This window comes from Amblyomma maculatum, chromosome 11 (assembly GCF_055883805.1).
Source record: "Amblyomma maculatum isolate TAMU_Amacu chromosome 11, ASM5588380v1, whole genome shotgun sequence".
In the NCBI taxonomy this organism is placed as follows: domain Eukaryota; kingdom Metazoa; phylum Arthropoda; class Arachnida; order Ixodida; family Ixodidae; genus Amblyomma; species Amblyomma maculatum.
The window spans coordinates 76,015,541-76,158,688 of record NC_139354.1 but is presented as its reverse complement, the minus strand read 5'-3'; the positions used below and the strand labels follow the sequence as shown (position 1 = coordinate 76,158,688).

The 143,148-nt window shown below is 45.2% G+C and overlaps 2 protein-coding genes across 3 annotated transcripts; both read left to right on the top strand.

The window, feature by feature from the left end:
• Nucleotides 1-15,371: 15,371 nt before the first annotated feature.
• LOC146174197 (A disintegrin and metalloproteinase with thrombospondin motifs like) lies at nucleotides 15,372-27,320 on the top strand. The gene is made up of 5 exons (XM_084585348.1): nucleotides 15,372-15,384; nucleotides 15,816-16,014; nucleotides 16,412-16,550; nucleotides 16,637-16,744; nucleotides 27,137-27,320. The coding sequence occupies exons 1-5, from the start codon at nucleotides 15,372-15,374 to the stop codon at nucleotides 27,179-27,181; spliced, it is 504 nt and encodes a 167-aa protein (XP_084441474.1). The 3' UTR covers nucleotides 27,182-27,320.
• Nucleotides 27,321-53,381: 26,061 nt separating this feature from the next.
• LOC146174196 (uncharacterized) lies at nucleotides 53,382-131,498 on the top strand. 2 transcript variants are annotated; one of them, XM_084584523.1, is made up of 9 exons: nucleotides 53,382-53,454; nucleotides 53,824-53,900; nucleotides 62,168-62,302; nucleotides 66,716-66,768; nucleotides 90,013-90,159; nucleotides 99,932-99,963; nucleotides 104,687-104,748; nucleotides 111,655-111,750; nucleotides 131,298-131,498. In XM_084584523.1, the coding sequence occupies exons 2-9, from the start codon at nucleotides 53,834-53,836 to the stop codon at nucleotides 131,471-131,473; spliced, it is 768 nt and encodes a 255-aa protein (XP_084440649.1). In that variant the 5' UTR covers nucleotides 53,382-53,454; nucleotides 53,824-53,833; the 3' UTR covers nucleotides 131,474-131,498. The 2 variants fall into 2 exon arrangements, with proteins under 2 accessions (XP_084440649.1, XP_084440648.1); XM_084584522.1 differs by having other exon boundaries at nucleotides 53,414-53,575.
• Nucleotides 131,499-143,148: the final 11,650 nt, after the last annotated feature.

Below are 143,148 nucleotides of genomic sequence, written 5' to 3'. Positions count from 1 at the left end.
TGAAAGCGATGGCTGCTTTCGTAGGGTATTGCTTTACCATCAATGCGTATGGTGTAAGGTGACATGTTATTGCGTGTAAATGCAATTAGAGAACACTTTTCAGTTGATATCAGCAGACCTTGCAGGTGGAGGTAGGACGCAATTATACTTGCCGCCTTTTGAAGCCTCGCTCTAACCTGTGGGCGCGTAACTCATGATGCCCAGATACAAATGTCGTCCGCATATATTGAAAGTTGCGCCGACTGTGGTATTAAGTCAACAATCCCGACAAGAGTAAGATTGAAGAGTGTTGGGCTTAGTTCGCCACCCTGTGGGACTCCACGGGAAGTGAAATGGGAAGATGTTGGGCCATCTTTAGTCTGCATAAAGTGATATCTTTTGGATAAATAACTGCGTACCCAGAAAAAAACACGGCCGCCGAGCTCGGCAGCTTCCAGAGCGTCCGAAATGGCCTGGTGAGGGACGTTGTCATATGCGCTCTTTATATCCAGGAGCGACGCCGCGGGTAAGTGCTTCAAAATTTTTTGCCGTTGTACAGATGATACGAGGTCAATCAAGTTGTCAATTGAAGAGCGTTCACGTCGAAACCCTGACATTATATCCGGATATATGCGGTAGTTCTCCAGGTACCACTCAATACGTGTAAGCAGCATTCTTTCCAGTACTTTACCAACGCAACTAGCCAGTGCAATTGGACGGTATGATGTCAAGTCCAGAAGCGATTTGCCAGGTTTCAGGAGCGGAACTAAACGACTGCACTTCCACGTCTCGAACTGTACCCTCACTCCATGATTTGTTGTAATATTCCAAAAGAGCGTGCCTAGCTTCTTGTCCAAGATTTCCAAGCGCAGTGTATGTTACACCGTCGGGACCCGGTAATGATGACCGTCTGCAAGAAGCCAGCGCAGCGTCAAGTTCTTCCACGGAGAAGGGAAAGTCCATTCGTGAATCCCGTGAAGCTAGAACATCGTTCAAATGTAGCGTTGCCATTGGAGTCGATTGGCCTGCTACCCTAGCGCAGAAATCTTCTGTTACCTCGACCTCACTACGTCTTTGATAGAGTGCTACAGATGTGAGTGGATTAAGGGATGTTCTGAGACCGCGAACGACATTCTAGATCCGTGATAAAGGCTTGCGGGGTTCAAGCGTTTCACAGAATGACCGCCAACCTTTTTCCTGCAGCGCTTGAATTCGGCGCTGAATTTTCTTTTGCAGGCGCCTTGCATCTCTGAGGTTGAGGCGTGACTTCGTGCGTCGGTATCTACGCTCTGCCCTCCGTCGCAATGCTCGCAGGCGCTGTAATTCCGTATCAAACACTGTGTAAATAGGCATCGGGGTGAAGAAAGACGTCGCGTTTATCATGGCCTCCTTAATTTTCTCTTCAATACTTGGAGAGAGGCTTTCTGTGCAAGCATCTTCCATAAGTGCTTGAAATGCCGACCAATCGATGTGGCGTATTCGTGGGACAGACGTGGACGTGGAAAGGCCATTAATGATCACATATGTAGGAATGTGGTCACTTCCGTGTATTTCTATATCTGCAAACCATTGGACGATCTTGGTAAGGCATCGAGACACGAAAGCTAAATCAAGACAGCTGCTGTAAGTTGCCCCTCGGATAAAGGTAGGTGTATTGTCATTTAGACATTTCAGGTTATTATCAGAGGCGAAGGACAGAAGGTTTCTTCCCTTGAGGTTCATTCCAACACTTCCCCACATCATGTGGTGAGCATTAAAGTCTCCTATAATGATCCAAGGGCCAGGTGTGATCGCCATCAAGTCGCTCAATCGTGTGGCGTCAAAACGACTTGATGGCAGCATATACGCACCCACAAGCGTAAATGTGAGATTGCGCTTCTTCACTGTCAGGCAAACGTACTGGTTGTCGTTGCTGGGAGCAGAGGCCCATATAAGGTAACGGCGTTCGGGGTCCGTATTCCGTATGCAATTGAGTAGATCTGATAGGCTAGGAAGGGAGTAAAGCCTTGTCTGATGTTCCGACAGGCTCCTCCTGAGTCGGTCATTGTGCATTTTATATCTGAGCGTGAGACCGCGAGAGCAATCGACAAATCTTCTGCGTTTGGATTCTGAAGGTGAGACCGTTAACCGTTTTACTGTTGTGAACTACAGCGGTCGTGTACCATCCCCCGTAGCGAGGGCCGGTGGCATCCACGTAGTATACACCTGTTTTGCTACCATAATGTCGGGCTAGGACTCGTGCCAGGTGCCGACCATTATGATCTTCGTCAGAAATATTGGCTGGAAAAGGTCGCACACAGGGGGCGCGTCTCCACAGTTCTGGGATGCGAAACCTGTCTCCTATGAGAGTGATGTGTTCGATACGGAGTCGAGTAAGAAGGCGGGGACCGCTACAGAAGTGTTCTGGTTTGTAAGGTGCGCCTCCCGGAGCTCCCGGAAAGTATTCACCACCACAAAGGATGTTTGAAGTAGTGATGGGGAGGTCCAAGACATGCTTGTTAATTTTGCGAAGGATGACCTCTAGGGCATCCTTCTCTTGTTTCCGTAGGTGGAAATAAGATGTCGTATAGAAAATCCGACTGGTCACGAAGGCGTTTGCCAACCGCAAGGCATAATTACTACGTAACCCCCCCCCCCCCCCCATTTGTTGGAAACCCGCAAGACCATCCGGCCCACCTGGTCCCCCACCTTACGGAGTTTGGCCAATGTAGTATCTGGACGGCTTTGTTTGTGGATGCAGAGTGCGAGTACCCGCATCTCGTCAACGTCGTGTATGGGACCGCTGTTTAAAGAAAGAGTAATTTGAGTTGTGCACTTTGGCGAGGTGCGGAGGTGCACAAATTCCGATTTTCGTGGGAAACACTGAAGGCCACAACGGCGGGTGTAGCGGTTTACTATCGTAGCCGCTGTTTGCAGGCTGGTTTCAATGTCTACTATGCTGCCATGCTTGGCCCACAGCTTGATGTCATCGGCATATAAGGCGTGCTGCACACCAGTGACACCATCGAGCTGGGCAGGCAGGTGAATCATGGCCAAATGGAAGAGAAGCCGAGAAAGTATCGCGCTAGGGGGTTCTCCGCGTGCCGAGTAGGTAAGGACCATGCTCATTATCTTGGATGCGAATGTAGGATTGACGATCCGTGAGAAGTTGTTTTATTTATTGGAATCTGTTCAGGCCACAGTCGCTCTTGCTTAGGTTAGTGAGCATGATCTCGTCTGTTGCGTTATCAAACGCCCCTTTGAGTTCTAAGGCGAGTACTACGCGGTCATTATGGGGGCATTCGAGTGAGTCAAGGACTTCCCGATTGAATGGCGGGATAACATCTTGAGCGTATCTGTGTGGGCGGAATTCGAACGTAGGGCCCGCGAATACAAGTTTTTCTTCAAGATATTCAGATAGCCGGTCCCGCACCATCGTCTCCATTAGTTTGCCCACACAGGAGGTGAGAGAGATGGGGCGGAGGTTATCATTGTCAATTGGTTTGCCTGATTTAGGAATAAAAGTTACCGGAGCCGTTTTCCAGTCGCTTGGCAGGGGGGTGTCCCCACACCAAATTGCATTGATGTAGCCGAGGAGGGACTAGTATGCCGATTCGGGCATTTTCGTCAAAAGCTTGACGGTGACCTTATCCCTTCCCGGGGCAGTGCCCAGTTTCATTTTGGTAAGAGCAGCCGGCAGATCATGGCGCTGGAAAAGTGGATCCAGCTCTGCCTTCTCTCCTCCAGCGTGAGAGTATGCTGATCCACGGGGGTCTTAGGCTGTACGCAGATACTGGTCCCGGAGGTTCGATGCCAGTTGAGTCGTGTTGCCAGAGAAAGTATGCATGGCTCTCTGCAAATGTTTCTGTATTTCGGTTCGAGTTTGGGTTGGGTCGATGAGGGCTCGAAAGAGGCGCAGTGTGTTGCGGCTGGACATCATTTGTCGCGTGGGCGTGTTGCATATATACATTTTAACATATAAAAAGAAGAAGGTACCGGTTATGAGATAATAGAGTTTCTACAGGAAATATACCGGGATAACACAGAAAAAATTACATGGGAAGGGATAAGAAGTTCGGAAGATGTCAAAGTATGCAAAGGATTAGGACAAGGTTGTCCTCTATCACCGCTGCTGTTCATGCGTTATATGATAAACCTCTAACGGAGGATACAAGACCTAGGTTACTGTCTTGTATCCCAGCGCCTCCCCAGTTTGATGCATGCAGACGATATTGTGCTGCTAGCTGAGAGTCTGGAAGAATTGCAAACTGTAGTTAAGTATTGCGAAGACGAAGGGGACGCTCTAGGCTTCAGTTTTAGCGCAGTTAAGTTGGGTCTGATGATGTTCAAAGGCTCAACTGTTCAGGGTCTTAAAATACAAGGCCATGAAAAAACCGGAGTATCAGAATACAAATATCTGGGGGTATGGGTAAACGAACGATTGGCAGACTATGGAAAGCATGAGCAATCACTTAAGGCCAAAGGACGAAGGAATGGGGGAAAATGAAGCATAGGGCATTGTGGGGATACAACAGGTATGAGGTTTTGAGGGGTATTAGGAAAGGAATTATTTTGCCCGGACGTACTTTCGGAAATGCGGTTTTGTGCCTAAAATCAGAGATACAATCGACATTAGAAATAAATCAGGGAGCCGTTGGACGATTAGCCCTAGGTGCCCACGGCAAAACCACAAATGAGGCGGTACACGGAGATATGGGCTGGACATCATTCGAAGTACGGGAAGCTCAGAGTAAAATATTATATGAGGAACGCCTGAGGAAATTGGACAGTAACAGATGGGCAGCTAAGGTATTTAAATACCTGTATCTAAAAAGCGTTGACTCACAATGGAGGAAAATAACTAGGAAACTAACTAGTAAGTATGCTAGTCACAAGGACGGAGAAATAAAGAGCATTAAGCAACAGGGAAAAAACACAGAAGGTAAAAATTGAATAAATTCGATGGAAAAGAAACAGTATGTGGAATTATACCGAAAGTGGAAAATGCAGATCAGGAAGGAAGCTTTCTTTGATAACTTAAGAGGCAGTGTCCTACTTTTTGAAGCTAGATCAGGGCGCCTTAGAACACGCAGCTACAAAAAGAAATTTAACAACGAAGATGACGCATGTGCTGTATGTGGTATCTCCAGTGAAACAATTGACCATATCATACTCGAATGTAATAGTATTCAACTGGAAGTTGATGCAGGCGCAGTAACTGTTCCTGAAGCTCTGGGGTTTAGAGATACCAGTGGCCGAGTGAATAAACCGGCGGTGGAAACTAGCAAAAAACGACTGGAAGATTGGTGGCTTAAAAGCAGAGAAGTGACATAATGTTAGTAATGTAGAAACAAAAAATTTAAGAAATAGAATGATGGTTCAGTTAACCAATCTAAATCAATAATTAAGATATAGGGAGAAAAATGAGCATGCTAGCTACTGCTACCACTCCGTTTCAAAGGGGACGCTCCTATATTCCATCCATCCATCCATACACTAGAAAGCTAGTTCATATATACACCAACCGGGTCGAGTAATGATGACCTCGCTTACTCAACGTTGACTCGGCCCGATGCTGTCGGGCCCATGTATACAGGGCTATGCATAGAGTTTCTTACTCTTACCTAGAGGGAAAGCTGTGCTGCTGTCTATGGGAGTTTACTTGGAGTTTCCAGACGGCCAGTTCAGCCACCATGGGCGCTCAAAGCATCATGGACCTGAGAGCTACCGAGTGCAGAACTACAACTTTTGGTTAAAACTAAAGCAGAGATAAACGTTGTTCTACCATAAATAATGTCCTAAGATTGAATATTGTGACTGTAAATTGCAAAAAGAGAGAGAAACAGCATGTCGGTGTGATATTTATCCAATATAAGCGATGGCTCTTTTTCCCATTGGCTTAGTTTTGAGCTGCACAAATACCGATATTTTGCACTTAATAGGAAAAATTTGAAATAAAAAAACGTTACAAAATATTTATGGTTGTGCAATCACTGAAGGAACTTTTTAGAGACATTTCGGGAAACAAAAACCATTTATTGGTGACGTCTGCTTTTGCTCCTTCGCTACTATGGCTTTCGCGGTCCATGTACGCACCTTCAGATGATGATGATGACGAAAATGAAACATCGCAGTAACGCCACTCCACGTACCCGAGAAAAACCGACTGTCCCGCAACTAGTAGCACACCGGCCCATGATTCTTAGCGCGCCCATGGTGACTGAAGTGCAGCGCCCTTAGCTTTCCCTCTAGTTAGCGTATGGAACTCTATGGGGCTATTGTACTTGTAATTTCAGGTAAACTCTCAGTTCCTCTCAGTAAATGCATTGAACATTAAAGTTGAGACATATTGGTGCTTTTTGCTTATTGTTCTGTTTTGTTTTGCAAACAAAACTATTTCTGTGCTTCCTGTTATCGTTCTGTTTAATGTCATATCCAAAGCTTCAGTATTACGTTCATCTTGAACTGGCGAATGAAAATTCTTATATTTAATTTGCTAGATGCCACATTTGATCCTGAACGTAGCATCTTTGATTCGATGGACGCAAAACCTTATTCGACGGGGTTCTCTCTGCCTGAATGTACGTTAAAAATTCAAACGTGGTTGAAGTTCCTTTCAGCCATGTAGCTCTGCGCGACGCCCACAAGGAGTTGGTTTGCGGCTTTGAAACTCATATATTATACCAGAGAGCTGTAGCATCACCAGCCGGAGCATATGACTGGATTAATACAGAAACAAATCGATAAAAGAGCAAAATAAAAGACATCGCTGAATTCTTAGTGTTTTTTGCTTCATGTTTTTTTTTTTTTTTTTTTGCAGCTGACAAAGGTAGCCATGCTACGAAAAACGTATCAACGTGTGTGAAATGGTCATGCGTTTTAGCAACAGTGGTACGTCTCCGCAAATAACGCTGTAATTGGTGCTCAGCAGAGCAAACTTCTCAAGCAATTCAGTGGGCTCTCACTGCAGCGAGTCACAAAATGCGGCTGCGGCGTATATTGTGCGGGTACTAGAGTAGAAAGCGCATTGCCGTCATATTGCAGTGGCTACGGCGCTGAACTACTATGTCCAAAGAGGCGCGGATTCAATCCCTATCGCAGAGGACCTTTCTTTGTGGAGGCGAAAACCACGGAAACCAAACACATAAACCAAGCTATTATATTAGAAAGTACGGCAGGGTAATTCTTAAGGGATGAAACTAAATTCGCTTCTTGCCTTGCGCTCAAGTTTTTTAGTGACAAGTTTTATTTCTCTTTTCTTCAGTTGGCATTAGTAGGGCGATATGACGACATTAACTGTAGGAAAATATGTTGAGTTGCCACTTCTATTGAACATTGAAAAAAGAGGCAGATAGAATGCTTCTATTGAAGATTTATTTTCGCGCATCATCAGCAGCTGTTGCTTTTCCTTCTATAATGCGCTAGCCAGAGAAAATAGGCGTTGTTCTACAGCACCTGGTGAACCGTTCGCAGCCGCTAATGCCGTTTCAAATGAAAGATATGGAAGGTCCTTGCAATATTCCTGGTATAAAACCACGCTTCCACCGGGCAGTTTCGTTCATAGATGTCATTGCAGTCGGCTGGTACAAAGCCATCAATTGTATTTTCAGGCATCAGCAGCTGGCAGGCTGAAAGATCAGTGAAAACGAAACAGCAAAAAAATTGACATGGGTGTATATGCTACAAAAACGCCAGATTAAATTTTACTATAACATTTAGCTGTTCACAAAATATCTTTTCGCCAGCGAATTTTTTTATTTCTTGTATAATTACAAAACTTTCAGAAACTGACGCATTCTGCTATGAATAGCTTTTGTGTCTTGTGCTTCGAACTTTTGAAGCAGTTATGTAGAAATTCCTAGCCCACTTCAAGATGAAACCTTTTATTTGTACCTTCTACAAAGATAGAATCAATAAAATATTCTTTAATTTCTTCTCTGTGTAGGACAGTAGTGGTGACATTTGCACTATGTTTGGCGTAACTTATTGGTGTGGCAACGTTAAAGCCACAGGGAAGGGTTTTACTTTGCGATTAAAAGGGCTTGCCGAATGCGAGCAATAGGTAATCAGAAATGAACGTGTCGCGTTGTCTATTTGGATGGTGGTTACCACCCAAGTTCAACTGAACCTCGCAGTGACAACACAAAACCACGTTTCTCAACATTAGCACAACAGTGAATTGCAGCAAACCGTTCACGTAATGAACAATGTCTGAGTGAGAGTATTCATGTTTAGCATAGAACCGCAACGTAACAAATGTTTCAGAGCTCACTTGTAATTTTCAGCTGCATAGTTTATACCGATGTATGCCTTTGAGGTATACAAAAAGACTCCTACAACAAAAACAAAAGCGATCAGTATTGATGGAGAGGCCTAAAACAACATGGACAGAGGCACGCCATATACACGCATGGCGTTGGTGGTGGCTGTAGTGGCCCGTACATAAAATGAGGATTACATAAAAGCCGAACAATATGATGTCTTTAAACATAGTTTTTAACAAATTGCCTTAAAACGACACAAAGAGATTGAAATACACTACACTGCACTCACTAAAGGATACAAATGGTGAATAAAAAGCACATGATACCTACCAGGTCAAAAGTAAAAAAGTGTACTAAGATAAACTCAGACAGCCAAGTTGCGCTGAACTTTGAAATTGAAGTAAAACAGTTTCAGTAGCTGTGTCACTCAACAAGTAACAGCAGGCTTCCATATATAATAATTAAGATGAGGTTTAATATTTTGCAGATATGATCAGTCGGAGACAAGATATTGTTACGGGGTAATTCAGCTTGTAGCAAAGGGCGGACAGCGAAGACAAGGCTTTCAAACAGATGTTCTCTGTAGGAAACAGCCGAAACTGTTGAACGTCGTCTGCCCCGCCGGGGTGGTGCAGTGGTAAGACGCCCGACTACTGTGCCGGAGTTCCCGGGATCGAATCCCGGCCTCGGCGGCTGCGTTTCGATGGAGGCGAAACGAAGTGGCGTCCGTGTGCTGTGCGATGTCAGCGCGCGTTAAAGATCCCCAGGTGGTCGAAATTACTCCGTAGCCCTCCACTACGACCCCCCTTTCTCTCTATCCACTTTCACTCCCACCTTCCTCCCTTCCCTTACGGCGCGGTTCAGGTGTCCACAGAGCAAGTGTGACAGATACTGCGCCTTTCCCTTCCTATGAACCAACCAACCAACCACCGTCGTCTTCTCTCAAACTCACGAGAGTCTTCTTCTTCTTTCCTTATGCGTATGCACCGCCTAATGTGACACTACCCCGCCGGCTGAAAAGCACCGTCCCGGTGCGTACTAGCGTCCAAACCAGGGTCCATGTAGTACGGTTTTAGGCATGCAACATGGACCGTCTCGGTGCGTGGTGTAGAGGCATGACGGACGGGATGCAAGGGCGCAATTTCGTATGTCACTGGTGTCACTTGTAAAATACGGTAGGGTCCTGTATACCGGGGCAAAAGTTTTTCCGAGAGGCCAACGCGGCGAGCTGGAGTCCAGAGCAGCACGAGAGCGCCGCAAGAATACTCGGTGTTGCGATGACAGGAATCATAGCGACGTTTCTGGGAGTGCTGAGAGGCTGCGAGTCGATTGCGAGCAACGACGCGGGCAGCATCAGCTCGGTCTATGGCGTCACGAGCATATGAGCTGGCAGTGGTGACAGACGGGAGCAGGCTGTCAAAAGGAAGCAGAGGTTCACGGCCATATAGAAGATAGAAGGGGGAGTAGCAGGTAGTGTCGTGACGCGACGAATTGTAAGCGAATGTCACAAATGGCAGCGTTATGTCCCAGTCGCGGTGGTCATCAGAAACATACATAGACAGCATGTCAGTCAGTGTCCGGTTAAGGCGTTCGGTAAGCCCGTTCGTCTGTGGATGGTAGGCAGTCGGGAAAGAATGACGAACGTTGCACAGCCGTAGGATCTCGTCGACTATACGAGCTAGAAAGCAACAGCCACGGTCGGTGAGCAGTTGGCGGGGAGCTCCATGGACGACTATAACGTCGTTGAGGAGGAAAGCAGCGACATCAGTTGCACAACTGGTTGGTATTGCTCGTGTGACCGCGTAGCGTGTGGTGTAATCAGTGGCCACCGCAATCCATTTGTTCCCCGATGCGGACAGTGGAAAAGGCCCTAGAAGATCCAGACCCACTCGAGAAAATAGGTCTATGGGGATGTCGATTGGCTGCAGAAGTCCAGCTGGTAAAAATGATGGCTTTTTCCGGCGTTGACAGCGGTCACAAGCAGCTACGTATCGGCGGACTGCGCGATATAGGCCTGGCCAAAAGAACCGACGACGCACACTGTCGTATGTGTGAGAGACGCCTAAAGGACCCGCTGTAGGAACGTCGTGAAGCTGTTGAAGGACGGCTGAGCGTAGGTGCTGAGTTACTACTAGTAGAAGGTCGGGGCCATCAGGTCGCATATTGTGCCGGTATAAGGTGCGGTCGTGGAGCACAAACAAACGAAGGGAAGGGTCATCGCGATCGGCGCTGAGGCGATTGATAATTTCTCGAAGCTGAGGGTCCTGGCGTTGCTCACGGCGAATGTTGGAGAAATCAGAAATAGAGAGCACGCAAGCGTCATTGTCACATTCAGGTTCACTTGGCAGGTCGACTGGATGACGGGACAGGCAATCGGCGTCTCGATGCAACTGGCCAGACTTATAAACTACTGAAAAATTGTACTCCTGAAGGCGCAAGGCCCAACGTCCAAGGCGGCCAGTAGGGTCTTTGAGTGTAGAAAGCCAACACAGTGCGTGGTGGTCAGTGACTACTGTGAATGGCCGCCCATACAAGTAAGGGCGGAACTTTGTAATGGCCCAAACTAGGGCTAGGCACTCACGTTCAGTGATGGAATAATTTTGTTCGGCCGCAGAGAGAAGTCGGCTGGCATAGGCGATGACGCGGGGTAACCCGAGCTGACGTTGTGAGAGAACGGCCCCAATTCCATGACCACTTGCGTCGGTGCGTACTTCTGTGGGCGCTGACGGATTGAAGTGAGCCAACACTGGCGGACCGGTGAGGTGGGCAATAAGAGCGACGAAGGCGGCCGATTGTTCGTGGCCCCAGGTAAAGGAGACCTCTTTTTTCAGAAGCTGCGTGAGCGGACGGGCTATTTCTGCGAAGTTTGGTACAAATCGCCGGAAATATGAGCAAAGTCCGAGGAAGCATTCGCACGTCGCTGCTAGATTTCGGTTTAGGGAAATCCCTTACAGCGCGAATTTTGTCGCGATCCGGCTGGATGCCATGAGTTTTGACTAAATGTCCTAGGACCTTGAGTTCCCGGCGACCAAAGGTACACTTCTTGGAGTTCAACTGAAGGCCAGCTCGTCGGAAGACGCCAAGAATAGCCGAAACACGATGGAGGTGGCCTTCAAAGGTGGATGAAAATACGATGACGTCAGCGAGGTAGCACAGACATGTGGTCCATTTGAGCCCGCGTAATAGGGAGTCCATCATACGCTCGAATGTCGCAGGGGCATTACATAAGCCGAAAGGCATCACCTTGAATTGGTAAAGGCCATCCGGGGTAAGCCGTATTTTCACGATCTCTTTCGTCAACAGAGATCTGCCAATATCCAAAACGGAGACCGATGGAGGAGAAGTAGTTAGCACCATGCAGGCAGTCGAAAGCGTCATCGATCCTTGGAAGAGGGTACACGTCTTTCTTTGTTATCTTGTTTAGGTGTCGATAATCAACGCAAAACCTCCAGCTGTTGTCTTTATTTTTTACGAGTACTGCCGGAGACGCCCAGGGGCTGCTCGACGGCTCAATAATGTTGCTTGCCAACATTTTCTCTACTTCTTCCTGAATGATCCTGCGTTCGGAAAGAGCAACTCTGTAAGGCCGTCGATGAATAGGTCGGGCATCTCCAGTATCAATACGATGTCTGACGACGGACGTTTGGCCCAGGGATCCGTGACCGAAATCAAAAATGTCGCTGAATGACCGCAAAAGGCCGGCAAGGGCGCTGGCATATTCGGGACGCAGGTCAGAGGCAACCATGGCTGAGATGCGGTCCTCCGGACTATGTAATGGGACAGGTTGTGCAGGTACGTCGGCGTGACGGTCGGACAGCACTGCAGAAACGGTAAGTCTGGACAAAGGCGACAGCTCGGCAAGGAAAATGCCCTCCGGAAGAACTTGTGAAGACATGCTGAAGTGGAGCACGGGAATGTTGGTGAGGTTATTGTCGACGTGTACAATGTTATGAGGTAGGACGATGTTGCGCTGTAGAGTGACGTCGGTGATGGGGATGACAACGTAGTCGCCGTCAGGAAGGGAGGGAAAAGGTGACATGGGCACGTATACTGCCGCCTCGGGAGGTAGGCGAGTAAATGTACTGGAGCGGAGGCGAGGCTGGGATTGGTCAGCACTGGGGTCGTGAACACAATAGGGCAGGGCTAGGCGCAGAAGTCCGGAGGAATAGTCAATGAGAGCGGAATGGGCTGTTAAAAGTCTAGGCCTAAAATTACGTCTTGAGGACAAGTATTAAGGACGGCGAAGAGCACAGGGACGTGGTGGCCGGCGATGCTAACGCGTGCAGTGCACATTCTAATGATGGCAGCAGTTTTTCCATCAGCAACACGAACTGTAGAGGTGTTAGCGGGAGTAAGAACTTTTTTGAGGCGCTGGCGGAACGACGAACTAAGAACTGAATAATGGGCTCCAGTGTCAATGAGAGCGGGCACAGGGACTCGATCTACGAGGACATTGATCAGGTTGCGGCGTGGTGCGATGGTCGGAACACAGTTGGCTGTCCGGGTTGGTAACGCAGCGTCACGTCCGGGCGCTGCGTTGCTTAGTTTCCCGAGTAGGTGCCTTAGTACGCTGGGGACAAGCTACGGCGACGAGTAGGTGATCGGGAATGATGGGCTTGAGGCGATGGAGAACGGCTAGGACGACAGTCTTGCTCTGTGTTCTCAGTACGAAGATGTGCTGGGGTGACAGAAACGCGTCGTGGTGCATAATAGTTATGGCGGACAGGGCTGTAATAGGTTTGAGAGGGGGAAGCCGGATGGCTGCGGAAATAGCGGGACGTATGGCCAGCTCGACAGCAGACGAAGCAAATAGGCCTATCGTCAGATGTGCGCCACTCCGCTGGATTGCGGGTAGGGTAGCGCGGTGTGTAGGGCGGGGTTGTGGCAGCAGCAGGACCCAGTGGGATTGGCCGTGGTGCAGGGGGTGGTGGGGCAGGATTTGAAACGAGGCCCACATTAGCGAATTCTTGGCGGATAACCGCCTGTATCATAGCTATTGTTGTCTGTGCAGGAGGTGACGTATGTGTAACAGGAGTCAAGGCCTCGATTTCTCTGCGGACGATGGTAGTGAGGTTATTCTGACTTGAAGGCTGCTGTAACGTGGGAAAGTCGTCACATGAGGATGTAGTCGTCATGTTGAGAAGGCGCTGAAGCCGATGGACGATGCGGCGCTGCTTCGCCTGATCGAAACGGCGCCAGACTTGCAGGACTGAGTCCACCGTAGAGCAGTCTTTGTAGAGAAGTATATTGGATGCGTCATCAGCGATACCCTTAAGTATATGGCCCACTTTATCAACTTCGGTCATGGAGGTATTCACCTTTCGACACAATGCGAGAACGTCCTGTATGTAGGCCAGGTATGACTCGGTTGACGATTGAGCCCGAGTAGCCAGGTGTTTTTTGGCTGCCAGAGCTCGCCCAATTGGTTTGCCGAATAAGTGCTGCAGTTTTTGTTTGCAGATGTCCCACGTAGGCATCTCCTGTTCGTGATTGGTAAACCAAGTCTTCGCCATTCCCGCCAGATAGAAGATGATGTTTGCAAGCATTATGCTAGCATCCCAGCGGTTATTCTTGCAGCACATTTCATATTCGTCGAGCCAATCTTCAACGTCCTTGTTGTCTTCGCTGTTAAAGATAGGCGGATGACGGATTTTGGTTAAAACCATGGAGGCAGCTGGAGTTTCCGTAGCGGGTGATGCGTCCTGGGATGCCATGCTTACTGTGGTAGTCGGTGGGGTGAGCTCAGGGAGATGACGTCCACTGCGCAAATCCAGGTTTCTGACGTGAAAGTACGAGGAGCTGTGGCAAGGGGAATAGAAAGTACCTCCACCAAGGTGTTACGGGTAGTTCAGCTTGTAGCAGAGGGCGAACACCGAAGACAAGGCTTTCAAACAGACATTCTCTGTAGGCACCAGCCGACGCTGTTGAACGTCGTCTCCTCTCAAAAACTCACGAGAGTCTTTTTCTTTCCTTATGCGTTCTTCTTCTTTCCTTATGCGTTGCACCGCCTAATGTGACAATATTTTGTACAGGAAATGTTAGGGGGCATCATTTAAGGGAGTGCTCTGTTTCATGCATTATGTCTAGTCCAAAAAATCTACAGAACAGTGTCAAAAAGTATGACAAAATATTTGCGTAGTTTTGTCGTAAACGTCACATTTTTCTGTAGTTTTATAGTGCTTTTAAGTAGTTCTGTAGTTTTTCTGTAGTATATATCCGTTGTCTGTAGTTCAGCAGCAGTTTTTTGTTGTAAGAACACAAATGTCTGATGTTACTACAGAACTTTCTCTTGCCACAAGTTTCCCGTCAAAAACCACATAGATAATCTCTAGTAATAACAGAAAATTTTCTGTACTGTTTTCCGACTGATATGTGAGCTAATGTTTTGGTCATGTATATTGCCGCAAACCATTCAAATCACTGTTGTTTCTTTAACAGCCACCCTCTTGTGTCCTTATCACTGTGATTATAACGCACAGATTGATCATTCATTTTTTTTTGTGCATGCTCGTTGGCTTTATCATTTCGTTTATTGCGGAAGCTGCTTCGAGACGTATCTCGAAGATTTCCAGCCAAGCGCGTGCATTTGTACTATGTTCTAGGTTATGCTGGTCACCATTTGCGACTTTATCTAGACGGTTTCTCGCCATCTTTACATTGTGCGGTGACGAGCGGAACGGGTAACCTTTGTTCGACGACCGACGATCACTCTTGCTATTGTTGCCAAGGCATTTCCTGAAATCTTTTGTGGGCGCAAGGCATCCTAATAAGGAACAATTTACTGCCATACCAGTCTTTTCATTTGCTGTATTCGGAACTGTCACAAATACGTGACAATATTTAGCCTGCGCTCTCATATAATATCTGAAATATTATGTCTTTTTTAAAAAAAGAATGCGTTTAGCAGGTGTACGTTGACATTATCGGGATGCTCTATCAGCTCTAGAGTTTAAAACTGTTATGGCTTGAAATAAAATGAGGATAATGCAGCGAAGCATGAGAAACATGCAAAATATATACAAGAAAGGGGAAAAGAATAGAGCACATTGTGTTAGGAAAACCATCGCAATCAATTTCAAACCTGATATTATGCCATTTGATCCTTTTTAAAGCAGATATTATAAACTTTGCATATTTTTCAATAACGAAATGCACTACACAGGTCAGTAACTATAATATTTCGCGGCATCATAAAAATGCCGCAGATGGTCATTAATACTTTATGGACAATAAGGTGAGAGTCATAATGAATCATTTTAACATACTATTAGTTTTAGATGTTTAATCTATATGCGGCCAAAAGCCGGTAAAGATTGCGATCGTCATTGGAATGATGTGTAACATTTCTCAGTTCAGAAGGTAATTATATAATAACATTGACATGTTCATTGAAATATAGGCAGTTATTGCGATATCATTTACAGGAGTGTATTTTTTTTTTTTTTGCTGCATTTGTTTAGTCTGGTTGTATTCCAAACTTCATAGCTGTTGAAAATATTATCTGATCTAGGACATGATTGTACCAAGACTGTCCTTTGCGTTCTGTTTTATAAGTGCCTAAATGATAAGGCTTTTAAATCTCTTTCAATATAGGCAATGCACATAACTCTTACCCGCTTTCTAGTCTAGGATGTGTGCATGATGGATCTGCAGCTGTTGACTACATCCCTGGCCACAAAGGATCGGAACAGTGCAGTTGGAATGATGGCTACATGATGAGCTACCAGAAGAAAAATGACAGACAGTACAGATTTTCTCATTGCTGCTTGGAAGACATGAGGAACCTGATCAGGTAGCGAGAAAAAGGTTACACAGTCACGTAAAAATTATTTTGAAGTAATTGCTTGTGTTGATTGCAAACTCGTGGAGTATTCTCTAAGTATTCGTTGCGAGAACTTCTTTATGTAAAATGTGGTTTTGTTACCAAGCGTACATTTTCGAGAAATTGTGACAGCAATACGTTTTGTTTTCGAATATACAGTGCACACTATCAAAGCAAGAACCACTAAAAAATATTTGCTGCACGCAAAGTTTTTACTTCTTTTTGAAGCCGATATACGCAGTCCTTCAACACGTCAGGAAAAAGTATCTAAGAAAAAACCGGAATACGCAGCTAAAAATTTATCACAGCAAACTACACCCAGTTAGACATCATCGGTATGTTTTTTCTGGTTGGTTTTTGTGCTCAGACAGCAAGGATGGAGCTGCCTCTCCGACAGAAAGAAGAAAACCACCATTAAGAGCACGGACGTACCAGGTCAACAAACATCAGGAGAAAACTTCTGCAAGAGAGTTTATTACTGGTTGTCGGGCATGCATTATGACACGGTAAAGACGAATTATTTTTCGCTCCTAAGGGTCGCTTTCAATTTTTCCGCTCAGTGTGAAAAATAATGACTATGTTTATTTTCAAGGAATATGGTGTTCAAGACTGTAAGATACGCTGTCTGTCTGAAAAACATTATTACGAATTAAGTGCCGTGGATGGTGTACCCTGTGATAAGGAAAAGAAAGGATTGAAGGTAATCTCTTCGTTTGCATGTTTCAGTGTGAAGTATAAAAATGATAAAGTCTGCTTTTAGTACTGAAATAAATTTAGCTTCACCTGGTGCTGTCTAAAATTTCTGAACATTTGCAATCTCTAATATGGTTATTTTAATATACACACTTTTTGTGCATTGTTCACGACAGGAGGAGCATGCAGCGGTAAATTTTTAGTGACAAAATTTTGTTACCTATCTTAAGCAGCCACCACGTTTTGTTACTTTATAGCAACGTTACTACAGCACAAACGGCTCGTGCAACGGCTTTCCGCAAGGACGCAGACACTACGAGAGGCTCGAATATGCAGTAGCTAATCTAGACTGCACATATAATGCCCCATTGCAGCAATGAACGAATGTAATATTTTTTCAAAGACCCTGTCCATATAGTTACTGGTTGAAATTTTTGGACGAAAGCGAAAATCGCCCTTCTTATTACAAGGTCAGCTGAAATCTGGGGAAATATGGGAAGCGGCACTGTAAGCAACAAACTAGTGTTTTTCGAGAGCGTGTCACATATATGGACAGCATGCTGCACATTGCAAAGCAGTTGCCATCAGGTGGGGGCTTGGCAGAGAACGATGGCATGTTAGGTGTTTATGATAAAGCATCGGGCGACAGAATCGAGGTTTCTAGAGTGAGCTGGAGTATGCTAATGACTCGCAGCTTTGTCCAGAGTGCTCCTTATGCCTCACTGTACACAAGTAGTGCTCACAAATTCGATGCCCCTAACGCATTGGTCGCTTTCCAGCCTGCGGTTTCTCGCGGTCAGCCAATGGTCTTTAAATGTATAAAACAACCACTACTTATTTACTTCAGTATCATTATTCCCCTTATTATGACATATGTATAAGTTTTCGCGGCTTTATTATTGCGTATTATGATTTGCAAAGCAACATTTATTCCACTTATCAAAATGCGGTAATATTGTTACGTGCTTTGTACGCACGGGGGGGTTTATTTACAGGAATCGGTCCAAACAGGACTGCGACGAAGCGTACAAACGTCCCTCTTCTTTATTCTTCCGTCGACGTTCTACGAAGGCGCGTGAAATTTCCCTCCTCGCAGACGAAGCCCGTCGGGTGAGTTACAGAGAACCTCAGGAATGAAATCGCTTGAGGCGAGCTACATGCACCACCTGATACTGCCGTGACCGTCGACCATTCGCCGTTATGCGTGCTATGACGTAATCCAGGTCACTGATGCGTTCTAACACAACAAATGGTTCGGTGCAGTGTGACAGCACTTTTTGACAAAGACCACGCTTTCGGAGATGTGTCCACAACCACACATAGTCACCAGGAGCATAAGAAACTTGTTGGTGTCGGGCGTCGTAGCGGTTCTTAGAACGTTCTTGTGAAGATAAAATTCGACCTCTGGCCAGCTGGCGGGCTTCTTCAGCTCTGCAGAGTGTGTTAGCAAGGCAAGGTTCGCAATGAATGCAAAATGGCAGTATGGTGTCGAGGGCACAGCGAGGCGTGCGAGCATAGAGAAAGTAGAAGGGACTGTAGCCTGTTGCCTGATGTTGCGCTGTATTATATGCATGAGTAATGAACGGTAGAATGCCATCCCAGTCCTTATGGTCTGCAGCGATGTACGTAGCCAACATGGTGGTAAGCGTCCTCTTAGTTCGTTCTACCACACCGTTCGTTTGGGGATGATATGGCGTGGAGTGGCGAAAACTGCTGGCGCTGAGGCGAAGAAGTTCTTCGATAATGTCCGCTGTGAATTGGCGTCCACGGTCACTAATGATGACTGCAGGAGGGTCGCGCCGAAGAATGACGAGTCGAAGTAAGAAATTTGATACTTCAGATGCAGTAGCGGCTGGTATCGCGGCTGTCTCACAGTAGAGGGTTAAATAATCAACGCGCACAAGAATCCATCGGTTTCCTTTAGAGGACCGTGGGAAAGGTCCAAGAAGGTCAATGCCAACTTGCTCAAACGGGGCTGTTGGAGGTGTGACTGGCTGCAGTTTTTCATGTGGGCCTGAAGTCGACAGCTTAAAGCGCTGGCATTGCACACAGCTGGCTACATATCGCTTGATCGTTGAACGCATCTTCGGCCAGTAAAATCGCTGCTGTGTGCGGTGGAGTGTTCGGGCCACTCCCAGGTGACCAGACGTGCCATCATCATGCATCATTTCTATAACTGTGATATGAAGGCTTTCCGGAACGACAAGAAGCATACGTGCTCCCCCAGAGGCGGAATGTTTCTTGTAAAGCACTCCTTCGCGAATGCTAAATGTGTTCTTCATAGGATCGTTGGCGGAGTCAAACAGAAGTTAACGTTTTGTCTTTGCGTTGCTCGGTTCGGGAAACTCGGAGATCGGGAAGGTTTGTGAAATTGGAGCCAAATATTCATCGAAATTGCGTCAGTCGTTATCAGTCGTTTGAAGCGGAAAACACGAAAGACAATCAGCATCTGAGTGTTTATGGCCGCTTTTATGCACCACAGTAAAATTAAACTCTTGTAGGCGTAAAGCCCATCGAGCGAGCCGCCCACAGGGGTCGCGAAGACTCGCGAGCCAGCAAAGGGAATGGTGGTCGGTCACGATGGTGAAAGCATTCCCGTACAGATAGAAAGGAAAGCGCTGTACAGCGAAAAGAACGGCGAGACATTCTTGCTCCGTAACCGCGTAACTTCTTTCACATTTACTCAACGAACGGCTGGCATACGCTATCACGTGCTGATCGCGTCCATGACGTTGTATAAGTACAGCGCCGATACCAATACCACTTGTGTCAGTGTGTACTTCAATTGGAGCTGATGGGCAGAAGTGGCGGAGGACTGGACCCGAGGTCAAAAGAAACTTCAGATGACGGAAAGCTGAGTCACATTCGCTGGTCCAATTGAATGGTACATTTTTATGCAGTATACTCGTAAGTGGGTAAGCGATGTCTGCAAACCTTGGTATAAAGCGTCGAAAGTACGAGCATAGCCCCAAAACACTCTGCAGCTCTTTTACTGATTTAGGCACGGTAAAACTTTTGACAGCTTCAATTTTCGTGCGATCTGGTCGAACACCTTCTTTGTCAACTAAGTGACCGAGGACAATTGTTTCAAGAGCGCCAAAATGACATTTCTTTGCATTCAGTACAAGACCAGCTCGTTCCATGCAGTTAAGTACGATATCCAGACGGCTGTTGTGCTCACTAAATGTTTTGCCAAAAATTACAACGTCGTCCAAATAACATAAACAAATGTGCCACTTTAGTTCACGGAGAATTGTATCCATGAACCGCTTGAATTTGGCAGGTGCATTACATAATCCAAAAGGCATAACGTTAAATTCATAAAGTCCGTCTGGTGTTACGAATGCCGTTTTTTTCTTTATCTGCAATGTGCATGGGGATTTGCCAGTAACCGGATCTCAAGTCAACTGAAGAAAAGTATGAAGCTGAGTGCAGACAGTCAATTTCGTCATCTATACGTGGAAGCGGGTAGACATCTTTCTTCGTGACTGTATTTAAACGTCGGTAGTCAACACAAAACCTCCATGTGCCATCTTTCGTTCTATCAGCTGCCCAAGGACTACAGGACTCTCGAATACTGCGGCGATTTAGCATGTCTTGAACTTGCTGATCTATTACCGTACGTTCAGTTGCTGAGACTCGATAGCGCTTCTGACGTATTGCAGGTGCGAACCCAGTGTTGATCGTGTGATGAATACGACTGGTAGACAGTGGCATTGAGCCATACTTGACAAAGTCGAACACTGTCACGTGTTTAAGCAGTAGTTCCACTAGAATACGATGCTCAGTTGTAGAAAGAGACTTACTAATCATAGCCGTAACTTGAGTCTCCATGCCTGGTCGCACCTGCTGCTCAGTGACAGAGCTGTTTAATGCCGCAACGGAACCGGATATGCCTTCCTCGAAACGGGCGAGTTTTAGGCCCCGATGCAACACAGTTGGCTCTTCGGAGTGGTTCACTGTCCACAGCTCAGTGCGGCCTCTAGTCACGGGAATGACGCAACGAGGCACAAGGATACTCTTCTTAGAGCAGGTGAATCTCGTAGGTACTATTATAGCCTCAAAGGATTCGCACTGGTTGCGAATAGAGAAAACCCGCACGAATGCTGCAGATAACGCTGGCAAAATTGTGTCTTCGTCCACAGCAAATACTCCGAATTCAGGTGTCGAGCCATCCACAAGAACCGAAAGTAGTGAAAGATTCAAAACAATCTCTCCCGTACCGCAGTCTAAAGTTGCACCAGACTCTTGCAGACAATCAATCCCAAGAATCACATCACATCATGCGTTGACCGAGGCAGCACTGCAGATTCTACTCTAAACTTGAGGCCGCCAATAACAGCATCCGAAGCACACACACCAAGAGGAACTAAAGGTTCACCACCGACACTACGGAATAACACTGCACGGTCACCACTGAGCATTACTTTTCTACCTAAACGGTTCTTAAAACTCAAACTCATAACAGATACTGTAGCACCAGTGTCCACAAGAACCATTGTTTTCACACCATCAAAAAACATTTCCAATTTGTTCTTTAACATAAACACGGGTAGAGGTATGGACGTCATTGACTCGCCGGCGGCCTCACCTCCATTGGCCGCGCCTCCTAGTTTTCCTGAGGCGTAGGGGAAGAATGACTTCGAGGGGAAGGTGACCTGCGCGGACGCTGGGGTGGCGGCGTCACACTACGATCAGATGCAGGAGATTAATTCCGAAAATATGTCGAATGGTATGAGTACCCAGTAGGCATAGTCGGGGATCGCTGTTGTTCGGTGCGCAGCCGTCCGTGAATGTTCGCGTGGGGTCGGTAATCTTGGACAGTTGGAAAACGGCGGCAGCAGTATCTAGCGATATGCCCCGCAATGCCACACCTGTAGCACACAGGTTGAGGGCGCCAGCAATCAGCATAAGAGTCTTCACTAACAAAGTCACGACGTTGATTGTAGCGAGGCTCTCGCTGCTGACGAACCACATTTTCAGAGTAGGCGGACCTCTTTTCCATCGGCTGGTGGTCATAACGTTAAGTACAGCTGCGCTGATCGTCCATATGCGCGCATCTGTAAAGTAAATTTTGCCTGAAGTTTCCGGTATACACTGTGGCCAAAAAGGTTCATATCTTCCCAGAGGGGACACCCGAGTCATATTGCTACTGACCTCGTACTTCCACGTATCCGCCAGCTGGTCTTGCACCTACAAATGTACGTTTGGTAACGACAATATCTGAGAAATAGAAGTGTTTGTTTTTTGGAAATGATAAAATAAAGGCTTCCGTGGCTGAAATGCAAGCGAGATTAAGTATAAAATATATAAATAGTCAGTTAGCTTGCGCAGCTGGCGCACGATTGGAAGGGTTCACCTTTGTCTATGTATGGTGATGATGGTGGATTTTAATGGCGCAAGGGCGACTCAGGCCAAAGAGCGCCAAACTCAAGGTTATCTATGTATAATTTATACATAAATCTACAAGAGGCGTCTGCGGCACGGCTTCGACGGTTGCGGATTTCCCAGAGTTCCATCAGATTTATACGGTGCAAGAACAGCTCACGCAAGCATCTGACCCGAAAATACATGGTGCATACGAAAAGAAACGAATCAAAAATAAAATTGTGCCCTCCGGATATTTAAAGTATGATTATGGCGCACATCACATAGTTTTTTGAGTTACGCTGACTCTGTTAGGTCTGCAGAGACCGGAAGTCGGCTGTTGTGGCCCCATGAAATTGCCCTGTCGTGCCGGTTATATTTCAGTTCAGTTCAGTCGTTCAGTCGTGTCCGACTCTTCGTGACCCTATGGACCATTTCACGCCACGCTTTCCGGTCTCTCACTATCTTCCTAACATCATATAACTTCATCTGCAGTGCCTCGAGGATGCCATCTAACCATCGCGTTCGCTGCCTACCCCTTCTCCGGCGACCGGCAACCTTTCCCAGCATCAAATCTTTCTCCAGCGACTCCTCTCTTCTCATCAGATGACCAAAGTAGCTGAGTTCTAACTTTAGAATTTGACCCTCCAATGAGCAGTCAGGGTTTATTGTCGACAATATCGACTGATTTGATCTTCTGGCAGTCCAAGGAACTCTCAAGAGTCTTCGCCAGCACCACAATTCAAACGCGTCAATTCTTCGGCGGTCAGCCTTTTTCACAGTCCAACTCTCGCATCCATACATCACAATTGGAAAGACCATAGCACGAGTTATACGGATCTTGGTTGGCAGACTAATGTCTCTGCTCTTTACTAGGCGGTCAAGGCTAACCATTGCTCTCTTTCCCAGAAGCAGGCGTATCCTAATTTTATGGCTGCAGTCTCCTTCCGAGGTAATCTTGGAGCCCAAGAAGAGAAAATCTGTCACAGCTTCCACTTCTTGTCCATTGATGCTCCAGGACTTGATAGGGCAAGACTCCATGATCTTTGTCTTTTTGATGTTCAGTTTAAGCCCAAACTTCTCACTCTCTTCTTGTACGCGCATCAGAAGTCTCTTGAGTTCCACTTCACTTTCTGCCATTAAAGTGGTATCATCCGCATATCTAAGGTTGTTGATACGTTTTCCAGCAATCTTCACTCCATATGAAGACTCGTCCAGACCGGCCTTCCTCATGATGCACTCTGCATATAGGTTAAATAGGCAGGGCGACAGTATGCAGCCTTGCCTCACTCCTTTCTCAATCGGAAACCAATCGGTGAGATCATGCCCAGTTCTGACTGTGGCCTCTTGTCCTTCATACAGGTTCCGGTTATATTAATTACTTATTACTATTGCTCTCAAAAGGGCTTCTCTTAGCTCAAATTTTTACCATCAATTATCAATCCAAGGATAGTGCCTGGCCATGCATGCGCCATATCGGAGTCTGCAATCTTAAATTGAAAAATAAAAATTAGAGCAGTTTTATTTAGTTATTGTTGATTTATACAGCCATAACTTTAGTATTGTAATGTGCGACACTCAGTGGTCCGATAAAGTTTCAGTTTTGGACGTGCAAATGAAAAGAACATATGCATGCACGTGCATACCAGCATTGATATCTTTAAGGAAGGTAGTCTTACAGCGCGGAGAGTTCTGCAAGTCTTCATTCGGTATGTTATAATAATACCTGACGATATTTTGACCATGAGTGCTCAGCTGTTCAGTTCTGCTTACGGTACTCGACACAAATATTTAGTGTTTCTTCTGCGGCAGCCCGTCATCAAATAACAGTGCAGAAATACTTCCAGGCATTGTGCACTCATGAAAGAGAGCGAGAAGCCACGTAATGCAAAATATATATTTAAATTGAGTTCTGTTCATTTAGGAAATAGCACACGAATAAAGAAATCACTCCCGATACTCCGCACTCTGGACTTTGATATGTTGGTGGTAACGAGCAATTGTGACCTGAGATCAGTTAGCGGATTTTAATCTGATTTGAAAATTATGTGTGCGTCCATTTCCAAGTGTGAAGTGAATGTCGTGTCACATGCCTGTTAAATTCATTAATGTGGCTGCCGAACAAGACCAGCCTAATTAGAACCATTTTTCGTCGCACTGACGATGTTCCGGGAGATGTTTCGAGTTACGAAGTGTTGCACAGCATACCTTTATTTTTTTAGATTTTTTGGCTTCATATCACTTCTACTTAAAGTGGCACTGGCTTCGCCAACAGGTTCTTGTGAATCCTTTGGAGCGTTTGAGAAAAGGTGCACCCATAATGGTTCGACATGAGACCTCTGTTCCTCCTGAAGGCTTCTTCCCAGGTTCTTCTGCAGGTTGTTGCGATAAAAACCAACAGGAGACGTTCAGCTCCCACCACGGGAAAAGGAACAAGATGAAGATTGTCGTCATTAGCCATATCGCAGCACATAGCAGTGTTGGTTTACTGGTCCTTAGAGGCAACACTAACTCGAAATTATATTTCATCAATATTTAAGCTACACGAATCATATTGTCAGCCAGTCATGCTTAGTGCTTCTTGTAGAAATGCAACTGATAGAATAACCTATTGTCTGAACAGCATCCTCTATTAGGTCAAAACAAAAATTAATGAGTTCTTTGGCTACATCAGCCGCACCTTTTCTAGCCTGACAAACATTTTAGCCCGATTATCTTGTCTATTAGTCAACCACAAGACAACCATAGGCATTTCTTCAATAATGAGTTTACAGTGCGGATCTATAGCTTACTTCAGACATTCCTTCTTTACCAAACCGCCGAGGTACCGCAGTAGTTACGGCGCTTGAATATTGTTCTCTAGGATGCCGGATGCTGGAATATTGTTCTGTAGGTGGTCGAAATTTTCTGAGTGCTCCATTACGGCTTCTCTCACAGCCTGAGTAGATTTGGGACTATAAACTCCACAAACCAAGCCATTCCTTCTCTACCTGTAATCATCCGTAGACGAGACTCGTATTTCCAGCCAGCCCCGTCAACGACCTACCGAAATTCTGAAGCTTACATCGCCACAGTTGCATTAGACGCTTAGTTGCGTGCAGTGAGTTGTATTTTAAGATGCCGTTTTTATTGCACATATTTTGGTAGTGTTTGCCCTCCTGAATTTGGTCTCCCGTTGTAAGGCTTCAAAGAAAGACAGTCTATGCCTAGCGTACTAAAACTTTTGCTTCCATTGTAAATTTATTTGTAATAAAGGGAAAGCGCGGCACTCATCAAGGTCATTTGAAGGTTAAATCCTGAAGATTCTTGACGGCTGCCCGAGGTAGCGTAATGAAGATTTCCTTTCAAAACGAAGCAAATAGAATCTCGCATTCCGATTGGACTTGCGACGCGCCTGACGCAGGAGGAATGGAGCGAAATAATAAATGCTTCAATCCTGGTTCTGACAAGCAGGGCCCGGCCACCCTGTCGACACAGTGCTATGCGTGGAAGCGCAATGAATAATACAGTGCTGCCGTTGATCGCCTCCTTACACGCGGTGCATACTTGCTGTCGTGACCTAAGAGCTGCTGTCTTAATCCGCGCCAGGTGGTCTTTAAAGTTTCGCCATTTCGATCACCACAATTTCTATGCTGCCGCCGCCAAACCGGAATAGCAGTAAGCAGCCGGCCATGTACACATTACTCCCAGCTTCTACCTGACAGCTGTGATCGTTCGCTCTCAACGCCGAAGCCGTGGATAACGACGGCATATTTCAACATTAAAACCTGAAAGCTGCCGCCCTACCTTATTAGGTAAGAGCACTGAAGACTATATACGAAACTCCTTTCATCCCATCTCAAAAAACATTTTTATAAAGCTTCCGGTTAATGCCCCGTGGTTGAGAAACCAAGCATCTGCGATGTCGGCTTTGTCTGTGAAATAACGCGTGCATAGTTGAGGCAATTGTTATCTTGTAGGCGACGCGTGGCGTACTCAACACACATGTGAAAAGATTGGAAGAGTGAAAGAAATACAATTTACTTGTACCAGTAAATAGTAGACAAGAATACGAGGTACAGCTCTTTCCCACCCATGTCCTCTTCCTCGGCCGTCGATCGGAATAATGTGGGCCTGAGCAGCGTCTATAGCAAGGGAAATGACTTCAAGTTTTCAAGTTGCCTTTTTACGTCCTGTTTGAGTCGAAGTGCCTTGCAGGACTCATATTCTCTATCAGATTTTTATATCTAGGGCATTTTCTTGTCATGCATATCATGTCCACTATGTCCTCGCAACCTTTGCACCTGGGACTGACAATTTCTGGGTGCCACTTGCTGCAAAGCTGGTGGTTCAGAAATACTCCGGATGGTGTCTTCTCACTTCAAATGTGCGGATGAGGGGAATGGAATAATCAGCTTCCTTTGCATTTCTAGTCGCATATGCTACTCCTAGGTCATGCAGGTGTGTACGTAAGGCTGAGTAAGGCTAGTCGCCACACCTAGGTCCGGTGGTATTTCACAAAAGTGATACGTCACCTACGACTGTTCGCTAAAGGAAATTAGCGAAATAATGGAAGAACAAATAAAAGGAATTAAGTGATCAGTGAATAGGCAAGCTGCAAAGTATGAGAGCACGTGAGAGAGCGAGACATGGTCAGGGAGGGATATCGGCTGGTGGGAGATATTGCCGCTAACATTTTGCCCTTGTCGACACTGCTTATATCAGTGCCTAGCTTTCCCTCAACTGTCGCTGGCCACGTTCATCTAATTATTTACTAATAACTCCAAGATTTATTTGTTCTACATTGATGAATGCCAGAAAACATCCTGAAGTTTTCCTTTGTGTCGCACACCATTCTGTCGCGTGTACATGCCCAATGAGTCCTCGTATCCTAGTATTTCTTTGCTCATGAGAACGAACCATAACACATTATGTTTTGGTGTCTCTATACGTTCCTGGTGTTCATTTTTGTTATTGTTAGGCGCCATCTTAATGCTCGCCTGCAAAGCATCATCAAATATATAATTTTTCTCAATATCATTTTTATTTCCAGCGCTGCATCCTAGGAGAGTGTAAAAAAGTCAAGGACAAAAATTGATCATCATGATGGATGTTGCTTGCGAACTATATCTTCATAGCTTGAAGAAATCTGTGCCAATGTACAGCATTTTCACAGTAAACACAATGTACAATAAAGATAAGTCACTCCCCTGGATATTTGCTTTTCAATAGCTATCATCTGCACTTTCTTGATAAACTTGGAATAAAAGTTTGTTTGCTTTATGTGGTTTAACGTGCCAAATCGACTCAGGCTATGAGACATGCCATAGTGGAGGGCTCAGAAAATTGCGACAAGCTGGAGGTCTTCACTGTGTACTGACATCGCCCAGCACACTCATGCCTAGCTTCTCCCATCCATAGAAAGGTTCTGCCGCGTATTGGGGCTGTTACCAGCATGTTGAGATTAATTCTTTGCTATAAGTGTGAAAAGGTAAGTGTAGTCTACAGGTGTAGAATTTATGTGTCCTATGACATCGCCATAACATTGATTTGTCTTACAACAATGAATGCGCGCCTAACCTGCTTGCGTTGCCAAACGCCACTTGAAATCAAACAGCAGAAGAATGTAAACTGTGACGAAGAAAGGCCGGATAGGACTTACTTAAATATTTATATGCGCTTTTCAATGTAATCGCTTAAAAATAAATATGTCGATGCCTTTCATTGCGGTTCCTCTGGCGAGACTGCAATAGCCGCAACTTGAACACAATCAGGACGCGATCGACATTCCGGAGAAATATTTCAGAAGCCGCTTTTTAGCTCAGGAAGTGCACTATGCAATTACTGTGTGGCGGAATAGATGAAACATTGTGTGGCGTTCGCGAAACATCTTTTTTGGAGGATCTGAACATGTGAACGTTGCACTTTAGAGTGTGTTTGTGTTTGTGCTTTCTTGTGTCTCCGTATCCCGTCCTATGCGCTGTTCCTTAATTGTGCAAAACCAACTAGACCGCCAACTCACTCTTATTACTGAAAGGTTAAGTCCGGATTTTAAAAGCCTAGAAAAATAGCGGAACTTTTGTATGTCCGCTATATTTAGGCCTATGGGCAGTCAGGCACACAAGAATTTGTTTGGCAATTTAAAATACAAGAATGTATAGTTGTGTATCTTGTTCAGTTAAGGGGATTTATTGTACCAAAGCGACTCATAAGAAAAGGTGTTGTGGAGGGCCCTCCTAATTTCGACTACGTGCGGTCTCTTAATGTGCAGTGATATCGCACTTTTCAAATATCACTTTGACTCCAGACCAGGGCGTTGCCTGTTTTGATTTTTAGTGAAAGGGCCAACATGAACCTTGTGTGTTTCGCATCAAAGAAGGTATGCAGCGCCTCGATTGCACCTTTTATTTCCGGGGATGAAAAAGGGTGCATTTTATTTTCCTTTACTTTTAAGGGTGAAGAAAACGAAACAGAAAGTATAAAGAAAGTGTACCTTTTGGTTCCTTAAAGCTTTGGTATCTTAAAGCGAAAGCTCTACTAGCCTTTTCTAAGGTCATCGGCGCGGTAGATTTTACCATGAAGTGGAGGCGTTTATGCTGCGCAATGCAACAAGTGACTCGCCACCACACCTACGGCGCGCCTATCAGGCGCTGCTCACTTGTGTTGTCACAGACTTTACCCCCGACTCAATCTCTGCCGTTATAAACTACGCCAGTGGCTACATTCCGCAACGCTGATCACCTTTTACGCTACCGGTAGCCCCGGTTCAACATAAGCCTTCCTGCCAGCAAAGAAGTTAATTCCCAAAACCGAGGTCTTGCACTCTAGTCTACAGGCCTCTGGCCCCCATAAAGGCCGCAGAACGCCTGCTCTCCTCCGTGTTATTTTCTCGTACTAACGGACATACAAAGGGAATATGCATTCCCAGTCCCATGCCTCACCATACCGAAGGCAGAGCACTGGTGACGGCTGCAGACTCCGACTGCTCCACGACTTACAATGCTACATGCCCGAGACCCAGATCGCTTATCCCCCTCGTGCAGAATTTGTGGTAAACAGGAGACATCCTACACATCATCCTTACATACTCAATATTCTCTCATCCCCTATCTTTTTATGACCAGCACTTCAACTCATGACCAGTGCAGGATCATCTTCGGTGCCATAAAGAGGCCAATTCTCCAAATAATTTCTTTTCCTTTCCAAAGGTGTCTCCTCAAAATGAGAAATCACCCATGTACCATGCTAGGGGTTTCGTCCCCACGATTTATATATTGTTACTTAGCGTTCCCGAGCTGCAAGACTCAGTTCATTGTCAGAAACACCTCCGAACTTCCACAGCACGCCGACATTAAGCTTCAGTGTGATCGTCGTTGTTCGACATAACACCCATCATCCTCGTCGTCTTCCAGAATCTCGGCTGCACACCGTAACACTGCCCCTTTCCCACCGGGCAAGCACGGTCCCGGTGCTTGCTAAACCGGCAAGCTTTTATATAAGGTTTAGGACGAGCGACGTAAACAGTTTGTGTAGGTGGGGCAGTGGAGTCTGGTGTGAGAGACAGGGGCGTGACTTTCGTCACGTCACTACGTTTCTACAAGACGCGGTAGGGACCCACCTAACACCGCATGAGTTTCTCGCCGACGGAAGGATAAACACAGTGCATAAACTTGGGTACCAGTGCCAATTAAAGTTGTTACAGGCACACGGTCCACATCAATACAGAGAAGGTTGCGTCGATCAGCCATGATCCGGAGAGAAGCTTCGGATGGGGTCTTAAATGCAGTGTCACCTTCGGTAGCTGCACTTGTTAGTTTTCCGGAGCAGAGCCAGAGAAAGGGCGATGATGAACAGCTAAGTTTGGGCGAGAGGGGGCGCCGGGTTTGGGAGACGGTGAGTGGCTGGACATGCGCGGAACAGGGGAGGTAAATTCACGAGTCCGTGTCTCAAGAAGAATTTTTATGTTTTCTCCGCATGCGGCGCTGCGATCAGGATAGTAGCTAGGTCGAGATCGCCAAATTCAAAGGCAGTAGCAATGACGAGAAATCTGGGCTACACACGAGCAGTTGAAGCATAATGGCAGGCCATCCGAGGTTATTTGTTTTGGATTGCGGTAGCGGTATCGCGTCGGGAAGGGCGCAGCTGGAGCTGCAGTAGCTACCACCTGAGCGTTGGGTTGGAAAGTAGGCTGTAGGGACTTCTGACCAGAGTTGTGGCTTACGTTCGCATTAAAGCCAACATTCGCGAAATCCTGTCGAACGGCATAGCAATATAGTAGCGTCCGCAGGCTGAGGGGTGAATGCAACGAAGGTCATATCCTCCAGCTCTCTGTGAACGTTACTGCTGTTGTCTGTCGGGTTGGATGGCTAATGCAATGTTGGCAGATGTTCGCAAGAGGACGTAGCAGCTGGTTTTGGTGAGCGGTCGAAGCGGAGAAAAATACGACGGTGTTCAGTCTGCTCAAACAGCCGACATACTTCGAGGGCCGAGTTGACTGTCATGCAAACTGTGCTAAGCATATTAAATGCGTCGTCGGCGAACCCCTCAACAAAATGACCCACGTTGTAGGCCACTGACATGACGCTGTTCATTTTACGACACAGTGCTAGGACATCCTGAACGTACAAAACCTAACACTTGGTAGTTGACTGCGCTCGACAAGTAAGATCTTTTTTTCTGTGCTGAGCTTCAGTCCTATTGGCTTTCCGAAAGAGTCTTTCAGCTTCTGCTTGGAAATGTCCCAGAATGTTCTGTATTCCTCGGGCGCTCGGCCCAGACGCGCGCCGCTCTTACCAGGTGGAATATCACATTTGCAAGCATCGCAGTACCAGCGGTTGTGCTTGCTTACCGGCTCATATATGAAGAGCCACTCGTCAACACCGAAAGCATCGGTGCCGAAAAAAAAAGCTGGTTCCCGAGGCTGTAAAATGACAACGGTCGGCGCTTGTGTTGCCGCTTTGTATGGGGATGGGTCGAGTGGCACACCTGGAGAATCATGCTGGCGGCCACTTCGGAGCTCCAAGTTGTCATCCCGGGATAGGTTTACACCGTACAGTCACCAAAACTTCTACGGCGCGTTTCCGAACAGTTTAATGTTAGGAGCTCATCCGCAACACCACAGAACACCAACACAGCAGCTTAAGCTTCAGTGGTGTCGTCCTTTGACAGAGCGCCCGAAACATGCTCGTCGTCTTCCAGCATCTTGTCTACACACCGTAACAATATGTGGCAATATGTTTCAACCACCACCACCACGGACAGCTCAACCACGCCGTAAGTGAAGGGCGACAGGTGGGGAGAAAAACAGAAAATGGTATCGTAGTAGTGGGCTCCGGCGTACATTCGCCCACATAGCTGGCATTGCACAGTACACGGATGCCCCTTCACTTTGCATCATATTTTGAACCTGGGTACTCCGATGCACTAGTCGAGATATAACCACTGAGCCACTGCTGCTACGAATGTGGCATACTCTGTCACATACTTTGTGTGAAGTCCACTTCTAAAATGCAGAGCTGAATGTTAAATGAGGAAAATGGTCTCTAGCGATAGGCGCGCCGCCAAGACCGCACTGCTCTTCGCCTTCACCTCCGCCCTGTGGCAACTGTCGATTCAAACACGTGCTCTCTCCACTGGTCACATGGGTTAATGAGTGACTCCTCAGGTACGTGGTGATTTCCAGAAAAAGGAGGATGACGACAGTGGCATCTCAGCAGGTGCGCGTGCCTGTGCAAAGAGGTGCATTTTCGTAATACGCTTGCACGGCGCCGCGGCGATGATAGAGTGCAGAAAGAGCGCCTGCGGGCATCGCATTCGCAGGGCACGCTGCCGCAGTGACTGCAAAACATGAGACACAACAAGATATTCTGTCCCCTCTCTTAAAAGTATTCCGTTGCCACCGCTCGCCATGAAAATGTTTTCTTTAAAGCGTGCCGATGAACCTTAATTTCATCAATGGAACTCTCCTTGTGTTCGATGCAAAGCTTGCTCGCCCACAGCCGAGTTTTTGCTCCACATTCGGTTCAGTAGCATTCCATCACTCTAATTTTTGTCTTATAGAAAAGGTGCTAACCCCCCCCTACCCCCTGGTGCTAAACCAAACAAAAAGGGGCGTCAGGCCAGTTAGATGTTGGCAGGGAGCTCTTGATTGCTGGCGGCGTCTTCAGCCAGTCGAACGAGGACATACTTGAGCTCAATGCCGAGCCTTGGCGGTAGGGTCTCCTAGATGTCTTTGCTACATTCGTTGAGCTCTGTACCATATGCTTAATGACAAATTAATTGCAATGAAAAGGCGGTGTTGAAAGCACTGTCATGTCTTTTCTCAAGGAGATGTTTGGAGGCTAACTACAACATTTTGTGCTTCTTATTTGAAATGCTTTTTAGAAACACGCGAAGTGAAAATAAGCAACAGCATTTAGTTCAAGCTAGCACTTTCGTAATCGTCAAAATATTTCCAAGGATAGTGCAGAAATGCGTGCGCCGTGGTGTTGCTGCGTTGGCCACATCATGAGCAGTGGGGTACCGTGAGTATAGTAACTACAGCTTTCCTTTCCTGTAAACCAATTATATAACGCCGGGTATACTTTGATCCGGTCAACAAAAGGCTGGTTGCGTTCGACAGGGGGTGCGTCATGTACCGTGTGCAGCAGCAACACTTCGGCTTTCGTATTTCTTCACTAAAAATTCTGCAGTGCTCTGGGAATATTTCATACTTCAGTTGGTCGATTACCTCTTTCACATACCATTTAACAATTTCCACCATATCTTCATGCAAATCAGGCCCTTTCTTGCTCGTTCACATTCAAATATTTCAAATTTTCTGCCACCAGAAGTTAGGCCTACGTCAACTAAAGTCGAGTACCACGTGATCCCATTTGACTTCACCATTACCGTTCCCGGCTATTTCGAGGTCTGATTGATTCGTTGGCTCTAATTTGTTGCCTAATTACCCCATGAACATATTTATTTCCTCTGTAACCTTTATATAATGCAACCAATTTTTCCTATCTCTCGTTTTGTTCGATCGTACTAGTGATGACAATTCTGGACATACGTAACTGTCGACATATCTAATTATTGCTCACACATTAAAAACCGCTCTTTATCAAAATGAATATCGAAAAAGTTGGGGTCCAATGCTGCTATACCGAATGTGGAGCGCAAGCTTTGTGTGGTGGCAACCAAGCGCTTCATCAAACACAATCAGGGTTCCCTATAAAGGATCAACTTGCTCCTGCGTTCTGTGCAAAATCCACTTTCTGCGCATGCATACCTTGCAGACACTTTCCAGCTTCACTGGGTCAGCTCTCCGCAACTGTGCGCGCATGCGGAGTGCGGGAACTGCCCTCCTTGTCCTCTTCACACCGGCGCGCAGATCGGCTGACATTTTGATTGATTCGTTGATGTTATTTAGAGAGTACAGGGCATGTGCGTGACAGCATTTGATTCCTAACTAAAATCTAGTCGGAATTCACACACGAAATTTTCTTGTGAATAAATTACATTCATAAAAAATTACTTAACGGTTTTACAGGCTCTCACAATAAAAATACAAAATTCAGGCATTGCTTCTATTGATTACATCAGTATAAAACTCAACCTTCGGACGCCAAATGAAAACATACACAAATTCACCATACTAAAGTCTATCTGTACGTCAGAATAAACATCAAAATAGAACGCTACACTCTTCCTCTCCATGGTGGGCACCAAGCACGCACCTGATAGGTTACTGGGTGAACCACGAGACACAACTGGCGAGTGTGGGCGGCCGAAACTGAGGTCGCCCTTGAGGTGGACTTAAGTGCGAAACGCATAGCTGTGGCGGCTGCGCACCCCACGCTAAGATTGGTTTCTAATCATGATTTCCTCTTCAACTCTGAATTGTAGCAGATGGAGCTTCACTTTTAAATACGACAGAGTACGCCCCACGCCCCGCCGCAACGGCTCAGTGGTTTGCAAGGTCGACGATTTATTCGGGTTCCCGGGTTCAAGCGGTGGCTTTGTTCCCGTTGAGACGAAATGCACAGGCGTCCGCATTCTGTCTGAAGTCAGTGGGTGTTAAAGATCCACATTTGCGCGAAATTACTCTGCAATCTTCCGATGCGGCACTCCTTTCTATTTTTCCGATTTCACTACAGTCTTCTTGCAAGAGAGAAAGAAGTGCAACATTGAAGGTCCCACAGCACACGGCTGCCTGTGCGTTTCGCCTTCACCGAAACACAGTCGGATTCAATCCCGCCTTCCTGACGCCGCCGGAGGGGAGCAGTGGTTAAGACGCCCGACTGCTGTGCTGCAGTATCCGGGTCGGAACCTGACCACCGGGGGCTGCATTTCGTTGTAGGAAAAGGTGGGTGGCATCCATGTGCTGTGCGATGTCAGTACACGTGTGAGAACCATAGGCGGTCGAAATTTCCGGGGTCCTCTACTATGGCGTCTCTCATAGCCTACTTTGCTTTGGGGCGTTAAACCCTAAAAACAAAAAACATCCGCCTTCCCCTCATCCCTTACGGCGCGGTAGAAGTGTCTACGTAGAAAGCGGACACATACTTCGCCTTTCATTTTCATGAACTATTCCTTTATGTGTCATTCCGAAGCTGCGACTTGATGGTCAAATGAGGTTTGGAGGTTACTTTGAATAGAACGTGTTCTAGGAAGCAAATGCCCAGTAACTCTCATACTTTCTCTGTGGACATCTCCCCTTTCCGTAGTTTTCATTTCCAAGTCTGATTTCACTTTCAGCTATTAAAGCCTTTATTTAAAAGGAGGAGTTTGCTGTTCTTAGTCTCTTCGGCCCCTCACGTACTGTACCCCCTATATTCAAACCTACTATCTCTCGCGGTTCATGAGGTCGGCAAGGCGCTCCTTGGCGGTCTTCTACCAGACAGGATCCTCATTGTAACAGGGTCTCCTTGTCGTCTCAAGTGATAAGACGCTCCACAGTTCACGGGGAAGAATCCTCCGGGCACTGAAATAGGATACGGGAGAGAGTGGTGGTGGGGTGGGCGCAAATGGTGCAAGAGTTGCTTATGAGCAGTGATATGCAATTGGGAGCTAATATAATTGAATAGGAGCATTCGCGTCTGGAGGCGACGCCATAGAATTCGATAGCGATGTCCTAAGGAAGAGTGAGGAGGGGTAGAATGGTCTCCTAGTCGGGTATACCTCAGCCAGCTTACTGAACTTGTACATGCACTTCGGGGAAAACTCTTACGCAGGGGCGCCTCATTGTGGCGCATCACACCTGCGGCCAAAAATATCGGCGGCCTCGTGGCAGGGTTCCCTGAGTGTGCGGGCACCCTGTTGAGCTCCACTTGGCAGGTCGGATTACCAGCGGTCGTGTTCTGTATGCTAAAGGAGAAATATCAACATCACCACTTGCGAAATTTAGAAATGAAGGTTCACAATCCATGAGTACGTGCAATCGCAAGGGCGATTGCGAAGGTAGCAGCGGGTAGAGTGACTTCTTGAAAGGAACTTCTGAGATGGCAGCGGGCAGAGGGAGAGTAGCAAGAGACGGAAGGTTATGGTCCACCATGGCTGCTCTCACTTCCTTGTTCAAGTATGCGGCGTCTACCCATACTGCGTATATCTCAGAACCACAATAATAACGAAAAACCACTAGGTTTACCGGTGTGCGCAGAAAGTGCGCGGCTGTGCGAGATGTCCGCCCCTACTAGCGATTTCGCGAATACAGATAAGATAAAAAAAATTATTTATGATATAGTGGAGCAAAAATGAACGTAGACGCCACGTTTGATATCTGTATAATGATTTAGTTAATCTGAGCCACACATTTTAAATTTGCGTCGAAAAAGCGCCAAACTTCCATGTAGTCAGGGGTCGTGAAAACACCTAGCACGTTAGAACAATACAGCAAACGTTCAAATTTGGTTACAGAAAGCCGGATTTAAGTCTAATTAGGTTAAGATCGTGTAGTTAGGCTTACAAATATTGAAAACCACGGAAGGATAAAAACTATGACAGTTCCATGATGACGCCAAATCAGGCAGAACGATATTGAATATGCATAAGGCCTCACAAAATGAGTGAAAAACGCCAAATTTGTGTTTAATTTGCAAAAAAAAAACGTTTAACAATCCCAATTATGATTTAAAATCGCCTTAGGACTTATAATTGTTATTATAGCGGTCAGGAACGAAAGACTTTGGACGTTGACGTACCATCCTACAAGAATATGTGGCAGATGAGTACAGTCACTTGAGTGGTTTCGCCTTCGCGTACTTACAATGTATCTATAGTAGGTTGAAGTGGATAGGGCGTGGGATGGAGAAGAGTGTGGGGTTGTAGCAGGTAAATGAACATGGAGATTGTTGAAACTATGATGTTCGCCGGTCTCTGTCAGTCGGAGGTTTTGGTCCCACCTCTAAACCTCCACAATCTTCCTATCATTACGGAAATCCAGCTGCAATAGTTTCTTTGTGAGAAGCTATTCCTACTAATGTTCAAGGGCCCTTTGAGGGCAGCTTAAGAAAAGGTGCGAAGCATCACATCCAATGTCGAGATCTCATCTCTGTCTTAAGTCTGAGATCTGTAAATAACTGGCTGAAAACAATTGCATGAACGAGACGAGATATGACCAGCTCCTTGATGGCTCTATAGTGAACCGAAACCCTGTGGATGAAGAGCGATATCGCACTAGTCACCTGCTTGACTTTCTTCATCATGATGCGGTCCCTACCATTCTTTTGGATATGATGTCCAAAACTAGATGATTGTCTACATCCGGAATACGATGATCGTCCAAAGCAAAGCATATGCGGTGGCGGAATGGTTACGGGTGTTGTACGGATGTCACCCGTTAATTATTAAGGGAGTATTATTAACGATGCGCCCTTAACGGTGCGCACACTCCCAGACACCCTTTGAGTGAGTGGCGGTAGCTGTTCCGGTCGCAAAGGAGATGCCCTCGACCTGCGTGGCAAGCTCAGCCGGAATTCAACTACCTTGTGGTGACAGAAGGGGGTGGTCGTTTGGTGCCCAGCGGTCGCCGGTTCCAACCAGAGAAAGGATCGGAGTCAGAAGTAACAAACAAAACAATTTATGCACAGCAAGAGACGATACAAAGGAATACACAAGATCACTTGGAATACATAGACGAGAGGTTCACAGAATACAAACGCTAAGCATGCAATTACACAGGTATCCGATAACGTAGAGGCTTTACAACAGATGAAACACGAGAGAGTACATAAACAAACACCAAATTGTTCACCGGGCACTGTTGCAGTCCGACGCCTCAAGAGTCACGATGTGGCCGCCATACGAGACGAACGCCGCTCCCTTGAAAGTCCGTGGGCTTGCCAGCAGCGGGTGATCCCCGGGAGTCCAGGCGAATACGTCGCAAAACACTGACGAACTGACTGACTGACTGACTCAACAAGCGGCGCGGTCGCTTTAAATAGGGCGCGTCGCGTCTGTTTGTTAACACGCGCCAAAGCTAGCGCGCACACACACATAACTTCGCTGGTTATATCTCCCTCTTCTCCTCCAGTCGAGCCGCGCGTCGTCATTGGCCAGGTCCCATAGAAGATGCTCGATTTTTCTGGCGCATTCCAGGCCGATGAACCACCGTCTTCCCCGGGCACGGGGAAAGAGGGTGACAACCACGCGTACAAAGCTACGCGCTCTCCCGCGCGGGGAAGGGGGCTTTTCTCTCCATGCTCTCCACGCGACGCCGCACGGGCCTCGCGCCGTACCGGTTTGATGAAAATGGGCGCCGATTTCGTGACAACGGAGGATGATGATGTGCCGCCGGCGGGGTATTGCGGTGAGACTATGGACGAGTGACATCGTTGTTGTGTTGAAAAGAAAACGGGAGAGTATGGAGGCCTGAGGAGTTACTCCTCTAAGGGCGAGGAGGTGATTAGTGCGGACGAAAGTTGAAATCAGCCATTTGGTTTGTAAGGAAAGCCCCGATATAGGTTTATGTACGTACGCCTATATCAAGATGAGAGAGGGCCGTCATAATCGCGCGATGATTAACTCGAGTCAAAGGCTCTGTGTATTATCCAGTGCCAGGGTTGCCTTAGTATGGCCTTGGATGGCCAGGCCAGCGATGGTGGTAGTGTGCTTTGACAAGGCTTCCTGCGCTGACCAAAGGGGACGGAAGCCGACCATTCTTTGGGGGTAGAGATAATTGTCCTTCAAGTGTTGAGTGAGTATCGCCAGGACAGCATGCTCGAAAATATTCCCGACACACGAAGTGACAGAGATGGTACGGGGGTTGCCTGTTGTGAGTGGCTTGTTCTGTTTAGGTAATATGGAAAGACGGGCTGAGCGGGGGCGAGCTCCGCCCAGCATTTACGTAGTCTATGGAAAAGCCGAATCATAGAGCATCATGCTGAACCACCACGAAGAAAGAAGTCTATTCTGAGATCAGTGCGCTCTGGGTCGGGGAGTGTGTGTAGCCCTGCAAGAGCTACATTGTTATCTATATAAATATCTCGAAGCTTGTGTGTCATTTTTGCATTTGCTATGGTGGGAAAATACCGGGTTTTACAAGGCTTGCTTTAGCAGCTCAATAATTAGAGTCATGAGCTGTTTTAGTTTCTGCTCCTGGGAAGTTTCCCCATGTAATAAAAAGAACAACACATTCGACATGGTCTATAGCTACAGTGGCGAGCAATTGTGTGCTAGGAACAAAGTCCGAATCCCTGCCCGTAAGTTTTTTTGTTCGTCTTTCTTCTTTACAGTTGTTTTAGTTTTTCATTTTTCAAATGTAGTCATTTTAATTAATGCTTATAAATGTTTTGTCAAGCTCGGTGCAATATTTTGCTTCAGAAGTGAGTGCCCCCGACCATACAGGAAATTACAGATTCAGAGGTGCGCCCAGTTTCACGCCAATTCATTCTGCGCATTGAACCTTATGCCGAATCCAATATAACCACAGCATTCAACTCATCAGCCCTGCCCCGTGCCATCATTTATTGGAATATTCTTCCTGATAACATTGTTCACACTTCAGATCATGTTATTTCCAAAGAAAAAATAAGCAACATTTTGTTCTGAAGTGTGCTGTTACTGAAGTGTGTTCTATAGTGCGCTTTTCAAATTTTGTTAAAGTTAAATTGGTTCACAGGAAGGGAAAGGCGCAGTAACTGTCACACTTGCTCTGTGGACACCCGAACCGCGCCGTAAGGGAAGGGAGGAAGGTGGGAATGAAAGTGGAAAGAGAGAAAGAGGAGCCGTAGTGGAGGGCTACGGAGTAATTTCGACCACCTGGGGATCTTTAACGTGCGCTGACAACACACAGCACACGACGCCTCTTCGTTTCGCCTCACAAATTTTGTTCTCTTTTCTTAAATTGGTTCACAGGAAGGGAAAGGCGCAGTAACTGTCACACTTGCTCTGTGGACACCCGAACCGCGCCGTAAGGGAAGGGAGGAAGGTGGGAATGAAAGAGGAAAGAGAGGAAGAGGAGCCGTAGTGGAGGGCTACGGAATAATTTCGACCACCTGGGGATCTTTAACGTGCGCTGACATCGCACAGCACACGGACGCCACTTCGTTTCGCCTCCATCGAAACGCAGCCGCCGCGGTCGGGTTCGAACCCGGGAACTCCGGCACAGTAGTCGGGCGTCTTACCACTGCACCACCCCGGCGGGGCTGTGTTTGCCATTGTATAATGTTAACGTTTTGAAAATAACGATGTTAAAATAACCATCTTCTACATGCTTCTGTTTCTCACCCCAGTTATGTAACCCCCCTCACATAATACTCCAATCGGAGCCCGTGAGGTATTTAAATAAATAAATAAATAAATGTGCTGCAGACAGGAGAGTAGGCCAGTTGTGAAACCCCGGTATTTGCGTTCATGTCAGGGCCAATGGAGGCAGAGACGGCGGTAATTGCCTTGTCAATCACAATAATATCAAGCAGAATAGTCATCACCGATTCTAAAACTGCAATCAAAGCCTATCACAGCGATAAGGTGTCCAAAGAGGCCGGCAAAATTCTGCAAGCAAGCAAAATGACCTAATTGAAATAATATGGGCACTCGCCCATACTGAACTCACAGGGAACGAGATCGCCGACGAGGTCGCCCGAAGACACACACCGGGTCCCAGCACGGGCAGACTACTTCCTTTTGAAAAAACGAGACTTAAGCGCATCGAGGGAAATTCTAAAACACTACAGAATTACCTGGAAAACCCTCCATCCCCGTAATAGATCTCTCACAAAGAAGGAAGAAGTAATCACATACCCTGGGCTTTCCCAGCGCTAAACAGGATACATGGAAATAAAGAGTCATGGGAATACTCCTTTCTTTATTTAATACTCCTTTAAAAAATTTACATCATCTCTTATGCCCTGATGCAATAAACAACGTTATAAAAAAATCCTCCCTTCACAGCCTGGAGGAACAAGCCCAAAAACGAGTCATTCGCCAAGCCCAGGTCGCCTCCAAAAGGCAACGAATTCCGGCCGACGTCTAAGGGGCAGATAGACTGTGGAAGGGGACGCTGTCTCTGACCCGATCATCCATACTCTCTCAAGGGTGCAAATAAAATGCTTTGTCTCTCTCTCTCTCTGTCGGGTTTTGCGTTCCGTTCATTCTGTGCTCTGTGAACATGAAGAAGCTGCATTTGTCAAACTCCGTGAAAGTGGGATTATCATAACTGTGTGTATATATCTGCTCTTTCCACCATCGAAACCGCCTTAGACGTTGTGAGGAACCGGCTGCCTAGCCGTAATGAACGGGAGTTGGTACTCATCACGGGTAATTTCTACAAAGACCCGAAGAGAGATCCGACATTTCTTCAAGCCGTCGAATAACGATTTCGACTGGAGTTGCGCTGACAACCGACTAACAACACGGAATAAGGAAGCAGTCTAGACTTAATGCATCAGCGAAACTCTGATGATTCAAACAAAATGGAAATAAAGTTTCAGTGCTTTACTAACCACTGGACAGCCTTGATTGGTTTAAACTATAAAAATCAAGCGGTTACGTAAACCTAGTGTCGTATTTTTCATAGTTCTGCGAAAAACGTCTCGTTAAGACAGAACTAGAGAGACAACGACAGGACAGAGCTACAACGTACAACTGAATGGAATCGTACGACGAGAAAACCTAAGCGAAACCTAAGCGTAGCCAGGGGTATCTTGCTCTCGCTACTCTACCAGGTCTAACGAAATTTAAAACACAGCCACTTTTTCTGGTGAATTCATCAGGATGATGAGATGAGACAGATTAGCACATGGATCCGATATACAGATCCCATGAAATATCTTGTAAGCAACTGTCGTCACGAGTTGCATTTCTACGATAATAAGACTTTCGCTTTAATATGTGAAATGCAACCAGCATGTCAACAGTAGTTTAGAACCTCAGTGAAGTCAGGTAGAAGAATATAACTTTGCTTGTGTGCTTTTGCTCGTCGTTTTTAGTGCTGCAGTTAAAACAGCCATGGGATCGGTGTCAATAGGGGTAGGATTGCCAGCCTCTGCTTGTGCTTTGCGCTTAGGAGGAGGGTTGCGAGCAGGTGATGCCGGGTGCGTGGAGGAGGTGGAAGAAGGCGGCAAGGTGGTCTTTTAGGTGTGATAGCTGTATGGGAAGCCAATCAGGCTAGCCTAGCCTCAATGCAAAAAAGATAACACAGCCTGGATAACCAACATATTCAACCGGTTGACACCACTCCAGCGGCGTCAAGGTGCACAAGAAGTGACCATGGCTGAAATGCAGACCCAGCTTAATGTGCTCTTAGCCCTCGAAATTAAAAGATTGGCACAAGCCGACGAATCCCCCCCCCCCAAACACAAAATGGCTGCATACATTAATGATAGACATGTGTGGCAGTGGAATTGTTGGAGTTTTCGTGTAATACGAGACAACTTACAACTCCGCCTACAAATACTTTCGAATGCTAATACTACAACCATTATCACCTTACATGAAAGACAAATTAGAACAAAACTTTGTAACGGCACCACGCATGAACCAGAGAGAACGACACTTTCACATGTCGCCACACTGTTCCATCGTAACCTAATGGCTACAAACCACCGCCTAGAATTAAGGGATTAGACAGCCACCTAGTCGAGCTCCTTCGTAGAACTCGCACAGGCAGCAGCCTATTTGTTCTGAATATAGCCCACCCAAAGACCCTGCAGCCCCTCCATTACCAGCATCCGAAAGGCCCTTCCTGTTAGCGTCAGGCACTCTTTAATGGTGTTCGGTGACTTCAATGCTAACCACACAATTCGGGGTTAAAAGAACTGCAGAAATGACACTGAATTTCGGGCATTCATCCAGAATGAGGGCTTGTCCCTAATTAATGATCTAGACCATCCAACCACGATAGGCAATAGTGTCCAAACTAATACCAGTCCAGTCCTCACTTTGGCTAAAAACATATTACATACTCGCTGGACCAACACATACAACAACTTCGGGAGCGAGCACTACATCGCAAATACAAAAATTCAGCTCAATTCACTGGCTCGATATACTCGGCGCCCAGTATAAATTGTGGACTGGGATAAATACCGCTGGATTCGAAATTCAGCTCCTGAAACCATTGCTGATCTCGAAAAAAGGACTCACTGCCTCTCCTAGGATGTGGCATTAGCTACCTCCACAATCCCACTGACTCCTGATACCGAAATTGCAGTATGCCATCTCCTTCACATGTGGGAGGCCACGCCAGCATGTAAAAACGGTGGTTAGCGAACAAACATAACAGAACACTCAGGATTTTCATCACAACATTCGCAAAAAAATTGAAGCCTATGCAGGACAGTTGGCATGCCAGCAGTGGGGCCAGTTATGCGACCGCATGAGCGGAAATCTCGGTTAAGATACATGGATATTTCTCCACTGTCTGCTGGATCCAGTACACACCAAGAACATCCAGCGGAAAAATATTAGCTGAATCCTTATAAAAATCTCTCTATAAGATGAGGCCCTTCTAGCAGCCCCAAAAAAACAACACCTAACTACCACTACGCGCGCACCCTTCCCTGACTGGCGCGACAACACGAACTTGCCAAAACATTTCTCCATGGAATGTGCGGGCAGCCATGCACACGCTCAGAGCGACATCAGCGCATGGGGCAGACAAAATCCCTATCAAAATGCTCAGGAACATGAATGAGAACTCCGCACATACCATTACAGACTTCTTCAAGGATTGCTGGCAAAATGGAATGCTCCCAGTTTAATGGACACATGCGAAAATCACCTTCAACCCTAGATCAGGAAAACCTTTGAATTTAAAAAATCCCCGACCCATCTTTTTAACATCCTGCTTAGGGAATATTCTTGAACATGTGGTTCTATCCCGCTAGCAGGAACACATGCAAGAGCAAGACCTATTCCCCCACTCTATGATTCGATTGCGCAGCCATCTCTCCACCCACGACGTTATGTTACAGCTCTCGGAAGGAATTCTACACCCCAGTAACGCTAACGCCAACAAAGCCATCTTGGCCTTGAATCTCACCAAGGCATATGACAATGTTCACCACTCGGCCACTATGGACGCTCTCTAGTATTATCAGTAGGAGGAAGGACACTCTCCTAAGTAGAGGCTTTACTTCGCAACCACAGTCGGAAAGAAACTACAGAAAATTTTCTATGTTAGGACAGAATTTCTGTGCGGTTTTTGACGAGAAACCTGTTGTAACATCAGAACATTTTGTCGTAACATCAAATATTTCTGTAGTTACAACATAAACGGGCTACAGAGCTATAGACAACACAAATATACTACAGAAAAACTACAGAACTACAGAAAAGTACTACAGAACTACAGAAAAATACTATCTTTACGACAGAACTACAAAATATTTTATCGTATTTTTGACGCAGGTCTTTAGTTTTTTTCGACTCGAACCGAACGGCAGAATTAACATTCGGTTCACTCTCTCCACCAACCTTACAACTAGGTAACAGAGGTACTCCTCAGGACTCAGTCCTCTCTCCATTTCGTTTCAACATTACGCTCATTCCTATGGAAAAAGCCCTGACAGTTAACCCTCGCCTCTCACACTCATTTTACGCTGATGGTATTACTCTTTGGACATCAACTTGTAATGTCGATCAAATGAAGCAAACCCTCCAGGCTGGGGCGGACCTCGTCGCGGCGCACGCCTCGGCGGCTGGCCTCAGCTACTCACCGAGTAAATCAGAACTGTTGCTCTTGCACCGTTTATGGTGCCGTGCAGACATGTGTCTGCCGCTCCAAATTCGAGTCAACATTGATGACCAACAAGTTTCCAAAGTTGATAAGGTGTATACTGGGCATCATGATTCAGAACAGCGGCAAGAATACTGCCACTATTATTAGGCTCACAAACACAGTCCAGCAGACCATTAGATTGATAAGACGAATTGGAACTATTAACGAGGGATGCGGGAGAACGACCTCTGCCGCTTAATACAAGCGTTCGTGGTGATTCGAGTGTTGTGCTCCCTTCAATATGTGTTTCTTTCCAGAGTAGAGAAAGAATAAGCAAATTCGCTAATCAGGCAAGCCTATAAAAGGACCCTCAATTTCTCTAGACACACGTCGAATGCCCTGCTGCTCCTCATGGGTGTTCTTAATAACCTAGATGAGCTTAGCGAAGCCACTTGCACAGCACAATATCAGCGCATATCATCCACCACAACAGTTCAGTTCACTCGTTCAGTCGTGTCCGACTCTTCGTGACCCTATGGACCATGTCACGCCACGCTTTCTGGTCTCTCACTGTCTTCCTAACATCACATAACTTCATCTGCAGTGCCTCGAGGATGCCATCTAACCATCGCGTTTGCTGTCTACCCCTTCTCCGGCGACCCTCAACCTTTCCCAACATCAAATCATTCTCCAGCAACTCCTCTCTTCTCATCAGATGACCAAAGTAGCTGAGCTTTAACTTTAGAATTTGACCCTCCAATGAGCAGTCAGGGTTTATGGCCGACAATACCGACTGATTTGATCTTCTGGCAGTCCAAGGAACTCTCACGAGTCTTCGCCAGCACGACAATTCAAACGCGTCAATTCTTCGGCGGTCAGCCGTTTTCACAGTCCAACTCTCGCATCCACACATCACAACTGGAAAGACCATAGCACGAGTTATACGGATCTTGGTTGGCAGACTAATGTCTCTGCTCTTTACTAGGCGGTCAAGGCTAACCATTGCTCTCCTTCCCAGAAGCAGGCGTCTCCTAATTTCATGGCTTCAGTCACCTTCCGAGGTAATCTTGGAGCCCAAGAAGAGAAAATCTGTCACCGCTTCCACTTCTTGTCCCTTGATGCTCCAGGACTTGATAGGGCAAGACGCCATGATCTTTGTCTTTTTAATGCTCAGTTTAAGCCCAAACTTCTCACTCTCTTCTTGTACGCGCATCAGAAGTCTCTTGAGTTTCACTTCACTTAAAGTGGTATCATCCGCATATCTAAGGTTGTTGATACGTTTTCCAGCAATCTTCACTCCAGCTGAAGAGTCGTCCAGACCAGCCTTCCTCATGATGCACTCTGCATATAGGTTAAATAGGCAGGGCGACAGTATGCAGCCTTGCCTCACTCCTTTCTCAATCGGAAACCAATCAGTAAGACCATGCCCAGTTCTGACTGTGGCCTCTTGCTCTTCATACACGTTCCTGAGGAGAGAGATGAGGTGAATTGGAACTCCCCTCTATTGGAGAGCTTGCCACAATCTGCTGTGATCTACGCAGTCAAACGCTTCGGCATAATCAATAAAGCAAAAGTAGATGGGTTTCTGGAACTCTCTTGCTTTTTCTATGATCCAGCAAAGGTTGGCAATTTGGTCTCTAGTTCCTCTGCGCTTGCGAAACCCAGCTTGCACGTCCGGAAGCTCCCGATCCACATACTGCTGACGCCTACCTTGGAGGATTTTCAACATCATCTTGCTAGCATGCGAAATAAGCGCGATCGTGCGGTAGTTGGAACAATCTTTGGCACTGCCTTTCTTTGGAATGGGGATGTAAACTGACCTCCTCCAATCCTGTAGCCACTGCAGGGTTGTCCAAATCTTCCGACATAATGTATGCAGAATGTTAACAGCGTCATGGTTGAGGTTTTGAAGCAACTCAGCTGGAATGCCATCAATTCCGCTAGGTAACAGGAACAGCTAACAGGAAGGCATATTCTCGAGTCCTTATGCCTCAACTCTATCCCTTAGACCTATGTACTCAAACCCGCGAGAAATTCCATCTTTTTTAAAAATCCATCCACTCACGAAAAGCGTCTATTCGGTTCATCTCTTAGCTCGGCAAGAAGCCAGAGCCGCGGCGCTGGACAAATAATATCACGCTGGTACCAGTGCAGTTTATGTGGATGCCGCAGAATATGCTGCTCGTCAAGCCTATGCCTGGAGTGTCGTTTCCAACACACTTAACCTATTAGTTTCTGGTACTATTAAAGCATCATCCTCGTTAGATGTAGAAGGATCTGCAATTGCTTTGGCAATCTACTCAACCACTGCCACCCTAAACTTTAGGGATTAAAAAAAAGCAATCTGCATTTTCGCATGAGGCAGGATTCACACGCGTGCTGTTAAAATTTTCAATTCTATTCAACCCTTGACCAGATCAACTCCGGTGGGTACCTGCTCATGCGGGCAAACCTGGGAATGAAGTTGCCCACAACAAAGCTCCAGCGCACGTCACCCGAGCAGAGCCAGCTACAGACCTAGGCAGTCTATGCGAACGCCTGATTACCTAAAACGAAATTACTCTCAACTACAGGCAGCAACGACTCCGGTATCCGCCCCCACACCAATCACTATCTAAACTGGAGCAGGTGACCTGGCGCCAGCGCCAGTCCATTATCTTTCTATCTCCAGCACACCTTGCCCATATCCACTCCGGCCTTTTCTCCCCTCTATGCACCCTCTGCGGTTCACCCAAAGCAGACGTTCATCACAGCCTCCATATGTGCTCTCAGCTCCAGCTACCCCGCAATTGGCAACTAATAGACATAAAGCGATGGGAGATTGCGGTGTCCAGCTCCGGCCCAGCTGCACAAATGGAGCTGGTGTGCTGGACTGTAAGGGTTGCTGTGAGCCACAAACTTCTGGCCATCCTACGCGATATCTAGCAGACCCACCAATACAGTGAATAGGGTTGAATAATCAATAAACCTTTACACCACCACCAACACCTTTAGTGCTGCAGCACTACTAGCCACATTCTCGCAATAACGAGATGTCTGAAGAGGATTTGATCTTTCCCAATTCCAATCGACTTAAGGTGCCCATTGAAAGAAGTGTGACAGATACTTCTCCTTCCCTTTCTTGAAAACAAATTATAAAGCACCGGTGTAAACTCCATGCGTTAAACGGAACGCTTTTGTGTTCGACAAGGGGCGCGCAATGTACTGCAGAAGAACCGTTCAGACTTTCGAATTTCTTCACTAAAGATTGGGTAGTGCTTTCAGAACATTGTCTTGCAGCATACATGCAATTCATCGTCTCTAAAAGCATGGCCGCATTATTACCATGGCAAAATAACGTGTTATAATTGAGGCACAGAAAACACAATCGTTTAAAAAACCATCTGCCGTTCAATATGCCGCATGAAAAAAAAGTTTATTCGTCGGATTTTTTAATTTTTTTATTTTTTCAATAAATATGTATGCATATTTCTCTCCTAACCAATTTCAAGAAGAAAAAAATACTTATTTCGAGATGCAGTCAACCTTTGCGAAGTGTGACAGATCCTGCGCGGCTTTTCCTTCCTGTGAACCTATTATTATTATTATTAATTACCTTAGTCGCTTAGTATCACAGATGATTGGGATAATTACTATTCCTCAAGGTAACGGTAAAATTCATAATTCCTTCATGCAAACGGAAATTATAAGGCATAACTGTTTCTCAGAATGTTAACGTTTTTGTATTCAAAAATATAGCAGAATGGTTGGTAGGTTTCTGGGTTTAACGTCCCAAAGCAACCCAGGCTATGAGAAATGCCATAGTGGAGGACTCTGGAAATTTCTACAGCCTGGGTTTTTAACGTGCACTGACGCCGCACAGCACACGAGCACCTTGCTTTCGCCTCCAACGAAAAGGGGGCGCCGAAGCCAGGCTTCGATTTCGCATACTTGGGAAGAGTAGTCAAGCGCCGTAACCAGTGCGCCGCCCCGGAGGGGCAGGGAGAAAATATAACAAAATGGTTTGCTTTGGTTTGTGGGGTTTAACGTCCCAAAGCAACTCAAGCTATGAGAGACGCCGTAGTAGAGGACGCCGGAAATTTCGACCACCTGGGGTTCTTTACGTGCCCCACCGGGGTGGAATTATTATTATTATTCTTTACGTGCACTGATATCGCACAGCACACGGGCGCCTTGCTTTTCGACTCCATCGAAAAGCGATACACATCGAAATAACTCGCTGCGTCCGTCTGAATTGTACAAGGCTAGCTTCAGAAATGCTCTCTATAGTCTGAAATAAACTTGCACAAATTATTACAAAAAGAGGAATTGGGAATTGTACTAGACTACAATTGCTCATATTGTTGCAAAAGGTGGAATAGTGGCTGAAACATTATAATGGGTAATGGGTATGACAGTTCAAAAGGTATAGTAGTTATCTACTTTCCTACGTACTCAAACCGGGTCATCATCTCTAATGACATAGAAGCCATGCCATCCAAAAAGCAAAAACAGAATTTAGGCGAATTAGCAGTGGGTACAGTACTGTACTAATTATTTTTCTTGCTGTACTCACTAAATCATGATCAGGGACTGAATCTACACCTCTCTAAATTTCTTTCTTCTATTGTTATGGAAGTTCAACGTAAATTAGGGTTGTGAGATCTGAATTTGAAATTCCGGACTGAATGCCTGCTGCCTCATTTTAATCATATTCGTGGAACCTTGTAGTTGGAGCGCTAATTGGTTGGACTTTAAATTCAAGTCGCTCATGCGATGTAATTCTGTATTAGTAAAATATTTTACGCGCGGGGCTAAAAGACAAACTAACCCTGACAAATGTTAATTTGAAACTGCCTAATTTGCATTCTTCAACTTGGATGATTTTATTGGTTTATAGAGCGAGTTTTTTGCCTGGAAGGGCAAATTTGACTGAGTTTGAGAACGGGTGTTTGTAGCATTTTCGTAACCAGCATGCTCACAAGCAGTTTATTGGAAAACGTCATGGGGCAACTACCTAAAACAGTTTTATGAAGAGAAGATCACCATATGCCTGAACGTCAATTGGACATCCAGCACCCTAATTACTCTGTGAACCATTTTCAGCAAACGCCTTATATTTTATACACAATCGCAAACATGGCTCCAAGAAGAGTTTATCGTCCCTTCACTTCACTGTTATACCTTTTTTCAGAAATAAAATGGAGTAAATAAATGAATTTCAAGGATTTCTTATGTGACGTTTTTTGACCCGAAAAGAAAACATTGTTTTTTGATTGATTGATTGATTGATTCATAGGAAGGGAAAGCCGCGGTAACGGTGTCGCTTGTTTTCTGTGGACACCTGAACCGTGCCGTAAGGCATGTTCGTTTTTTTTGTACATTAAAAGGAGAGAGGAAAATCTTGTTCATTGGCGTCTTGTTGCTTAGGTTCACTTCATTAAAATTATCATTAACATTCCGGACATTTTGATTTGCCCTGCGTTTTCATACGTTCATTTTGTAGTTTTGTAGAGATTAACGGCCCAACACGACTCAGGCTACGGAAGACGCCGTAGTGGAGGACTCGGGAAATTTCGACCACCTAGCGATCGTGAACGTGCTTTCACATCACACAGCACACGGATGCCAGTCCGTTTCGCCGCCTCCTGAGAAACGCAACGCTGGCGGTCGCGATCGACAGGGATACTCCGACACCGTAGTCGGGAATCTTATCCACTGCCCCACAGCGGCGGGGCAAAAGGAAAATTTTGGTATATATAAAAGCAGACAAATTGTATAAAATAAGTAAGGACAGCTGTGTGATGTGATTAGCTTCTTCTTTTTTTGCTTGCTCAAGATTGGCAGTGTCTTAGCTGAGGTATCCCAGGATATACGTAGAAAGAGGTACGTTTCCCTGCCAGAGCTTGTTGCGGTCATTTATGTTTAGCAATTTGGAACATTGGGTATACATATCATTTCATTAATTTTGCTTGACACAGATGAAGACTGTCCGGTGATCTGTGAAGTGGCCTGCAGCGTTCTCAATTTTGTCTATAGAGTGTTTCGATTTTGCAGTCTCCAAATGTAGTGTCTCATACATTAAATTACACACCCATCTCAAGTCCATTTGGTGCCAGTCACTCGCACACACTACACATGCGTAAAGCGGATGGTTCACAAAGTTTACTTAAAATGTCGGGTTAGCAGATGTGCTTTCTGAAACTCCTATGGAGTGATCAGCATTACGACGTGCTTTTAGATCCACTTCTGTTGGTTCTCTTCAATAGGCGTAATCTCGATGGCTGTGCTCCGTATATTACGCTTGGAAGTCTGACATCACCAATTGGCAAGCCGTTTCTCTTTTTGCTCAGCTGTCTCCGTCGCTCTCTCCGCCGTCTTACACTCATTTTCTCTTTGCTGCTGCTACGCGCCGCCGTTTACCCTCAGCCAGCGTCTGCTTTCTATGGAGGCGAAACGTAGGTGTGCTATGCAATAGTTGTTGTTGCGGCTGTAGGAAGAAGAAAAAGAAAATGCACGGGCCTGCTACTGGCTCTGTAGCTGAGCCACTTTCACTGCCTCGTGCGGACAGAAGAGACAATAGAGAAGAAAGGTAAAGAACAGGGAGAGAAAGACGCGCGCCGCAACAACAGCCGTCGTCCACCACCGAAGCGGTGGCGGGTGCAATGACGGCCTATGCAATAGCAGCACACGTCAATACCGAGGTGGTCGAAATTACTTCGTTGCCCACCACTAGTAGCTTCTTTTTATTTTCTTTGTGTAGTCCTTCCTGCAATGTCCCAGTGTCATTTGATAGCAGTATTTGTAAATAAATAAATAAATAATTTATTTAGGGTAGCAGTAAAAAATTACTCGAAGGAAAGCCGCGCGACATTCATAGTAGACCCCACTCTCTAAAAGCATTGATGGCCTTTTTTGTTCACATCTCTTACGTGATCTCCAGAAAATTCTCTCACCCCACTGCACCGGCATATATTTTCTGCCCGGCGTCATCGGCTCCTTAATAAAGGAGAAGAAAAAAAGACAAGCGGGGGACTGAAAGGGCAGTTGCCAGGCATGAGCAAACCCATAGCTCGTGTTGAGTGGTCAAACCCTTTGTGACGTACTCTGAGGTGTGCGAGCACTACGCACTACAGCGGTTTTGCGAGAACTGGGTGCCATTCATAGTTGGAGCCAGTTCTCGCAAATCCTCTTTAGAGCGTGCCTGTCCTGCTCTCCGTATATGTGTGTCTTCTGAGCGGGCGCTGTATGTTCGCATGTACCCATATTCTTTTGTTTAATAATATTATTATATTTATTTACCCACACTGCCATTCTCACAGGAGATTTTAGCTGGAAGGACAAGCAAGTAATACATGCAAACTGGAATGAAAACGTTGAAGAAGAAATATTAAAATGCCGGATACAAAGCCGTGTTAACTATGGCAGTTCAATATGAAGAAGAGCGAATAATATTAATGACAAAAATAAACCATGTGCGAACGCTAGGTATACCACTGAATGAGATCAGTGCAGCAACTTTATTCTATTACGCAGTGCGAAGGGGTAAAAGATAAGGGGTAAAAGTCTGCAATTAGGACAAACTAAAGCAAAAGGGAGACGGTTAGCGAGCATTATACACTGACCACTAGAAATGCTTGTAAACTAAGAACATGCCGAAGGCTTTAATTTCAATAAAATACAAATGGCATTAGAGTGTTTTGTTATACCTAAATGACGTTCGGGGTTCGTGGGCGACCTAGAGCGGGACGGTTCCTTCGGGGCATCCTAGCGTGTAGAGCTTACGCTTGCTAGCAATGCGCGATATAATTGCGCAGCATCAGAGGCTCCGCAAAAAGTCTCGTTAACTCTTGCGTTAATGCAATTTCCGCAATTCCTGCTTCTCTTTTGCGTAAGGTATCCTTTTATAGCCATAAAGCACATCGCGTGCACGGTCCGTCAACTCTCTCTCGCAAGCCTTAAGCAATTTACACCAGGTGAGCCTACTTGGAAAGGCGCCCCTGTGTACTCTTGTTGGTATCTACTCACGATTCTGCCCAGCGCTCAAGCAAATGCCTTTTTGAGAGTTTTCTAAGAAAAATCTTGGCAAAGTCTTCGGAATAGCAGTATCGTACATGTAATCATGAAGTGATGTATTTATAGACATAGCTTGAATTGTAGCGCTTTATTTAACATCGCATTACGTTTGCATGGTACCGCTGAATTTTCAGCGAAAACCCACGTTGTCCAACCTGCCAGAAGGAACGGTTTGCACTTTTTGCAGCAAACCTCAATCTATATAATTATGCTAGCATTCTAGCTAATACTGTTAGAGGCCCGAATGCAATAGTCTCATCTATATGCGCTTTTGTTTTGTTTTTGCTGCTGCTAATGAACTTGCAGTTCGCATTTACCTTCCTCTGACCTATCATACACAATGGCTTAGCTTTCCGCTTGAAAATAACATGGTGCTTCAAATTTGTTCGCTCCTCCGCATTAGCATGAGATGAGACCCGACGTATTGAATTTTAATAAGTAAGTCTTACGTTTCATAATATGCTTAGCACTAACATTCCGAGAAATTTACAGATATTCAGTAACCAAGCTGCAAGTGTGAAGCCTCGACTATTGCGAGGCCTCATATTTCATCTCCAAAAGAGAACGACAAATCGGGGGTCGAATGAACAGGTTACAGAGACTTTTTGTGAAGCTTTTATTGAAACTCAAAAGTGAGGATTCTGATCGAGATGGCTGTGAAATTCTTACAGGCATTCGTTTTTTTTTTTTGAGGCATGCAAATGCTTTTATGGTCCACAAGACAATCTCGAAGCACGTGTGCAGAATGATAATGTGTAATACTATATATAATTATTCTGGGTGAGGTGAATAAGAAAATGTTCAAAATGCGTGTGAAAAACGTACTCATTACATTGTATGAAGAAATTAGGGTCTGAATATTCCGAACATCCCGAATAACAAGTGGAAGGAATTTTTAATAAAGCTTTCATTACCCCTGTTACGATGATTCGCCGCGTATTACTTAATTATTTAAACTGTCAGTTACGTGAGCAATAAGATGTGCCAAATCGGAACCCATTGCATGCAAATGTGTTGGTTATCACATGATTGCAAAAAACGTGTTCTTTTTTGGAGAGGCAAAAGTATAGCCATCTGCGAAGTAGACAATTATCAGTTCTTCTCTGGTATAAATTACAATCCCAGGTCCGTATCTCGCGCTCTTTATTATTCATTCTGTTGAGAAGAGTCGTGTATGTTCCCAGTGCACGATATTCCTTTCCTCTAAATTGTGTAGCGCACTATCTGCTATCTTTGTACTGTCTAGGAATCCGCCCACAATTCGTTTCATTACCACTGAAGAGCCGGAAAAGGGTATTAGTGAATTATTGGATCTCTGAAATTCGCACAATTTCAAATTTTTAGCATTGTTTCCGTATCTTCTATTGCGAAACTCTCTGTCCTGGAAAGCTAGATAGATATTTTTGAATAATATTCATGCAGCTGGCTGAGAATTACCTCTTTTGTGTGGTTCTTGTCTTGAAATTACAATCAAAAAGTACTTGCGCTCACGTTTCTCTCATGCCATGGCTTTTACGTTACTGGTTTTCCGAAATTTGCAGGCCTACAAAAATGACGATTGCAATCATTAGTTATGGGTTGTTCTTTGTTGCGTGGTTGGTGATCTGCGAAGCATCAGGTGAGGCATTTTGCTCTCTTCAATATAGTGAGGTGACGTACACTGTATCAGTAGAAGTTATTTTAGGTCGAGTGTATACAATAGAATCCTGTTGCAATACAATACGAAGGATCCATATTTTAAATATTCAAGAATGCTGATTACTATTCAGAAACTATTTTCAGAAATATACCTTTCTTTATATGGTTGATGTTTCATCATGTGCTGCTCTTTAGGAATGTTAGTATCGTACGCCACAAAACAAATGTAGAATTAGTGACAAATCAAGGGGTAAACGTTGTTTTTACATTGTAAAATATAAAAGGAGAATGATAAAGTGTGTTTTTACTGATAACAAGACTTTGTCAAATGAGATAAGTGTACTGGCAGCCGCGTGTGGTCATGCACCAAGTCTGAATTTTTGTGCGTTAATGAGAAGGTTAAGCTCATCGTTTTGCATACAATTTCGGTTACCGTCCTCCAAACATTTTTTTATGGTACAATTCAATAGTGGATTGTGAAGTAACGGGACGAGCTCTAAATAAAGAACTATTGGAAAAAATAAATGAAGTACTTTGAAGTATTGAAGGACTGAAGCAAGGGAATCGAAGTGGTGTAAATGTGAGCTGTTGCTTACCAGAGCCACGTAACAAATATACCGTGTAGAAGTAATCCTCTCGCTTCTTGCTTCCGAATGACTGCAGCTGAGACAATGAAACGGATTTACTTTCTTAGGCCGCCATTATTCACAAATCAAAACAAATGCTATATGATTCAAGGACAACGAATTGCTGAGTAAGTTGGTACATTTCAGAATAAAAAGCAAGATTCCACAGCGCTAACAAGTACAAACTCACAATTAAACGCAGACAGGCGCTTACTCTAACTTCTTTTCCGAAACAACAAAATGAAACTTCTTCGAAATGACAGAAATTGGAATATATTTGACCTTGCTCAAAAACAAATGCTTCCATACCATCGTCAAGGTATGTATGTCAAGTTAAGCCTTCCCTATCCAAACAAAATTAAGAAGGCAAATTTCCCTTTCGATAAGCGGATTCGAGCAACTCAGTGGCGAAAGTGACCCTGCTCCATAGAGGTTCTTACTCTTACCTAGAAGGAAAGCTGTGCTGCCGTCTATGGGCGTTTACATGGAGTTTCCAGACGGCCAATTCAGCCACCATGGGCGCTCAAAGCATCATGGGCCGGAGAGCTACCGAGTGCAGAACTACAACTTTTGGCCAAAACTAATGCAAAGATAAACGTTGTTCTACCGTAAATAATGTCCTAAGATTAAATATTGTGACTATAAATTGCAAAAAGAGAGCGAAACAGAATGCCAGTGTGAGATTTATCCAATATAGGCGATGGCTCTTTCTCCTATTGGCTTAGTTTTGAGCAGCACAAATACCAATATTTCGCACTTAATAGGCACACTTTGAAATAAAAAAAATGTTATGAAAATGTTTATTGTTGTGCAATCATTAAGGAAGTTTTTAGTGGCATTTCGGGAAACAAAAACCATTTATTGGCGATATCTGCTTTTGCGCCTTCGCTACTATGGCTTTCGCGGTCTATGTACGCACCTTCAGATGATGATGATAACGAAAAAGAAACATCGCAGTAACGCCACTCCACGTACCTGAGAAAAACCGACTGTCCCGCAACAAGTAGCCCACCGGCCCATGATTCTTAGCGCGCCCATGGTGGCTGAAGTGCAGCGCCCTCAGCTTTCCCTCTAGTTAGTGTAAGGAATTCTATGCCCTGCTCCTGCCTAAATGCTGTTTTCTGAGAGCTTTGGTTTACATTTTGGCTTGCAATGGCATGAATTGCAGTGTGCGGGTAGATGTAATTTTGGACTTTGCCATAGAACACTTGTGCTCTATGGCGAGTTAGACCAACACATCGGCGAGTTAGACCGACATAAACCTTACCACAGGTTAAGGGTATTTGGTAAACAACCCTGGTGGCGCATTTGACGTGCGGCTTGACATGGTTTTGTAGAGCAGCCTTGCATTTATTGTCATCGCCCGTGGCTCGGACGAACAAGCTAGCCAATGTATTGTGACGGAGAAGACCATCCTTGCACCGTGTTAGCTAGCGACGTTCGTGAAACTATGAGCCAGTTTATGGATATAAGGTGGCTATAATGTGCAACAATGGGCCTGTTCACGAATGTCACTTATTGATGCCTTTTCTGCATGATGAAGGAGAGCGTTGATAACAATTTATAGGGGCTTCAATTGCGGGCAATCCCGAAAACGTAGCGGTGGCCATGACGGAGTCTCTGATGCAGAGTATGAAGGGACATGACCATTTTCCCCATTACTGAATAGCCTTAAATTACAGCTCTATTTTTCTCTAGAGATTACAGCTAAGCTGCCATTTATAATAAGAGACTGGGTATGAAGGGCACTCCCCTCGAATGTGATTATTCTAGTTTTCGTTCCCTCGTGTGAACTAGCGGCCGCTACATGCCCTAAATACGCATAATGTTTCGCCTTGGTTTAAACTGTCAAGTGCCCCAAAAAACTTACGCTTAGAAAACTTTGGCTTAAATGCTCCAGATATTTTGAGCACATGGAGATTTTAAATGTTCTGACATCCGCACAGTACACAGGCACCTTGCTTTTGCCTCTTCGAAAACCAGTGAGGAAAGGATTTTAAGGCAAACGCCTTTAATGCCGCATCTTTGTAAGCAAGAGCTGTCCGCAAAAGCTGTTGGCAGAAAGGGTCACTTACGACAGGGAAAGTTAAAAATAAATAAAGAAACATTCTCCATACCGGGACTCGAACCTCCGTACCTTGGATCCTTAACCGTGTGCTTTACCGACTGCGCCACTCCTTTTTTTTATTGCCTGTTTTGAGTTCACATCAATTCAAAAAAGATCAACAATAATGGTAAAACTCGCAACAACCAGACTTCGGCTGTCACGAAAGGTTTAAAATTTCTTGAGGACAGCCAGTTCATCGAGCACACTGATCCAGTCAGGTGGATCAGAAAGCACCCGGTACGTTTCTCTAAGGAGCAGCACACTCTCGATAAAGTTCTCGCGTACAGAACGCGTGTTGACATCTGCATGTTGCACTTGCATCCTTGTTTTCCACAGGCTGTGGAGGCCCAAGACCATGACTAAATCCAAAGGAATACCCTCACTCTGGAGTGGAAGGAACCGTATGCCATACGGATCTAACGGAAGGTCTTTCTTTAGTGTTCTCTGGAGAACATCCCAGTGAAAGACTGGGTGCCAACAATCCAGAAAGACGTGCTCGATTGTCTCTGTTTTTTTGCAATGGTGACAGTCCAGGGAACGAATAAGTCTCTTTCATGTAACCAGGTTTTAACAGGTAATGTGTTGGAATGTAGCTTAAAGAAGAACGTTTTAACTGAAGGCCTAACTGGCATCTTTTTCACACGCTTTAAGACATCCTGTCCGGATTGCGCAGCGTTCATCATAACTCACCTTCTCTACCGTGAGGATAGCGGGATTCCTCGAGTGACATATACTGCGCCTTTAGTTTTGTGTAAACGCATTATATAGAGGGGTATTTAACGAAACATGGCCGGGGTAAGATTAAGAGATAGGATATATGCAGAGTGGGTCAGATAAATAACTGAAGTCATTTGATATTCTAGTGGAAATGAAGAAGAAATGGGCATGGGCAGGACATGCTATGCGGAGGGAGGATAGCCGACGGTCGCTTAGGTTAATAAACTAATTCCAAGTGAAAGGAAGCGTACCAGGGGCGGCAGAAAGTTAGGTGGGCAGATGAGGTTTAGCAGTTCGCAGGGGTGAAGTCGATGCAGCTAGCACAGGAAAGGCTTATTTGAAGGAATATTGGAGAAGCATTCGCACTGCAGTGAGTAGGAATATGGGAGAAGTATTCGCAATGCAGTGAGCATAATCACGCGTATACTTCTGCTGCTGCTGATAATAATGAAACGTGTTACAACCGCTGTGATTTTTTGTGTTCAGTAGAATGCTGATTGTGTTCGACAAATAGGGCGCGACATCCCGTCACGAATGGTCATGACGTCACTAGGATTCATCTTAGGAGACGAATGGCGAGGAATAACAAGGAAATTAAAATGTACGCGATCAAATTATGCGAACAAAACTGGTTCAGCAGATGCGACAAAATGGATGGAGGCATGAATCTTTCCAAGACGTGCAGCATGCTCCGGCATCTGCTGGAGGCAACAAATTCAAAAACTGAATAGGGAATCAGATTGGCAAAAGTCAGACACGCCTTCGAAGGAGGCGGCGCTATGTTTATGAATAAGTTGGTAAGAGCGTACGTTACAGACAACCAGCGTTCTCCCCTCCCGCGATGTGGTGGGGCGCCCAACGAGGCTCATGACGTCCCCATCATGGATACAGAGGTGAGGGCAGAATTTGCAAGACTGAAAACTAGATCAACCCCGGGCCCCGATGGAATCTCTAATAAAATGCTGAGGAGTTTGGACAATGACTCCATTAGTCGTCTAACAAAATTCATTAGAAAGGTTTGGGAAACCAGCCAGTTACCAGATGAATGGAAAACGGCAAACATAACACTAATACCCAAACCGCGCAATCACCCATAATTAGAAACTTTGAGACCAATTCCCCTAACCTTATGCGTAGGAAAGTTACTGGAGCACGTAGTCCAGACGAGATTAATGTGCTTCATGGAACAAAACAAACTGTCGCCGCACAAGACGGTCGGTCTCTGGCCACACTTGTGCACGCAACATGTAATGCTGCGACTAAAACATGATATCCGACCCGCGATTGAAAATTGCCAAAATGATCCTGGGCCTAGACATCACCAAGGCCTTCGACAATCTAAGGCACGAGGCTATCCTCAAAGGGCTCGACGTGCTCGGAATAGGAAAGCGAACGTACCACTACATAAAAGACTTCTTATTGGGGAGAAAAATCTATAAGATATTTGAAAAATTATTTTCTCCCGCAATAGAGGTAGCAAGCAGCCGCACTCTGCAGGGCTCAGCACTATCACCTTTCCTATTCAATGTAGCGATAAAAGGCCTCCCGCGTGAACTTCATCAAATCAAGGTGCTAAATTATGCGGATGATATCCACCTCTGGATTAATCAGGTGAGCAATGAGAGTACGGAGAAACGCCTGCAGGCAGCGACTTGCCTCATTCTCGATTACGCGGCTGAAAGGGGACTTTCGTGCTCCCCGCAAAAATCTGAGTTCTTCGTATATAACCCAAAGTATCTCTGCCGCAAGAATAGCGAAGAGTTCATATTCAGGTGGAGGGCAAACCGGTGCCAAAGGTAGATCAGATCAAGATTCTGAGGATGGTCATCCAATCCCACGGCCTTAAAGAAGAGGTCCTGAAGAAATTAGAAAGTTACGCGATGCAAACCCTCGGGCTCTTGAGAAGGGTCGCCACTAAAGGAAGAGGCCCCAAGGAAACTTACTAAAGCTGATCCAGGCGTACGTAATAAACAGACCCAGTTAGGCGACGCCCTATTTGGACATCTAGGACTGAGAAAAAGAGCAATTAGACTGCCTGATCCGAAATGCGTTAAGAAGGCTCTAGGACTGCCCATGGGTACCTCGAGCGAACGACTGCTCGAACTCGGGGTGCATAACACTTGGACAGAATTGGCGTAGGCAGTGCGATGATGAAGATAAGCTCTTAAGGTACTCCCAAAATAGGGGCACCGGCCGAAAGACTCGTTGCACTGTTTAGAAGAGGCCAGGAGGGATCCCTTGGACTCTGTGGCACCCACTGCACGCAAAATAATCTGGCGTTGTTGGTCAAGGTCGTTGGTATGCAGGAGGAACTCCCGCAAATCAACTGTTGCTGAATTGTCTGCTTTGTGTACATGTCCACATCGTGTGAATGAATGTGGCTGGTTGTTAGCATGTTTGCACGTAGGTGCCATAAGATTTCAGAAAAAGTTTACTATACAGCCATGGATTTGGAAAGGTTCCTGTTTGTATTTTGCGCCAATGGACGGCGTCGCACCGGGGAAGTTCCCTTTGTACTGGTGGGTATAGCGGGTGGGTATAGTGGGTATAGGAAGTTCCCTGCGTAATGGTGGGTATAGCGTGCCGATAATGCTGGACGATGTCCTTGCACGTAACAAGGCGTGATTGAGTGCCTTGGGAAGTGTCAGAGGAAGCGGCAGACTGAGGGAGGTGCTTCGCCCGGTATATTGAGTTCTCGGGCTAGAGCATGTTCCTGTGCGTTCCCGCTGAGCGCCTCATGGGCAGGGGCCCATATGAGAAGGCGGGCTGTAGACGGTAAGGGGAGAGATCTGAGGATATTGTGTGCCTGTCGGCATATACAACCTACATCGAAGTTACGCATTGCTTGTTGGGAACCACTAATGGCTACTTTGATGAAGGGGTCGGTCAGAACTAACGGGATGTAACTTCTTCAGTGGTGGTAACAGTTGCGGCGTTGAGGACGCTGCAGGCAGTTCCAGTTTCGATGTGGTGTCAGGGAAACCGCAACCATAGCACGGTGAATGGGGTGGTGGGAGCGACCGGTAAAACGTTGCTGGCATTGGCGGGCATGGTCGGCTTTGCGCTCTGTATGATACTCAGGATGCGTAAGTTTAGGAAGCGGAGGTATACGAAGACTGAGTCTCTGATCAGGCGTGAGGTCCATATACGTAGCAGTCGCCCTCAAAAGGGTGATTCCTACCTGGCGCAGCACTGCGGAGCCCGCATGTGTCAGCGAAAGGTCGTCATAATGGGAAGTTAGATTCGCTACAATCAGCTCGTCGACTGTGTTGGAGATCCCGAGGATCATTATTTTGGTAGTGGGCGTCGACATGGGTAGACCCAATGCTCTCTTGTATACCTTGCGTAGTGTTGCATCCAGTCGCTCCCAATCTGTTCGCGTGAGGCTAAGGTAAGGGGCTACGTAGACAATGCGCGTACAAACGAAAGCTTGTACGAGACGCAAAAGGTTGGATTCGCGTATGCCCTTATGCTTGTGGGCAACTCTCTTGAGCAGGTGGCTGATCTGGATTACGGATTGATCTGTTCACTGGATTAGTGGTGTTTCATCCGTTATCTTGTAGATGAAGGCCAAGGATGCGGATTCGGTCGGTACAGGGTATGGGGTGCCTTGTACTTGCAGACTGAAGGACGCCGGAGGTGATATCGGGCAGCTACCCGGGGTCGGGACAATATTGTGAGTCTCCTAGTTATAGAGACTAAGCACGACCGAGACGGGCAGGGTGATCTTTGCAAACGTAGGACTCAACCCATACAGAGGCATTAAAAAAAAGTCACAATCACTAAGGAAAGCAGGAATGCCTTGGTAGTCTCCCCACCCCCTTCCCTAGAAAAATTCATCCAGAATTTAAGGTCGCAAAAGGGCCAAGCGAGCCGAAGCTTTAGAGCGACGGTTCAAGAACATGGGAGCGAAGGAAGTAGTTTATGTTGATGCGGCAAATGGCAGAACAGGTGCGGTGATAGCCTCGGTAGTCGATGGCCGACGGGCGCACGTATCCACGGCAGCCATCAGAGGCACAACACAGCGACTGCGGAAGAAGTAGCGAAAGCGCTAGCTTGCGCAGGAACGGAAGCCAAGTTCATAACTATAGACAGCAAAACTGGATTCCAAAATTTGGGAAAGGGGGGGATATAACCTGAGGCAGCCAAAACTCTCACCCAAAGAATGCTGAAGAGGAAAAGTAAGTTAATTTCGACACCGGCTCATGCTACCGTTCCTGGTAAAGAGGCAGCTCACGAGCTAGCCCAAGCTCTCTACTTCCGGGTAGCCGTCGAGCCCCCCGAACACTGTGCATACGACAAGCATCTGCAAAATTACGGGGAACACATCGACCATTATAAATTGAGACGTAGACTGGTACCACCGCCAGAGCTTATCCTAAATAATAGATGATGTTTATGAAAACGTTTATTGAAAGCCACATTGGCTTAGATTAAGGGAAGGCTGATCAGGTCCCTAGTCCGGGACACCATTGGTAAAAGCCGCTGCCGCATGGACTGTAATGCATGAACTGTTACACAGAAACTACAGATCTAAATTTGACTTGTGTAAGACCTACTGGATAAGGTCTGAAAGACTGCAGAGTAAACGTATTTCACCCTAGCACAAATGCAAGTATAGCTAGTGCACTTTGCACAGATAAGCTACATGGTGTGTAACATTAGTGTTATATAATGTTCGAGAGAATATGAGGGCAGCAAATAAAACATATATTTTTCTGCATCTATAGTAATATTCTTGGTAATTTTAAAATTATTACAAAAATCTAATGTGGTTTTATTACATTGTGATCGCAGTGGACTGCTACTACACAAAGCAGCCGATGGAGGAATGTGATTACACAACGAAGAAGCAGAAGATAAGATACAATCTGCAAACCAACGACATTAAGTGTCCGCCTACTAGAGTGGAAACGGAGGACTGCCATCCAGGTGCAAAATCCTTCATGCACTAAATATTCGCGATTTGGAATATACGAGGCTAGGCATCGTGCATTTCACGCATACAGGTCCAACAAAAATACATGACTTTTCACTACATAATGAAGTATTCCGCTGTAGGATATGCCAAAAGTTTCAAAAAAGTAGCTTCCGTTATTTTGAGAACTGTCTGTGGGCAAAAAGGGTGATTAAACACTTCATGCTTACAGTTGATTTTTGTTATCTTAGCTATAGCTACGGTGCGAGTAAATTGCTGATGAAGATATAAACAAAACACAGATAGCCTAATGCCGCCTATTCAACCTTATTGGTTGTGACAGTTTAGGCGACAGTAAGAGAGAAATGTTCAAATACATTCCGCTGGTTTAGCCGTCCTAATAGGTTATATTCCGAACTGTCTGCGCAACAATATATTCTGCACAGGAACATGTAAATTTTTTGTGAGTATATTTAATTTCGCGTAATTCATTGGAATGGCTTTGACGCTGAATAATTAGTTCGGTTGCAAATGAGCAAGGCAGGAGAAGTTTTAGTATATATCATTTTATTGTGTGCTTACTTGTTCTGATCTTGCAGTCAAATGGCTGCTTGCTTTACGCTGCAAGTCGGTTTTTCTGTTCACAAAACGTTATTACTTTCTCCGAAGTTATATTTACGAATGTGCCGTATTTCGCTGCATGAGGACGTTCTTTGTGTGGCGACATTATTCACAGACAATGGGAAGTTCTTGTTTTCGCTGCGCGGTATATATGTATGAAAAGTTATAACAAAAGATGTAGAAATGCGGTCCAGCCCATGACCGACCAATTATTTACGGCCGATTTTTTTTACGCTAGAAGAAACCATTGCATCGTAATCAAACCTCTCAGCTTACATTCCGAGGGCTCGGGCTACTCTAACCTCTCAGCAACTCCGGCCAGTGCTTTGGCTCGTTACAACAAGCTTCGGCCGGAGTAATCCTCCGTTATTTGACGCGGCGGCTCCCAAATGTCGCCACATCAACCTCTGAAACTGAAACCCGTCAGGTCTATATTCATAGAGCGTATATGTGAAAACTCGCTTTGGAGTTGTATGAGAATTCTAACAAAAATATTCTGATTTTTGTGTGAAGTATCATAACGTATTGAGAACATAATCTGGATAGTAAATGTCGCGCGTTATCCACATTAAACACTAAGTAGACCATATACTAGTCTGTGCAGGTCGATTGATGCTCTTCCGCGGATTTCCTTATTGACCTCTTTTATTGGTAAACCTCACGATTAAGAAAAATATGTGAAATGAGAACAATGTTTCTCAGGAAGTGAACATTCCATCAGCTATGTGTACTGAAGAATTATTAGCTTTGTTGCGCAGAATATAGCCATAATCAGGATGTGGCACGTGGTAAAAATCAATTATGAAACTTTTTGGAATTTTGGTCATAAAGCAAGAAGTCAACCATTCATGCGCTAAATCGTGGGTATCCCCTGCGGCGAAACAATTTAAGAGATGAAGAGATAAATAACAATTTTGAAGGCCGACTACCTTTAAATAATGCCCTTTCTGATCGCTCTATGAAACATCCTCCATAAAGAACAGACAAGCAGCACAAAGAGGCGACTCACAGCCAGATAATTCTGCGCGCAATTAGGTACACTGGTGCCGAATTAGCCTTAAGCAGTTTTATGAGTACAAAAACACTCAATTTACAGCATCGGCTCGCACAACTCATAAATTCGCTTCAAACGCTGAAAAAGAGTGAAAATGTTGGATTACAGATTACTTTTCAGCACATCCCAATTGTCCAGTGTCAATATTTTAGAGAGCCGTTCTGAACATTTTCATATATTCACATAATTAACAAGAGGACTGAACAATACCTATTGCGATAAACAATTAAAGCAATTTGCCGGCATGAAGACAGGCCGCGTTGTAGTTAAACCGGCAGCTTGGTCTTTAAACTACCGTTCCAAATTATGATGTTAATATTTGTCTTGTGAATAATTCTGCATAAGAGCTAAAGCTTTAATATCATATTAGCATATGTAGACTAAACTTCGAATAAGGGTTGCTTTGAAATACCAGTAGTGTAAGCACAACATGGCGAAGGGCAATGTGTTTATTGTGAGAAATGCTTGAACGTACAAAACATTATGGTAAGACCAATAGAGGGAGTATACTCAGTGACGCCATATGCGCTGCATATATAGATGGAGGTTTTTGCGTCGGGTAATACTTTGTGAAAAGTCGTAAAACTAAAGTTCAAACGCTATGCACCTGCACGAAAGTGAAATATATTCATTAAATTGTTTTATGAAAGGCGTAAGCTTTTTTCTTAAAACACTTCATTTTCTTTTTACTATTGCAACTTTCTTGTTGCGTTCTCTTCTAATGTTGCATCAGTACTGGTGAGACTTTGCAGGGCTTGCTGGGTGGTAGCGAAGGAAGCAACGATGCAGTTACTTATCTCTGCGGTCGCACTGTCTGGGATGGTGCTTCCGTTAAACATGTGCCGGTTGCCATGTTGTTGTCTTGAATGCAAGTTGCTATTAGGTATGATGCTTCTTACCTTTTTAAGTCTGTCGTTTCCTCGTTGTACGTCCTGCGTGCGCAGTCTATTTGCGGCGTTGCGGCACCTTTTTCGCTTCTTTCAAAGCAATTGGCAAATATGGAACTGAGTTTTCTCATGCAAAGGACTAGCGCAGGGTTGCAGCGTTGTGGCCCAATTTTCGCTTCTTTCAAAGCGATTGGTAATTATAAAACTGAGCTCGCGCATGCCAAGGACTGGAGCGCAATGAAACAGGAACGAGACCGAAATGCCATCGGTGTGACATTGCACTGTTTCCAGCAGACATTTCACATGTGAGCTGCCGTCTGAATGTGCAGTCTGCCTTACCTGAGTGCATTGATAACTTGCAGATGTTGGTTAGAGCTGGCTTTGTCGTAATGTTTTTTGGCATGCTTTATTACTCTATATTTGGGCTTACATAAGTAGCGCAAATATTTCTTAGCTTTACTTGTTCAACACATTTTGAATTATTTATTTACGCCAGCGCTTTACACATCTCCTTTTCAACTATGCTGAGCCTGTCCCTTTGGAAGAGGTGCTGGTATGCTCCTGTCCGGTGCCGCTTTCTATTTGTAGGGTTTGATTGTCAACGGCACTGAAACAGTACGATTCTAGCCGAGTATAATGACAAAGGTTGAAGGGCGCTGAAAGGCGCCTTTCAAATTGACGGCCTCGAAATACGGCAGGATGTATTCAAAGATGAGACTTTATAAGTTGCAGCAATGTTATACGTTGTGCTGGCGTCATTCAACGTCGCTAAATGTCGTAGTTCCCCCAGGTTTTCAGAGATTGCTGCAGTGCCCATGAGTCGCCATTTTTCGAACATGTGGCCGTCTATGAAACATTTGCTACCAGTCTGTATCTACCTCGCGCGCCGCCAAAGACGGCTGTTCTCATGGGTAATAAACAGGGCGTTTAATGTGGACAGACCTGAACCAACTCGCCAGTTTTTGCAGCTGTCATGAAACAATGGAAGGAAACAGACGGAAAAATAGCATGACAAAATGCACTGAGGCCTACAAAAAGAAGAAAGCCATTTTTATGCTTCTTTCATGTAAACTCCATGATTATGCCAACTAATACGCCACTGCTAGTTTCCTCTGCAATGACAGGAAGAAATTCACCTGCACTCTTTCACAAGCTAAAAATGACCAACATTTTTCTCTCCTCTTCAAATAAATCGAGCCTTGGCTAACGGGTTTCTCGTTATTCCTTAGGACATGTTGAAAAGCACAAATTAAACGTTTGTGTCCATATCTTCCACTAAAACGTTTAAGTGCAACAGAAGTATGAAAAAAACTAGGCAGTTCTGCAGTGCTCAGGCAAAGCCCTTTGAATCTCCTCACATATGTCACACGCTATCACTGAAAGAAGGAATATGCATGAAAGTCTCATTCAGCCATCGGCACACTCAATAGTGCTGTATGAAGTATCGAATCTTTTAATCACTAGATTCTGCTAACAAATCAAGAGAAGCGCTAAATTGGTTCAACCACACATAAGTGCAGTTCGTAGCTATGTGGCGGTCGCGTCGTCGTAAATGATTGTGATAGCGATAATGGTCTAGACAGAAAGCAAAACGTAAGGCATCCGCGAGGTGTCGCCGGCGCGACCTACCAGCCTCCAATGAAAGACAGTATTATTTGCTGAATAGAAGATCCACAAATGGGACGTGATTTCGTCCAGCAATCTGTGTACGGTAGTATTGCCTCCATCATAACCGGGAAGCATTGACTAGCAGATCCATACACGCGAAACATGCATCCTCGGTGTTTATAAATGCGCAACGCGATTTCTACTAATGATCTTCATCCTCGTATTAAAACTTGAACTACGATGTATTATTTTTTTAGAGAGCCCATCACTTAACCCAACTGCTTCTGAGAACGTCGCAAACGTCAGAGAGGTAAGCAAAGTATTCTTGTAACCTAGAAAAAATAAATATAATGCAACTAAGTTTTTTTTTTCAGCTGCGTGTTACACGTTCAGGAGTACATACAAAATTTGTATTTAGTCTTGATCAATTCACTGAAATCATTACCTTATTGCGTTTTTAGACTGCTGAAAGCAAGAAACAGAAGTGAAATATTCAGCACAATATGGTTCAATTACAGCGCCCGCTTTACCAAAAGAGGGCAGAAACACCTAAAAAACATTTCTCTGTGCAGCCACATTGAAAAACTGATAATTGCAATTACCCTTTTCCCAAGTCTACCTCACGCGCTAGGAAAGAACGAGGAAATGCTTTTATTTTTATTCAATGCTTGGTAATCCTGACCCAAAATGTAGGAACCATATGGCCTTAAGCAACATGAGTAAAATGGTCGTTTAGAATGTTGAAAATAATGCTTTATAGAACTGGTTGCTCTGGACGTTTAGATCATGACTCGTTTGTATAGGAATGATAGTGTTATCTACCAATAACGGAACTGAGCGTAAACGTTTCTTATATAGCCAAGGAATTAAAAAGCCTTTACTTATTGACATCTTACTTGTACTGCAGTGTACAATATCCTGTGGTTCATGCTTGGTTGGTAACAATTCCGGCTGGTAATGACACTGTCCTATATATAAAGTGCACCTTTAGCAAGCTTATACTTAAGCTTGATTTATCTGCCTTTCTATCTCTGAGCTTCTCACTTTCAGAAACATTGCTGTGGTCTGCTGTTTCGTAACTCCCCATCGCTTATTTTAAAACACAACGGCATAAAAAAACGCCGCCTTATTACGTTCCTACGCGCCTGCACATGATATTATTCTTCAGTACAAACTTTGTTTTTGTCTGCTTAAAACAGGTTTATGGCGGTTTTTTCTGGGTTTTAACATCTGAAGGGTCATCTGTCTATGAGAGACGTGTAGTAGAAGGCTTCAGAAATTTCGGCCATCTAAAGTTCATTAACGTGCACTTCTCGTATCTTTGGGTAGAACTGTTCAGAGCCTTAAAAACTACGTCACTGCAGTGGGGCGACTGTTCACATTTATGAACTGAAATGTTCTATAACGATTGGCTGTGTGGGGTTCCTTATAGTAATCACTAAATAAAACTGAACGTCTTTTCTGGCACATCTGGTTCTCTCTGGCGGAAGTAAAATCCTTTAACCAGATCGGTGGAGTCGTAAACAGAGAAATGCAACAGTAAATTCCTAAGTAAATTGCTCGGAATTTTCCCGTTAAGTACTGTGCAATAGAATGGGCTGACCAACATGCAAAGACAAAGCACCAGTTTGGCGTGAACGGTATTTCACAAAAGCTATGAGAAGCAAACTGCTGGCAGGACCAGCTTTAAATTTCATTACCAAAGCTTCTACAAAGTTGTTTCATGAAAGCAAAAATGGAAGTATCGAACTCAAAAAATCTTAATTATAACTTCCTGGTAATAGAAGAAATCACAGCTGTCTATGAAACAATTACAATTAAATTATCATTATCATCGTCATCATCATCAACAAGATTCTAACCCCTTCAAGGCGAAGGCTTCCTTATTACTCCAGCTTAACCGGTCCCGTGCTATTTGCATCCACATGACACATGCAAACTTCTTATCCTCATCCACCCACTAAACATTCTGCCATTTTCTCTCTGCCTTATTTCCATTCGAATCCAATTTGTTACCCTTAGCTACTACCTTTATTTGTATTTCGCACTAGATGCCATCTCCATGCGCTAAGATGTATAGGCTAAGGGACGAGGCAGCCAATGTCATCACTAATAGGGATAGCATATAGTAGCTGAGGAGTTCTAATCTGCCCTATACAGTAGCCAAAGTAGTCAAGACCATAATGAGATTGGCACTATTGAAGAACAATAGGATGTTTAGTCAGTAAAGAAGGACGAGATTACGAAAGCCTTGGCAGCTACGAAAAGGGCTAAAGCAGCTTGGTAGGATCAGGTAACTGCTGATTTGTTGAAGGGCGTACGATATCTTCATAGAAAACTTGCTTACCTCTATACGCAATCCCTGGAGACAGCGACGGCACCGGAACCACACAAGAACGGTAATATTATCTTAATTTTTGAGAGGGGCAAATGACTTCAAAAATTTCAGACAAATCAGCTTCATATCAGTTACGAACAAGGTACCTGCTAAGGCAATCGCTAATAGGATTAGGGCCACCTTAGAATTAAATGAACCAAAAGATCAAGCAGGGTTTCAGAAATGATTCACTAATATCGATCATAATTATACTATTAACCAGGAGATGCAAAAAGTCTCGAAATATACACAACCCAAGCACATAGTGTGCATTAATAACGAAAAAGCATTTGACTCAGTAAAATATTCCCCAGGCATGTAGTCGTTTGCGAAATCAGGGTGTCTATGAGCCGTTTGTTGCTGGAAGATATCGTTAATAGAAGTACTAAGAGTTGCTTTAAGTAGTGGAATATATTTTAGTGGCTCCACATCAACGACAGTTCTAAATAAGTAAAGTAATAAAACGTTTCATAAGAAAATGCGTGATGCAAGGAGACATGTTGACACGATCTTCCCAATACTATTCACAGCTTGCTTAGAGGTAGTATTATGAGCGACTGGATTTGGTATGGGAGTATTTAGGGATAAGGACTGATGGAGAATACCTCAGTAATCTGTAATTCGCGGATGAGATTACCTTGCTAAGTAGCTCTGTGGATGATTTTCCAAAGACCGATTGATGACCTAAAATGGAAACGCTGAAAGGTAGGCATAACAATTAACATGCAGTAGAAGAAAAAGAAAATTATCAGTAGCCACGGGAAGGAACAATAGCTAGCGAAACACTGGAAATGATGCTGCGTTTAAGTGTACTTAGGAACGGTAGTAAAGTCGAGTCCGGTCCATAGAAGGGAAATATCCAGAAGAAGCAGATTAGGATGGAGTCCATTTGGCAAGTACTCGGAGGTTATAACTAGCAACTAACCGGCATCGCTCAAGAGGAAAGTATATAATAGTAACATCTTACCTGTACTCCTCTATGGTGCTCAAACATGGATGCTAACGAACGGGATTATACTTAACCTGATTACAGCGCAGGAAGCTAAGGAACGAAATTTTCTAGGTGCAACATTAAAAGTTAGGATACCTGCATAGGGAACCAGAGAAATAATTTAAGTTAGTGATATCTTAGCGGAAATTAAGAATCACTGGGCAGTAAAATACCGGGTTCCAAAACGAAATGTTATTAAAGCACATACTGAAGTAATGTCATTGGGCTGAGTAATGAAAGTGGAAAAGCGTGGGACGCGTAAAGTGCTGTTTTTCAGAGGCGCTGTTCTCAAAACAAAAATATTTTTATTTTATAAGTTGTATTTTATATAATGTAGTATCATACGGCTGCATGGTAATGAGCATTTGTGCTCTCGTTGCCATCCGGAGCGCTGCAAGGCCGCTAGCTTCGATACTGGCGAGGTTATCTTTCGAAGGAAATTCTCGTGACAGCGGCTCGAAAACATTCGCAGAGTCATGAAGCTCCTTCGTGTTCTCTGCCTAGACAGGAACGGCGGGAACGCTTTGGTAAAACAGCGGCACTACCCGACTGCGCTGGAGTGTCGGTGTGTGTTCATAGCAAGCCAGTGGTGGTCATTGAAAACAAGTTGGATGCTAGCTGGCAGGAAATTTTATTGGGTGCGAGACCTAGCCCAACCTACTGTTCTAAGCAGATGAAATAAATATTATTCGTCATAAAGTTTAATTGCTAGATCTACCAGGCTGCTAATTTGCGGTACTCATGGCGCTAGTGTGAAGTTGTGATTTTTGTAATCGCATTAAGTTCAACAACCATTTTGAGGCAATTTTGTTTCGGTAATTAACTGTAGGCTACATTTTTGTGTATAAGTAATAATTAATGTTGTCTAATAGGGTTTTAAAATTTGACTTTAGGGTATTTTAATCAAGAGAAATTTCAGACTGGTGTAAGTTAACGCAAATTTAGTTTCTAAAATTTCAAAATCGGCATGCTACTTTGTGATACAGAAGGTTCGATATATTGTTACGGGATAGTTCAGCTGGGATTGTAGAGAACGGACACGGGCGACAAGGCTTTCAGGAAACAGGCGTTTTCTGCAGGCACCAGCCGACACTGCTCGGTCGTCTTCTTCTCCAAAACTAACCAGAGTTTTCTTCCTTCCTTCCTTCCTTATGCGCATATCAGTTCATGCACCGCCTAATGTAACACTACCCCGCCGGCTCAAAAGCACCGTCCCGGTGCGTACTAGCGTCCAAACCATGGTCCGTGTAGTACGGCTTGAGGCGTGCAGCATGGACCGTCTCGGTGCGTGGTGTAGAGGTATTTCGTGCGGGATGTAAGGGAGCAATTTCGTATGTCACTGGAGTCACTTGTCGTAAAATACAGTAGGATCCTGTATAAAGGGGTAAAAGAGGACAACGGGGCCAGCTGGGGTCCAAAGCAGCACGAGAGAGCCGCAAGAATACTGGGTGTTGCGATGACAGGAATCATTGCAATCATCGACAGGCTGCCAGTTGGTTGCGAGCAACAACGCGGGCAGCTTCAGCTCGAGCTCACGAGCATATGAGCTGGCAGTGACAACAGAATGGAGGAGGCTTTCAAAAGAAAGTAGAGGTTCAGGGCCGTATAGAAGATAGAAGGGGGAGTAGCCGGTAGTGTTGTAACGCGACAAATTGTATTGAAATGTGGATTTAATAGATGGTTTGAACGTCTAGCGCTGCCAGTAATTCGGGCACAGCAGGGTCGAATTGCCAGCCGCAGGGCACAGCTTCAGCACGAGAGATGGGCGCCGGAGACCAGCGATGGTGATGGCGATGCCGCAGCGTTTTCCGTTCTTTGTCTTTTTTACATTCCCCCCACGTGAAGAAGTCGCCATCCTGGCGACTCAGGGAGAAGAGACGACCAGAGGGTTGTAATATGGCTCGAGGCGGCTAACGTGGACAACCTCGCGGCCGCGACGGCGGTGGTCGGAAGAAGGGGTGACTGGCTCGATGACGTAGTTCACAGGGGATGTGCGTTCCAAGACGCGATAAGGTCCGTGGTATTTGGGGTCTAGTTTGTTGGTGGCAGGAACGCATAGCCAAACGAAGCTGTCGGCCAGGAACGTGGGAGCAGGGGTATCGGTATCATGCTGATCTTTGCGATAGCCTTGAATGTTGGAGGTAAACGTGCGAGCTAGCTGACGGCATTCGTCGGCCTTCTGTACAATATCTGACAAAGCACTGTACTCAGAGGCATCTGGACGGTATGGCAAAAGTGTGTCCAGAGTACAAGATGGTTCACGGCCGTATAAAAGAAAGAAGGGCGAAAAACCAGTTGTTGCTTGGGTGGCAGTGTTGTACGCGAACGTTACGAATGGCAGTACCTGGTCCCTGTTGGAGCTTCCAGATTCAGATGTAACATACGTTGCGAGCATGTCCCCATGCGTACGGTTGAAGCGCTCCGTGAGGCCGTTTGTATGCAAATGTCCCAAATGGCAGCATTATGTGCCAGTCGAGGTGGTCATCAGAAACGTACATAGACAGCATGTCAGTCAGTGTCCGGTTAAAGCGTTCAGTAAGCCCGTTCATCTGTGGATGGTAGGCAGCCGTGAATGAATGACGAACGTTGCACAACCGTAGGATCTTGGCGGGGAGCCCCATGGACGAGTATAATGTTGAAGAAGAAAGCAGCGACATCAGTAGCACAACTGGTTGGTATTGCTCGTGTGACCGCGTAGCGCGTAGTGTAATCAGTGGCCACCGGAATCCATTTTTCCCCCATGCAGACCGTAGGAAAGGCCCTAGAAGATCCAGACCCATTCGAGAAAATGGGTATATGGGGATGTCCATCGGCTGCAGAAGTCCAGCTGGTAAAACTGATGGTTTTTTCCGGCGTTGACAGCGGTCACAAGCAGCCACGTAGCGGCGGACTGCGCGGTAGAGGCCTCTTTAAAAGAACCGACGGCGCACACTGTCGTTTGTGCGAGAGACGCCTAGATGACCCGCGTGGGAATGCCGTGAAGCTGTTGAAGTACGGCTGTGCGTAGGTTCTGAGGGGCTACTATTAGAAGGTCGGGTCCATCACGTCGCATATTGTGCCAGTGCGATTGATAATTTCGAGAAGCTGAAGGGCCTGACGTTTATCACGGTGAATGTTGGAAAAGTAAGAAATAGAGCACGCAAGCATCATTGTCACATTCAGGTTTGTCGCATTGTGACGGTCACTGGATGGCGAGACAAACAATCGGCATCTCGATGCAACTGGCCAGACAAACTACTGTAAAATTGTACACCTGAAGGCGCAAGACCTAACGCCCAAGGCGGCCAGTAGGGTCTTTGAGTGTAAAAAGCCAACACAATGCGTGGTGTTAGTGACTACTGTGAATGACCGCCCATACAAGTAAGGGCGGAACTTCATAATAGCCCAGACTAGGGCTAAGCACTAACGTTCAATGATGGAATAATTCTATCGGCCGCAGAGAGGAGTTGGCTGGCACAGGCGATGACACGAGGGAAACCGAACTGACGTTGTGCGAGAACGGCACCAATTCCATGACCACTTGCGTCGGTGCGTACTTCTGTGGGCGCTGACGGATTGAAGTGAGCCAACACAGGCGGACTGGTGAGGTGGGCAATAAGAACGACGAAGGCGGCCAATGGTTCGTGGCCCCAGGAAAAGGAGACCTCTTTTTTCAGAAGATGCGTGAGTAGATGGGCGATTTCCGCGACGTTTGGTACAAATCGCCGGAAATATGAGCAAAGTCCGAGGAAGCTACGCACGTCGCTGCCAGATTTCGGTATAGGAAAACCACTTAGAGCGCGAACTTTGTCGGTGTCCTGCTGGATGCAATGGATGTTGACCAAATGTCTTAGCACCTTAAGTTCCCGGCCGCCAGAGCTACACTTCTTGGAGTTCAACTGAAGGCCAGCTCGTCGGAAGCCGCCAAGAATAGCCGAAACACGAAGGAGGTGGCAATCAAAGGTTGATGAAAATACGATGACGTCATCGGGGTAGCACATACATGTGGTCCATTCGAACCCGCGTAGTAAGGAGTCCATCATGCGCTCGAAGGTCGCAGGGGCAATACATAAGACGAAAGGCATCACCTTGAATTTGTAGACGCCATCCGGGGTGACAAAAGCTGTCTTCCCACGATATATTTCGTCAACAGTGATCTGCCAATATCCAAAACGGAGATCGATTCAGGAGAAGTAGTTGGCACCATGCAGGCAGTAGAAGGTGTCATCGATCCTCGGAAGAGGGTACACGTCTCTCGCTGGTATCTTGTTTAGGTGTCAATAATCTACGCAAAGCCTCTAGTTGTTCTCTTTCTTTTTGGGAAGTACTACTGGAGACACCAACGCGCTGCTAGATGGCTCTATAGCGCTGCTGGCCAGCATTTTTTCCGCTTCTTCCTGAATGATCCGGCGTTTGGAAAGAGCAACTCTGTAAGGCCGTCAGTGAACAGGGCGGGAATCTCCATTATCGATGCGATGTGTGACGACGGACGTTTGATTCTGGGATCCGTGACCGAAATCAAAAATGTCGCTGCATGACCACAAAAAGTCGGCAAGGGCAGTGGCATATTCGGGACGCAGGTCAAAGGCAACCTTGGCTGAGATGCGGTCCTGCGGATTATGTGACGGGACAGGTTGTGTAGGTACCTCAGCGTGACGGTCAGGCAGCACTGCAGAAATAGCAAATGTGGACAAAGGTGACTGCTCTGCAAGAAAAATGCTCTCCGGGCGAAATTGCGAAGACACACAGAAGTTGAGTACGGGAATGTAGGTGGGGTTATTCTCTACGTGTACAATGTTATGAGGTAGGACGATGTTGCGCTGTAGAATCGCTGTACCGTCAGTAAGAGAGGGAAAAGGTACCGTGGGCATGTATGCGGCCGCCTCGGCAGGTAGGTGAGTAAATGTACTCGAGCGGAAGCGAGGCTGGGGATGGTGAGCACTAGGGTCGTGAGCACAATGGGGCAGGGCTAGACGCAGAACTCCAAAGGAACAGTCAATGAGAGCGGAATGGGTAGTTAAAAGGTCTAGGCCTAAACTGTCGTCTTGAGGACAAGTAGTAACGACGGCGAAGAGCAGAGGGACGTGGTGGCCGGCTTTGCCAACGCGCAGTGCACATTTTGATTGATGATAGCAGTGTTTCCATCGGCAACACGAACTGTAGAGGTGTTAGGGGCGTAAGAACGTTTTTGAGGCGCTGGCGGAACGATGAACTAAGGACTGAAATGTGGGCCCCAGTGTCAATGAGAGCGGCACATGGACTCTATCTACGAGGACATTGATCAGGTTGCAGCGTGGTGCGATGGTCGAGACATAATGTGCTTTACTGGTTAGTAACGCAGAGTCACGTCCGGTGGCTGTGTTGCCTAGTTTGCCGAGTAGGGGCCTTGGTACGTTAGGGACAAGTTGCGGCGAGGAGTAGGACATCAGGAATGGTGGGCTTCTGGCGATGGCGAACGGCTAGGATGACGGGCTTGCACAATGTTCTCGTTACGAGGCTGTGCTGGAGTGACAGAAACGCTCCATGGTTCATAATAGTCGTGGTGCACAGGGTTGTAATAGGGGCGAGAGGTGGGGAACTGGGCGGCTGCGGCAATAGCGGGACGTATGGCCTGCCCGATAGCAGGCGAAGCAAACACGCCGCCGGATTGCGGGTAGGGTAGCGCGGTGTGTAGGGCGGGATTGTGGTAGCAGCAGCAACCATTGGTATTGGCTTTGGTGCTGGAGGTGGCGTGGTAGGATTGGAAAAGAGGCCCACATTCGCGAATTCTTGGCGGACAACAGCCTGTATCATAGCTATTGTTGCCTCTGCAGGAGGTGATGTAGGTGTGACAGGAGTCAGGGCCTCGATTTCCCTGTGGACGACGGTAGTGAGGTTATTTTAACTTGAAGGCTGCTGTAAAGTGAGCAGATTGTCACATGAGGATGTAGTCGCCGTGTTGAGAAGGCACTCATACCGATGGATGATGCGGCGCTGTTTCGCCTGTTCGAAACGGTGACACACTTTTAGGACTGAGTCCACTGTAGAGCAGTCTTTACAGAGAAGTGTATTGAATGCGTCATCAGCGATACCCATTAGTACATGGCCCACCTTATCAGCTTCGGTCATGGATGTGTCCACATTTTGACACAGGGCAAGGACGTCCTTTATGTAGGCTAGGTATGATTCGGTTGACGATAGAGCACGAGTATCCAGATCTTTTTTTGCTGCTAGAGTTCGCCCAATTGGCTTGCCGAACAAGTCCTGCAATTTTGTTTACAGATGTCTCAAGTAGGCATCTCCCGTTCGTGGTTGGTAAACCAGGTCTTCGCTGTTTCCGCTAGATGGAAAATGGTGTTGGCAAACATTATGCTAGCATCCCACCGGTTATTCTTGCTGCACCTTTCGTATTGATCGAGCCAGTCTTCAACATCCTTCTTCTATCCGCTTTACAAATAGGCGGATGGCGGATTTTGGTTAAGACCATGGGGAGTTGGAGTTTCCATAGCGGTCGGTGCGTTCTGGGACGCCTTGCTTACTGTGGCAGTCGGTGGGGGGAGCTCGGGGAGATGGCGTCCACAGCGCAAATCCAGATTTCTGGCGCAGAAATAGGAGGAGCAGTGGCAAGGGAGATCGAAAATGCCTACACCAAGGTGTTATGCGGTAGTTTATCTTGGGATTGCAGAGAGCGAAAACGGAAGACAAGCCTTTTATAAAACAGGCGTTTTTAGCAGGCACCAGCCGACACTGCTCGACCGTCATCTTCTCCAAACCTCATGAGATTCTTCTTCTTCCTTCCTTAAGCGCATATCAATGCATGCACGCCTAATTTAACAATATAAACGTATAGTTTGGTTGAAATAGTTTTCCCAGGATACAACTATAAAATTTTGCGCCACTTCAGTGGAATAAAGGCAAAATTTATATTCTTTATGATATACATGGTGGCCAAAAGTAATTGTAAAGGGGTGAGGCATTTTTTTAAATACACATTGAGTGCCATACCGCAGAAAATATTTTACTTTGAAAATTATACAGTGATTTTAAGATCTAGACTCCCAGATGCGTCTAGGAATTATCTAAAATTGCTGCGACACCTTCTAGATTCTGGCTAGGACGTCACCAGTGCAGACGTCAGCTGTTCACTACATTCCTGCTGGAAATAGCGCACCTTATTCTCTGGGCTCACCTAAAAAGCAACGTCCAATGAAGCAAAACAAGGTGAATTGGATGATCCAACCGCATTTACATGAATGTGATGTTGATTGCCGTACAATACACGAATGTCATGGCACCATAAGCGGCGGCCCTTTTTTCTGGAGGCAGTCACTCAGAGTTTCTGTGTCCTTTTTTAAAAGATAGGAATTACCGCCGTCATAAGGATCAATTCACGGTGCCTCTGAGCTTTTATTGTCCCCATTCTTTATGAAAACAGCTACGTGCCCACAAGACCTCAATTCTCACCAGTTATTACTATATTCCCGGGGAAAGTGCACATTTTGACTCTCAGAGCTAGCAGAGAATTTGAAACCAAGCGTAAATCATTATGCAGATTTCGCCCTGGTTTGAGCACTAGATATCTTCCCATTTGTGAGTAGAATCTTGCTCAAGACTTCAGTATGGCTCATTTTCTTCATTGTTTGGCGGCTTCACACCCTTGGTGCATTTAGCTAGTCCACGAGTAGCTGTTGTACTGCTGATTTGCAAAAAGTGTACCTCGAGGTCCCATTTGGCAGGAGAGACAAGATTGAGTTGCTACTCTGTAGACATCTGAGGTTTTTTATTTATACTGACATTTTATTTAGGATTTATTGCACATGCTCAATTTTCGCTTCTTTGTTAGGGCTGTTTGGCGCCTTCCGCTCTCTGGCCAACCCTTGAAACCTATATTTTGTTGGAGTAAGGTTATGACACCACACACCTACACTAGAAGAAATGTTGGCATTTTTGTAATATTCGGAATCGTCACTTTCATCCCGTGATGCAGGACGTTTATCTTTATCTTTGTGTGTTTCTTCTTGCATAATGCCACGCAAACCCAGTCCGCCTGTCTGCACTGTCCACGTAATCAGACCGCAAAAGCGCACGCTTCACGGCTTTTGATCTAAGAAACCTTATTGAATAATGAGAAGCACCCTTTATTTATACCACTACACATTGCAGTGCTTCCTAGGCTATGATAAAGTGTCCCCAATAAAATTAGCGCATTGCTCGAAATCGAAGTACTCGATATTTAAATAGAAGTGAGGCTTTTACACCTCATTTAATAAGATCAGTAGATAATTTACGTTTTATTCGTTACAAACTTGCCAGAATGCAGAATCGCGTTATCACATTTATTAAGAGCAGCGGATACAACTCGTTTCGTTTTAAAGCTGTCGGTGCAGTAGTAGCAGCAGTCCGCGCCAGCGTGTTGCAACTAAAATTATGATTTGTCAGCAATCTTTTGACGTCCCAGCCATATGACGTGATACGGACATTTTAAACAGCTCAAATTCCAATTGAATTATGTGGCAATGAAGAAAGGGTCGGAAAAAAGTCGAATTTGGAAATTAAGAGAAATTTGAAGAAAGTAAAAGAAATCAATTTGTAGCCGCTCGGGTTCCAGCCGAGATCTTCGGCATGCCAGATGGGATGAAACATAAGAGCACGAATGGATATTGGGACTAAGCAGGGGACCTTTAGGGAAAGCGTTCGCTTCGGTATGATTTTCTGATGCGTGTTTGTAATGTGTACTGAAGTAATCATAATATATTTAAATATGAACTGATTTAGGCCAAAAAAAGAAAATTCGCCTTAATCTTCGGTAGTATTATAGGCCTTTCGCGCCTACGTTTACTGCAATCCTTAAAACGCGCTCATAATTTCTAGCACTTTTGCTGTAAAAAGTAGGCACAGAAACGCAATTGAAAGAATCCCTGGAAGAATAGTGTACAATGACATTTTTCTAAAAGCCTTTCATTGTCGTTTACCGCTTTATATTATACTGATGCAGATTCTTGAATCGTTTTCACTTTAACAATTTTTGAATATTATATTCCCGTTATTTTATTTTGAGAGGACATCGAACAGAGGAGTTTAAAACATCAATGAAGTAACGTGCAGCACACTAGAGAAGGCAAATTAAAAGCAAAATATCAAACAGAAAGCACCGTGAATCACTGTGTATTCACAGTACCAATCACAGAGAAGCGCTATTGGAATTTTAGTTTTTCTTATCCAATCAAGGGCCTGAAATAAGCAGCATCTCCCGATTACCTTCGCACATTCTGACTTATATCCCTTCTTTTCTAGCCCGCATGTGTGTTCTGGAAAGTTTAGGCACATAATGAGCAACATTCGTGAGACAATTTCAGTAGTTAAACGAACTTGTGGACGTGATGTCATAATGGCACCTAGGATGCGGCAGTGTTCATATAGGGCGAATGAACAAGACATCAGGGTATGAAATCAATAATGAACTTTGTAACAGGAATGACTACAGCGCTAGACACGCTTCACAAAAATGAAGACCACGTCACACTTAGGAATAGCTGTAGGTTTTCAGGAGCCGTGAACTATCTATGGTTATGCCGCAGAAGTTGCTTCCAGCTTCTAAAGTAACGTCCAGAATCTCGTCCACTTGTAACGAAGCACCTAGGAATAAAACTGTTTTATAGTGGATCAGCAAAAATGAGAAAACTAAGAATAATTGTATATATATATATATATATATATATATATATATATTGTCACGGTCAAATAACAAACGGGGTGTTTATTTACAGTGACATGGCATGACAAGGTGAAGCCTACTAGCCCCCAGGCCCCAACGCTTCCTCCTGTTCTTCTGCCAGACCAGCACAATCCTTCCTCGTCGTCAGTAGCGTGACATTTCCCCCCTACGCAGCCTAAGCCCTCTGGGCGTGTTCGTAAGTCGTGCGTGGCTGACACGGCTTCAAGCGGGCAGCATGAAATGGTGTACTGGTCTGGCAGAAGAAGGGGAGGAAGCGTTGGTGCCTGGGGGCTAGTAGGCTTCACCTTGTCCAACTGCCATATCACTGTAAAGGAGCACCTTCTTTGTTATTTCACCGTAACAACTCAGGTGGAAGGTGCTCCGTTCGATCCCTAAGTACGGAGCAGCAAGACCAACTGGAGATTCGACGTAGTCGCCGCCTTGCTGGACTGCCACCGCTTCCAACCATCATGGAACCATCCAACCATGCCAGCTGCGACGCTGCACGCAAGGCTAGTGACAGGCCTGCCCCTCCAGCTTTATTCCCTGCCAGTCTTACCGGGAACCACGACCATTTGCAGGAGAAGAATGTGAGGACGTTGAGAAGTGGCTACTTCATTATGAACGAGTTAGTTGGCACAATCGGTGGGACCCTATCACAATGTTCACAAATGTCGTTTTCTTTCTAACTCACACGACTATGTCCTGGTTGGAGAATAACGAGGACAATTTGACAACTTGGGAACGGTTTGCCACCGAGATAAAACAGCGTTTTGGTGACTCTGTACCAAGCAGGAAGCGGGCTGAGCAGACCCTTGTTCAGAGCTCAATAGCCCGATGAAACTTGTACCACTTATACAGAAGAGATCCTCAGATTGTGCAAATGTGTCACAGTGCCTACCGTGGCCAGCCTTGATGACCATGCCCAACTAGATCTTCCGTCGACTATCCGGCAAATCGTGCGGGAAGGCCTTCTGCGGCTCAACCCACTTCCCCTGCACGAATCTGCTGGGGTCTGTCCAGAGGGTATCTAGACGGCCGGCTTCACCACCACAAGCGATTGTAGTGCGGCCTTTCGCGTAAGCTCCTGAAGTTGCAGCTTCTATTGACTATCCGCCTATGCATTTCGCTAACCGGAATGCGTCGATGCTTGACGCCCCAAGGTATGACGTCGCCTCAAGTGCACATCGATCTTCAATTCGACCTACCAAGATTCCTGAGCAGTATGAGCATTCAGCCAGACCTACGACGCGCCCAGCTGTTCCTGGCTCTTATCCACAGCATTTTTTATCTTCCCCACCTATATGCTACGGCTGCGGCGTTGAAGGTCACAACGCCAGGTACTGCCGCAGTAGGTTCCCGCCTCGCTATAAGCGCCCGGTGCCTCCAACAGTACCCAATAATCGGCCACACAGTCCTGTTTCCCGTTTTTCAGCAATCAAATACTCAGCGTGGGTATTACCGCAACATCCATAACGATAATCTCCGCGACCATTCCCCTGCATCTGATAGAAGTGTTACTCCTCCACCCGCCTTCCGTGCGCGTCGTTCTCCATCACCGCGGCGGCGCATTATGTCGCCTCGGCAGGAAAACTAACCAGCACGACCAATGGGGGTGAGGCCGCTGGAAATGTGCTTTGTGCCAACATCCCTAAAACGATAATGCTCAAAAACAAAATTCGTGTGTTCATTGATGGTGTGTGTATATTAGCTTTGGTGGATACGGGTGCGACTGTGGCTGTAATGAGTAATCAGTTTAGGCGCTTGTTAGGACGTAAAGTGATGTTTGAATATGACCGTGCTTCAACATTTTGTGGTGTGAGTGGAGAGGCGTTGCGGCCACTGGGTTTGTGTAGTGCGCAAGTCTCTGTGGGTGGTGCAATTTGTCAAACCGAATTTGTAGTCTTACCCCAGTCAACGCATGACATCATTTTAAAAATGCACTTCTTGAAGTTTAGTGGCGCTAACGTGGACTGCCGAAGTCGAGAGGTTCATTTTGACGGCTCGCATCTGCCGACTCTTTTTGAAAGTGGCCGTAATGAAGAAACCGTTTTTAGTATTACCGAAGACACGGTAGTTCCACTTTTGTCTGCCATGTTCGTCCCCGTGTCCGCTCCACGTCTTGACCTGGTTTCATTTCAGGACTCAGCATGCCTGTAGAAAAATCTTAATCCTCACTGTATGATGTCGGTGCATAACGGTAGTACCTCGTTATGGACAATCAATCCATCGTCCGAGCCCGCAGTTTTACCAACGGGATTGAAGCTTGCCTCCTGTGGATCCGATGCGCCACACGTCGTTGCTTTGGTACCGGTGCTACGAGTGCCACCGTACTTCTGGCTGCTGAAGAAACTTCGATCTTCCGCATGATCAGCGCCGATCTAAGCTCACCTCAACACCGTACTCTTGTGCATATTCTTCTACACTTTTCGCCTATGTTTGACGTTTCTCAAACAGATGGACAAACCTCTCGCCCGGCACATTGGACCCATCATACCATCGACACTGGTTCGACTCGTTCCATTCGTCAAAAGCCGTATCGCGTGTCCCCATCTAAGCGCAAAGCCATTCATGAGCAAGTGGAGGATATGCTACGGAAGAAGATGATACATGAGTCACCTAACCCTGTTATTCTTGTACGTAAAAAAGGCGGTTCATGGCGATTCTGCGTCGATTATCGGTGTCTAAATTCTGTTACGAAAAAAGACGTCAATCCTCTTACTCGCATAGACGATGCCCTCGACTGCCTCTCTGGTGCGTCCTATTTTTCTTGTCTTGATTTCAGATATCATCATCATCATCATCATCATCAGCCCGATTATACCCACTGCAGGGCGAAGGCCTCGCCCATATTTCTCCACATAACCCGGTTCTGTGCTAGCTGCATCCACTTGACCCCTGCGAACTTCTTAATCTCATCCGCCCACCTACCCTTCTGCCGCCCCCTGCTACGCTTTCCTTCCCTTGGAATCCAGTTTGTTACCCTCAGCGACCATCGGTTATCCTCTCTTCGCACTACATGTCCTGCCCATGTCCATTTCTTCTTCTTAATTTCCACTAGAATGTCGGTGGAAATTAAGAAGAACAAATGGACATGGGCAGGACATGTAGTGCTACTGGCTACTGGCAAATTCCAATCGACCCTGCGGATAAGAAAAAACAGCCTTCGTAACGCCAGATGGCCTTTATGAGTTTAATGTTATGCCATTCGGGCTGTGTAATGCGCCAGCCACATTTGAACGCTTTATGGACACAGTTTTGCGCGGTTTAAAATAGGACATTTGTCTTTGCTATCTGGACGATGTCGTCATATTTGGGAAGTCCTTCCAAGAACACAATGACCATCTAGTACGTGTCTTGAATTGTCTGCGCAACGCCTTCCTAATTCTAAACTCAAAAAGTGCCGCTTTGGAGAGCGCAAAGCGCTGGTCTAGGGCACCTTGTCAGTGGTGATTGTGTAATGCCGGATCCCCAGAAAACTGCCGCTGTTGAGTCTTTTAAACCCCCGCAGACAGTGAAGGAGTTGCGCAGTTTTCTAGGGTTGTGTTCGAATTTTAGATGCTTTATACATCACTTTGCTGACGTTGCTTACCCATTGACGTGCCTTCTCAACAAAAACTCCACTTTTGACTGCACACCAGACTACGACGCGTTATTTCGTCAACTGAAGTTTCTTTTAATATCGAAACCCATCCTACGTCACTTCAATCCTGCTGTAGTGACAGTTCACACGGACGCTGGTGGAATCGGTATCGGGGCTGTACTTGTCCAACGGCCGGCACGATGAACGAGAGCATGTTATCGCGTACGCAAGTCATACCCTGAGCAAGCCGGAGCGAAACTACACAGTCACCGAACAGGAATGCTTGGCTGTAGTTTTCGCTGTGCAATGTTTTCGTTCATATTTGTACGGACGGTCGTTTACCATCGTAACTGACCCATAGAGAAAGAGATTGGTAAAGAGCGGACACTCCTTTAGGTTCCAACCATAGGTCCCATTTGACTGTAGCGCACCAAGCGGCCGGCGGCAACTACTTCCGGTCTTGGTGAAAGACGAGCGATTTGAATGCTAGCATGCGCTGCGCCCTTCCCTGCCCTTTTGGCGCATTATTTTGGTTTTACATGGTCTGCTAGTGTTTCTATTTATTTTCAGCATGCATAACATCAAAAATAATTCCCAGAGCTCTAAACTGGCCATCAACGCAGCTGCACCACAGCCTTTGCAAAACAGTATTGCAGTATGCCACTTTGTCTAGCGTGCTGAGGTAAACTTTTCGAAATGCAGCCAGTTTCGCAGGAACACAACATATTAAACCTCGCCGCAGTTGGAAACTGCCGGAGCGTCACGAAGTGCGCCTGAACACCGGCGCGCCTGCTCACGAGCTGCAAAACCCTATTGGCACCGGCCGGCATGGTCATGATAAACTGCTTCAAATGCAGCGTAGTTAAGCAAAAAATGTTGCTGACCTTGACGTCGTTCCAAACCGCGGTCGTTCCGCGTAGCAGCCCATGAGAGATAGATATACGCGACCTGTGCCGCACAGGTGCGGCGAGGCACGAGCAGACAACCGCTCACTCCCTTCGACATCTTTCTGTCGTCTGCTCCGGCGGGCTACCGCTGCAGCGAGTTCCGTCGCGCGTGCGTCAGCACATGTCCGCGCTGGTGCCGCCATCCATCAATCGGCGGCAGCGCAACAAGTCGCGTGTGATTTCCTGGGGCCAGTTTTCGCCGAGTGTCCGCTCTTTACCAATCTGTTTCTCTATGACTGACCATCATACACTCTGTTGGCTGCGGAACCTTCCGGTTAGAGGAATATGACTTTGCCGTGGTTTACAAAAGCGAGAGGCGTCATGCAGACGCAGATTGTCTTTCTAGGATGCCAATGGCAACGACTGGACCTGACAGCGACGATTTCGACAATTATATATCGACCTTCGAGCCATCGTTCCCCGACACGAATGTTTTCAAAACGGAACTGCAAAGTAATAGCAGTCTGCAGCCTCTCTTTGCTGCCGCCAAGCCAGCGCACCTACAAGCCGTTTTTGTGTGCGTTATGGCCTCCTATGAAAAAAAGAGTTATTCGCCTGTCGGCCAGCGATACCTACTTGAAGTTCCCAAGACTCTTGGCACGGACGTATTGCGTGTCATGCATGATAATCCAACTTCTGGGCAATTTGGGATCGGTTCGAACACTCCACCGTGCTCAAGAAAGAATTTACTGGCCCAGAATGCGCTCGACGATTGAACAATACGTTGCCTATTGCAAGCAAAGGCAACGCCACAAACATCCAACTGTAACTCCATCTGGCTTGCTGCACACTGTGAAGACCCTCACAGCTCCGTTTTATCAAGTAGGCATCGACCTCGTAGGTCTGTTTCCGAAGTCCGTGAATAGAAATGGCTGGATTGTAATCTGCGTGAACTATTTCACACGTTACTGTGGAAACGCCGCTCTTCCGCCTGCTACGGCGCATCAGGTGTCGCTGTTCTTGCTGCACTCAGCCATCTTACGACACGGGCCGCCTCGAATTGTCACCACTGATTGGGACCGACAATTCACTGCTGATGTTGTTGAAGAGCTCATGCGTTTGTGTGCCGTAACGTCCCGACATTCGACGCCATACCACCCCAAACAAATGGCTTGACTGAGCGCGTCAACAGAACGCTTATCTACATGCTAGCCATGTATGTGGACGCAAGGCATAAGAACTGGGACACCATACTACCCTTCTTCACGTATGCGTTTAATACCGCAGGCATGAGACGACTGGGTACAGTCCATTTTTCCTGCTTTGTGCCAGACCGCCACGCTACTCCCTGGATACTATCCTGCCCTTCACAAGCCGTGAAGACCCCTGCCTGGCTAAGACCCTCTGTCTCGCCGAAGAAGCTCGGAGAATCGCCCGATTACGGTCTGGTGCTTCACAAGAACGTTCTAAAGTGCGATACGATGTCAGTCACCGGCGGGTCACGTGCTCATAGGCGATTTAGTCTGGCTGTGGCGTCCAAATCGGCGCAGTGGCCTACATCAAAAACTCTTGGTCCACTATGACGGCCCTTATGTGGTTGTCTAACGCATCAGTGATTAACCTTATGCAATAGTCCGGCTGACAGCATCGGGTCGTCGGTCTGCCAAAACCGAACTATGTCATGTTGCCCGCTTGAAGCCGTGGCACCCTCGCACGACTCACGAACACGCCCAGAGGACTTAGACTGAGTAGGGGGAATTGTCACGCTACTGACGACGAGGAAGGATTGGGCTGGTCTGGCCGAAGAAGAGGAGGAAGCGTTGGTGCCTGGGGGCTGGTAGGCTGCACCTTGTCCCACTGCCATATCACTGTAAAGAAACATCCCCTTTGTTATTTCACCGTTACAATATATATATATATAGGACTGGTCTATAGGCCAGGCCTGCTTTCGACCGCAGAAAAATAAATTTCTTGTAATGCATTATACAATTGACATATTGTATTCATTTCCTTTCACAACGTGGATTTTTCATCAAAATCACCTTCTTTTGCTTTTTGCGTGGCATTCAGTTTCTACCTGCTTTACACGAGAAGTGCACCCAAGGGTGTGCTGCATACTCATGCATGTCAGAAAATCGGACAACACTCAGCAAAAATCTCACACGACACATTTATTTAGCCACAGATTATTTTAGGAATGGTAATAAATAGATATCCAAAGCTGCAACTGCGGCTGCAATAATGTAAACTTGTGTCGGTTTGTTTTCTTTCTGGGGAAAATGCCACAGACCAGCAGCTTCCGCATGCCAGATGCAATTATTTTATCTCGTGGGATAATTGTCCTAAACGTTGCTGCATACGCTTGTTGATCTGAAGGTACGACGCTAAAATGGAATATGTTTTGTCACAGCCTGGTGGTTTGAGTCTCATTGTTCTGCTGGGAATAATATCTTGTCTCAAGTATGAACTACCAGTTTAATCGGCATTGTTTTGTTGTAGTGATTAATTTCTCTTGCCTTCGGGAAGCCAATAAAACTCCATCACAACTGTCGACTTTTGCCATCGCGCGTCCGGCGAGGAAGTTTCAGTGACACTTCTTGCCATTAGCGATTTAAAAATGTAATCAAGTGCTTCCAAATGACTGGACTCTAAATATTACATGATATTCTTCACAATATGGAACTCGAGATTATATAGTGTAAATAATTGATTTAGAGAGCATGCCGCTGGGGGTTAATGTTGAAACTGAAGATGTGAACTTATGATTTGGCTGCCTCTTTTCTGCAAAGCAATAAAATATTGTTACGGACCAGCAAGGAGGAAGAAGCGGGCAGTGTTGTGGGCAGGAGCGCTCGCGCTAGGCCCACAAGCAATTCATTAAAAAGTCATCTACCATCGCCGTTGGTCACGTTCTGTCATCTTTCTTCGGCTTGCAACATCGTAACATTTGGTTGGAGGTGCGAGGTACTTCGTCTTCACCCCCTCATCTCGGTGCGGAGCGTCGGCGCCCCGCGACTTCGTGCGCCGTCGGTTGAAGGTGAGGAGGCATCGGATGACTGTTCCCCAGCCTGCCGGACCCAGCACAATCTTGCCGTTCCTCCGCCCCGTCCCCCCGCCCCGACCAGACACGACGAAGGAAAGACTGACCCGAGACGGGCCACAGATGACCATAAAAGACAAGGAGAGACCCGAACGACCATATGTGACTCCACTGACCTGATGTGCTGAACAACGACTCCACGACTCAAGACACGACTACACTGGAAGGCATCCTCCCCTGCATATGCCATGCGGTGCGTGCCTTGGCCTCCGCCATGGGGTCGTGGCGACGTGGCGACGTGTGGCCTGAGAGTGTCCTGGGCCAAGGTTCATGGGGAATCATCGTGCCGGCAAGCCGTTCTGTTCTTCCTTCTTTTTCTTCTTCAAGCATCCAGACAACACGCCCATTATCATGCCATGAACTCTTCAACATCGATTAACTTCCTCGTTCGCGATCGGAACGATCGCTCGATGGCCCCGGGTCGCTTAATTATTAACAAACCATATCCCATAGGAGCACTCGAGCAGACGACGCTCTGGCGCATGATTCCTTTGAGCAGCGCCACCTGGCGATAAATAGTGGATACATTGTCTAAACGAATAAGAACGCATTTAAAGGCCACCATTCTCGTTGTTTTGGTGGGGCAATGGATTAACACCACCCATCTCTGCACTGCTGCTACTTAAACATCTGTTTGACTCCTGTGTTGAATTTTTTTCTGAATATTTTTTTTTGCAATTGCCTTCACCGTAATTATACCCTGCCTTCAGTGGGTGTATGTTACATTTAGGTTGCGTTCACAGACACCTTTAAGTAACAATCGGTATGACAACAGTTACACTGAGATATTACCTTCCTAATAATCATTTCCTGCCTCGTGAGTGTATGTTACCTTTAGGTTGCGTTCAGAGAGGCCTTTCAGCAATAATCGCCGTTCAACTTGCTGAAAGCGTCGTCTGCACCAGTGCGCCTACGGGATATGGTTTGGCAATACGCCCCCGGGTCATGTTTCGTACCAGCAAGGAGAAAGAAGCGGGCAGTGGCGCGGGCAGGAGCGCTCGCGCTAGGCCCGCTAGCAATACATTAAACGTCATATACCGTCGCCATCGGTCATGTACTGTCGTCTTCATCGGCTTGCCGCATCGTAACAGTGTTTTGTTTTTTGCTTCAGCCTTTTTTGCTATGCTCTGTCATCACGTAAATGTACATAACAAACCAGTACAACCGTATTGCTTTCCTTCAGTTCTCTCCGCTCGGCAAAATATGAAATGCTTAGGACCTGCGAATGTGGACAAGCAGGTATCCTAATAGCGGCAGACTTCTTGCAACATACGTTGTTGGAAATTTATACAAGCATGTTTTGCATTGCATAATTTTATTTCTTCCTTTATTTCCATTTGGCGTAAAATCCTATTTTCGTTTAGAAGAAAGGTACAATATTGCAAAAGGTTACAGAGAAGCATTCCTCTTCCATAAATCCGTTAGCAAAGACGAGGTATACATGGAGTAGGTAACACCGGTAACTAAGCAGCCGCACAAATAATTTTCTTAGTGCTATATCCTGATGAAACCCTTTCAACTGAATAAATATACAAGTTCTGCATTTTACTTAGAGTGCATATTTCATTTACCTCCGGTATTTATGAAACGGAAGGATGCGTTTGAATAAATTGCGCTTCTGTCGAATGCTGATCTCGCATACGAACTAGGGCGCATGCAACTACGGGGTCACGTATGCCTATTTCTTTTAACTAAATTGCTCACTTGTTACAGGAAGTGTTGAGGTAATGATTTCGAGTATATCATTCTGGGCTTGACATTTCAGCTGCGAGCAAGTTTTATCGCTTAAATTGGCCCACATTTTTAAATATTAGCAAATATCATAATTACCTAAATAAAGTATATATCATTTACCCAACAAAGTTAAAAATATCACAAATACCTAGAGCACTTGGCGCTCAGCTTTTAGACAGTGCGAAATCGAATGACTAACCGCCCATGGAAATGAGTCGGAAAGTCCTTACGTGTAGAAAGAAAAACGTGTTCTCCCCGTTACAACCCAGCCTGTGACGAGATAGATTGAACAACGCGGAAATCTTCAAGGTTTACTGCATATCCGTTCCCCATAGCTCATCTATAATATAAAGCTTTCCCAGAAACATATATAAAACAAATTCATAACGCCAAAAGTGCAACATATTTGTTTGAACAAGTACTTTCCAATTAAAACCTTATTTCGTGCTGGTGAAGTTTGCACACGCCTGGTCGTTAGATGTGCAATATCTACTCTCTCGTGAAGAATCTTAGCAATCGCTGGTGCAGTATACAAAATGTTTTCACTGCTAAGGTAACAGCAAAGTGCGCCTCACTGGACTAGTTTTTCTCACACTGAACATAAAGTGCACGCGCGCTCATGCATCACTCTTACTTGTTATTTCCTGCATCGTGCACCTGAGATGTGTAGAGTTCACATAGAAAAAGACTTAATATCGGCAGCCAGAGTTCACCTTTTTACGTTACTTGCTGCGAAATCTAGGCTCGTGCATTTGATGTCGTTTTTTACACATCATTTCTGCAGAAGTCACACAATATGTTTGCCCCCTTGCGTCGCTCTCATTACACGATGCCATGCTGGATTGCGCATCAGGCCACTAGATGAATCTGAACCTGACTCCTTGAATAATAACCTAATATACCCTAAATATTTTTGTTTTTACCTCGAGAGGCAACGGTAGAGCACATTTACGAATAAATAGTGACTGTCGTCTTGCACTCGTCTGACCGCAATCTTTCCACAGCCTGGGGTTAAGCAACACATTAGCTATATCAGTGAAAGAGATAAAAATTTTGTATTAAAACTGCCTTTCGGTCGAACATGCTCTAGTGCAGGATGACTTGTTTCCAATTTTCTTCTCTGTCTGACAGGCAAGTTTTCCAGGAGTGCAGATTTGAAAACAGATTTGCATAGCTAGAATCGACTCTAGCTAATTATTTTTTCTGCAGATGGTGAAAGGAGAAGAAGCTGTTGTACTTGTAACTGGTCACGAAAATTTCATTGGGCAAGGAAGGACGCAATGTTTAAGCTCTCAAGCAAAGGGCAGAAGCCTCAACGAGTTTTATCAGCGTTTGTATTATTATGAATACCTGGAGGTAAGTACAACATCAAGTTCAGTCACCCCTTATAATGGGTGGCTGAACTTCACGATTTTTAAGTCGTCACGCTTCTTAAGTCGTGACGATAATATAGGAACTACTGTTTCTATATTATGGTCACGACTTAAGAAGCGGCAGACGTGCAAGTAGGCATAGTGCCGTGGAGCTGTACAAAAAAGTGCACTACAAACGTGCACCTTGCGCTGTCCAGGGGGCGCCACGAAAACGGTGCTAAAAAGTGCCCCCTAGGCCTCTGCTGGGTAGTACAAATCCCCAGCGTCCGCATTCGAATGCATGAAGTCAGTATGGATCCAGCGCTTTAATTTTTATTATGTATGAATTACAACAAATTTAAGGAGCTGAAAATTTATCTAGGGCTGTAATGACGTACAAAAAGGCAGTATATAATCCAACCTCAGGCATTATACGTCAAGCAGCAATTGGCTGCCAATCGATTATAGCCAGGCGAGAGTCGCGCGAATTCGTGGAGCTCTACGTAAGCTTTACACGCAGCTGAGCTGAAGCAAATGAATACTTGAAACCGCAACACGGATATAAGCAGCGTAAACAACCCCTCTGAGGCACAAAAGGTCATTTCGATGGGCACCTTGAACCGGCCGTGCATAGGCCGTTGGGGTTTGCGTTCAATGCATGCATGTGATTTTGTAAGTTGATCCTAAGCTGGTTTTTGCTTTTTACGCACCGTTTAGCTGATAAGTCACACTCATAATGTTTGGAAATACAGTCCACGTACTGGAAAGTACTACAGAAAGCGGAAGCTGGGACTGCAGAAACGTTGGAATTACACCGCGGCAGGCGCTTATGTTCGTCATTAGGTGCAGATATCAGAAGGTACGCTAACTTCGTTTCACTGCTCAACTGCTAATAGCCTTTTATTTATGTCCTTGCAGCTCTCGAGCCAGAGCGTTTGCTTGTTGGGGGCAGTGGGGACTTTGCATATATGAATTAGGCAATCTATCAAATCAAGAACGCGCGGTGCATGACCGAAATGCTATTGTAGGCTGCTTAGTAATTATATATATGCTACTATTTGCCGCCAGGTGACGCTTCTCAAATGAATCAGCTGTATGTGCTGTATGTGGAAACTCCAGTGAAACAATTGACCATATTATACTCGAATGTAATGGTATCCATCGGGAAGTTGGTGCAGGCGCAATCACTGTTCCTGAAGCTCTGGGGTTTAGAGATAACAGTGGCCGGGTGAATAAACCGGCGGTGGAAACTAGCAAAAAACGGCTGGAAGATTGGTGGCTTAAAAGCAGAGAAGTGACATAATGTTAGTAATGTAGGAACAAAATTTAATAAATAGAATGATGGTTTAGTTAACCATTCTAAATCAATAATTAAGATATAGGGAGAAAAATGAGCATGATAGCTACTGCTACCACCCCGTTTCAAAGGTGACGCTCCTATATTCAATCCATCCATCCATCCATCCAGCGCAGTTAAGTCGGGTCTGATGATTTTCAACGTCTCAACTGATCAGGGTCTTAAAATACAAGGCCATGAAACACCTAGAGTAGCAGAATATAAATATCTGGGGGTATGGGTAAACGAAGGATTGGCATACATTTGAAAGCATGAGCAATCGCTTAAGTCCAAAGGGCGAAGGAATGCCGGGATAATGAAGCATAAGGAATTGGTGGGGATACAATAGGTATGAGGTTTTGAGGGGTATTTGGAAAGGAATTATGGTGCCCGGACTTGCTTTCGGAAATGCGGTTTTGCGCCTAAAATCAGAGGTACAGTCGACAGGAACATCTTCATAATTGTAGTTGCCGACATGGCAGAGACCATTGCACTGACTAAAATATTGATGTAGAAACTTTCACCTATATATACCCATATATAGACGGAATGGTGTGGTCGATTTGTTGCCTGCCTTGCGATGTTGTAAGCGAAAGTGATGTAAGGCAGGATTTTATCCCCTGCTCATTCTCAATGTCTTCGCATATTGCGATCATGCCCTGCAAGGTCTTCTTTACCCGTACAGTTCTCCCATAGTTGTCCCATTTGTTTTCGCGTGGTAGGCTGTGGTTCGATGAAGTTCAGAGTGAATCAGTATCAAGCTAGGCCTTAGGAGCTAAATTGCAAATACCTTTCGCTGTTCTATGATGATCGCCGACAGAGCACCATGTTGAAAAACGATGATGTGCATAAACAACTGATATTTTCGCGGCACTACCAGCGGCAGTCCGTGGCAACAATGATTTATTTGTGGCCGCTCGACGACAGAGGAAAGGGCCCCAGGTGGTCCATGCCTACTTTAGGAAAGGTCTTTCGTCACTGTCATATTTCTTGTCGTTGGGCTCAAGCGGTGGCCAGTAATGCTTGCAGTCTGAGACCATGAGTGGCAGGAGTCAGTTCATCATGACATTCAAGGAAGATTTCTTGTAAATTAGATTATACTACGGGAAGGTACATTCATGCTATAGAAGGAGAATTCGTTTTTAATCATGGTACTCCGGAGACAGAAAGACTATATTCCACGAACTAGGTGCAGGGGCATAACTGGGTACCCTCCTTCAAGATGATCAGTCAGCAGTCGCAGCTCGGTTCGGTACGCTGTCTGGACTGGAAGTCGAGCGTACTGATTGATACGAGGGAGATGTAGTTGTTCTCGGTGTCTTGCAGGGGAGTTCGATGAGAGCGCACGATGTGCTATCAGCGTCTGTGATTCTGGCCACACTCATAAAGGATGGCGAAATCGAGTTCTTCCAGCCGTATTTTCCAAAGCGCTAAGCGGCCACATGGACTCTTTAAATGCTTCAGCCATCAAAAGAAATAGTGGCCGGTGTTGATATGAAGTGGCATTCTATACCGGATAGGTCGAACCTTATCGGCGACCCACGCAACCACCAAACGTTCATTTTCAGTTGTAGATGGCGAAAGCGATGTTATTACTGAACTTTATATATGGCAAATCTGACTGCCATAATGGAAGCTAAGACCGCGCGCTACAGATGCGTCTAAATCAAATAAGAGAGATAAATAATGCCCGACAACACGTAGAGCTAGCTGTGACTTGTCGCTGGTAACTCTAGCGAGTATACTTGAGCATGGTTCTAGTGTTATGCTATCATAGGTGATGCGCAGCTTCGCAGTGCCGCCAGAAACTTCATGAGCTGAGGCTTTTTGTCGCCATCTAGGTGTAGAGCGTTATCAAGTGATTCGATAGATCTATCATTACACCGTGCTATCAGAAAAAGTCGAAAAGCAGGTTGCATCGCGGGAGCATTCGCGCAGAATGAGAAAAGTGGGTGTTATGTTGTTATGGGCCTAGGTCCCTTCTAGAGCTCGAGGCAGGTACGATATCATATTCACGGACACACACGCTTTTCTTGATTATTAGCGGATCACGGATCACAAACGCATATAGGTTACATTAAGATGTAATGTGACAGGCCCAAAAAAGCGTCCTACTATGACTTGCTCAAATGTCACAGCCGGCGATCCCGACGGTGCCCTGCCGTCAAGTTGTAGCGATGGCCGGCCAACGATAGACGTCTGCTTCTTGGAAGGTTGTGCAGAAATCAGGTCATGGATCTGGTTCCCAGGAGACCAGCGCCCAAGGTAATGCGCCGGCCCAGTTCACGCTGGGCGCCCAAGTACCAGGTACAGCGGCAGGCCACGTCCAGGCACTGCAGAGGGTCAAGTGCGGCGGTCAGGCGCGATGGTACAGGCGAGCTGCCTCTGGGAGTTGTTCGCAAGATGGCGGAGAGCTGTATAGCACCAGACCATAGACCAGGTGTCCGACAGGTGCTGGAGGGCCGGCCTTTGACACTAGGCCAAAACGGTGAAAACAACCGCCTAGCGACGTTCTGGAACTTCCATTCCGTTCTCCTGCCTTGAACAAACTCACGCGCACTGGTTCGCCCCGCACTCGACCGCAATTCACTTCTCCAGAAGTAACCCGCGCACTCGCACACACGATCATCATCATCACAACCTCCCTTGTTTCAAGACAGTTTCTCGCAACTACTATTGGTACCGGGGAGGGGAAGGCGTGGCGGGGGAGACTAAACTGCAGAATACTAACCACACTACGTGTTCCCACACAAACAGAAATTCCGGTTTTGCTACTTGAGGGCTCATATTGCTACCCTATACTTCTCGTAAGAAACTCCTTTTCGTCACCAGAAACGCACCACCATACACCTCACACACGGCCACAGCATTAGCACCGAAGTACTTCCCGAGGGTAGTAAACCGTGCATATGCGCAGCTGCCTTCTACTCGTGATGACAGTTTGGTGGTGACTTGGCCTTCCTCTACGCTTATGACAGAATCCCACGACGCAGACTCGCAGGCAGCTGCTCAGTGGAGTCACCGTCGGATGTCTCCAGGCCCAAACTGATGCGCGCTAGTTGCGCTGCCGCTGTTACTCGAGGCGTAGATGTAGGTTTGCTGTTGCAGTACTTTGCCTCCCTTTGCTTCTTTCATGATAGCTGGTCGTGACTTGGTATGATTGGTGCCATTTTTTTGGAACTTAGCACAAGCGCTAACACATCTGGCATCTCCGCGTATATTAGATAAATAAAGCTCCTCATGGACGCAATGAGTCGTGCACCGGATTCCTTGGTGTTCGGACGTATTACGTTCATGCGCCATTCGGAGGATTTGATGCCTGAATGCCAGGGGCACAACAACCTGTTTAAAATTTCTTCCATTTGCCAAGGACTCATAACGATGAAGGACTTTTTTTCTTCAAGGAAGCAGTACTTTGCAAAGTTACCCGATCTGAACTCCTTATTGATCTTAAAAAAGAGTCGTTTAAGCGTCGCATCCTTCCGCTGCTTTTCAGCTAACTGGCATTCGTAAGGTCACCGTATCGGATATGTGACACATTCAACGGAGATAACTTGTTCTCTTGTGCATTGCCCACTGCAGTAACAGAATGCTGCAATGTTTCCCGTAGAAACAGTAGTCTGGAAACGGGTGGTATCCGAAAATTTCCTTCCCCTGGAATCCAGTTTTTTGCCCTAAGCGACCATCTGTTATCCTCTCTTCGCTCTACATGTTCTGCGCATGCCCATTTCTTCTTATTTCCACTAGAATGCCGATAACTTGAGTTATTTCTTTGACCCACTCTGCACTCTTCCTATCTCTTAATGTTACCCCTACCAGTTTTCGTTTCATAGCCCTCTGGGGTGTTCTCAACTTAAGTAGAACTCTTTTGGTTAGCCTGCACGTTTCAGCTCCATAGGTGAGTACAGGTAAAATGCAACTGTTGTATACTTTCCTCTTGAGCGTTACCGGTAGGCTGCTAGTTATAATCTACGAGTGCTTGCCAAATGCGCTCCATCCCAATCTTATTCTTCTTGTTATTTCCTTCTCGTGGTCCGGATCAGCGGTTACTACCTGTTCATTAGTTACTTCGCGCTACCTAATGTAAACTGCTGTTCCTTCCCGAGGCTGTTGAACATTACCTTAGCCTTCTGCATATTGATTTTCAAGCCGACCTTTCTACTTTTCCTGTCAAGGTCATCAATCATAGTTTGCAGTTCATCCCCCGAGTTGCTTAGCAAGGCAATGTCATCAGCAAATCGCAGATTACTGAGGTATTCTCCATCTACCCTTATCCCTAACTGGTCCCATTCGAAGTCTCTGAATACTTCCTCTAAGCAAGCTCTGAATAGCTGTGGATATTATAGTGATGTCCACTATAATATTATTGACTGGAGTTATTTTTATAACCTACTGTACGCGCTTCCTATCTCTTGACGTTACGCCTACCATTTTTAGTTCCCTAGCGCTGTGCGTTGTCCTCAGCTTAATTAGACCCCTGTTTTGTTAGCCTTTCCATTTCAGCCCCATATTTGATTACAGGTAAGATGCAACTGAGAGTTCCTTGGACTGCCAGAAGGTCAAATCAGTCGATGTTGTCGACCATAAACCCTGACTGCTCATTGGAGGGTCAAATTATAAAGTTAAAGCTCAGCTACTTTGGTCATCTGATGAGAAGAGAGGAGTCGCTGGAGAAAGATTTGATGTTGGGAAAGGTTGAGCGTCGCCGAAGAAGGGGTAGGCATCGAACGCAATGGTTAGATGGCATCCTCGAGGCACTGCAGATGAAGTTATGTGATGTTAGGAAGATAGTGAGAGACTGGAAAGCGTGGCGTGACATGGTCCATAGGATCACGAAGAGTTGGACACGACTGAACTGAACTGAACTGAAGATGCAACTGTTGTATACCCTCCTCTGCAGCGATACCGCTAAACTGCTAATCATAACCTGCGAATACTTACAAATTGCGCTCCGTTCCAATCTTATTGCCCTAATTATTTCTTATTTATGTTTTTAATCTGCGGTTACTAATACTCCTGAGTAGACATATTCACCTACCACTTCCAGTGCTTCGCTACCTATTGTGAAATGTTCTTCGTTGCCGAGGTTGCTGAACATTACCTTAGTCTTATGCATGCTGATTTTCAAGCCTGCCTTTCTGCTGTCCTGTCCAAGTGATTTATCCTTTCTTGCAGTTCATACCCTGAGTTACTTAGCAAAACAAATGTGATCAGCGAATGACATATTACTAGGGTATTACCCACCGACTCTTATTCCTAACTGCTCCCATTTCAAATCTCTGAATACGTCCTCTACGCACACTGTAAATATTACTCGTGATATCGTGTCTCCTTGTCTAACACCTTCCTTTAGGAGAATTTTGTTCATTTCTTTAGACAGAACTTTCTTTAGACAGTGGTCGCTGTGCAAACACTGTAGATATCTTTCAGTAATTTCACACACGCTTCGTCTGCATCATCATTTTCCAATGCTCGTATAACTTCCAAAGTTTCTACTGAGCCAAATGGTTTTTCGTAATCAATGAATGCTATGTATAAGGGCTGGTGGTTAAATTCCGAGCATCTTTCTATCACCTGGATTAGGATATGGATAAGATTGATAGTAGAGTACCTTTTCCGAAAACCTGCTTGATCTCTTACTTGATTCTAAGTCTATGATTGTCCTTACCTTAGTAAACACTTTATATGTAACTGATAGTAAGCTGATTTACATGTAGATTTTAAGTCCTTAGCTTCCCCTTTCATATGAATTAGGATAATCGTAGCGTTCTTCGAAATTCGCCTAGCGTCGATTTTGCCTCTGCCCAATTTTTCTTCACCGCTTTAAGGCTTCACTTCTCGGTTTCGGAGTTACCTAACTAGTGCAGCGGCTAGAAAGTTCAGGGACTCTGCGATGCGGATCAAAGTGATTTCATGTTTTTAATAATTGACTCTGGTCGGTGATACCGCGGTCGTCGGGGCGATGTGAACGAGATGGATGTTTAAGCGTTTTGGCGAAGTATTTTTTGGCGACCTCACCTCCGCAGGTCGCCGGAGAAACGTTTCACTGTGAGCGCTTAAGAACCCAAGTCTTGGAATGGTGTAATAGGACATAGAAGGTGAAGAGCGGCCAGGATGTGGTGATCGCGATTTATGGCACGGCTAAGATAGCGCACAGGCCTGAAGCGTGACGTAATCGGCGACATCATGTGGCCATTCACTGTTCTGCGGACAAGGGCTTTCGCAGGCAAACCCGCAAAGTCCCAGTTTGCGGTAAGGACACCGCCAGTAGAAATAACCTGCTTCGCCATAGTGGTAGCACGTACACCTCCAATCGGCCGCGCGCCAGGGGTCAGATTTCCCATGGGCCTGTCACCGTTACGCCCTGCAGGAAACCGTTTGTGCAGTGCTCACTGCAACTATCTGATGTGGGTACAAAAGTGAACCAGGAGTTTGGCAGGGCGGCTCTGTATAATATGTTCGCAAAGGAGTAAGGCTGGATGGGTGTCGGTGGGGGATCCCAATCGAGTTGGTCAGACGCAGATAATTTGACCGCTGATGCCGCGTAGCGGGAGCACTGGCTGGACCCCGCTGCTGCAGCATTTTGCCATGAAGACAGCGTCGGTCAAAAATACCGCGACGGGGGGAGGGGTCGGATTACGGGTGAGGCCGCTAAGCAATTGTCCTTTCACTCCGCTCCTGAGTGACCGCAGCTTCTATTCTTCGGACATTAAAGGGCCCCTGCAATGCTACACTGGGTAAACGTCTAATGCAAATATTTTGTAGATATGGTCTTTGTCAATATTTGAAAGAGATTTGAAAGCTTTTTAGGAGGACCCGATAATTTGCAAATAATTTCAAATATTGGTCCCGGCGACTGCTCGCACCCGATTTCGGCGACAGAGCGCCGCTGGCAATACTTCCCTTTGACGCCAGTGGGGCTGCTCGGCACGCCAGCTCTTTAGATGCTGACAAGTTAGACGAAAGGCGCAAGGCGTGGTTGGCTTGTTTTCTTGCTCTCCGGGTTTGGTTGAGTTTAAGGAGGAGCGGAGGAGCATCATTTTCGATTCTCCATATGATCTGTGGTAATGAAATTTGCTTGCAAAATTTTTGCGTCGCAGAGAGGATTTATGAGTTACCTAGTGCTAGTGCGCGTTTTATAATTCTAGTATATCAATTTTCGTGGGCCCTTTGAGGGGTATTATGAGAGAGCAAATATGCGTTGCATTAGAGAGAGATCGGAAGGGGGAGGTGTACGGGAGCGGTAAAAGGAGCACTTGCGGTTTTGTCAGGCAGTGACATTTCCATGACTGCTGGGTTTGTCTGTAGGGGCATTCACTCAAGAGGAAAGGCCTCGGATGACAATCTTCAGAGCCTACGGGCTTCCAAAATGTACACGGCTGGTGACGAGAAGCAGGCGGGTCGCGTTATTCTGCACAGGAGGAAGAATTGATGGTACTTCCACCAGTATTGGAACCCAATGAGCCGCAGGCGTGTGGTGAAGAGAAACAGGCAAAACAATATTTACTTACCGCGGCAAGACGGCATAATGGAGCACGTTTGAATAATTCAGCGATTTGGAAGATCTATGGTGCGCAATGAAGTGGTACCATGGAACGAAATTCTCATCCCTCACTTCCATCACAACGCCGCTGCCATGTCCATGGCCGAACCCGCTTTCATATGTACTACACTGGCGGCTTTAACCACAGAGCCCACAATGTCGAAGTAAAATGCTAACTTACCTGCCCATCTCAATTTTTCAGTGCAAAATATGTTAGTCTACAGAAATAAAAACAACCCAGTCGAAAAAACTACAGAACTGTGTAAAAAAACGACAAAATATCCTGTAGTTCTGTCGTAACCATCAGATTTTCTGTAGTTCTGTAGCTTTTCTGTAGTATATTTCTGTTGTCTGTAGTTCTGTAGCACTTTTCTGTTGTAACTACAGAAATTTCTGATGTTACTACAGAATGTTCTGTTGTCACAACAGGATTCCCGTCAAAAACCGCATATAAATTTTGTCGTAACATCAGAAATTTTTCTATAGTTTTTTCCGACTGGGAAGATTCTTTCGCTTTTTGCTCTCGTGGTCACAGAAGAAACGAAATAAGTGACAAGGCAGAAATCGTTCTGATATTTCCTAAAGACGTTTCCAAATGGACCTAGAATAACACAACCTCTGTGACAAGAGCTACAACGTGAGGTACATGAGTCAGGTGACAATATAATGTGCACCATCTGAAGTGCATGATCTATCAGTGGTAGGTACATTTATTAAGGCTGGTAGCATCTTTTCCGAAAAGCTCAATTCACTCAGCGTAGATGCACTAAATCGCTTAAATCTTGATGAATGTTTAGGCTTTGAACAAGCGAAACAACCTTATTTGTTTGAAATTCGAACAAACAAATAATGACAATTTTTATCCTGAACTGTTCCACTACGTTTTTTTTCCTTCAGAAACGACCAGGTCATTACGAATTCGACCTCAGGTGAGTAGCCTTTCAATCTTATAGGGGTGTAATTCCTGCTGGTCCCTATCTGGTTCGCGAGTAATTTAAAAGCAACCTATATATTCTTATTCAGGTAACATTCATACGCCACTTTAGCTATTTGAAAATATTGTAGCCGGAACGATAATATGTTGCATCGAAGCAACGATGACATTTCGGGGAGTTTCCTTAGATGTCAAGAAAAGCAACATTCTTTCTTGACAACTGCTGTAGAATATTGTAGCAATCCAGAAGTTGAAATGAATAGTAGTATACAAGGATAAAGACTTTGAGGAAAGCATCTCTTACCGGACACGTAGCCGTTGACTAGCTAAGCTGACAATTGCTCGAAAGGACAAGGCTGCAGGTGAAGCTTGCGCCACCTACAACGAGGCAATACTGAAGTTGTGCAAGACCGTAAACTGCCGGATGACTGAGGAAGATAAATAGGTCATCTGCGCAAGGGCATTGTGGAAGATGTCTACCACTTCCTCATTGCCAAGGACATCGTGTGTTTGATCTCCAATGTTACTCGACATTGCCGGAGATTTAAGACCCTCAAGACGTGCCGCAATACACCGCAGCGTGGGCGGCTCGCAAATGTCACTGCCATAGTCAATGTTGAAGAGTTTCCACCCCAAAGTCTCCGACGTGCCTTCCTTTAAATTGTTCGGGATGAGATGCCACGACGTGAGCAGCTTGCTTGGCCTTCTGACGTCGCAGATGACGCATATGCTAGTGAAGCTCATGCACGTTTGTGTCCTTTGACGACAAGATATACATGAGTGCATGACACGGACTCCGCCTGTAATAACGGCTTGGACACCCCGCGACCAAACCTGGCAAGATTTACAACAGTTCTCTTATTGCCAGTGCAGAGACCCTCGGCCTTAATCCAATTGCACAAGGCGCCTACAGCCGGACAGTTAAACCGTCCTGGAACCAGCATGTGGATGTTCGTGGCTTTCTAGCACGAAAATAACGCTGAAGCTCCCAATCTTGGTCGACCTATTCGCGTGTGCTACCGGTGTGGCATTGTGGGTCACATTTCCCTCTAGTGCAATCGGCGCGCGCCTTTAATGTACAATCGTCCGACGGCATTTACCTGACCCGTCGTTCAGACCTACACCGACACGTATCATCCAGAGGATGTCACAAGGAGCCATGAAGACGCGTGCATCGCCGAAACTCTTTGTCGGGTCGAAGAAGCCCGCCTTCTCGCCTGTTTGCGGATTCATGCTTCGCAAAAGCGCTCCAAATCTCGGTACGATAGCCGGGAAAGCCATGCGTCTTACACCCCTGGAGACTTAGTCTGAGTTTGGTGACCCCTGCGGAAAAGCGGTTCACTCAGAAAATGCTGCTTCATTTTGGTGGCCCTTACGTAGCCATCAATCGCGTCAGTGACCTGAACTACACGATAGCGCGCATGACCGCAAGCGTTTATAGCTCCACCACACCGCAATCACTGACTGACTGACTCAAGCGACGTGACCTCCATAAATAGGGCGCACCGCGTCTGTCTGTTGAGCCGCGCCAAGGATAGCTCGCGCAGACGCACTTAGCTTTGCTTGTTGTAGCGTTCCCTTTTCTTCCCGTCATTGGTCAGATGACTTCCAACATGCTGGAGACGGCTGGCATCTTCCGGACTGATGAATCATCGTCTTCACCGGGTGATGAGAAAGAGGGTGACGCCGACGCGCACAAAGCTACGCGCTCTCTCGCGCGAAGGATGCGTTTCTCAAATATCGTTGGACCTTCGACGCGGTGCCGCGCGGGATTCACGCCGCGCTGGCTTAATAAAATGCGCGCCGATATCATGACAGTAGGTGATAAGAGAAACGAGAAATTTTCAAAGTTAAAAACAAATTATGCTATTTTGGTGTAGTACAGCATACACAAACTTGGTTGGTTGTGCATTTAGCCAGTATTAAGTACAGATCAGATAAAAATTGGACAATGGTATCGTTTGCCAGGTGCATGACGCATTTTTTTATCCTACGCGGCGACTTCTTTGGACAAATGAACGCATCGCAGGAACCAATCTTGAGAAATATCTCTTTTTGCTGCATCGCATACCTCTCCTGACAAGCTGCTGATCCACAATGTGATAATTTTTATAATGGAGTGCACATTTGTGAAATTAAACTTTTGGTGTTTGCGTGAACATTACGCTGTCTGATAACTTTCTGTGAACGACGATCTTTTAGGGCAAGGAATTCGCCCGCGAGGCGTATCTAGCTTGTTTCGCCATAGTTTGTGGCCCTTGAATACTGACAACGAAAGCGCATTGCAGTTCCTCATCTCGGTGTAACAGTGAAGTGTTTTGATTTAATCTTATGTATAGCATTGTAGGTGAGCGTAGTTGCCTTTGTGAATTGGGGAGCATAGCAGAGCGGCCTGTTTTGGCGGAACAATTTTAGTAAGATAAACATATACTCGGAAACAGAACAAGTAGACAGTGAAAATGAGCGAAGCTCTACCTCTAAATTTCAGCGCCGCTTGTTTTCCCATCTGAAACAAGACCCTGCTGGCAGCTGGTCTTAAATGGACCATGTCACATGGTATCGGGATGCCGCAACATCCTAAGATCAAACGGCGTTCGCCTGCGTTAGCGGTCCGCTAATGCGCACAGTGATTATGTAATTTTTTATTCAGAACAATGGGCAAAGTCCCTGGAGAAAGGAAATTTTCTGCCATTTGTTTAAACGCTGGACATTCCATTCTTGAATATTTTTGTGTGGGCTTCATGCGATATCAGAAAATATTGCTTTACAATACTACAGAGATCAGGTTCCCACGCTACGCAGCACGTTTGTAGCTTGCCTAATCTGGTACTAACCGCGGATGCTATTGTGACCTTGGTTAGAAGTTGGGGGTACAAGCCGCTTCACGATATCACCACTTGCAACATTGGAGGCCGCGCTGGCATATTTAAGCGGCTCGACCCCCTGTCATTTAACACTGGCTGCAGTAGTGGGCAAGTGAAACAGCCCCGGGGCTCTTTGAACTCGACCTAACACGATCATAAATCCAATGTAATACTCGAAACAAAAATGTGTACTCACGTCGTACAGAGGTGTGCTTAGATTTATCACGTGATTTTCAATACACATACCGACAGATAATTAGACTGTTAGATCAAAAATCGAAGGACCGAAGTTTATCGTGCCTGTACTGAATTCTACAGAAAAAAAAAACGAAGTGTATACTTCCTTCATACTGAGAGTAAATTGGCTGTAAAAGGTTGAGCAGCGCTCCCATTGTCTTCTTTGAAAATTGCAACTGTGTTCGCTTACATGATTACGGCAGTGCACGTTCTTCAGCAGCCACGAAAAAAAATCTTGCATAATGATAATAGATCATTTAGTGAATATAGTAGACGTAATATATTTACACGGCATTACTACTCCAAATGTAGAGCAAGGTATAGAGCCCCGATTTTTTTCCGCATGAATTGATAAGATGTACCTCCTAAGCTGCGATTTATTAAAAAGAACACTCACTATTAACTCATAGTCGACATGAACACGACAGCGAATACGTCGAGCGCAGGTTAAATGTCTGCATATAATGATTTCGTTTTTTAAACTTGCTATTTACCGCACGAATCCTTGTGCATGGGAAATTGAAATCGTCTAACATCATACTAGTTGTCCAGCAGCTTCTCAACATTATTGCGCGAAAAGTATCAATTACAGACGAGGAAACATAAATTAATGTTATACACTAAAAAGATAGAAAAAAGGTCCTTCGAAAAGTATAACACATGGAGTAGGTTGATTAAAATGTCCTTGCGCTCGCGCTTCCTTTCCTTTCTGCGGGCCGCGCTGGAGTTCATACTGAGTAAGACATAATTTGCAGGATCATACAACTCGCTCCTTTAGGTATAAACTTGTGAAGTTGGGTATTAGGAAAATCCTCCTGAGGGGTGGACGTAAACTTTGCAGGCATAATATCACCTATTTATTTGGTAATTAGAAATGCTTCTAGGTCGAGGAGACGCAGGAAGCAAATACAAGGCAGGATGCATCACCAAGTGCATTGCTCAGTTACGTACGTGGTGTATTGTGCTTCTTTTACCTAAACCGCTTGCTCCGTACAGCAAAAAGTTCGCATAGAAATAGCATTTTGTCGTCAATACCGTATACCAAATTTCGGTATAATAGTTACCTCATGCGACCCGAAGTCGATTGTTCGCATCGTCTTCGGCGGCAGCGATGCTGACAAGCTGTTCAAGCTATGTCATTGATGGCGCTATCACGATGTGTTTATATCAATACTGTGTTATGATTCCGCGGAGAAATAGGGCACAATTTTTGCTGAAGGTTTGAAGCGCTTTCTCTACTGATTTATCAATAATGATAAGCGAAACTTAGTTGAGTTTGTTTCGTGAATCGTAATAATTCTTTCCACCTCGAAAGCAGCAAGGTCGAGGTACTGGTCGTGTCAATTTAGCAGCGGCCGGTTGTGATACATCGCCGCCACAGGCGGCGTTAACATCGAAAGGCTGACCAAATGAAGCAGGTACTCTTAAACAAATTTGGTATAAATGATAATCGAATGTTACTTATATGCGCGATTTGGCCTGCAAGGATTCATCGATTTAGTTGGGAGAAGCAATATACAAGCGTCTGATTAAGAACACGCCTTTCCCACAAAAACAAAATGTAATGTTGAATACAGTGTTTGAACTAGGGCAACCCTGTTACTCTTTGTATTCCAGGGGATATTCTGCATCTTATAAGTTTGATGAAAGCGCTGGCACTCTCCAAGTTACTCCAGACGGTGAGTTATGGCACTCATGTATGTGCGCAAAAAACAGAAACAAAGAAGTTTTTCTTGAACACTCCCAAATTTGATCCGTTGATTCTTCTAAAGAAGTACTCTCGTAAAATTTAGAAAATGTCAGTTTACTTTTTCTAGTATCAGAAAGAAATTTGCCACCATGATATTTTCTGGAATGTTTTCGTGAAACATTTGACAAGATATAAACATGTATGCAATTTACCCATCTCGCATTCTAGAAAGCTTCACACTATGGTTACGTTCGTAGAACTCATTCCTAGTCAGATTTAACTGGCTTCGGTACGACGCACTAAGTGCAGTCTAATGGGCACTGGTGTCCATGGCTAGCTCTACATTGAGGCGCAGCTGCTTCTCGATCATACACGCATCGGTTGAATTTTTTTTTACTTCGCTAACTTGCCATACGACATACTAAACAGTCATGTAAATCACTTTCCGCCAGAAATTGGAGAAGGATTTTACTTTTAGTGTTCTCCGTTAACCACTTGGAGAAATCCTTCTCTCTGGTCGCCTACTGTTATGCTTCCGGAGAATCAGTGTCTTTGACGCCCTCAGCAGGTCCACAGCAGGTAGCGCACATCCACCTCTGCAGCCGCTATAGAATATTTCAGTCAGTTGGCCGGTGCTATGTCTTGGGAGTCCCAGTAGAACGTGACCGATGGGGTAAAGGCCCATCCAGCCTTTATCTTTTTAAAGGATGCCTCCTACAGTTTAGTCAAGTTATTACGGAGGGGATAAGTGCACAGCGGGATCAGGACGCGTGTATTTTTCCGCAGAGAGGATGCTGGGATGGGAAAGACGGAGCGGGCATCAAAATATAGCTTGGTGGGGGGTGCATTGGTGTTTGAAATTAAGTGTATCAGATTGTCAGCATGGTGGTGTTCATCGCGCTAGGGCGTGATGAGATGTTACCCAGATGAATAATCACGCATTGCATCCTCTTTCACTCTTCTCAGCTCAAAATTGGGAAAGTCAAAGTACAGGCAAAGTGTCAAAGTGAGAAGGTAATCAACATTGTGTGCTACACAGGGGTGGTCCAGAAGTTTACACTTCAAACAGTAGCATGTTCTTATGAAGGAAGGTGATAATATGGCCCCACTTTGTCCTGCGGCTCCTTGAGTGTATTTGGCTTGCCACGCTGACATAATGTGGGGATTTATAAGAAAGGAAGGGCAAAGTATCCATGACATATTTCTATGGACATGTGAAGCCGAAAACAACATTCCCGCGCTGACATTCTGTGTTTGTTCATAATAAAGAAAATGCCTAGTATCTGTCAAAATTCTCAGTGGACATCTGAACTGCATAGGAACATTTCGTCCTTCTGCTTCTTGAACGTCACGTGAAAGCCGAATTGAAGCCAACGCGAAAACCGGCTCTACTTAGAGTATTCAAACTTTCGCTTGAAAATATTGTCAATAAATACCTCATGACAGAAATACAAATGTATGGGGCACTTTTTACCACTAGGTAGGCAGGTAGATACAATGTTATTGAAATTCCGGCTTCCGACGATTTAACACGATGCGACGGTGGCCAATCATAGACCCGGGGCAATGCCATGCTACGCATTACCTCATTTCGGCCTGTTTGTGGTGGGTCGTGAGGCTTTGCTTTTGGAGCGCACTCCAGTTCTGCTGGAGGGCCCATAGAGTCCTTGTCTCTACTCAGCACCGCACTTTTAAGATCGGGCGGGCATGTCAAGGAGGCAGCTTCGGTCGGGAACCGGCATAGTCCCACATGAAGTACCATTGGTCCGCCAGACCCACATCAAAAACACTGAACGCACCATTCGGAAAGGTGTCTGGGTGATGCACATGTAGCCCTGACGAGGCGAGGAATGAACTGGTCTGTATCGACCTTAGGATGATGGCCTCCTCCCGACTGAGTGCCGGGTGGGGAGGAAGCACAATCCGTCGAGCTATGCATTACACTTGGTAACTTCATAACTGGTCAGTCGGTACTTGGTTTCGAACCACCGCACGAAACGGTCACTCTTGCGGGCGCAGAAAAATTACCTTCGCGCCGATGAACCGACCTTCTCGGGTTGGTTCGGCGATGATGGACACTCGTCTTTCGTATGCTGGAAACCACATAATGCGAATGGTGCTGCCACAGCCTTGGAGCTGGAGCTTGCCGATGATGGCAGCCACCTGTGCGCACATTCGCACTTGCAAAGTTGCCTTTGGCGTTGCTCGAGTCGCTGTCCGCGGTGCAACACTTGGCCTCGGATATCGCAAGATCGATGTAAGCCTCCTCGACGTCAGTGGCGTCCTCGCACCACACGCTCTCTGCCGTTGTTTGTGCTGCTAGTCACCGCAACGAGCAGTGCCGTGAATCCTTCTCGATTCTATTCCGATGCGTCCACGTATCGGGCGTGCGGGTCTTGGACGGGGTGCTCGGTTCAAGCGTTAGCTGGTGCCTGGCGCCGTTCTTGGTTGTACAAGGGGTGCTCATTCTTCGGAATCGGGTCAAGGTGGGTGTGGGCCGGAGCCTCATCGCTTATCTTGCGTAATTGTCGGCCGGAAGCGTAGTTGCTGGCAGGATTCATGTCGCTGGGGATGGTTTAAATGTTCAGAGGAAGCCTGCTTCGCAGTTCCATGTTGGCTGCAGGTGACATTCGCACCCTAACTATATGACGTGAAATATTTTTAAAGAATATATACAGGAAAGCATTTACTGACTCTGGCAGTGCGCAAAGGCCTGCGGCGAAGTACAAAAGCAAAACTTTGTCAACGTCACTGCACACACGTTAGCAGTATGCTTCGTTTTTCGTTGAAACAAAGTATAACTTTAAACGGATGTCATTAACGACGCAAAATCTGCGTTGCAGCAGGCCTTCAGTAATATTGACTAAGGAATGCTGGCTCTCAACATCTTACCACAAGGCGGCGCAGTAATCAGAAAAACAGTGCCACGGGAGAGGACCCTAGAGTCAGTTGCGAAACCAGGAAACTTTGAACGCTCTTGACTGACTACCGTTCTCGGGAACGCAGAACCGCTCTTAAAGCTTTCAGAATGCCTACTTGGCTCCAGTCCACAATTAACTCGTGAGTTGCGGGAAGAAGCACCTTTGCAGAAATGTTTTACCTAATAAAACTCATGAAGTCTTTGCAGAGGGCTAAACCTAAATACAGATCTATATTTAGCTTCGTCCAACGAATAATGAAACTGAAGGGTTAGAGCTGTGGTTTGGCATGCTGTACGTTTACACTTACTGGTCCAATTCGGTTAAAATTCGAATGAGTTTGATGCTGTTTGAAACTTTCGCGGTTTGGTAGGAATGATAATGATGTTAGCTTTTCTGTCTGCATTCCACAGCTACTGATGTGTACTGAGTATACAACTGAGCCATTCACTTTTGAAATAACATTTAAGTGTTCTGAAGTTTTGAAAAGCACAATTGAAGTGAGGTCTAGCGATAGCATTGCAAAGGGAAAAGGGTGCAGAAAAATGTTGTAGCGTTACGAGTAGGTTGTCCGCCTCTCTTATTAATGAATCCTCTGGCTTTGCTGCTTTATGCATTAGGTCAACAATCTACAGAACATGACCAAAGCCTCGCAGAATGAGGTTATTCGCTTTGACTGCAATCTACCCTACCAACACCTTAACTTGCGGAACTCTATAAACAGTCAGTCAGAGGAAGCCTAAAAAGCAGCCGAGACTTTTGACAGGCATTTCCTCTAACGTGGCCAATATCTCTAATTGCATTTAGGCTTTTTATCAGAGCTGTTCTGTCAAAATTAGAATTCGTTAAACAGACTTTCCTGATCGCACTTGCGTTCTAGATACATGGACGCAAAGGGCATTTAGGCTGATGTTCTTGTAGTCCCTGCAAACCTGCAACAGGTGCTACGAAATCTTAGGTATTGAATTTATGTTCATATCGGGCTAATTATCTTTCGCTGAATGATTGCAGAAACAATTTTCCATTTTTTACAAATGACACAAGCAATGTCAGCAACGTGTAGGTAAATTTTATTTCGCCTAGATATTTCTATTTGTTTTTTTCTTAAACGTTATTATGGTGTCGAAGTTAATAAATTTAGTCGGTTTTAGCTGAGAGGGCTGACACAATCACTATGTTGCTACCAGGAGAAAGAAATTACTGAATGCAGCTCAGATTTCACTTAGGCACCAGATGAAATATTAGACAGCAGTGCGTATGTGCTTGGATTATTTGATAATCGAAACAGCCTTAAAATGGTCAAGTCCTTATTATGGTTGATGGGTCTGCGGCATGTCGTGATAGTGCTCAAAACCGATGTTCGGGCCTTTGGTATTGATTCATCATGTATAACGTCTGCTGAAAAAAAAAAAAAGAAAATGATGATAAGAAGAAACAGAACACTCGTCCTGTAGTGCGTATTTCTTTTGTCCTCATTTTCGTGTTGGGAACATTTTACAAGATAGTGCTCATGCTCGTGTAAAATTGAAATGAGGCCCTTGTACATACAGCTCAGACAGAAAAAATTAATGTGAAAAGCGTTGGTCACAGAATCGCATTTTCTTTATTATCTTGGCCTTCCTGCTAGTCTAATGTTGATAAAAAGACTTGTATGCTTATTCTCGCCCTATAAATGTAAGGTTTTAGTAAATATTCATGAATAACCTGAATGAACAGGCAGTTTGTTTCAACTGAAGAGTTTCGAATGGTACAAATTCTCCTGGTACAATGGTACAAAGAAACGTAAGAATTAGCAATCCAACTATAGAAAATTTGTATTGTTCTGACAGAGTTTCTGTCCAATTTTTGCAGCCATACTATTCTGCCATTAGTCATTTCTATTGTGCCATGACAATTGTTTGTAAATAAAGTAGAAACATAGGACAGAAAATATACAAAACTACTGAAATATAGCACACAGCTGAAAAAGTTATTCTCAAGACCAAGCTACATGAATATTGCATCGTATATTTAACACGGCTTAGAAGCTTTCAGACTGGGTTGCTGATATATATAGAAATATGAACTGAATGGAGAACTACTAAATGTATTACAAAACTTCATAATCAATAAAATAGGAAATGAAATGGGCACCAAGAAAAAACAACAGTGTGAAAACAGTATAGACTGATTACAAATACTCGACATAACATTGCATCGTGTACGCACATAGGCGTTAAATAAAGTTGTTATAGGCGTGGGCTCCAGAATATTTTGGATGCCATTCAATTCTTCCCCTTGGGCTGACATAAAACAACACACGCTGTTATGCACATCTTATAAAGTCACATTAGAATGAGCCATCGAGCGAGAAAGCTACCATGACAGAAAGTTCTTATTTCTTGAGTCTGCAAAGTGGCAAAGTTATGAATAAAGTTAAACAGAAGGTATTATGTACAGTAAGTGCCCTTCTTTCGCCTTACTCCACTACCGAGTATATAAAAAACATGATCAGACAGCAAGTGTCAAATTGACAAGTAAGCAATATCATCGCCTCGTTTACGAACTAAAACGAAATATTAGTGCTCTTCCGCAGATGGTACACGGTAATTTTGAAAGAAAAAGGGGAGGTTTCTCGTGAAATTGAGTGAACTTCGGACAGACATCAGCTGCCTTCAACAGCGAGATGCCAGACTAGGCTTCCTCACGGTCACCTCCAAGTATAAATTGTTATTCATTTAAAGATAAGCGACTGTTATAATAGCCATTGTAGACGTTGAGTAGCTCTTTATCAGCTAACCAGGGGAGGTTATTCTATTAGGTTGAAAACCCAAATGAAAGACAGTGGGAAGCTTTGCTGGCCAGCACTGACCCGGAGGCTCAGCTCTACCTGGTCACAAGAGCTCGCAAACTGATGAAAGCCAGTGGTGCCCTGGACTTGGGGCGCCAACCGCTCGTCAGCCTCGGTTGAAGAGGCGAAGGAAAAGATCCCCGAGTAGTTAATAAAGTTCACTCACTCACTCACTATTCTATCAGGTTTACGTAGAAACGAGAGAGGCTCCTTGTTTCATGAGTAATGAGTTCATGCAGTCTTGGGGCTTGACTGTCGGCTTTCTGTTTTTTATGCATTTATGCATGTACATGGTTTTTATTTTCCTTATGACTCAGTAATTATAATTCATTTTATTTTCCGGCTGCTGGCATGCGAGGAATTAAACATTTTGAAAGCGCCTCGAATAGAAATATGAGTGAATATCCTACACCTGTGGTCCGTACGACGGGGTCTTAGTACCTTTGTACGAGTTATGTGGAAATCATTTTTGATAATTTGACATCACGTTACACAATATTTCAAATAACAGTCTTTAAATATGTTGAATTTATCATGTTATCTTTCAGTCGTTAATAAAAACTCTAATTATAAATCAGTGCTTTATGTTGATTGTGTCAAGATTTCAGAAGTGTTTAATTGGATTTATTTACATGCAGCTAGCACAGAACCGGGTTAAGTGGAGAAATATGGGAGAGGCCTTCGCCCTGCAGTGGGTATAATCAGGCTGAGGATGATGATGGATGATGACATGCAATGGAATGATAAACAGAAAATTTAAGGCATGATTTCCGGCGTTCATAATTTCTATTTTTCTTAAAGACACATTTTTAAACTGGATAAATTATAGGCCCTAACAATAAATAGCTCCATGCATGTGGCTTTTGCTTCTCAGCGAAGCTTTCACATGATACCAAACACAAAAGGCAAAACATGTTGCGTGTTACGCCCAAGTTTATTTGCGGTTGAAGCGCCCTGAGTGAAAGGTTTTATTAGTTTTAAATGTTTAAATCTATAATTATGCTGCATAACAGAAACCAAAGTGAAAATTGTATTGGAATGAAGCATGGCATAAGACGTTTGTTGTTCGTTTTCTTCTATATTTATACTCTTTTGGGTTAATGACATATTCATGGTAGTGCAAACACGAACACAATCTTCATTTTAGAGCCGGTCCGACCGTCATTGCCATTCAGCGGACAGTATGATATTGTATACAGTACTCATGACTGTTTTGTGCTTAGGAAGACACCCACCTCAGGACGTAAGTATGACTCATTTTACTGTGAACATTACTGTTGGCTTATGTATTCACACATTTTTCCCTCTTATGGCACCGTAAAATGTACTTTCTTTCTCCCATATCTTCGATCGATCATTTAGCCACAATCCCATCAGTAAACAGAAGTAAGCTTTTGTGTACAAGTTGCTCAATCGAATTCGTTGAGAACATTTTTATAAAGAAACTTTCTGAGATTTTCCGAAAGGTCAAGAAATAAGCGGTATATATACTTCAGCTCATATATCATTAGCGACCCAGTTACAGTGTCACACAATACATTTGGTGATTGCATTACATTCCCAGCACTAGATAACACATATGCAGGTTACAGGCTTTCTGATATTGATAACCATCTCAACGCCCTTTTAAATTACAAGCTTTTGTTTTACAGGCTTATGACAGGTTTCATGCCATTTGCGGTCACGCTAAACTGAAGATAGAAGGAAAATAAATCTATTTTTATACAACCTTACATGGAAAAGTATCGAGAACACAGTGCGGCACCGCTCTCTTGAGTGCAGGCGTGTAGACAATTGTTCTTAAGTAAAAAACACTTAAGGTGTTTGGGGAATTCAAGAATGTAAATGGCTCGCAAAATTACAAGACGTATGTACGAATCGAAGGGACGAATTTCACGTTGAACTGAAGCAAACTCGGTTTATTGATAATACTTGTTAAACCTTCTGAGAGAACGGTGATGAAAAGACGAGTTGTGCAACTGCTATAACAAAGTACATTCAGAATAAAGTTGTTCTGTATTCGCTAATAGATTGCTACTAATGTGCTGGCAATATTGCAAATTTGACAAGTTTTCTTTTCTTTAAAGTGCAAAATCTTTCACTGCGTACTAGGTAAAAACGACAGCAGTTGGAGTGTGGTTTCATGAATAAACATTCTAGCAATTTTGAATTTGTTTTACTTGCATCTGGATAAATGTTTAGTAACAGAAAATAGCTCGAGATGTTGTAAGGTGGTACGTAAAATGGTATCAGCATAAAGGTTCATTCTGATGGTACAATTTTTACCTATGGAAAGCTATGTTTTTAACTGGTCCCTGTCCCTATGTAGATTAACGTTGTGTATCATCTTAGCGCTAGATAAGGGACGAATTCATGCAATATGAATATTTTGTGGCTGCTGCCCTTGAAGGATGTACAAAATGTTGCGTTCTGTAGATGCTAGAAAGAGATGGGTTTTTACAAAGAGTTTCGCCGCGCATAGTAAAAAATGCGAGAGCTCTGAGAAGCGGACTCATTATGCGTCTTCGAGAGAGGCAGATGGAGCATAAGTCACTGGAAAGAACGTTTACTGGCATTTTTGTTTTTGCATTTTTACGGCGTTGCACTCGGCGAAAATTAGAGATTATTAATTTTTGGCGAGCCTACAAATAGTACTATAATAAACATAAATGGAAGCATCAATACAAATAGCAATATAACAAAAGCAAAGTAAAAAACTGCTTATTTCTCTCACAGAATTAGCAAATTGTTGGATACTATATAATCCAGCTGTATAAAACAGATTAAAGTATATTAGAACGAAGAGTGATCAAAGCAGTGATCCTTGTCCGAAACGAATGTAGTTTTCACAGGGATACTATACCTGGCAAAGGATACCTATGAGTCGAGCAGATTATTAATGCCAATTAAACACTCATCCGCTAACTATCAGCGAACAAGAATCTTGTCGAATCTCATTTGTGCCCTCACTCTAATTGGTCGAGCGGTTTCGTGCGGTCACCGCTACAAGGCTTCGCAAAGTAATTGCAACTGCGTCCGGTATAGCAGATCCAACGCTCGAGTCTCTTCTGCGGCTATTTCAAGTTCACAAGCCAGCTGAGATGAGATGGGTGCTTGAAGCTATAACTGACAAATGACTTTAGTGCTTGCACAGTAAATGTAAACAGATGCAGAGTACTCAAATAAGTCGACTTCGAACCCGAGAACTCATATTTAGCAGCAAAGAGCCTTAAGCTCTGAGCCACCGCGGCGCGTGCTTCGCGCGTTATAGTAAGGTTTAAATAGGGGCAAACTTCTGCCAGTTTACGGAACGTTTCCGAAAAGTCGCAACTAGTAGGAACCTATGAACGCCGATTTCAAGCGGGTCGATGAAGATCTGATCGTGGAGGACACGATTTAACCTCTATCGTTTAAGGCGGTGACTTCCCGATGGCGCGTCATGTACAAGTGAGTGTGCCGCAAATTAGGTTCATATTGCCGCAGAACGATTGTATCAGTTAGGCATGGTGTCAGAACAGCAAATACACGAAGAAAGAAGAAGCCCGTACTTTCGCACAAAAAGTAGTTTAGGAAAGCTACATACCCTTTTTCTACTTTTTCTTTTCTTTTGCCGTTGTGAGTTTTGTTCACTTTTTTTAGCCTAAACATCATGGACAGTATAGCCACCAGAACTTAACAAAAGATGTATTGTTAGGGAAGAGTTCACAGACAAGGAAGGCTGTGTATAGAAGGAAAACGGATGAAGACCAAGCTTCAGGCATGTAGAAAGATTAGGGTTAATACTCTTTTATATGTTCATCAATGACTACTGCTATGCGAAAGTCGTTGATGAACAGTAGTTGATATGCTACCCTATACTCCGTTTCATACATCAGGTGCAACGCAGCGAAAGCTACGCAAGTAGTCCGCGAGAAAAAAAAACAGGAGGCGCATCACTACGCGCTCGTTCCGTAGGCGAGTGGTACCTGCCGAAACGGGCTCTATTCCGAGCATACACGTTTGCAGTAACATGCTTCGCATGCTTAGACATCTTCACAGAGCGGATCTTATAGAAAAAATGCGCACCAAAGAACCATTTTCTCATAAAGAGATCCGCAGCGCGGAGGGCACAGCGAGCGCTATCTGGTGGCACAGCTGGCAAGGTTGCGGGGCAGCAAAACGCGGCACGAACAAAAACGACATAAAAAAACATACAAATTAGCAGAATCCGACCTTTTCTCCCTAAAAAAGGTGCTTTTTATGAAATTGATGGCAAATGTAAAATGTATTGAGCTTGCAGACACAGCAACTATTAATTTCTCTCGTCAAGAGCAGGCACTATTTTTTATTGCGGATGCGGAGAGCGCAAACAAGAGCTGTAGCTTTGGTAGTGTTGCACTTGATGTATGAAACGGACTATAAGCTTATAAAAGAAGAGCGATTTGAAACGCTTTTTATTGCTGGCGAATATAAAGTACACGTGCTTCCTCATAAATACTTCTTTTCCGATACTTATATAATTATTAGAAAAAGATCTCTGAGACGCTAAAATGAATTGCATTAGGATCACAGGATAACAGAAAACAGGCGCAGAGGCCACTAATTTCATAAAATTTATTGCAGCAGAAAGCAGGTTGAAGCCTAATCCTCACGCTAAGAATGTGCGCCATTACGTACTGGAAATGATATTTTTGAAAGCGTTAGAACATGCTTTCGTTTACTGTAGTTTTTTTTATATTTCATTAAACTCTTCTGCTCTCATACACAATTAGTTTATGGTATGCAATTTTTATTATGAATTCGCGGCTACCCTCCCGGCAGCTCTCATATTCGCTAATTCCCTTTTATCTCGTTAGTTTCTATAAAACGTTAGCTTTCTTTCTTACACTGTGAGCCATTTGCGGGATACGACATTACTTTTCCATCTCTCCCTTTATCATTCCCAATAATATCATCATTGTTTTCTATCATTATTTTTATTCTACTACTTTTCTTGGTATTTGCTGCAGCGATCCTGTTCATTTGTTCGCCTTTCATTCTCAGTCGAATCAATTCCTAGATAACATGCGACTGCTGTAGCAGCTGTGTCGGGGCCCTAAGGTTTTCAATGTCACATTCACTGCGTCAATACCCTCCTTCCCCAAGCCGCCAATCCCAGCTCTTATAACTGAGGAAGCTTCTCCCGCGCACAGCCTTCCCCTTTTTACATCCTCCGCCCACTCACACGATTCCTTCAAAATGAAAGCCTAAGTGGAGGGGTGACAATGAAGAACGCTTAGCAAAGTATATGAGCAGCAATTTTGTCGAATCGTGGCTCGCGCGTTGTGGCCTCCCCTCAATTATTGTTCCTTCACCATTTTGTGGCACTATAAATATTATATTTACGCAATCGTCATAAACTTGGAGCAAATCATCGCCCTCAGAAATATTTTTGCTGCAACCATTTTTGATATAGATAAACCTATGTTTAACTCTAATGTCAAATCATAAACATCTACGAAGCGCTCTCTATGGTGCAATAATGTACAGCGTTATTTGAGGTTTGGGTAGATGTACCATAAAAAGACTTGGTACATTGAACAGCTAATATACGCGCAGATGCATCGGTGGTCATCGATATAATTGGTCACCTAATAAAACGACCTGGTGTATCAACATAGATAATAAAAAATGTTAAATTTTATTAGGAGCAAAAGAAAGACCCGTACTTTTCGTGTTTTCTATGGTGTATGCCGTTTTTGTTCCTAATTTTCGGGTCGATACTGTGGCGAGTTTCCTAGCTGTTCTCTTCGCGCAATTCTGATGGAAGCAGCATGAATCTGCATAGCTAGGAAGTGGTTGAATAAAGGGAGCACTACATGTTTCATGAAGTCGCTGACAGCTCTTGTATTTTTATCACTCTGTACGGCGCCCATTAAATCGCATCTCCAAAAGGTTAGGGAATATTTACAAATTCAGAACATAGTCAATAACGAGTCGTTTTTATCATAAAAATTTATATTGTCTATATATGACGGTAATTCGATTTCCCTTGTATATATAGTTACTGTATGAAAAAGCAATCTGGTAATGGTAAATACTTAGAATTTGTAAGGTATATATTTTATCTAGGGCAGATCTGTTCTAATTGAGGTGTGACATACGTATTGTACGCATAACGTTGAGGTAGAAAAGTAAGTAATTTAGTTCAAAACCACCTAATAACATCTCAGATTCATTTGGAAACAAGAACAAAAACTAAAAAATGTATTTCGCTCTTAATTGTGCTCTGTTACGCGTAAAAGTACTAACAATAAATTTCCGCTCTTACGAAAGAGCAGAAATCTGTTGCCAGAGCCGCATACATGAGAGCAAATAGTTTAGACAAATTTTCGAACGTGCTAACAAGAAACATTTCAGAGGCTACTGTAAAAAAAGTGTTTTGAATCATTATAACACTTTCTGTGTTCATACATAGTATTGTTCTGGCCGTACCCATTAATGCCAATAAAAGAGCAGCAATTTAGGTACAAAACAACTATTTTAAAACGAGCAAAAATTACGACGTTCGTGAATGCGGCGTATGGAAAGGTTGGCGCAAAAAAGGCAAATGTAGAAATCATCTTGAAACGCCAGTTCCGTAAGGAAGTCGGTTTTGAGCTTTGGAGATTTCATTTTCGCTGTGCTGAAAGTGAACACGGAATAATTACACATGATAGATCTTCTTTCAGTTCAGCATTACTTCGGGATTCAATCAGATATAGACACCCTACACTGAGATTTGATGTATTTAAACACTTACAAACAAAGCCATTCTTGACTAACTCTTTCGGCAGCGCTCAATGGACCATAGGTTATATTGCCACGATTCCTTTTGACGCAAGCTCAGACGCATAATTACATAAGTGGCAACTCGTAGCATCAGCTGGGCAGATATATAAATTTCTTAATTATGCTAATCTTTTCAGATAGGCACCTCCGTAGCGTGTATACTTCTTCAGAGTGGTGTGACGTCAAATATTACTGAAATGCTCGTCAGCTTGCGTGAGCACGCTATGAGAGTTCACCGCCTTTGGCTAGAGTACAAGGCTTCTACGAAATCGTTTCCTCTCATGAGCATGCAAGAGTTTACAGACGCCTTCATAATATTTGACATCATCTCGGGGGAAAAAGTGTATTCTATTATATTGAAGAGGGTTTATTGGGGCTGTTCCGTGGACTGGACTCGATGACCGGTGTCTCAAGACGATCGTATTGCGCAGCACAATCTCGTCCAATCAAAAGAGCCGGAGATTCCAGTGTGCGCGACAGCTGATCGGTCAGGAACCCAACAGCCTTCATCATCGTTTGTGTCGGCGCTGTATCATCGTCTTCTTTACAATCGCCCCTGCGGAAAGAGGGAGCCATCCTAGCAACTTAAGGTGAGGGGACGATAAGGCGTTCGTAATGTGGCTTACGTCGAATGACGTGAACAAATTCTCGCCCGCGGCAACGGTGGTCCCAAGAAGGCGTTGCCGGCTCCACGAGGTAGTTAACTGGAGATATACGCTCCAATACACGGTAATGACCAAAATACATTGTAAAGAATTTCGAATCAGCCGTAACAGCGACAAACGATGGTGTTGGTAGGAAAGTCAGAAGCGGGCTTGCCAAGATTGCTCTCATGTCGGCGAATATCTGGAATGTCGGACGTGAATGAGGGAGCCGGCCGGCGGCACTGCCCAGCATTACGGGCAACAGAAGAAAGAGACGTGCACTCTGAGCTGTTGAGGTGGTAAGGAAGCATGGTGTTCAGTAGACAGGAAGGCTCACGACCGAATAGCAGAAATAATGGGGATAATCCAGTCTTTGCATGATACGCTGTGTTATAGGTATAGGTGACGGAAGGAAGCATCTGATCCCCAATAAAAGCGTCAAAACAAAACGTACATGGCGACCATATCACCAAGAGTTCGGTTAAACTATTCTGTGAGGCCGTTGGTTTGAGGGTGGGAAGCTGTAGTGGTGCGATTTATTGTCTGTCAAGCTTCCAAAGTTCCTGGACCACTTCTGATAGGTAAACATGGACATGGTCGCTGCGAAGTTCACGTGGAGCCCTGTGACGTAGAACGAAGTGACGCAGGATGAAGGAGGCAACGTCACGAGCACTAGCCTTATGCAGGGGTGCTGTCTCCGTGTAGCGAGTGAGGTGACCCACAGCGATCATAATCCCGCGGTTTCTTGATTTAGAAGATTGAAGGGGGTCATACAGGTCGATGCCGACACGATCGAAGGGTCGCGCTGGACAGGACAATAGCTGCAATGGGCCGGCTGAGGGGCGCGGAGACGACTTCCTCCTTTGACAAGCAGCACAGGAGCGAATACAGCGGCGGACAAAGTTGTACAGCCCTCGCCAGTAGTACAGCTGGCGGGGGCTGTACTTCAATAAGCTAGCATATTTGCTTCACGGTTCGGCGTGTTGATGGGCACAGAACGTTCTGTGCGAAAATGGCGATGAATGACCAAGAGCCATTTGCGACCATCCGGGCGATAGCTTTTGCGATACAACAGACCACCCCGCATCGTAAAATTGGAATCTCGGCGACGAAGGGCTCGCGGGTACGAAGACGTTGAGGACGCAGTGAGGACGTGAGCAATATAAAGGTGAGCAATACAAAGTATTGATCGTGGCGCACAGAAAAGGTATTATTTATTCTTCTGCGCTATAGCACCGGCACAGGAGCAAGCTGAGCGATTGCGGCAAGCGTACAATTATACAAAGCATCAGCACTCAGCAATACACGCGAACTATGTTTTTGGAGCAAAGAACGAAGGAAAACAGCATGTGTTAAATTGCGATTTTTAACGTTGAAATTACTGAAACGTTTCTATTGGGCAGTTCTACTATTTTGGAAAAGAGTGATAAGGTTAAGACTAGTGAATAGTGTTTTAAATCATTATGTTTTCCTCCCTTCTGTAATAAATTAAGCCGACCAATTTTTCGTCTCCCTTGAAAAATTTTAAATTCTGAGGAACCGCGAACTGTAATTTAATAACTTCGCAATATTACTGCAGATTTATTTCATTATTTTTAGTATATTATTGGTACGTCGTCAGTACGTAACGGGGGTGCTGATTTGTAGTGTAAGCAATGCGAGTCCGCAAGGCATGCCAGCTTCTGTTGATTCTTCTTTTGTCTCCAGCCTCCTCTTCCTTTTAAGCACGTGACACTTCCCCCGAAATCTCCAGGGCAAGGCGTTTAAGCAATCTGCTTAGGTTAGAACGTTTTAGCTGAGTGACATACACCACCTGGGTCCTGCTTGAGCATCGGCCACTTTCAGTTCGGAGTAATATCACATAGTTCACGTCACTCAGAGGCTCCACAACGACAAAGAATCCTCTATAGTGAACCGCCAGCTTCTGGGCTAAACTGCACTTCCGCAGTGGCGTCCACAAACACACTAAATCACCCGGGACAGAGCAAACATGTGGGCATCCGTTGTCATATCGCTCCTTGGAATGCACCTGTGAGTGAGCATGCGTAGGCGGACATGCGGCGAGCTTCTGTGGCTGGACATAAAGTGGCGGCGATAGAAGGCTCGTTGTGGAGGGAGAAAGGAAGGATATTCTGTCAAGACAGATGCGTGGAAATTGAGCATAAATGAGGTAAAACGGTCTGTAGCCAGTCGTCTCATGCTGCGCAGTATTATACGCGTATGTAAGGAAACGGAGGATGTCACACACATTTTTGTGATCAGAATCACATACATCGCCAGCATAGCGGTCAGAGTGCAGTTGGTGCATTCAACAACTCAATTTGTTTAAGGTGATACGCCGTTGAATGACGGTAATTGCAGGCACAGAAACGAAGGAGTTCTTCAATAACCTAAGCTGTAAATTGGCGCCCAAGGTCACTGATCAGAATACGAGGAGGACCACGTGCCAGGTAGAGAGACTGCTGAAGAAATACGAATACTTCGGAAGCGGTTGCTGAGGGTATGGCGGCTGTTTCTCAATATCGAGCGAGATGGTCAACATATACCACTATCCACCGGTGTCCTTTTGAAGACAGCGCAAAACGACCCAAGAGGTCGATGCCTACATGCTCAAAAGGCGCAGTCGGAGGGGCAATAGGGTGCAGCAGTCCTGGTGGACGGATAGCAGGGAGCTTGTACTTCTTGCACTCGACTCATCTGGTTATATAGCGCTCAATGGGTTGACGCATTTTCAGCCCGCAAAATCATTCTTGCGTGCGATGAAGGGCCGGGGTGACACCCAAGTGGTCCGACGTGGCATCATCGTGGATCATTTCAAGAAATGAAATGAGGAGATTTTCGGCACGACGAGAAGAAAGCACGCATCTCCAGGGTTGAAAACTTCTTGTAAAGTGAACTTCTTGTAAACTTCTTGTATGATCGCAGAAGCGCGAATTTCTTGAAGAATGAGCATCAGAAAAGAACGGTTCCAAACTCTGATCGTTCCGGTGTTCTGTCTGGAAGAGTTACGTGTAAGGAAATTTTACTGAGATAGGCGCCAGGTAGTAATCAAAGTTGTCACCATCACTACAAGTTGACGAAAGCGCCAAGCGGGAAGTCCATCGGACAAGCCGGCCAAAATGGTCAAGGAGATTTAGGAGCCAACAGCGCAAATGGTAGTCGGTAATGATCGTAAAAACATTGCCATATTGGTAGAAACGAAATTGTTGCACCGCGAGAAAGACTGCGAGGCGCTCTGGTTCCGTAACAATGCAGCTACGTTCCGACTTGCTCATCAAACGACTAGCATAAGCCAGCGTCGATGTGAACTTCGATGAAGGAAGAAGGGCAAAAATGGCGTAGAATAGGCCTCGATGTAAGAAGGACTTTGAGGTGGCCGGGCACAAAACGCCGAAACTAGGAACACAGTTCTAAAAAATTCCGAAGCACCTTCACTGATTTCGTAGCTGTAAAGCTTTTTACAGCCTGAATCTTCCAAGGATCCGGTCAAGCAGCATCCTTATCGACCAAAGTACCAAGGCCAGTTGTCTGGCGTTCGCCAAAGTGGCATTTATTAGAGCTGAAGATGAGGCCTGCTCTCTCAATGCAGCCACCAACGATGACGAGGTGGCTACTGTGCTTCTGAAAAGTATTGGCGATGATCACAACGTCGTCCTAAAAGGTCAAACAAAATTTTCTCTTCAATCCGCGCAGAATGGTGACCACGAATCGATCAAACGTGGCAGGTGCTTTGTAGAATCATACGGGCTTTACGTTAAAGCCGTAAATATCATCATGTGTCAAAAATGTATTTTCTTTGTCGCTTGGATTCATTGGTATCTGCCAATACACTGATATCAAATTTACTGCATAAAAGTATGACGCCGATTGAAGACAGTCGATTGCAACTTCAATACGTGGAGGCTGATACAAATCTTTTTGTACAGGGCAATAAGGCGACAATAGTGCAAGCAGAAACATCATGTCTTGTCTTTATTTTTAACGAGGATAACAGGGAGCTTCCAAAGAACTTGAACATTCCTGGATAACGCCAGGTTGGAGCATGTTGTGAACTTGTACGTCAATAAACTGACGTTCACTCGGTTAGACACCGTAGGGCTGGTCATGAGAGAAGTTTCATTATTAACCGAATAATGAATGCGGGAATTGGGAATCAGTGGCGAATGATGCCTGGCGATGTTGAAAACTGAAATATGCTTGGAAAGCAGGTCTGTTAGGTTGGCCGGCCGCCCCGGTTCCCCCTCCTCCCCTTGCTCGCTGACTTGGTTTCCCTCTGTTGTGTACGTCAAACGGGACACCCCGCGGTGAAAGAATGCCCATCGCCGGAGCGCTGAGTCTTTTGTGTCGAGGTGTGCGACTCGGACGAAGACGAGCGAGCTCATGTGTTTCTGAGCATTGTGTTTTATGACCCTCGAAGGTGCGGCGCGCGGATGCCCCAGAAATGTAGACGGGATGAAGACCGCTACTACCGCTACTGCTCCTCGGACCGCACGTGTGGTTCCTGCTGTGCGATGCTTTTGTTCGTTGAGTGCTTTTCCATGTCGGCTCACGTGGCTGTAGCTATGTGTTTAGACATTTGACAGTTTCGAGGAAACGCGCAATGCTGGAAAATAAAAACAACTTCGTTAGCCCCGATACGCCATTAGCCCATTTAAGTTGGTCTAAAATTCTCGGATTGGCTACCAGAAGTGGGACGGTAATTGATTTGTAGGATGTGCCTCAGAAACTGATTTAAGGAGATATTTTGGCGCGAAATAGGGGAGAACGCACCGGGTCTTGGCCGCCTCTGAACTGTCATCGTTGTAACTGCCCTGTACCTTTTGGCCCTGTCTTGAATAAACGGCCTTTGTATTCAAAACTGCTCCAACTTGCAAAGTGTCGCCGGACGAGCGAACGAAGGAGCTTGGCGCTCTTCGTTCAACCCTATACGAACATCAACGTTATCATGATCACTTCGACAGTCATCACCCCGTTCTGAAGTTAACTGGTGCCGTGACCAGGATGGTCTGAGCGGCTTCCTGCGAAGTTGGGGACGGCAAGGTTCGAGAACTGCCGAGAAGCGAGAAGCTTGAGCGGCGGAAAATGCAAACGAAGCGTGACCGACGAGGCGGAGCACTACAGTAACGGGCCTGCGGACGCACCCGGTGTACTTCAGGACACTGGCTACGGGCGACTTCGCCTGCCTGGAGGACCTGCAGTGACAGCCTGCTAGACTCCGCCGTGAGCCACCAGCCTCCGGAGAACAGAGCAACGGAGGTCTTTACCCGGCTACCAAGCGAGCACAAAGTCGGCGTAACGCAAGTGGGCCCCTCCTCGTTTTCTCCGGGAGCGCGATGTCCGTCACTACCCGAGCACAGGCGCAGCGCGCCGGAGGGGATAGTGCGAGTGATGGGAGCTCTGACGGGGCAGAGTCGGAGAGCATTGCGACGGTAGAAGGGCAGAGCCCTGCGGCGCCGGTAAATTCCAGCGACCAGGGCAACATGAGCTTGAGAGAGTGAGAGAGAGCTGGAGATCGAAGCTTTGAGATTGAAGGTTCAATTGCAGACGTTAATCCAAATGGGTCAGGGCGTCTCGAATAGCGGCAGCCGAAGAGCAAAATTGGGTCAGTATGCTGATGATCTCAAAGCAGTCCTCGCGCTGATGCCACAGTCGGACGCTCTCATCCCAGCCTGGATCAAAAGCGCTGAGAACATGATAAGAAGTTGTGAAATCCCCGCCGATGTAGCTGGGTCAATTATAACACCATTCCTAAATGAAAAAAGCAGTGCGCTCGTGGCCAATGAGTCAACTGACGAGGTCATGACATTTGATTTAAATTCGTGAGCTAGTGCTCACCGAACTTAAATTCACGGCCGAGGAGCACAAGCGAAAGTTTTACGCTTGCAGAAGGTATTCAAAAAGCTGGAGACGGTTCGTCACCAAGCTAGAAGCTACTCTAGACTATTATCTGCGAAGCCGCAAAGTTAAAACTCTGGAAAAGCTCCAGGCCCTAAATGTGGCGGACCGCACGAAAGAAATTATGCCTGAAGAAGTGCGCGAGTGCGTTCTCCAACAGGAGACGGAGAAATGGCATAAATCCATGGAGCTCGCGCAGGTAGCCTAGCAATCTGAATCCACTAGGCTGGAGCGTTGCCAAAGAACGGGAGAGGCATCAAGAAAAAACGAAACAAGGCCACGCGAGGGAGATAGTCAAGTCGGTCGAGTCAGGGACGACCGTAGAGGTCCCCTGAAATTCTATGGCTGCGGAGAACCCGGCCAAGTGCAGTGGAATCTCCCACAGACTAAACCAAAGGTGACTAGCCCGGAACCACGTCGCAGGCTCTAGGACGCCAGAAAAGCTGCGAGGGCCGTGCGTGAACCCTAAGCCCAAGCTGAGGAGGCAGTGAACGTGGTAGCGCAGGTATCGCGGCTCACCTGGGTAGACCTCGTTTGTGGTGCGCAGCCTTTCAAGGCATGTCTTGATTCTGGCGCAGACATCACAGTGCTGAGGAAGAGTGTAGTGCCCGAAGAAGTCCGGGAACAGGGAAGCGGGATCGTGCGCCTACGAGGTGTATTTGGACGCACTGTGTCAGCCGAGCTCTGTTATGTTCCACTGAGTCTACGTGCGGAGGATGGCGGGGCAAACCCACAACTGCGGACGCTGTGCGCTGTGACGGATGAACTGGCAGCAGAAGTCGACGCTCTTCTGACGCCAGATGTCTTCGAGGCCCTTAAAAGGGAGCAAAGGGACGCCGCCGACCTCGCGGTTAGGGTTGCATGAGCAGAAGCTGAGATGGCTCAAGATATTCAGAGTGCATCTAAGGAATTGGAATTCGAGGCAAATGAGAGCGCTGGGGAGAACTTGGCATTGGAAGATGCAGATGGTGAGACGCTGCAGCCAGACGTAAGTACAGCGGACCTTAATTTTGCAAGTGAGCTAAAGGAATATGCCTATTTTACGGGGTGTTAGGTTGGGATCATTCGGCGCCTAACAGTTTGCCGGCCGCCCCGTTTCCCCCGCCTCCCCTTGCTCGCTGACTTGGTTTCCCTCTGTTGTGCGCGTCCGGTGGAACACCACTCGGTAAAACAATGGCCATCGCCGGAGCGCTGAGTTTTTTGTGTCGAGGTTTGCGGCTCGGACGAAGACAAGCTAGCTCTTCTATTTCTGAGAATTGTGTATTATGGCCCTCGAAGATGCGGCGCGCGGATGCCCCATAAATGGAGACGGAATGAGGACCGCTACTACCGCTACTGCTCCTCGGACCACACGTGTGGCTTCTGCTGCGCGATGCTTTTGTTCCTTGAGTGCTTTTCCGTGTCTGTCCGCGAGGCTGTAGCCATGTGTTTAGACATTCGACAGTTTCGAGGAAACGCGCGGTGCTGGAAAATAAAAAGAACTTTGTTAGCCCCAACACGCCATTGGCCCATTTAAGTTGGTCTAAAAGTCTCGGATTGGCTACCAGAAGTAGGACGGTAATTGATGTGTAGGATGTGCCTGAGAAACTGATTTAAGGAGATATTTTGGCTCGAAATGGGGGAGAGCGCACCGGGTCTCGGCCGCCTCTGGACTGTCATCTTTTAATCTGCCCTGTACGTCTTTGGCCCTGTCTTGAATAAACAGCCTTTATATTCGAGACTTCTCCCACTTGCAAAGTGTCGCCGGACGAGCGGACGAAGAAGCTTGGCGCTCCTCCTCGGCCCTGTACGATCATCAACGTCATCGTAATCACTTCGAAAGTCATCACCCCGTTCTGAAGTTAACTAGGTCAATCTAAATTCTGCGCTCCTGTGTTCCCTAAGATGTGTTTATTATTGCCTGGATTCAACACTCGGCAAAAGGGTGTGTTTTCTTCTCAAGAGCACAGTCACTTTGGGCCGCCACTGAATTCGACACAGCTTGTTCGAAATGAGCCAGTTTGATATCACGATGTAACACGCTAGCTCGTCTGAATAATACACAGTTCAAAAAAAGAAATGACCTCTGGTCACTGAAACCAAGCAAATAGGCACCAAGACACTTCTTTGCACAGAAATGTGTTGTAGGTTCCACTACGGCGTCTAAATCCTCACACAACTTTGTTCATGAAATAACTTTGATGAATTTGCCGGACCTCACAGGTACAACTGTATATTCAGACACAGAAAACGCTCTCAAATCTGGCGACGAGGTTTCTACAACAGCTGACAGCAAATAGTATTCAGCGAAATCTGTCCACTTCAGCAGTCTAACGTTGCGCAACACTGTTGTAAAAAGCGTATACCTAAAATTACTTCATTTGTGGAACGAGGCCAAACTGGGCGTTCGTTCGTAACGCTTACAGCCTGTCACAACCTTCACGCATCACACACCCAGAGGCACCAATGATTCACCGACAAATACCACAGCTAGGTTCATAAAGAACATAACCTTGCGTCCCCAACTATTCTTGAATCCTAAACTCATAACAGACACTGTTGCTGCAATGTCAATTCCATGGTGTGGATATCGTCAATGAATACTTCGAATTTGTTACTGCAGATTTCTGCTCAACGAAGTTAAAAAGAAAACGGACCTCATATCAGATGCAGGAACAATATCTGCACATTTTTTTATGCTAGGCTGGATATAACTTAAGATGCGGCTCTCAGACTTGTTCCCAGGAACAATTTTCGGAGCTTCGACGTTTATGGGGAATGCATAGTTAAAGGGTCAGCATTAGAACCGCTGCGTGAATGTCGAAACATGTTTCAGGCATGGCTTACGTCTCTATTATTAGAATATGTTCTAGATTTCATCACATTAGTACAAACAGAAAAGAGTTGTAACTGTCAATATTAGTAAATAAGTGTGTCAGAATAGGCAAACTATAACATAAAAATAATCAAGATGTACGAACCATCTGTGCTTAGATAACTTATAGGTGTTCGTTGTGCAAGGTAAGGGTCACTTGGGATTCTTTGTGACCTTTTGGTCAAAATCTGACCGCTTTAAAAATGAACGTAATTTTTTATTCTTTTGCGTTATATGTCATATGGATGATAGTTTGATATTTTAGGCAATAAATAGGAACTTAGGAAGCACCGTAACTTGTTACCAACAAAACGTTTTTCCAGAAACCACATTGAAAGCAGCCATTGGTGAAAGAATTTGGAAATGGTAGTCTCCTAACTGTTTTGCTCCTGTGAGAAGTGCGAACTGGGAAAAATGAGTTGAAACGTTTCAGGATATTATATTTAAATTTAGGACCGAAATAAATGAATCAAGTTTTCCTTGTGCATAAGTTGCGCCAACCTTTTCAACACGACACTGCTCTGTGGCGATTGTTATGAGTTGCCTCTTTTTCTCACCTTTAGACCTGTCTCCAGCGCCTACGTCTGCGCTCGTGAAGTTATTTCCTTGTTGCTTACTGCATGGTTCTTCATCTAGGCACTAAATCATATCTGCCGTTTGTAGAAAAGTTTGGTTAGCTGCACTCCCAGTGGTGTGAAAACAGCGTTGTAACATTACATGCTTTACTTCAGATATCCCAACAATCGAAGTCGGTTTCCTAACTCATTTTACTACGCCGAAAAGTCTGCCTTTTCTTTCTGATATTTTCTTTTTACCTTTCTGATGTAATCATGGTAGCGGTTTCTATTGTCTAGAGAGCGCGAAAGACAAGCATTCAAACATAAGGTATAGACTATGCTTTCAGTTACTTGTCCCCTATGCCTTAGTGTCTAGACATCGGCTTGCATAGACGCGTTAGATGGTGATTGTACCCCATTTCGCATAAAAAAATAACTTTAATTTTTCTGTTCCACAGATGAGAACCAAATTTGAGAGGTGTTTCTTTATTATATATACATTCCAAAACAACCAAATTTTAAAAACACTTTTTGACGAAAATTGTGATTGTAGCCCCGTATCCACCCGTATGTAAAATTGTGATCAGATTGGCTACATATTCACAAAAGTACTTTGTTCTATTATTTCTTATTGGTACATCACTTGTCGAGGAGTTTGTCAGCTCGCCTAAAACCATCCAAGTACTCCTGCTATTTTTGTCGATTTTGGAAACTTTGTTTGAAAAAACGCAAATTCTTTTTTAAGATCTGAATTTATGCCGTGCTTGGGGCGCATGAGCACGCAATATTTCGCCTTTTTATTATATATAAACAGACTAAACATTGTTTTGTTCGATGTGGTTAATTTGCAATTATCCATTGCTTGAGGATATTTTTATGCTCAAAAGCAATTGATAGGGGAAAGACGGCATTATAACAAAGCTGTATGTAGAATTAAAGGTTCCATATGTCGTGGAGAGATCTCTTTCATCATAGGCGCCTGACAAGAGTGATGTAGAGACTAAAGCCCAATGCTATTTACGTTAGTATGTTCGTTAATCTATGCTATATGACAAGTGCTGCAAACATACATGGGCGATTCCTAATATCCAAGAAAAACGCGCCCGAGAAAGTTAACTGCTTAATAACATTAGCGAAGCGCCCATTGAAAAACTTAACTTGTTTGACTGTGTAGTTACCATAGTGGCTTCTGTGATCAGGTTTTCACCATACCGATTTGCATGCATAACCTTTAAAAGTTGATGTTTGACATCTTCAACTGAAAATATTTCGGCATTGAAGTCGCCCACAACAACATGGCATTTTTTGACATTTGCAAAAACCAGTACTATGTCAACAGAGCTACAAAAATTCACAAGAATAATTTTTAGCGGATAGTAAACAGCGCGAACGAGTAGATTTGTACATCCGATTTATACTCTTTCAAAGTTGTTGCACAAGCTTGTAATATCTTGATAACATTCAAAGGAATTACATATTCAAACGACAACAGGTATCACGCCTTTGTGGCAAATAGTCTCAAACTAGCCGATAATCACTAAGCACTTCGAGCAATGATAGTATCAAGTTTAAGAGAAAATTACTCAATAAAAACAACAAATCTAAGATGGACAAGTGGGCAATGACTTCTACATGCTTGTTTCGCAGTCTTCTCTCGTTCATATAGAAAACAGAGATCTCTTTTCTACAGAAGCACTGTTCACTGTTAAGCAAGCTGTTTACACTTTCAGTAGTGTAACTTACCATGCATTCATTTTGGATATCAGACCACGTAAAGATAATTCTTAAGAAAGGTTTTTCTACGTCAGCTTCATTTCGGATTCTTGTAGCAGTTGCACCAGAACAGTTGCGTTGCAGACCCGCCATTCTTACTTTCAGACATAATGATAGCCAGCTTTCTCGCTTTGTCTTGCGAGACAGCGCGGCCGCTTGTTGCTTCCCGTCAGCTTCTCAAGGTATCTGATGCCTGATTTAGTTGTCTTCAATTCATGTCTTTTTCATACCATTTCATTCTCAGACTTCGTGACGTAAACCTCAAAAAATGAAGTGCGACTTGCCATCTTTTTATGGGATTCTATGTATCCATATAATGTAACCCCCCCCCCCCCCCCTCATATTTCTAAGGTTCGAAGTTGCTGACCTTTTTTGTTTATTTCAAGCAGAAGGGCAGTGTGTTCTTTCCGCTTCTTGTTTATCACTGTGTTGTTCTACCTTATTTAACTGTTGTTTATATCTAGACACAACTTTCATTTGGCGAACATTCCATAGCACTGTTCTTCAATTCTTGTATCTCCTGATCGTGCCTATTTTGGACGTTTCTTAATTCAGCGTAGGTGTCCAACAATTGCTGTACCGGTCTCTTTATATTTGTTAGGAATTCCTGCAAATTCTTCGACCTGTCGATTATTGCTTCCAGAATTTGAATTAAGGACAACATTATGTTTATATTAATCATTACTTATTGTAGCTTTCCGCAAAGAATTTGCGATTTCTTGTTAGCTTGCAGAAGTTGTGAAAGCAGAGCATCTTTGCTTTATCTGCTTGCACCTTTCATTTAGAGAAGCTATCTAGATATATACATTTATCAATGTAGAAATGCAAGACACATTCACCACATTTTATTAGCAAGTGGTCTGTATCAAATGTTTGACCGCATGAGGAGCACTTACTGCAATCAAGTGCTATTTTAAAATATTTAGAGTTATGTAGAAAGAAGTGAAGCAAGCGGAAATGTCGCAAATGCAGCAGCATCAGCCAATTATCTGCTTAGAAATTTCTCTAGTGACCCGAGACCAGCACAGTTTCGATTTCTGCTCTCTCTGTGCTCCAGTAGTTTTAACTTGTTCGCTAGGGTATCCCCAAGCGGTGGCAAGGCTTCAGCAACCAGTAAATCTCCTAGAGTAGAAGAGCCTGTTCATTAATATAGAGTGCGAAGCTATTGCTGTACTTTGTTGTTATATTTTAATTCTTAGGTATTTAATAAGACCTACAGCAGGCATTCAGTTCGTATAGCAACCTAGACAACACACCTTCAAGACATGCACGCAAAACATATCAGCCGCGAAGCACAAAAAGCTTATTAGCGCACATTCTGCAAGCGGTGCGTTGTTCAGAGACCCAGAGATAAGAACAAAGATGTTTAGCTATTCAGAAATGTTATGAAACCGACCACGTGAGTAGCTTCTCGATGGTTTACTGTACTGCATTTTGTTTAATTCTTTGGATATTTGTTTAAATCGGACCAACAACAGCCAACTAATGGAAACCACAGCATGATAACCAATGCTTCTTAGGAAGGCTGATAACGTTTAAATGCATAAAGGCTTGCCAAATGTTAAGAGGGAGCATTGCATATTTTTGTTTCGAAATATGTTGTTGCGCTTTTTTATTCAGGAATCATTGCGTTTCCGGCTTTTCGGGACACCTTTAGAACCTCGTTATTTGCGTCAGCCAAAAGGATTTATAAAATACTATTTATTTGGAAGCCGTGTAAATATGCGTATCTCGAATAAATTCTAAGCCAGATCGCAGAAGTATTTAGATATTTAAAAAAAATCATATACGCTTCAAAGTTCTCTTTTATTGAACACTTCTGAAAGTGTTAAAATGTAAAGCTATTAAAGCATTAATAAAAATATTTGCAGGCTTTATGCTAGTTTTGTGCATTCTGAAATAGCTGTGGGCGATACTAGTGGTAATCATGTTTCTTTGGTATTTTATTTGTTTCATAATGTTGACATTGGAATCTTATTATATTTATATAGCGGGTATGTAAGCGATGCACATGATTAAGCATTTCCATATCTGCTGATGTATATGAATGCCTGTATACTATTTAAATAACTATTTCTATAGCGGTTAAATATCACCTGCTTCTAACCGGTCCCGTAAAGAGGTGAGAGGGGGAATATTGGGTCACGTGTAGAAAAAGTAGGCAAGGAACAGATATATCAGTCATACCAGAAAGTGGTTTTAATTGTCGTTGCAAAGTGCATGAGCCAACTTGTTTTTACATAAGAAAAAGTGATGCAGCATCTTCCTTTTCATCTAGGCTGGCCATCATGCGGAGTGTGGGTGCTCAAAAGCAAGGTGCTCAATCCTCGTCAAGAATGTATATCAGCATTTCAACGTTCCTGCTCAAGTGCTGGCGATAGTCCCATCTATGCACCTTATTTTGAAGCATTGTGCGCCAGATTATGGGGATTACCTGCTCTAAAAAGCCAATAAAGGCAAATTATCATATTTTTCGACACATGGAGTTTAGTGCAGTCACTTCCCGGCTAAATGGTTTTCTGTGCGCCCACGAGACGGAATGTGGAGAAAAAAACCTGATACTTAACGCATCTACTTCTGGTGCTCCACTGTAACCCCGCGAAGACCGAGAGTGATGACCGCGTACTTAACAATGGCCAACCAGGCAACCCTCACTCTTCAGATGACCTGCGGCCTAGCTACCTCTCACCACGGGACGTTGGGGGCCATTCGGCTTTGCCTGCCATCGTTATAGCGCACGAACCCTCAGGAATTGTTCATTCGGCTGGAAGTCATCTTCCATCGTCACCGCATCACATCACAGATTTCCCGGTACCAGCACGCCCTTTCAAACCTGTCTTCCGCGATGGCTGATGACTTCCCGGACGTTATCTCTGGACCAATGTGCGATGCCTTATATCAGCTCCTCAGGCACACCGCTCTGCACTGCAAAATGGCATCCGAGAGCACGCGTCTTCAGCTCTTCATCGCCGAAGAGCTTGCACACTGCCGCCCACCCCAGCTGCTCACAACCATGTGGCAGAGCATGACAAAAAGCACTGTCGGCGCCAACGTTGCGTTGTTGAGGATGCTCTTCGTGCCGCTCTTGCCGCAGTCCACCCGTTTTATCTTGGCTTCTGCACGAGACGTGCCTTTCAACCGCCTGGCGCAGCTTGCTGATCGACTCCACGAAGCGACTTCTGTCGCCACCCTCACTTCCACATTTCAGTCCTCTGCCACACTCTAAGGCGACATGGAGCCCCCGAAGTACTGATAAGTACAAGGGAACATAATTTACGGCACAGCTCACGCAGGCGATCTTGACCTACAGTCCTACAAGTCATCCGACGTACAAGTTACAACAGCGTACCCCTCCTCAACCACCGATGGAGGGAAGCAGTGCCTTAACAAAAAGATTGCAGACATAATTGTCATGCACGTCGACGCCGAAAACAAGACATGGGACACCACCCTGCTATACGTGGTCTTCGCTTATAACACGATCGTCCAGGAGACAACCAGAGCGACCCCGTTTAAGCTTGTGCACGGTAGGTAGCCAACGCCACCGCTCGACGCCATACTGCTGCAAGGGACACAAGACCACTTCGACGTCGCCGCCTATCTGCAGCGGGTAGAGAAAGCCCTGCGATTCGCCCGGCTGCGCGTCCAAGCCTAGATACAACTTGCGACGAAGGGACGTATGGTTCGAAGCTAGTGATCAAGTTTAGGTTGTGACGCAGATACGCCGTTGCGGACTAGTGAAAAACTTTTGCGGCGGTACCTCGGCCCATACGAAGCCCTTTGGAGCACTGTACACCTTAACTACAAAGTCATCCCCGACAGCACGACAGCATTCCGGGCCGGGCACATCCAGATGTCGTCCATGTTGTGCGCTTAAATGTTTATCAGAGGCGCTAAACGCCCTAGTTATTTTAAATTCTCATATTTAGTTGTCCTTTTTGTGTTAATTTTCTGAGCATCAAGCCACGCGTTTTAGGGGAGTAATGCTGAGAACCATTTTTCGACAGCCACCGGTATGCGGTCTTATCATTGTGAATCTAGCACGCAGATCGACTCTATATTCTTTGCTTATTTATTTTCTTGGTCGGAAAGGATGCCTGGATATGTATCTCGAAGATTCTAGCCACTGTCGCGTGGTTTTACAATGTTCCAGGTTATGCTAGTCACCATTGATGATGATGATTATGATGACCTGAGAGAAAATGGCACATACCCACGGCAGGGGACTGGTCAGGGTGCATTGTAGATTGTAAATATTTATGTTCAAGGACGAGTATTCAGATAAATATTAATCTTCACCTAGAATATTGAAAAAATAAAAAGGAAAAGAAAAGGTAATTAAATCGTACCTAGGATAGGTATCTGCCTGTTTAAATTATGTAATAATAAAATCGCAAACTGGTTTTAAGGCATATCCCTTGACGCTTGCTCCGAAGGAGAGGAGAACTGGAATGGTTAGTGGAAGGCCTAATCTGGAAATGGGAGTTGCTAAGTAAATTTTGCGGAAAGATGCGAACGTCCGGCAAAAGAGAACAAAAATGATCTATGGATTCAATTTCTTTGCAATACTCACAGAGTTTAGTAGCGGATAGCCCCGAACGACATAAATACAGATTTAGTTTGGGTAATCTGCAGCGCAAGAGTCATAGACACTTCACATAGCCTTAAAACACACATACGGCCACACAAAGGCCATCTGAGGTGTTGATAATCTGGTGCAGTAAGGAAAGGCTCGTTAGTGAGGTGATGGAGACGTTGGACATTTCGAAATCGTGTTAAAGTTAAGTAAACGGTATTAGGTATGAATGGAACAAGAGGTCCACCAAGAGCGGATTTTGCTAAAAAATCTGCCCTTTCATTATATGTAATACAACAGTGGCTTGGGACTTATTGAAAACGCAAATCTGAAATGTGAGGAGGAAGGAAAAAATAAAGTGAACGGCAAAGCAGAGCGTCCTTCTAATTTTCGAGCGATGACAGCACTGATAGGCTGTCACAAAGAAAAATAACCTTAGAAGTATTACTTGGGAATTTGGTCAAAGCAAACTATATGGCCAGAAACTCAGCATCGAAAATTGGCGTATAGTCTGGGAGTATATGCCAATAGCTGCTTTTTCATCCTGCTGAGACGCATCTGTAAAATTGGCAATATGGCTCGGAAAATTGTCTAGGTAATCCTCTATAAGGGCATTTAATACATTGGCAGACAAATGGTTAGCACTCCCTGCGAGGGTGTCATCAAATGAAATTATAGTATTAGGCCGCCGGTGGTCAACTTGTACTAAAAAGGTTACTGATACTGAAAGTTAGGACAGCAGGGAATTAGTAAACACAACTTGAGGGAGCTTATACCTAGGTAAAATATTATCAAAGAAGTGTGATGGGATCGAAGTAAATATGGGGTGAGCCACTCCACGGACTGGCTCCAAAGTCCTTAAATATGTTCGCACAGTTAGAAGCTGAAACTGCGAGTTTAGATTAGGTATCCGAGCTTTCAAGTATAGCAAAGCATTGGCCACTGATTTGGGCAGATCTAAACAAAGGCGCATAGCTTGTCGTTCCAAAACAAACAGGGGTTCAAGCTTGTAACTTGGGCACCCAGAAAAGAGAATGGAGCCGAATTCAAGTATTGATTATACGTAGGTCTTATAAAGCAAGAGCAGAGTGTCCCGACGCATACCATATTTCTTATTGCTGGTTCTTATCAATCGACCAAGGGCACGTTCACCTTTAAGCACAAGGCTTCTAATTTGAGGCCTCCAGTCTAACTGTGGGTCGTATAATACACCAAAATATTTAATAGAATCAACCTGCGGGATTAGGACAGAATGATAAGACAAGGAAATGTTAACGGGGGATGTCTGTGGGAATACTAGGGTGGCACATTTTTTCTACATTATCTAGATGTTTCTTCGTCGTCTTTAAATTGAGCGTTGGCAGGTGCGACAGGCGTTCATACTACGATGACCGACGATCACATTTGCTCTTATCGCCACCATCGATTCCCTAAGTTTTCTTGCGGGGAAAAGTAAGCCCAACACAGAGTTTCATTAATGCGCAACACCAGTGGCATCATTGGTGGCTACTGGGCTTGTCCCCACTACGTGACAATATGAAGTATGACCCATTGCCGCTGCAGAAATGAGAAATATATGTCGGGCATTGCTCCTCTCCTAATCAAATTGCATTTGGACCCCTGCATTGGCTAAACAATCGAGGAAAGGAACAAAAGGAAGCATGCCCCATGGCCTCTTGCAAATCACGCACCCTACCTTTCTTCCCCGCTGCGTTGCCCACAACTTTTGGTGCTTTCAGCCACCAACAGGCACATTCACATAAAACCTACAGCACCGGATTAGGTCAAGGTATTGGTTTGAAAGCTGATGTAAATGCAAGGGAGCGATGCCTTCAATCGACTTGATTGAGCCCCTCAACTTCCCCAGGTAGCACAGAATGTGGGGCCCCAGTAGGTCCGATGTAGGCAAGTGGGGCTGGGGCAACCATCATAAAACCTGCATCGGTCCCCGAGGGGGCAAACGTGGGCAAGCCCCATTTGGGCTTGCCCCTGCTCCTCCCGCATAGGTCCCATAGCGGCGTTTCTTGGGCTAATGGAGATCACATTCCTGCATCCAGACCACAAGGGTCCCTTGCCGGATATTTGAGGGCAATCCAACCTAAATGAGGGCTTTATATGGGAAAGCCCTCATAGACCCGAAATGAGGCCGCTAATCTTTGTGGGACCAACATCAGCCGTAGTGGGGCAAGAAAACGGACATACCCACGTGCTGCCCCAATCGGTCCCTTGTAGGTTACTTGAGGGCAGGTGAAATATGAATAAGGGCTCAATTTGGGCAAGCCCTCGTGAAGCCCAAATGAGGCAGCCTTAGCTAAACCGCTTTAGGTCCCACATAGGCTGTATTGGGGCTGGAAGGCGGGCGTGCCCTCATGGTACCAAAATCGGTCCTTTGTGGGGACTACGAAGGCCCGTGCAACAGCAGGTGGGCTCTAGGTTCAAAAACAACGTCCAGCCCAATTGGGGCTGCCCTCATAAAACTGCTTTATATCCCACATGGGCCGTAATGGGGCTGGAAGGCGGGAGGGCCCGCATGATACCAAAATTCGTCCCTTGTGGGGAATTTGAAGGCACGTGCAACTGCAAGTGGGATTTAGGTTCAAAACCAACACCCAGCCCAATTGGGGCTGCCCACACAAAACCGCTGTAGGTCCCACATCGGCCGTAACGGGGCTAGAAGGCGTGCGTGCAATCGCGTAATCATTGTTTCCAACCTTTATTTGCATTAGATGTTGCCCTAAATTACTATTATAGATGATTTGTATAACAGTTGTTGCCATGTTTAGTCGATTAGAAATTTACATGGTTTTAGTTCTCGCGCTCATGTAAATTGCGCTACAAATACTAAAACAAACTGATTGCTAACTGTTGCCTCTTATGTGGTTGCTTTGGACAGCCTGCAACTCGCAGCATAATATTGCTGTTCAGAACACACATCTCCATAGCCTGAACAAGATGTACCTGAAGTCATTTCGGCTAGATGAATGTTATGAATTGTTGTAAAATTTAATATTGCCCCTGTTTAGAAAGTGCAGACATGTATAAAATAATTACTTAATTATGTGCATAAATATTGATTGGGAAAACTTGGACTAAGGCTTTCCATCAATTTCCTGCGTCGGACCCCTATGAGAATGTGGGCAAGCCCAAGTGCGGCTAGCGCTATAGAACCCGCATTGGTCCTATGTCATTATCTGAGGGGCTAACTGAAATAAAAAAAAATGTTCCTCCAAAGCGGCTGCCCAAATCGATCCAAAGTAGGATGCATCGCGGGGAATTGGCGGGATGTGCCCTTTTAACAATGCCGGAAAAATGTGGGCAGCCCCGCAAGGGCTGCCTGCATCGGCCCCTAGTGGGGCCCATTGGGGCTTTGTCGACAGCCCCCTTCGGGCCTACGTTGGCCCCTCTTGCAGCACCCACATTGAGCCAACTGGGGCTGTCCTGCATTGCCTACATCGGGCTCACCGGGGCCCACCCTTCATAGCCCACTTTGTGCTACCTGGGTCGCCGCACGAAGTGGCGTAATCGGCAGCCCTGTCCGAAAATTACACCTAATCCTCTTTCTCTCTTGGCCAAAAAAATTCTCTGTAGAGCAGAACAAAGAGGCAGCCGGTTTTACGACAGAAGTCGCGCCCTGCAAAACAGCATCTTATTCATACAAAAACAGTCAGTAGGCTTTTAGGGCTTTGTTTTATTGCGAAAGCAGTACTACTCTAGTTTTAGAGCCTTCAGCGCAGCGCGGCGGTAGCAACGTCTTACCCACGTGACGTTGTGACGTCACATCCCACGTGACACTAGGGTGTGGGCTGCAGCAAGAGCTGCCAACTTGGGTCTTTCGTCTCACATGGACTGTTCTGTCAGAATCAGCTTGCTAGGACCCTGGCATTCACGTTACCCCTATAGGCCACTAAGGCACCTTTATACGGCTTGGTTACAGCGGGGCTTTATATGTGGTTAAACCTGGAAAGCGCATAAAAACAACGGACAACAGAAAGAGACAGACACACGAGCGCTTACTTCCAACTGATTCCATCGGCTAGTCATGGAAAAAGGATATTGAAGATACTTCGAGCGGAATGGAGAAGACAAGCAAGACTGTACAAGGACTGTCTGCAAGCAAAGCTTTCCTCAGGTGAGAGCCCGCCGAGTGCTAAGAAAAAATGGCAGCAATTTGCACGAGTTCTTAACCAGTCCGCCGAGTTCTTATGGAGTACTGTCCTGCCTGGGCTTCGACAACTGGTCCCTAAACGGAATTCTAGGTTGCACAACCACGTCCATACGTTTGGGGAGATAACGCTTCCCGAAGATGTGCGCCGTACGCTTCAGTTGGGACCAAAGTTCGCCGTGGAACAAAAGAAATGTAAACCAGAACTCTTGGCCATGGTCCGTACGGTTTCGAAGCTTGCCCCAACAAGTGAGCAAGGGAGCTGTGTGTCGCAGGGCATCGACGTTTTAAAGAAGTGTTCGGAGACAAGGCCAATGGTATCCCTTTCAAACGTATTGAAAGTCCTCAAGGAAGACAACTTATGTGTTCTTCCATCTGATAAGGAAGGCGGTTTTGCTGTGATGCCAAGATGCCTTTTTGGTGAAAAAGTTGACAAAGCGATTGAGAATGTATTTCACAAGCAGCAAGGCATTGAGCTTTCAAAAATTAGGCTGAAGGCAAAAAAGTTGTGTACTTCGCGTAATCTCACCCGTTTAGCTCAGTCCATCGAAAATTCCAGAGGTCTAAGTCTTTACATGTTTTTTTCTGCTAAAACCCATAAATTGGATTGTCCTTTAAGAATAATCGTTTCAGAAGCGGGAACGTGGCAAAAATCAGTCTCAGACTTCCTGCAAAGAAGCCTAAAACAGCTAGTTGTTGACGACCCCTTCTTAATAAAAAATTCCGATTGTGTGACTACTTTTCTTAAGCAAAGTGAAAGAAGAAGTCTCAGTGCTTTCTCTGTAGATATAAAGGACCTCTACTACTCTTTGCCCCAAAATGGTTTGCTGCAGTGCGTTGAAAGATGTATCGAGAACTCTGGTGTAATTGATTTTCAGAATTCAGTGGGTGTGAGTGTCGGCGCTTTTCTAGAACTTTTAGGAACATATCTCGATTCTACATTTGTTAGGTGGGGCGATGACCTGTTTTTACAGAAGCAAGGAATTTGTATAGGGTCCAGTGTGGCTCCCATTTTAAGTGACGTGTTTTTATCTGAATGTGACAGAAGGCTCTTTGCTCGCCTGAACGACGTAGGGGTGTTAAATGTATTTCGTTACGTTGACGACTTTTTAATTTTGTTAGACACAACTGTAATCACCCTCGATGAGGCCGTTGGAAGTGTTTTAGATTGTTTTTCGAACTGTTTATCTCCACTTGTTGTCACACATGAGCTCCCTGATAACAATAGCATACGCTTCCTTGACATCATGTTAACATTTTTTGCAGATCATACTTGCTGACTTATCATCCCAGAGATGGAAAATTGCCTTTACCTTTCAGCTGCGCGCATTCTAAACTCATTAAACGTAACATAGCTCGTTTAGGTTTCATAAACTGTTTGAAAAAGTCATGCCCACATTCTGTTGAAGAAAGCATCTTTTTACAGTCAAGAAAGTTGCAAGATGCTGGCTACCCATTGCACATGCTGGTGTCTGTTGCAGAAGGACTTGTTAAAACAAACAAAAGGAATGCTAACTCAAAGCAAGAGCCGGATAAGACAAAAAATAAAAGAAAGTTTGCAGTCATCCCCTTTAAGCACAGGTTGTCACACAACCTAAGAAAAATTGGTAACCGAGTGAATGTAAATGTGTTGTTCTCTGCCCCAAGTAAGCTGAGTGCGCTAAGTAAGCAGAGCACGTCAAAAAACAGGCTGAAGTCAGGTTGCACGATCAAGCACCAAAACCATTTGTAAAATGCACAGAAGGGGTTGTGTACAAGATGCCATTGACTTGCGGTAAATATTACATAAGCCAAACTGGTAGATGCCTAAATGAGAGATTAGGTGAACACAATTACGCTGTCGAAAACAGAAAAGGTGGGCATTTGAGCATTCATTGCCTCAAGTGCAAAAGCAAGAATTGTCGTCCTCTCTTTCCTCAATGTGAAGTTCTTTATAAAAGCAAGTGTAAAACAACGCGTGAAATTGTTGAGGCAAGTGAGATAGCACGAACTGGCGATGATTGTGTAAGTGGTGCGTCGATTTTGCTGTCTGAGAAAGAGATTGCATATCTTTCATCTTTTGCATGTGCAGCCAGATAATATTTTTTCTTGTTTGAGTTTTCTTCGCATGCGCATGTGATCTGAAGTGTACATATATTCTGCTTCTCGCATGAAAATAAAAATCAGTTGGAAGTAAGCGCTCGTGTGTCTGTCTCTTGCTGTTGTCCGTTGTTTTTATGCGCTTTCCAGGTCTAACATGTCTAACCAACTCGCCCAAACGCTGCCATTATTGATTTATATGTGGGCTGAGGAAGAAGAAAAAGAGAAGAAGAACGTTCGGTCACCCGCCGCTAATGCTTTCGCTCAATATTTGGTTCAGCAGCCTTGAACCCTTGTAATTTTTTAGGCTCGGCCCTGTCAGGACTGCCGCTTTTCTGTTCATGTATATACTGCAGATATCACGCACGATTTATGATCCTCCCTTTTTTCATGAGGTACAGAAACCAAACTTTTTAATGATATTCTGTTCATTCTTGACTTTCTTCTGAGAATTTACACGTCGCTTGCCCGCCGATTATAGTTATTTTATTGTGGCTATTTGTTAGCAACACTCAGAAGAATGTTTCAGATGCCGTCCTAAGGACGCTTGAAATGATAATGTCACTAAATGTTGAGCGTGTTTCCTTTCGGTCATAGGGAGCTAATTCGCGATTGCCATCAGTAACAAGCCCCAGCTATAGCTGACATTACATCCCTACCAAGCGCAGCTTTCAAATATCGATGAATGCGCAGCAAGTGCTAATACATCAAGTCAAACAATAATAATAAAATGAACAGAAAGAGCTAAAATATGTAAGAAATGCGAATTAACAACTATAGAAAGCAAAACTATTTTATAAAGACACACTATGGATTGAAAACAGCAAAAGTAGGAAGCCTACAAAATACAATATGCTTCGTTAAACCAAGCTATTTTTACCGATTATGACGTTGAAGCCAACATTTCGACCAACAGTCGAAGAGGGGAATTCAATGCTGGCATTTTTAAGGCAAAAAATAATATTATATTGAGTTATTTTATACAGTTTCAAATACTTTTCGCCTCTGTATTGGCACGATAAGCACAGTTTACTGCTGTAAACCAAGAATTTTGTAATGTAGCTGGCCGCGACAGCCGTGTTCTCGTCCCAGTGCCACGTGTCACCTGATTCAAGTCACAAGCAACAATATGGCCTTCTGCTGCACTGCCATACGGAAAATTTACAGTGGCAATATGAGGCCGCCATGGTTAGTATAACGGAGTGGGATCCTAAAGCAAAACTATGAAACTTCGGCCGTTCACTGAATATGTCTACGAAAATAACACTTCAACAAGAAAAACAATGTACGGTCGGAAATAAATTTTCCCACGTTTTACCTGGCCTGACATCTCGGCCATTTTTTCAGTGCCCATATTTATCGAGCCTCAGACCACATGAGCATGAAATGTGTCAAAACAAGAAGTATTTCTCGAATTTTAATCGCTTATACATTTCAGGTGCATAGTGATAGTTATGCGTTCTAACTATGCCAAACGTAAAACCGAGCTTGAAGCTTAAAGTTCAAATATAAAATGGACCGAATTACTGATTTGACACTGATGCAATGGGTTGCCTTCTCTTTAGGCACAACGATTATCTTTTAAAGACAACGAATTGATGCTTCTTCTGATGGCCCTCTCCTACCCGTAATATTAGCATTTCTCGCCAAAATTACCCTTTCCGCGCAATGTCCATGTGATATGAAACGAGGAGTATATCGAAGAAAGCTTCTGCCTAGCGAAACTGCATGGGTGATATAAACTGTTGGGCAGTTTATATATTGGTGCGGGCCCAAGGATGAAGTGACGAGATTCGTGCGGCGCAATAACTCCTCCTCAATTGCGGGTAATAGGTTGGGTGTGCATTTCAAGCGACCTCTTCATAGAAAGAAACTCGCAACGAGGGCGCCTCAGCGCCGGTTTCCGGTTTCCGCGAGCTGTAGGTATAAAGGATGAAGTAGCTTCAGCTAGGCTCGGACGGTCTCCACTGAGGCGTTTGGCTGCCTCCCACTAACACCGCACGAATAATCGCCAGAGCTGCTGCAGCATGGCCAAAGTCAAGACGAGGCTAGAACTGGACACCCTTATTTTAACTGCGTTGCGTTAAAGAGGAGTCCACGTGCGATCGAATGGCAGCGTATATAGGAGGTTCTTCTGGCTTCACTGGCTGTCTCCTGTCGGGACGCATCTCTCCTCTCTAAAGCGCTTATATACCAGGCTAGTGTAGCCATGCGTCAATGTCTGCCTGTTCTAACCACTACGTGAAACCGAACTTGAGCAAGAGTGTAGTACGTTGAGAAATTTACAGCGCGCTAGAGGTTAGTAATCTGATCGCGGTCTGTACAGAAGCATCAACTATAGAAACTATGGTGCCCTGTTCAGAGAGAGAAAGCGACGACGTCGAGGCCAACAGGACTATCGGATCTCCGGGGAAAGAACGAACAATAACGTCAGGGCTACTCGGTGTCAGTGGTAGTGGTAGTGGTTTTCTAAGTAAGTAGTTACGTGTACAGTCATCGTGGCCAGAATATGTTGGATGTCGGGACCTTGGAAAAGATGTCATCGAGTTCGACAACAAGCGGGTGACATTGGGGCGGCAGTAGCAGGCGACGAACTTGGCCTCTTATTGCAAGTCCGCAATTCGGAGGGACTATGCGGACGCGGGCGACATAAGGATGTCCGCCTGCATACACAGCGTAATGTTCAGCGTCATGAGGGGCTGAGGGTAGGAACAATGTGGAGACCCAAGTAAGCGATCGCTTGCAGGTTGAAAAGCATAAAACAGAGGAATTTAAGTGGGTGGATAGAGCAAGCACCCTTCGCCCGAAAAGCATCGATCGGCAGAGTTATTGGCTAAAGAAGTGGGTCACGGTTTTTATCTCAGCTACCTTTTGTCGAATCGAAAGACACGACACGAAAATATCCAAAACGATGTCATTCATTCATTATTGCATCAAAGTTTTGCAGGCTGCAGACGAGCAAATTGAAAGCATCATCCGCTATGCCATTCAAACATGGCCCACTTTGTGTAAGTCTGATACTTCGTCTTACAGTTCGGGACAATTGGTGTAATCGTCTTGAATGTAAGCGACACTGTCATACGCACGTTCACTTTGCAGAAAGTTGATGACCAAGTTGTGGGAAAAGAGTTCGCGGATATTCTGTTTACATATCTACACACTGTTTAACTGCTCATCATGGGTCTCGCGCTATAGTCTAGCCCCCTACGCAACTAGTGCTTGACGTCGGTACCCGCACACAGATGTAAAGGCTATAATAGTGGACGCATGTAACGTTTGCTGATCACAAGGTCCTAGTTGGTGCCAGCCTGG

Bases quoted from the DNA above. Each gene is read 5' to 3' on its own strand.
- LOC146174197 (XM_084585348.1), top strand. The intron at 16,015-16,411 runs GTAGCGAGAAAA...TTTTGTGCTCAG, and splicing joins GACATGAGGAACCTGATCAG to ACAGCAAGGATGGAGCTGCC. The intron at 16,745-27,136 runs GTAATCTCTTCG...TTTTATTTCCAG, and splicing joins AGGAAAAGAAAGGATTGAAG to CGCTGCATCCTAGGAGAGTG.
- LOC146174196 (XM_084584523.1), top strand. From the start codon at position 53,834: ATGACGATTGCAATCATTAGTTATGGGTTGTTCTTTGTTGCGTGGTTG. The intron at 53,901-62,167 runs GTGAGGCATTTT...TTGTGATCGCAG, and splicing joins GGTGATCTGCGAAGCATCAG to TGGACTGCTACTACACAAAG. The intron at 99,964-104,686 runs GTGAGTAGCCTT...TTTGTATTCCAG, and splicing joins CATTACGAATTCGACCTCAG to GGGATATTCTGCATCTTATA.